Source organism: Rhinolophus hipposideros, assembly GCF_964194185.1.
Source record: "Rhinolophus hipposideros genome assembly, chromosome: 2".
Classification (NCBI taxonomy): domain Eukaryota; kingdom Metazoa; phylum Chordata; class Mammalia; order Chiroptera; family Rhinolophidae; genus Rhinolophus; species Rhinolophus hipposideros.
In genome coordinates this window covers 48,659,022-48,802,080 of record NC_138048.1, presented here as the reverse complement: position 1 = coordinate 48,802,080, position 143,059 = coordinate 48,659,022, and the positions used below count along the sequence as shown (strand labels likewise).

Here is a 143,059-nt window from a genome sequence, read left to right as displayed (position 1 = left end):
ACCAGACAAAGGTAGAGGATAGAACAGAGACTCTGGAGTCACACTGCCTGGGTTTAAAGCCTGGCTCTGTTACTTATTAGCTGTGTGACACTTGGCATTTAAACATTCTGTGCCTCAGATTCCTCAGTTTTTCTGCCTTGTCTGTACAATAGAGATGACAAGAGGCCCCATCTCACAGATTGTTATTAAGATTAAATTTAGAGTGCTTAGAATGGTGCCTATCATAGAGTAAGGCTCCGTAAGTGTTGGCAATGATGATGATGATGATGATGATGATGATGACGACGACGGTGATGACAGCCATGACAAGGAAAGAGAGAAGAGTATAATCTTCTTGAACCACATGCCTAAGAGGGGAGGAGGAGTTCCCCACAAGAGCATGTATAGTTTCCTAGGACTGCTGTCACAAAGTACCACCAACCGGGTGGCTTAGAACAGAAATTCATTGTCTCAGTTCTGGAATATAGAAGACTAAAGTCAAGATGTGGGCAGAATGTTCCTTGTGAGGGCTATGAGGCTGAATCTGTGCCAGGCCTCCCTCCTAGCTTTTGGTGACCTGATCTATTTCTTAGATAAGCTTAGACATAGACTCTTCCTGTGTCTTCACATCATCTTTCCTCTGTACGTGTCTGACCCCATATCTTGATTTCCTCTTTCTATAACGATACCAGTTGTATTGGATTAGGGCCCACCCTCACAATCTTCCCTTAACTCGATCACCTGCACAGATTCTATTTTCAAATAAGGTCCCATTATTTTGGAGGGTGGCGGCACAATTCACCCCCTATCAGAGTGGACGAGGCAGTGCTAGCCAGACCAACAGCAAATGTCTCCTCCCATTCTAATTCCCAGGACGTGGGTCAATTACTCATCCTGAGTCCTATCAATAGTGGCTGGAGGGGGCAGCGGGGTCAGGGTGTCACACTGCATAAAACAATTGCTGGAGACAGTGGGCATGTCTCAGAGAAAGAGCTGGGATGTTTGGCTCACCTGCTGGACAAACATCTGAAGCGTTGTCCATCCCAGTCTGCAGAATGCCAGTCACTCACCGGGAGGTTCCTGGAGAGGAGCCAGCAGATTTTCATACTATAGCAGGGGAGAACGTCCCCCGCGAAAGCCGGACAGCAGAGCAGGTGTCCCAGAATAGGCACTCCTGTGGAAGTGCAGACAAATAGGTACGAGAGTGTGACAGAGGACTGAAAAATTCTACAGTAGGGGGAAGAGGGGCCAGAAAGAGCCTCCCTGGAGGAGTGACAGTTGAGTTACTCCTAGAGAGAACACAGAATTTGGATGAGTAAAGAAGATGTGGGGGTGAGGGAGTAAGAAGGGGTCAGAGAATGGTGAGGAAGTCAGCTATGGTGTCGGCGCAGTCAAGTGAAGAATGAGAAGTGACAGCAAGCACTCACTGAGGGCAGACTGGGTGCCCAACGCTCTTTTCTGCCTTCCACACGCATAATCTCTGCTACCTTCACCATGGCCACGGAATATCACCATCGCTCCTGTTTTACAAATGATGTTCATTGACTTGCCCACGGTCACGGCCAGCAGATGGTAGAACCCAGGGTCATAGGCCACCTCGTCTATGAAAGATTAGATGGGAAAGCTGGTTATGCAGAGACTGTGCCGGCTTTACCCAGGAATCTGGAATTTATTCTGGAGGTAACAAGAAGCCAGTGAGAAGTCTACCCCAGGAACTTCTTGGGTCTTTATTGGAGGATGACAGCAGTGGAGGAGACTGTGGAGCAGGGAGAGATTTCAGGGGAGCCAACAAGTTCCATCTCCCACTCGATGGGGAAAGAAAAGAATTAACCGGTCATCTCCATATACGAGAGCCCCAGAAGCCCCAGGGACTGTTTGCTAGCTCATTCGTTTTAATTTAATTGTTATTGAAGCATAACCTACATACAAGAAAGTGCACAAATCCTAAGTGTGGCTTGGTAGAGTTTCCATCAGATGAACACACCTCGCAGATTAATTCTTTACATAACCCCAAATTCTCCCCTATCAAACCCACCTCTGAAACCACCACTCTAACTATCCCGTTCGTCCTTCTGTGGCAAACCTCCTACTGCTTACCAATATGGTTTAACACTTCCTCTCTTACAAACTCACTGTCTTTGTAGAGCGGTATGGGCAGTGGCAGAGCCAGCAGACTCTGGGTCCACCCATCCAGCTTGGCCTGGCGTCCCCTTACAGTCGCTGTGGCCTCAGGCAAGTTCCCCGACCTCTGTAGGACTCAGGGTCTCCATCTGTACAATGGAGACAGTCACGGTTAGCTTCTTTTTCACAAGTTTAATAATAAATTACTTATACATTAATTAATAATTTATAGACATTTGTAAGCTTGATACAATACAATAGCATATTATTATATATTTATATCCTATAATATGCAATTTATAAAGTGTATAAAATTATAAGTAAATTAGAGAAATGGAATAGACCTCGGCCATCACCGTCTTTGATGGTGCCTGCTTCATTTACTTTGGTATAGGTTTATGGAGGAGTTTTTTGCCACCAGCAGGAAGGTCTGAACAGGACACAGAGGTAAGGAAGTCCCATCTCTCCCCAAGCCCCCAAGCACTCCAGACTTAGTGAGGAGAGGTGAAGAATGTGCAGGGCGGAAGCTAGGTACACAAATGACCTTTAAAAGATTCTCTCTGCAGGTGTGGTGTTTTATGGGGCTATGATGGAGTTTGAATCTCTCTCTCTCTCTCTCTCTCTCATCTGCTGCTTGGTGATTAGTGGTTAACCCTTTGCTGCCAGAATATGATGGGTCTGGGCTGCCTGAAGTGCTACTGGAAAGCTTCATCCTGCACGCTGCATTTTCAGTTATCAATGATTGTATTTCCTTCTCTTCCTATACACATTTGCAGCTGGTTCACCCTCAGACTGCCTGTCTCCTCTGTTCAACCCACACCCTGGGAAGCAGAGGAGCCATAACAATAGAACGTTCAGGGGACTGTCCTGTTTTCCTCTTAGGCCTCATCTCTACCATTGACCTCCGGGAAGGTGAGCTACCTAGCTGTTTGCCTGCTGTGTCCTCAAGAAGCCAGGTCCTCTAGCACCCTTCCAGGGCTCCCATGTGTATGGGGTAGGGCAGGGAAAGCCATGGCAAATGGACATCAGTGTTTTCTGGAACATCAGAATGCTGCTCCTCTGGGGTTTATTTCTGAGGGATGGATTGTAAAAAGGGTGCTGGGTTCAGAGACGGGAAGTCAGACTCTTGGACTCCAGTCCACTTCGCACCGGTCCTGCAGTCCTTGCTATTTCTTTACTTCTTTGAGCTTTAGTTTCTTTGTCTACAAACCAGGAAAAATACTGACTCAACTCATCTCAAAAGAAATAATGGTAGCACTTTTAGAAACTATTCAGATGTACTATGAGGAATGTAGAAGATTATTCTTACTATTGTCTCTCTACCCTGCATCTCTGCTATTAGATAACCTTATAATATTCTTTCAAAGTAAAATTAAAAGTAATACATGCTTGAGACACACAATACAAGAGAAGGGCCTGAGGTAAACAATTCAACTTCCCTTCATTCCCCCACTCCTATGCCTCCAATCCCATCCTCCTAAGACCACCATTCCTGTTCATTCCTTATGTACCTCTTCAGACACCTTTCATGCCTGTGCAAGTGACTACGCACGCAACAGGTTCTGTTACCTTCGAATCAGAACATTCTGTATATCTCTTCTGCACCTGGCTTTTTTCACTCAGTATTTGAAGAGCTTTTCATGTTAGCACAAACTCTTCAATGGCTGCATGACACTCCACATTATGAACATATTATGAATGTCCCTCAAATTTGGATGTTTGAAGGTACCTCAGGCTGGCAGTTTGGAGACTCTACTGACACTGTGCTCGTCAGCATTTCCTCCTCACAGGAAACCTTGGGTCTTCAAAGTCAGGGTTTGTGGGAGCTGGACACAGAACGGCACATCCGGTCTCAGGATGGGAGGAGCAGCGGGAGACTTGTTGGCACCCATGGGCTGAGGGCTCCGTGGGGCACAGGAAGCGGAGAAGGAAGTTGATCTGGGAACATCACTCAGGGTCTTCACCTCTGTTGACCTCCTCAGCCTCCCCGCCTGCCTCTGGGATCCTACAGCGTAGCTGGCTGGCCCATTAGAATCACCCAGGGAACTGCTACAGTCTCAGAGCTGGATCGCATCCCAGGCCAATTAAACTAGAATCTCTGGGGACCAGCCCAGGACATCAGCAGTTTGCCAAGTATTTCAGGTGATTCTGTTGTGCAGCCACAAGAACTATAGCCCAGAATTCTGGAGATAATAATGCCTAAGAGCCTTTACGTTCTTCTTCTTCTGATGTCCACCCTCCGAGAGCATACAATCCAGAATGCATTTACCCAGCATGCATACATGGTGCATACATGAAGCAGTTCTTAATTAATTCCTTGTTAACTTCTCATTTAGTCACCTTTTGGACTCTTATACAAAACTGTTCATGTAAATTGGTAAGAAGCTTTTAGCAGGCAATCCAGCAATATGTATCAAGAGCCATAAAACTGTTCAGAATCATTGGCTTAGTTATTCCACTGTTGGAAGCTATCCTAGAGAAATTACATAAATATGGGGGGAAAGCTATATGTGTAAGATGTTCATTGCAGCATTATTTATATTAATGGAAAACTGCAGAGACCTAAATGTCCAATGATACAGGAATGCACAAGTAAACTGTGGTACATCTATTTAGTAGAAAATTAAGTAGTCATTAAAATTATGCTTATAGAGACAAAGCAATAACATGGAAAATGCTTGTGCCATAAAGCTAAAGGAAAACACAGGATACAAGATTGTGCGAATACACTAGTCACAACTGCATGCAGAGAAAACTAAATGAAACATAAAAAATTAGAAAGGAAAAGAACAATATGCCAACAGAGATTGTATTTGGATGATGGGGCTAATTTTTTCTTTTTCCTACTTCCCAGGGTTTTATGACATGATTACATTACTACTTATATGGAGTATTTCTTTTTACGTGTCTGTCTCAGACGGAGAGCACCCTATGTTAGGGACCACACACCATGCTGAGGCCACTGGACAACACTCAGCCCTTCAGGCTCCGTCCAGCACTTCATCCAGCACAAAAGGCCTGATAATAACGAATACAAAGTCAGGAGATCTGGTTTTTAGCCCCTGTTCCAATTCTACACTATGACCTCGAATAAATCATTCCTCCATTCTGAACCTCAGTTTCCTCATCTGTGAAACAAGAAACTTCCAGTTCTAAAATGTGACAGCTGTGATATTGGTGATGATGAAGATGAAACTAGTGAACCCCAAGTGCATTTAAACTCATTGAATGAGTTACTAAGAGGCAGTTAAGTATCTCCCCTAAAAAGCCCGCAGGTCGGCAGCCTCCGCTCCTTATTTCTATAATCAGAGTCACTCTCCCTCTCCCCCCACATGCAAATCCTGAAAAACATAACTGAATAAATGTAAGGCAAATCACACACCTCTGTTCAATATTTGGCCATTTCTCTCCACATCCCTCACATGCAGTCCTGATGACTTGTAAATATAAGTGCCTCTGGAATATGCAGTCGTGTGTGGAGCCAAACAGGAAACCCTGCTCCACCCCCACCGCTGACTTCTCGTCTTGATAAAGTGATTTTTCTCAACAGGCAGAGGACCAGGAGTCATAAATCAGTGACAACACAGCTCCTTGGAGTCTGCAGCCCTCAGCTCAGGACAGATGGCTTTCTTACATGATGTGGCTCTACCAGCCTGGGGCTACAGAATAACAGGGAGCAAGGTCTGGGGTTGTTATGAGCGGAATCATTCTGATGGGAAGAGAAATTGAAACCCCAGGATTTAAAGAGAGCAATAAAGGTGATGATGGGAAACGTAAGGCCCAGGGGTACACAGCTATGACTCACTCGTCTGACAGGAGGGAATAAACTGCTGGGGTGCATACATTTTCCACAGGACGAAAGTTTAACTGTTGAAGTGCCAGGACTTGACCTTTAACTCCATTAAGATGCCCTCTATCTTCCAGAGCGTGTCTACGTAGGACATAATTTAGTCTTTTTCTAATAACAAGGGAAAGGAACCAAGAATTATATCATGTATTTATAAGGGTGATTATCTGTGAAATGCCTGCCCTCCCCACGGGAATGTAATTTCCATGAGGATGGGCTCTGTATGTCCCAGCCTCTAGGACACACCTGGCACAGAGCAGGCACTTAAGACATATCTGTTAAACGACTGAGTGAGAACCCTCTGTTGGATAAGATGCTGCATTACGAAGGACTCCGTTGGTCGTTACTTTCAGAAAAGGATGCTTGCTATGCTGGGCAAACATGGAGATGTATCAGAGGGGTTTATGGGATGCGGCTGGGGCCCTGGGGGTGGGGAGACCCAGGGCAAGTTCCTTCCTCTCTTCCTTGCTGGTGTTTGGGCTCCTCCTTTTCCTTATTCTTTCTCACTGCCTACTCTCTCACTGCTCTACAGATAGGGCCCTCTTCTTATCTCCAGTTTATTTGTCCTCAGTTACAGTATGAAACTAGTCCTTCTTTCTCAGTTGTTTCAGTTCCTAAACTTCCCTGGATAGGACTCCAGTTGGCCCAGTTTGGTGGGTGTTGTGTGTCTCTGACCAATCAACTGTGGCCAAGGGACAGAGGTCATGGTACAAATAGGATGACCACCCTGGAAACCTTGAAGGTAGAGTGAGGGGGATCCCCAGATAAAGGGATATGGATCCACAGAACAATAAGCATCCTCGACATTCACATGAACCCCTTTCATTTTTAAAATAATGTTCTAAGGCAGGTGGTCCTGTTATCTGTGCTTTACAAGTGGAAAAACTAAGATTGACAAAGGATAAGGAATTTGCCCAAGGTCACACAACTAGGGCTCGGTGGGGACAGGCGGCAGGAGTGGTAGGAGATAGGTGGCCTCAAAACCTGGGGTGTCCCTCCAAGCCACGCAGTCTCTGGTCAGCTTCCCAGCCATCACTTTGCACTGCAGTAACTGTGGCAGACAGGATGGCCCACAGGGCTGAAGGATCACCGACCCCAGGGAACACTCTGCAAATTGCTGTCTTGGATAAGCCCCAAAGATAGCTTGCTTTTTGGTTACGTATTTGCTTCTCTCTCATAAAGCTAGGTGAAGGTCGTATCCTGTCTGCTCTTGGGGCCTATGTACTGAAAATTAATTAGCAAATCAAAGGTCAGAGCTACCTTCCCCTCCCAACTTCCCCCCCACCCCCCAGTGATTTCTGGGTCCTCCAGAATAGCTTTTTCAGCTTCACTGTGGCCATCCATATCTTTTAACTCTTCAGCTGCTATGGAAACTGGATCAGTTATTTCCCAATCTCTACGACCGTAAACTAGACTGGGACCCACTGTGCCTTCCCATGTAGGAGGTTTGTATTTGCATGTGAAGGAAAATTATCTTTTGCCATCATCAAGAAGTTGTACAGGAGTGTTTTGACACCAATTTATTCAAAACATCATTGATATTATCATTGTCTTCCTCATCAGGTGACACTTTTTTCCAAATATGCCACTGGTCATGATTTCCTCAAGTTCTTTTTAATGTTTGACTTCTTACAGACTCTCAGGCCCAAGCAATATGAAAGCCGTATCTTTAATATTGTCTTAAGGTTGAAGAAATCCTCTATAGTATCAACATGATAGAGCAGCTTGCTCATGACATTTGTTTTGTAATAATACTTCGTATTCAGAATGTCCCCCTGGTCCACAGGTCAGATCAGAGATGTAACATGGAGTGGGGAGGGTGACGGGGGAGGGCAGGAAGCCTGTAAAAACACTATCAGACCATAACCTCAGGGAACATTTTATAATTATCTAGTAATAGGATAGCTTTGCTTACCTAGAGAGTTCTGTGGTTCTCAAGTAATCTTTCATATAAGGTTCAAAAGGATGTTAGCACCAGCTCAGAAAAATATCGTTTTCTGAAAGCAAATGATGCCACATATTTGAAAATTCATTTCGTAAAATTATGAAAAGAGATTGCAAACTCCCCACAGGAAAAGGCTTTCAGAGAACAGAAAATAACTCAAAATCACTGAAACAACAAAGGGGTTTACCGTTAATTCACATAACAAGGAGGATAGAGGTAAGGCAGTATTAAGGTTGGTCAATTAATTGGCTTAACATTATTAAGGATCCAAATTCTGTTGATCTTTCCTTTTCGCCATCCCAAGTCCACTAGCTAGCTTTCCCATAAGCACAAGAGAGCTGCACTATCTCGGGGCATTACATCCTCACACACCACCATTCAGAGGCAGAAAAGGAGCCATCTCTTTCTTGTGCCTCTGTTTAAGGCTAAGAAATCTCTCTTGGACCTCCTGCCCAACTAATGGATACTAATATTCCACTGGACAGATTTCAGTTACAAGTCCTTTTCGAAGCCAGTCACTAGCAAAACAAATAGAATTATTTTGAATGACTAAGACTGTCTGTTGAAATGGGGCTAGGGTGACCGATCCCTGAAATACGACTGCCTGATATCTGAACAGTGCACATAACCTATTAGCAAAGAAGTAGTGGAGGAGATGGCCATTTGGCAGGGCATCAACGATGTCTGCTACAGGGCTCAACACACATTTCTTAATTTTAATCTACTTCATTCTGCTTAAACCCCAGGACATTTGATTCACCTACTGGGATAGAGATCATTAAGCCTCACATAACAACAAACAGGTTTTAGAAAAACTATAAAACTGCTCAGCAGAGACAGTAGTCAGAAAAGAGTTCCTTGAAAAAGTCACAAAATTGGTCTACAGCTTTACGACAAAGTGATTACTTTTCACTAACTTGGTATAATTTTCTAATTCTGCGTCTCATGTTGAAAGGCAGCCTTCAGAAAAGACATGACTCCATCAACCACGCTTGCTCGTTCATATCCATTTGCCATTTCAAAATTGGCACGGGGCCAGAGAGAGGATGACTATGTGATATAACAAAAATTGTATCCATATCTACCTATATGCCTGGCAATTGATTACCTATCTACCTGCCACGATTTATAACTGTCCATATTCCACGAAAGCTGAGATGTGCTCTGTGACATTTTCATTAGCTGAACTTTGTCATTCCTCTGATAGGATGACACTTGTCACATCACCAGCTCTGTCCTGGTACCGATGGTTTCCCTCCAGTTTGACACTTAGGATCGTCCCATTGTAAACAGCAGAAACTGGCAATGGCTGTTTTATGTGGAAAAGGAATTTATTTGAAGGCCATGGGAAGCCTAGAATCCAGGGAAGTTCCGGAAAGCTGCTAGAAGAACCAAACATAGTTGCTGGGATGAATTAACTCCAGCACGCCAGTCCTGCCCTCAAGGTCCCAGAGTCGAGAGAGAAAGTCCAGTTGGCTTAGCTTAGGTACACGTACTTTTCTTAGCCAGAGGGAGTGGGTGCCAGGATTAATGTGCCTACCCAAACTTCAGCCTGGTGGGTGGGAGGCAGTCATTCCCCACAGGGAAATCAGGGTGCTGCTACCAGAAGGGGCTGGATGCTTGGCAGCAAAATGCAACCAACCCTAGCAATAACTGAGCACTGCCTTAAACAACACCCAATCAGTAAACAGGACTCATAGGAAGAAATAATAAAACAACTTTGTTTCGGCTTCCCATGTCTCTCTAAACCTGCTTAGTGAAGGCAATCTACTCCCTATCCCTGAATGTAAAAACTGGACTCACTTCTAAATTTGAAAGAAACACACATCCTATGATCCATTTAAGATGCAGACACAATCTTAAATTCAGTAATAAAAGGTTAATTCTATTAGCACTTTAATCTTCATTCAAAGATAAAACTTTTCCCCTCCTTTTCCCAACTGGGATCAATTTCAGGCAAGCTGTCTGCCTTTGGCGATGAGAACGGTCAACCTAGTTTTCCTTCTTCTTACTACCTGCTGCTTCTCATCCCTCTGTGGTCACAGCAGGGGAAGAAGGAGTGGGATGGAGGAAAAGAAAATTTTTATTTAACTGGTACTGTCATACAATGGCCTTGTGCTCTCCTTAGCACAGCAAATATTTAAAGCTGGCTCTTTCTCTTCTGGGCACTTTCATGCATTTTTCTGAGACTTCCCTGCTGTGTCTCTTTCAGGGCAACTCTCTCGTCTCAGCAGCCCAAGGAACCCTGGGCAGTCCTGTTGAATCCCCCTTCACTAGGCTTATATATATAAGACCTGGTCTTATATAATAATATTATAGTAAAGTAAGACTGGGTCTTGTATTAATTTTTGCTCCAAAAGACACATTAGAGCTGATTGTCCGGCTGGGTCTTATTTTTGGGGAAACAGGGTAATAGAAATAATGAATGCAGAGCTTTTACTGCATGCTAACTCACTTAGTCCTCACAGGAATCCTATGAAGTGGGTACTATTATTATTCCCATTTGGCAGATGAGGCCCAACATGATGAATTAAGTTGCCCAAGGTCACACAGTTAGTGGGGCTGGTTCTGGAGTGCTCCTACCTGACTTTTCCACCATTTCCTGTTCTGTTCCTTCTGCCCTTCTTCCTGCCCTGTTTCTTCTCCTTCCTCTCCGTATTCCTCTTCTGGTATTCTTCATTTTCCCAGGGAGCATTTTGATCTTTCTAGCTGTTGTCAACCTATTCAGTTCAGTCCAACACACATTAAGGAACATTTAGCACATCCAAACATGGTATAAGGGGCTGACAGAAAACTACAACCTAGCGTGACCTGAAGTAGTCAGCGGATCGGGGTGGAATTATGCATTGCAACGTACAGCTCATCATGGTTTCCCAAGCATGTTCACAATTCTCCCACCTCAGGTCTTGGCCTCAGAGAGGTTACGTGACTTGTCCACAGTCACGCAACCTAGTAATGATGGAAGACAGAAGGGAATCTAACGGCTTCTGGCATACACATCAGTTCGTCTCACGTGAGCTCTTCAGACTTTTTCTACTTTTACTGCTTTCATGGCCACTCCATGTCCAGGGACTATTTGCCATTAGAATAGCTTTCATCTCCATTTGGGGGCTATTCCTGAAGCTTAAAGCTCTGGTTAATTGAGGTGTTACTATGGCAACAGGGACACTGAAACATAGACTAGCAGTACAAATTTCAAATCCACAGACTATGCTGTGCAAACATGTAACTTCATTTTCTTATAACTCAAGTTAACGTCTAACCTTGAGCCCCGTTTCTGCTTGATGCAAGAAATGCATTCCCGTCACTTTCACGTCAACTTAATAAAATTCCGTACTTCTGAACCATTTTTTTATGTAAAATTTAGTCAATTCAAGATGATTTTCCCTTTCCCCTTGGGTGTGGTATTCTGCAAATTCTCCCTGGGTAGTGTTACAGGTGGGTGGTGGTGTCTGTCTGCAGTTTCCACAGGCCTCATAGTTAGCCTTGGCTGGAGTAATGTTTAGTCCTCCTTTGAATGGAGACTGCACTGTCCTGGTGGTGGGGGTCCCTGAGTGGTGGTCACATGTCCATCAGACTTGCTGCGGAGGCGGTCCAGACCACATACTTCTGGAGCATGTCCCTCATCCTGAGACCCCTCTGAGGCTCCAGCTTGCTCTGGCGGGCTCATTTATATTCTCTCTCTCTCTCTCTCTCACTCTCCCTTTCCCCACTCATAGAAATTAGATGTTCTGGAAAATCCAGGGGGCTTCCCTTGCCTTGAGGCCAAAATGAGATGAGAAAAGGAAAAGGAGGAGAAAAAAAACACACAGTGATTAACATCTTAAATATCTTTCTGTCATATCAGTACAAATTGCCTCCTGCAGAACAGTACTATTTTTCATTTCCAAGTTAAAATCTACTACTATATCTCTTTTGTTGCCATTTAACCAGTTTTGCACTTCTTAGATTGATCAAAGAAACACCAAGTACTTCCCCCGCCCCAGGAACTCCCAGAGATGGACCTCTTTGGTTTCCATCCCAAACACACACCCTGTAACATGGTCCTCCACTGACAACCATCTCTGCCCTCCCCGGCCATTGGGCCCTGCAGCTGGGACCTGCCACTCTGTTCCTAGCCTCACTTTTCATTCTCTAAATTCTTGAATCACATAAACCCGACCCAACGTTGATATGTTTATTTTTCTTTCCCTTGTTTTCTTCACACAAGTGTTTGTGTTCTAACTTTTTTACCTGCCTTCAATTCTCTTTGGAAATAGATGAGGTCTAACGTAAGATTGTAATAAATAAAATCCTTGTAGCCCTTTTAAGGTTCAACGAGTAGAACTACCCACATTATGACAGATGTGTATGCACCATAATTTTCCTGACACCAAATTGCTTTCATTTTGAATCAATTTCTTCATGTGAAGCCTTTGATGTTTTCCCCCCTTCTGAGTCAGTGATCCTAATAGGCCAAAGAAAGAAAAGGAATTACAGTATTGAGTTATCTATGATGTCTCAGGCTCTGTGCTGAACACGTTTATCGATATCATCTCATTGCACGCACCCTAGATTTATCGGGTCCTAGCCGCGGCGGACGCCATATTCAGACAAGCCCATCTGGCAGCTGCAGGAAAGATGAGACAGATGAGGATGAAGGGACTAGTTTGAGCCTCCTGGGGAAAAAATTGTCTACGCTTGAAGAGAGAAGCCACTGGAAGAGAGACATTTGCCCACTAATTCATTCAACAAATATTTGTTGAACACCTACAATGTACCCAATATTGTGCTGGGCACTGGGGAGACCATTGTGAGAAATTCAAAGGCAATGAACCCATTTTGGAGGAGAATGAATTCTGAGTGTAACAAAGTGTATGCCATTCTGACTGTCTTGTATCCTAGACCCCAGTCCTAAGACGTGACAGTTGCACAACACAACAAACAAATACTGAAAGTTGCTTTGGTTCCTTTCTCAAGAAACAATAAAAAAGGACAGTGAGAGAAACCTTAGGCCAGTGGTTTCCGCACCCTGGGAGACCAGGCCCCCTGCGTCAACATCAAGATGCGACTCAGCGATATTGTGGGACACCAGGAGAGCACTTAAAGGGGAGTAGTAGAGCCTGGGGACATTACCCCACAACCAAAGCAAGGAGGAGGGATAATGCCAGGGAAGCTGATAGAACGGGGCCCAGAACTTGGTTGAGATCTATGGAGGGGCTTGCAAGGATTAACTGGGAAAAATTAGGGGAAAGCTACAATTCCCACAGTCCTGATGGGTGTGGAGCCTGAGAAATACAGTTCTGTGACTTCTGCCAAGTCTCTCCTTTACCCCCAGGCTGCTGTGGCCTGGGGAGGGTTATGCCATTTCACAGAGGCTCAGAAGAGCTAAGAAACTTGCTCATGGTTACTGATTTAGTAACGGTCTTTCTCCAAAGTGCTGCCCACACCTAGTCCATCATACAGTGTAGCGGCAAAGTCTCAGGATTCTCGTTTCTGCTCTGCTATTAACATGTTACAGGACATGGACAAGTGAATTTATCTCCTTGAGCTTGAGTTTTTCATCCTTGAAAGGAAGGCAATGGGCGAGAAGAACTACATCATTCTGTGATGTTTGTACAAATTGCAGTCCTTCAGCCCCAGTTCTGGGTACCCTTGGTAATCTAACCCAGTCTTTCATATACAGACAAACCCCGCCTTGCTTCCCGTCACAGCCTCTTTACTCCAGCCAAACCAGTTTTCTCACTGTCTCTGAACATAGCACGTCATATTCATTCCTGACCCTTTGCCAAATCCCTCCATGGGGACACTAAGAAAATTGGAATGCACGCCCTGGTCAGACTACAGTCTCTCCAGCCCATTGTTGGAAAGGACATGGCCACTGCTTTCCCTGATAGCGACCTTCAAGTTGGGCATATGTCAGTGCCCCTGGAGATCCATTTATATCTCTGACAGTAATTTGCCCAGACCCTTGTGACTTCATTTATATTTCCGTCATGTACTACATTGTGGAGCAATGTGTTTCCCGAATTTATTCCCCATTTCTTTTATGTGTTCTGTTTCTCACTCACTCCTCTTCCGCTCCAGCAAGTGTTTGGGTTGAATAAGTCCTCGTTCACCTTCTCCTGGTTATTGATGAGTTTACTGATTTCCACCATGGCCTTTTTCAGTCTGGAGAGTTCCCGCCTTTACGGCCTGTCTTCCTTCAGTAGCATTCAATTGTTCTATCTTTATTCTTCCTCCAGTGTCAGAATATTCCTCCAGAGGTTTAGTGACTAGAACTCACCACAGATCAACGAGGGAAGGAGGATGTGTCGTGTTTAGAGAAAAATGCCAGGGCGTGGGCTCAGTTATTTTCAGTCTCCCCCAACCCCTTGCTGATGCCTGATGTGTGTTTTCTTGGCCTTTAGAGCAAAGCAGTTCTTCGAACTCATGAACTGGAAGGGAAAATGCTTCCAAAGACATGGGCCTTTTCCTGGCTTTTGACAGAGATGTTAGTCACAAAGTTTGGATTTGTTTATTTTTAAACATATTTGCACATGCCATGTTAAATTCATCTGCCCCCTTTCTGCCAATTTATACAGAATCAGTTGATAACAAAAATAACTAACATTCATTTTAGCATAGGGTGAGCCCCAGGCACTGTGCTCAATGTGCAGTATTTTTCTTATTCCTCTCTGACACCCTCTGAGGTAGGGATTATTATTACTCAATTTTGAAGACAAGAATATTAAGAAACAGCTTGACCATCACACAGCTGGCAAGTGGCAGGGCCTAGCTCAAGCCTCGGGAGGCTGAGATTTTTCAGCCTTAATGCTCCATGCCGTTAACCCTGGCTGTAAATGAGAATCACCTGGGAACTTTGGACAAACACCAGTCCTCCAGGCTCCACCCCAGGGCAGCTAAATGAGACTCTTTGGGGGCTGGGATCCAGATAGCTGTAAAAACTCCCGCAGGCAATGCTGTTGTCCTTCCAGGACTGAGGGTCACTGCTCTGCTGCCTCCTACTGTCCAAGCGTGTCAATTTATTTCTGTTGTACCCAGAAGAACGCATTTAGTCCTCTGCAAGGAGGAGGTCTGTCACGTGACTTTCCCCTCCGGAACATTTATAAAGATGTCAGATCTGATCAGTCTTGGCATAGATTCTTTTGTGATTGTAGTGGTGATGCGGGTGGCGATGTCTACATAACATTCAGCCTGTTAACTTTTTAAAGATATTTACTTTTTAATATATAAACCGGATCGTTCTACGTATATTGTTCTTTCTCTTTTTTAATTGTGGTGAAATACATATAACATAAAGTTTACCATTTTCATGATTTTTTAAGTGTACAGGTCAGTGGCTTTGAGTACATTCACGTTGTTGTGCAACCACCACCACCATCCAGCTCCAGAACTTTTCCATCATCCCAAACTGAAACTCTAGACTTGATTAAATACTAACTCCCCACTTTCCTATCGCCCTAGTCCCTGGAAATCACCGTCTACTCTCTTTCTCGGTGTGACTATTCTAGATACCTCATATAAATGGAATTATACAATATCTAGCCTTTTGTGTCTGGTTTTATTTCACTCAGCATAATGTCTTCAAGGTTCATCCATATTAGAGCACGTGTCAGAATGTCCTTTGTTTCTAAAGCTGAATAACATTCCACTGTCTGTCTATCTCACATTTTGTTCCTCCAGGCATTGCATAGATTCTGGAGGAGGGCGTTTTAACAGTGTACCATCCAGAGACGCCAAAGTTTGCTTGTACTTTTTGTTTTCTGTGTCTAAGCCATTTGCTAATCTTGATAAAAAAGACAATATTCCCTTTATCACCCCATGGTGACTTAATCCTTGAAAAGAGACTTTCTTGGAGAACTTTGTCAGAGTTTAGAAAGTCTAAGTAGATTATAGTTGTTTCTCCCTCATATCTCTTTTTTTGCCTTCTCAAAGAACTTCACCACATGTGACTTTGCTCCCTGTGCCTGTTCACTCCCACATTTAATGTGTGGTCCGGGGAAATTCCCACCTCCTTCGAAAAGCCTTCCTGGTCACAGCTCTGTGGGCTCCCTCTCTCTTGGACTTGTCTGGTGTTTATTGCCTGGACTTGCCAATCTGGCATTTATCTGCTATTTACTTTTTGCATACATCGCATGTTCCCAATAAAATAATGGTCCCTTAAGCATTGCTCATCCTCTACCTGTGTCCTCTCTAGCCTCAATGTAGAACTGAGCAAATAACAGAGGTGGAAAATTTCTTATTTAGTTGAAATGAAGCGGCCTGCTGCCTCTCCCCGAGAATCAGTGCTTCCCAGCTAATGTCTGAGACCCGAGCTGCCTGTAGCGTCACTAGGGATATGTTAAGGGCTCGTCCCATGCCCCTCCATTTCCCAGACTTGGGGCAGAGCCAGTGCTAAGTCATACTGATAGGAGGCAAAGTTCTTTTCATCAAACCCTCCCTTACTATTCCCTTGGCTCACACACTGAACTTTTCTGGGTACCCATGTTCCTGCTCTTATTTTTTTACTCCTCTCCATCTCAGTTTCCTATCCTGTATTCCAATTCCTTAGGTTGCTACCCTATGCAGCTAAGGTGGATAATGGGTTTTCATTGTTTTTGTCATCTCTGCCCTAATCAAGGTCTCAGCAAGTTTCAGGGGCTATTGTACCAGTCTCCTAATCAGCATGCTTTCCTCAAGACCACCCACTGCCACCCATCTCACTCTGTCAGGCTTCTGCTCCAAACCGGGGCTGACTCTCCTTGCCTGCCCTGTAGAGTTAAATCCACCCCCCTTCCATGGCATTCAAGGCCTTCTCACGGTCCAGCGTCATCCCCTACTGTGTCCCTCCCGGCCTTCAATCAATAACGATGGAGCGAATGATTCCTCGCCGTGAGCTAGGGCTCTGGGTGTGTCGCAGTATAGTGGTGTGCTCAGTAGATAATTCGGAGGGAATGACTGTTTATCACCCACCCCTGCTAAGGTGCTGTTAGCGTATGGATGGTTGCCTTGCCTAGAGAAGGCATCATGCCAACCTATTGTTCCCCCACCATCAGGATTTCAGGAGCCATGGAACATCTCTTAAGGAGAGACATTTTGGTCAGGGCAAAGGAGTCTTTTTCAACCACGTTAGTGGTTTTCTACCCCAAATGAGGCAGCAGCGTCTCCTTCAGGCTCTTTCTTATCTCCCGTCCTAAGATCTGGCCCTGCTGAGCCCTCTAAGTGCCAGGCCTGGGCCCTGCTTGGTTACAACCTGAGATCCTCTTGTGTGCGTGTGTGTGGGGGGGTAGGGGGGATCCTCTTCTTAACAGGATTAAGAAGGGCTCCCTGCCTTAGGCTCCCTTGGCCAACACCCACCCTGTCCTGCTCCATCCAAGATCTTTGTGGCTTCTCCCTGGTCCTGGGAGAAAATCACAGACATAGATCTCTTGTTTTCAAATGTCTTCAAGCCTGGTGACCAGACCTTGTGTTCTCCCTTGGGTCCAAACGTACTGAGAGAGACCCCTCTCCTCTCGCCTAGACTGGAAGTGAGCATCTGACTTGGTCCTTTATCTAGCTCGTGTTCCAGGAAGGCTGGTGTCATAGCTGTACCTCTCTCTGTCCTTCCTTTTGATCTTCACACCCCTCCCATAGCTCACTTCCTCCTGACTCATCCTCAGCCCAAATCTGACAGTATTCACCAGGACAACAGGAAACAGGACAGTGGAGGCGTGCTGAGTGCCTGGGGAGAGAGATGTGATTACTCCTGGGTGTCAGTCCAAGGGCAAGCTACAAAGTCAACCTTCCTTCTCTCTCATCACGCCTCTGGGTTAGGAAACACAAAAATAGTGTGTGTGTGTATGTGTGTGTGTGTGTGTGTGTGTGTGTGTATTTGTACATTTATTGATACATGTTGCCAGAGATAACATGTGAGGGTAACTATATGAAGGCCTGGAAGGGGATTTACTTTTGTTAGGAACTGAGAAGAAAAACTAGAACTATACCACAAGAAACAAAAACGATGCCAGGATGAATGTATATATGGTGACCACTTCAGAGGTTCTTTTTCAGGACCAACTTTTCACTCTGTTGTAACTTCGAGAGCTGCTGTATGGGTCAGTAGACCCATATGTTTAACGGAGTGGAAAACAACTATGTGTTTTATTAAAACAATTTTTTACACCAGAAGCTAAACATTAATGAATGCCAACTATAATTTTATATATATAATGTGATGGTTCAGTGTGAGGTCGGAGGGATAGTGGATGGGGGAGGGGGGGTCACAGTGTGAGGGATATAAATGATGAACGTCTAAGTATTACCTTGTCTTGTACATCTGAAACTAATAAATAAATTAAAAAAAAAACAAAAAAAAACAAAAACAATTTTTAAGTGAAAGTATAGGTGTTAACAAATAATTAATTGGAGAGAACAATTTGATATAGAAAAATTTAAGTTCAATCTCAGCTCCGAAAATGACCAATTGTGTCATTGTGTCTCAGTTTCCCTATCTGTAAAATGGGGATAATAATAATAAAACACTCCTTAAATTATTATTGTGTGCTTTTTACCCAGCACCATTCTGTGGGCTGGGATTATAAAGATGAACAAAGCAGCAATGTCTCCACTTTCATGAAATGTATACATTGGTCAGGGGAGGCAGATATTAAATAACTATGTACAATGTCGGGTGATGATTGAGAGTGACTGGGGTTTGTCATTTTTAAAAGGATTGTAGTGCCTCTCAAATGAACTGATATTTGAGCAGAGACTGAAGGAAGTGAATGACCTGCGTGGACATGTGACAGAAGAGCTTTTCAGGCAGAGAGAACATCAAGTACAAAGGCCCTGAGGTGGCCTCAGGTGTTTGGGAAACAGTGGAGAGTCTGGTGATGCTGAAAAGAAGTGATAGAAGGGAGAGTGGTTACGGTGACATAGGAAAGAGCCTGATAGACTTGATGAGAATGGGGCTTTTCCTGTACTGAGCTGGAGAGCCATAGAAGGTTCTTGAGCATAGAAGGGGTAGGCTCTGACTTAGGGTGGCTTCTGTGTGGACAACAGACTGTATGTATAAAGGTGGAAGCAGGCAGAGCAGATATCTCCGTGAAAGAGGAGAATTGCAGTGCTAGTGGAGGAGCTGGTGAGAAGTAGTCAGATTCTGAAAACAATTCACAAATAGAAACAATGGTATTTACTGATGGGTTAAATGGGCAGCGTGGAATGATGTCAAGATTTGGGTCTTGAGGAATTTGAAGAATGGAGTTTTTATTGACTAGGATGGAGAAGTTGGAAGAAAAACTGGTGTGGGGAAAGAAAATCAGGAGTGAAGCGTAGGACATACTGAGTTTGAGACACCTATCCGATGTCCATGTGGAGCGGGGCCAGAAGGCAGTCAGTTCTGTGCATCTGGGTTTTAAGAGAGAGGTCAGGACGACAGAAACTGGATGTCCTCAGCGTAGCGATGACGTTTCCAGTCACAGGGGGGGTGAGCTCATGCAGAGCAGCAGTGCTGCCACCTCCATCACAGAGGTGTGAAGATCACAAGTTATTGTATGGGAAATATTTTTGTGAACTGTAAAGTGCTACACACATGGAAAGGATAAAGTGCATAAATATGGTAAAGAACATAACTTTGAAGAAGTACCTTCCGGAAGAGTTAGAGTGCTAGAATGTGTGGGCAAGGAGGACCTCAGAAACCAGTTGATCGAGCCCTCTCATTTTATCCACGAGAAACTGAGGTCAGAGAAGTAAAAGGTTTGTGCAAGGACACCCAGCTGGTGAGTGGCCAAGCTGGTCCCAGAACTGAGAAGCCCTGCCTGCTGGTGCGGTGCTCTTTCCGCCACACAGTGCACCTGCTCACATTTACTGCTTCAGCTCTCTCTGAATCTGTTAACCAGGGCCAAGCAATTCTTCCCAAACAGAAATCTAATTATATCACGTTGTGCTTTCATACATGCTATTTCCTCTGCCTGGAATACTCTGCCTCCTCCCGCTTCTCTGTCTGGTGAATGCCTGCCCTGTTTCCATTTCCAGCTAGAAGGGCTCTGTGCTGTGAAGGCTTCCTTGCCCTGCCTGGTCAAGCTGCTCATCAACCCTCCACTTCGCTGTGGTTATATCTGCCTATCCCCCTGCCTGCGAGGCTCTGGCTTCCTCCTCTTCCTAGGACCTCTCCACCTCACATAGTGAGTGGCACTTAAATGTTTGGGGAGGAAGGAAGGAAGGAAGGAAGGTCTCTTCTCTCACATCAGCTCAGGACAATGGCAAAGCTGCCGTTTAGAGACACTTCAGTTCCGCTGACCTAAGTGTGCTTTTGGTTCACAGACTGACAACGACTCCTGAGGTGGGGATTTTCTTTTTTGTTTTCTATTCCTAGGCACAAGGGGCAGGTGGTTGTGGGATCGGGAAACTCTTAGGACATTAGAAGTGATTGCTGCCTTCTTTTCAATTCTCTCTTCTATCCACATGCAGTGAATGGTGTTTGGGTGCCTTTTGCTGCAAGGCCAGGGTTGTGTTTGTGCATGGGCTATGCACAGGTGTGTACACACACACTCTTGGGAGAGGCTACCCTCTTGCTTTTCAGAAGTAGCTAGTTCTCCAGAAAATACCCTCAGGTGGGAGGCAAGAGACTTCCAGTTTTGTCACCCGGGAGATGAGAATTTGGACTTACTTCTTAATCTCTTGGCACCTTAGTTCAAGGTAAGTTTGGAATTTCTAGGTCAACAGTGAATTCTAAGAACTTCCCACCCCCTGTGTTTACTGCTCTTTAGCATGTTTGTTTTGGATAATTCTGTATTAATTACTGTATTTACATTCTGCTTAACTAACACTGTTGCAGTAGGTAGAGAATTGTTCCTAATAGAAGTAATCATTTATAGGTTATTGCAAAGATTTAAGGAAGGTGACAGGAGGTGATGATGAGTCTATCACAATGGGGTTAACGCTCCAGGTTTTGTTTCAAGTAAATGATTCAGAGATTCTAATGAAAGTGGGCTTGCCAAACTCTGGGGGTGCCTGAAGCAGGTGGTAAGCCAGGCTAGTAAAGCAAATGTCCCTCCCTGAGGTTTGGATTCTGAAGCTCTCCTGCATTGAGAGCTCTTAAGTCGTCACTATTAATCAATACAATGCTATAGGGTGCAATTAGGATTAATTAGCCCAGTATCCCAAGCAGCTCTGCTCCTCTGTCTGTGTCTCCTTGGGTGTTTCCCCTTCTTGGCTCCTGTTTCCCTTGAAAAAGAAGGGTTGCTGGCCTGTGTGCCCAGAGTGGGGTCTCCTCTCTTTTCTTCCTAGGCCAAGTCCTTCCCCTCCCCCACTTACCCCCATTCATAATGTGGAGAGGGAGAACCAAGAAGGGGCATGAAATGATGGTGGAAGGGAAGAAAGATAAAACCATCAAAACATGGTAGGGCCGGCCTGGTGGCTCAGGCGGTTGGAGCTCCGTGCTCCTAACTCGGAAGGCTGCTGGTTCGATTCCCACAGGGGCCAGTGGGCTCTCAACCACAAGGTTGCCAGTTCGATTCCTCGAGTCCGCAAGGGATGGTGGGCTCCGCCCCCTGCAACTAGCAATGGCAACTGGACCTGGAGCTGAGCTGCGCCCTCCACAACTAAGACTGAAAGAACAACAACTTGAAGCTAAAACTGCACCCTCCACAACCAAGATTGAAAGGACAACAATTTGACTTGGAAAAAAAAAGTCCTGGAAGTACTCACTGTTCCCCAATAAAGTCCTGTTCCCCTTGCCCAAGAAAATCTTTAAAAAATATATCAGAAAATATCTCAAAAAGATGAAGATTCCTTAAAAAAAAAAAACATAGTGGGAAAAGAGAGGGAGGGTGAGAGAACATGGTGAAGGATGGAGAAGATTTTCACTGCCTTTCAAGAGAGTTGTTGCTGACAGAACCACTCAGAAGGCATTTTGTCTATGCTCCCAACCAGACAAATGGGAAACTCTCCATTCCTGTTTTTGTATTAATTAAAAGGTGTCTACTCACATGTACGGCACAGATTTATATTTTTTAAAAAAATTTTTATTGGGGAATATTGGGGAACAGTGTGTTTTTCCAGGACCCATCAGCTCCAAGTCAAGTCTTTGTTTTCAATCTAGTTTCAATCTAGTTGTGGAGAGCGCAGCTCACTGGCCCATGTGGGAATCAAACTGGTGATCTTGGTGTTATGAGCACTGGGTGGGCTCTAACTGGCTGAGCCAACGGGCGGGCGCTCCCAGATTTATATTTTTGCAATGACTAAAAGTCTCCATGATTCCATAGGATGGGGGAGGGGGGAGGCAGCACTCACAGCAGAGGGAGGGTCCCAGACTGGGGATTAGGAGACTTGCCCCCACCCCAGCCTGGGACTCTGGGAGAGTTGTTTCCCCTTTCTAGATCTCATTGCTCTTGTCTGTAAAACGACAGGTCTGGACTGGATCCTCTGCATTACCTCTTCCAACTTGATTTCCACCCCTAATTAAATGGATCTGCTACCGGCTGGTATGCCCTGGTACGCACCTATTTCCTTTTGTTTTTTCTTCTTTACATCTCTTTCCTCTGGTCCAGAGTGTGTCTTACCTTTGCAAGTTCCTCTCTATTCTGCACATTATGAGTTTCAGCATTTCTGTTGCCCTAGAAACTCTTTATTTCTGAGATCGTGCAGTGTTTTCCTTTTTAGAGTATCTCATAAACTCCCTGTTTAGATGTTCTCTCTCTCTCTCTCTCTCTGTCTGTCTGTCTGTCTGTCTGTCTGTCTGTCTCTCTCTCTCTCTCTCTCTCTCTCTCTGTCTCATCATGGTCAAACTGCTTCTCACCTTGGTTCAGAGGTGTGTGTGTGTGTGTGTGTGTGTGTGTGTGTGTGTGTGTGTGTGTTGGGGGTGTTTCTCTGAGGCTGTTACTGTCTCAATTCCTCTACTTTATCTGGAATTTCCTTTACCCAGAATTTTGTTATGTAAAATGCTTCACTAATTCTTCATTTTCTGGCATACTGTAGAGAGTCTTTTCGTGTCTTCCTTCTTCCAAGCTACCTGTTTTTATTTCACAGTTCTTGTTTATCTCTTAAAATCACACCTCTTTGGGCTTTAATTTTTCAGGTCCTTTGTCTTTCTCCTTCATTCTTTCGTTTTCTTAGGTCACCTTTTTTATCTTACTACCTTTTTTTGTTCAGCAGAGGGCTCCCTTTATGTCTCTTTCTCAGCTCTGGCAGATAGGATTTGAAGCTTGCCCCCTCTCTTTCCCTCCGCTTTCTTGCCATCAGAAAGACTCAATATTAAACTAGTCAACAATGCAGGCTTGCTCGATGTGATTGTGGGAAGCTTCCCTCCTCAGCTCAGAGCAGTCACCGCCTCCCAGGCTCGCTAATCTCTTGGATGCCCCCCCCCAATGTTCCTGGTGTTATTTTACTCAAGGTAGCCCCTACTTGGTTTTCAAATCGTTCTGTAGGTTAGGCCTTACCAACCCTATTTTACAGTGGAGGAAACTGAGGCTTGGAGAAGCTCACTGAAGGTCGTGCAGCTTGTAAAGTTACCCCTAATCCGGCCGGCCGGTTCTGGCTTTCCAGTCCAGCCCAGCAGCCTCGCCCCACTCCCTTCAACTGCAGTTTATACCGTATTTCCCGTGTTTTAAGCGGTTCTTTCCTCCTTCAAATACACAGGCAGGAAGATACTCCCTAGCTAACCGGGCTGGGGAATTTGGGAACCGGGGGGCCCGGGTTGGGGTGGGGAAGGGAGACTATCTTCAGGCCCCAAAGGTTGGGTGGGTAGGGTTCGGGTAGGCTGACCCCGGGAGGCAGTCATGTTCGAGACGGGGGTTACCGAGGACCGTAAGGCAAGATGTGGCTAAGGGTAGCAAGTGCTCGGAGACCAGGGTCTCGAGCTCCACTGCCAACTGAGGAGCGGGACTTTTGTCCGTATTCCGGATGAGACACACTTGGCAGGCGAGGGCCCAGCATCCCGCCGAGCGGAAGACTTGGAGATGCAGGGCGCCCTCTGGCGCTCTTGGGGGGCTGGCGCGTGAAGCGCCGCGGCAGGTCTCCTCCGCCCGCTCCTCCTTTTCGCTCCCCCTCCCCGCCTTCTCTCCTCCGACTCCCAACTCCTCCCCCACCGCCTCTCTCTCCCTCCCTCCAGAAGCCTAGGTCTCCGCCTACCGGCTCTCACCCGCGCACCCGGCGGGGAGCTAGTTGGAGCGCGGGGACTGCTGCAAGAGCCCAGCTCCGCGGAGCCGGGCGGGTCAGCCGCGCATCCAGCGGCGGCTGGAGATACCCAAGAGTAGTGGGCGCGGACCCAGGTCGGGACTGCACCCGAGCGCCGAGCCGAGGGCCCGGGGGGGGGGGCGGCCCTGCGCGGTCGCCCCATTTCCAGACCCGCGGCCCGCCCTCCTGGTTCGCCTCCATCGCTCCTGGAGCCGGGAGCCACCGGGAACCGGGCACCTGCGCCCGCAGCCCGGAGGTGAGTCTCGGGAGCCCGGGGAGCTGCCCCTGCGCGGGCTGGGGCTGCAAGTTGCAAACTTCAGCAACTCAGTGGGGAGAGGCGTGGGAATGGAGTAGGGGCCCGGGGGGGCCGGCAAGTTGGAATTAGGTGACAGAGGCTGCGAGCGGGAGGAAAGAGGGGTCCCCGGGCTTCCGCGCCGCGCTCTGCCACCTCGGCCTGGGCGCCCTCGGCGCTCCGCTTTCCCGCCGCCCGCTCGCTCTGGGTCGGGCTGCACAGGGCCCTCGCCTGGCCGCGGTCGGCACGTCTGGGCTACCGCCGCGATGGGGACCCGGGCCCGGGCCTGGAGGAGGGGACGGTCGAATGAAAGGCTGGGAGAGAGCAGGGAGGAGGCGCTGATCCTGGCGCGGAGATGGAGGCTGAGAGAGAGCCCGCGAGGAAACCGGGTGGAGGGAGAGTGTGGGCGGCGAGGCGCGTGGGAACGCATGGCCTGCGCGCGTGTGACATCTCGCGCTCCGGGACATCCCTGCCCCGCCGCTGCCTGCGGGGCCCCTGCCGGGATGCTTCCCGGTCCCCCTCCCGCGGCAGGGCCCTGCGGACTCCAAACTCTGCCCTGCCGGGCCCCAGACGCAGCGGCCCGGGGCCGGGCGTTCCCGCCTGGGCCAGTGGCGAGGGGTGCGGCGGCGGGAACCGGGACGCGAACGGTGATTTCTTGATTTATTTTTCTCATGGCAATTTGTCTTTGTGGTTGGGGCTGCCCATTTACTTTCCGCTCACGTCGTGCTGGAGCTCCAGCTCGGAGGGAGGGAGCGGGGGCGCTCGGGCCCAGGGAGGGATGGAGGCTGGAGAGGGGATCTAGGACCCGAGCGGGGCGGGAACCCCGAGGGAAGTGGGCGCTGGACCCGCGGAGGAAGCGGGCGAGGCTGAAGCGACCCGGCGGAGCGGAGCTGCGGGCCAGCGTCAGAGGGAGGACAGAGTCGGCTCCTTAGGCTGCTGCAAACTTTAAACTACAAGGAGGAGCCACCTGAAGCGCGGTTCCTGCCTGCTCCCCATCCCCGGTGCCCAGCCCTCGGTCACTGGGCCCGCTCCGCCCCGCCCCGCCCCGCCGCAGTGAGCCCCCAGTGTGGATGCGGAGACGTAATCGCCGGACCGTGCCCCACCCTGCGATCCCCTCCAGGCTTTCCGCGGTGGGAACGACAGCGGCGGGAGCCGGGAGGGGCTGCCCACCCTCGGGACGCGCTCTTTCCTGGCCCTGCAGGAGCCAGCGCAACTGGGATTGGCGGGGCGCGGGGTGGGGGGGGGTGAAAGCTTGCCTGTATCTAGACCCCAACACAACCCTACCTTCTTTGGCCCCACCTGCCATATTTTCCCTCAGCCCTTAGAGAATCCAATCTTCTTCCACATTTCTCAGGCACCCCCCCCCCAACCCCCCACACTTGGGCCTCATTCTTCTGCTTAGGCAGAGGCGCCTCTCTTTAGGGCCCTCCATGTCCGCCTCCCAGTCCTCCCCACCCCCACTTTCCCTCATTTTTTAGGCTATTCTTTTCCACTCTTTCTCACCCCCTCCCCTCATTTCTTCTTGACATTCAGAAGTAGCCTCTCACCTTATCTGAGCCGGGATGGATGACCTTGAGGAAGGGGCAGAGGGGAACGTGAGGCTGAGAAATGGACCTCACTAGGAAAAGGGACACAGATTAATCTAGAAGCATCTTGGAAAAAACCTCCAGTACCCTGCCCCAAATCTAGATTCCCAACGGAGGAGGAAGGGGGATAAAGTATCAAAGAGAGAGAGGGAGTCACCCATAGGGCAGGAAGAACTGTTTTGGGAGACTGCACAGGAAGAAGGGCTGCTTCCGGCTGTGCCAGGCTGGGAAAGGTGTGTGTATGTGTGGGGCTGGGCAACTCCTTTCTGCAGGGCAATAGCTACCGCCACCAGTTTGGGAGGGGTGGCAGATCTTCCACCTCTGTTCTCTTTCCAGGGAGTCATGCCAGAGCCTTCCTCCTCCAGACCTGACAACAGGCGGCATTTTCATCACGTGGATGTCAAACACTTCTTACGCACCCAGTGTGTGCACCGTGCTGTGCTAGGTGCTGGTAGATACAGTGCTGAGGCCCATGCACAGAGAGGCTGCTACATTCCCCAGCTTGTGTGTGTTTGGGGAGGGAAAACATGAACAGAAAAACGCACAGGCAGTACAAGGCAGCAAGGGCTGAAGTGCCAAATGGTGACCTAGGGCTTAGGAGAAGACCCGGTGAAGAAAGCTTGATGCCTCAGGTGGGACTGAGAGCTGCGCTTGTTGACTCTGCCCCCTTCCCTACCAGCTGTCTCCATAGGGAGGGTGGGACAGAAGGGAAGGACAGTGAGGGGCTCCCTTCCCACGTCTAGAGCCAGACCAAAAAGGCAGAGAAGCCAAAAGGTTCAGCCTGGTTCTGTGGATTGCCACCTCCTAACTGGATTGGAGGAATCAGAAGCTTTTGTGTCTTGGGGTACCCTTCCTGGATTGTTCGAAAGCCCCTCTGTTAGTCACTTCTTATGGAGGTTCAAAGCTGGAAGAGGGCTTGGAGATAGTCATGTCAGGGGAGTCACAAACTCCAATGCCTACAGAGGGCAGGCAGGTAACAGTGTGCTGATTGTTAGAGTGGCTGGCCTGGGGACAAGTTGGTGTTCAAAGGCAAACTGATCAATTAAATGGTCCTGACAAAACCAACGCGTAACCCTTGAGCATTCTGAACACCTCTACCTACCAATCAAGAAATTACAATTCTAAGAAGTGAGCTCATCTCTTTGTGTGTACATTACTATCAGGTCTCCTTGGGGATTGATTGGAACATTCCACAGGCTGGTTCTATCTCTGACCTGGTGGACCCGCCATCTCGCCCTTACTCTCAGGACCCACTAGGATTCTTCTATGAGATGATGAGTTCCTTGAGGTCACCGAGCCATCTTGTCTTATAGAAATCTAGCATCTCACATCAATTGGTACAAGGTTCCAGATGCAGAGCAAGGACTGGCACTCAGGTTTCCTGCCCCTCCTCCCACCACCTCCACTCCTGGAACCCAGTGGTTATAAGCCAATTTTATTCTTTACAAAAAAAAAAAAAGAATTTATAGATGATGTAATACAGAATTGTACACCTGAAATTATGTAATTTCATTAACAATTGTCACCCCAATAAATTTAAAAAAAAGAAAAAAAAATCCAACCATGACTTTTTGCTTCCCCTAATATAGTAAAGCTTTATGCAGGGATTGGATGAGAAAAGACTAGAAGCTCATGTAGAATGTTTGAGGATCCCAAGAAATATACGGAAAGTCCTGAGCCAGTGTGGGTCTAAAAGGGAAGGGGAGCCCCCGGCAGTGGGGCAGAGGGATAGTAGACATTTATGGAGAAGCAGCCTGGCAAGGCTGATTGGTGGATGGCGTGTGTGTGCGCTTGGGAAGATGCTGTCGGGTCCAGTAATCGTCCACATGGACCTTGACATTCCTGTTCTTACTTAGTCTTGGTCGCCCTCTTATATCCCACAGGGAAAGTCAAGATAGTAACTCTGACCAATTCACTACTTCCATTGAGGACTGAGGTGATAGAATGGACACAGAAGGCCAAAGACAAGATCCTTGCTTAGAAATGCTTGTTGCCATGTCATATTGCTTTAAAAGACCCAGGGCTGAGCTCAGATGCTCCACCACCCATATCCCCAGCAGTCAGACGTTCCCCAATGGTCCTAAAGTGTTAGCTTTGTCATGGCCTGAGTACAAGGTAAAAGAGACCAGCATTGGCAGTAAACTCACATGTTCTCATCTCCTGAGCACCTACTATGTGTCAGGCACTGCGCTAAAAGCAATGGAAACAACAGCAGACAAGACGTGTCTCTGATCTCCCTGGGTGTAGGTGAATCAGCGTGACCAGGAGAACACAGTCACTAGCAGTGCCTCAACTTCTGTAATGGAATTGACTGTCTTTTTTGTTTATTTGCTTTCCTCTGTGGGTTTGTCTAGGTGACCTGACAGTTAATGTGGAGTTGCCTAAAGGACTTGGGGTCTAGGGTTTGGGGGGAGGGCTGAGAGGGCTAGTTGTTCCCCTAAGTCCAAGTCCCCTCTTCATGCATCAGATTCCTCCCTCATCAAGTGGGGTTAGACACCTGCCTGGTCTCTGTGGTGTGGACAGAGGCAAAGCCAGGCACCCGAAGATCTGGGGGTGAGAACTGCTGGGAGGGAGTGTTGCTTATTTATACTTCAGGGTCTGAACCCCCGTGGGTCCTGGAACCATCCTTTGATGACTCGTCCATTTGCCTTGATTACTAGCCTATATCTCCACCAACGGGTGGCTGTGTGTGTACTGTGTACGTGTGTGTACTGTGTACGTGTGAGTGTGTATCGCACATAGCCACATCGCGTGAATGGGCTTTCTTCACATTCAGATCTTTGTATTGAGTTTAGCCATCACTAAGTGGGTCTCAAATTTATGACAAAGCTTAACTAACTTGGTCTGTAATGTATGACAAGAGGCCAAAGCAAGCGTCTTGACTAATGGAGTTGCGCTGAATTGACTGAATGAGCCTTTCTTTTACAGTGTGTGTGGGCAACCCCGGAATTTCACTAGCATAGTGCTATACTTTTGTGAACCTCCCTCTCTCCGACTTTTGGTTTAATGACAATCTGCCTCAGCTGAGGAGATGGCTCCCTGATGGGTAAGCTGGAAAGGGATCTCTGTGTATGCCATTCTCTATCTCTGATGGAGGAATCTCCAAGACTTTCTGAAGAAATCTCCCATATAACAAACAGGATTGAATGCCAGAAAGTGGCAGGGAAAAGTTCCAGCTGGGAGCAGAGTTCCGAAAGGGAAGGGGGGGTGGGGAGGTGGTGCTGAATGTTATGTGGCTCTGCCATGTCACTTTCCCTCCCTTCTTTAGTATTTTGCTTTAGTGAGTATAAGAGATGAAAAATAAACCTTGCAGAATGCACTCTTTAATTCTGACATTAGTCAGGGGATTACCAATAAGAAATTGCTACACTTGGTAGCTTTGGAGTGGAAGGGGAAAAAGATGGTTTCCTGTCCAATTTGCTGCTGGGCGCTGGGGGAAGCTGGAGGAGGGACCCCTGGGACAGAGACTGGGTTTGGGAAAGTTTGACCTTGAGGACATTTCCCGGCAGTTGGGTTGCTCATCCTGCTCCGCTCTCTGACTTAGAACTGCAGGACAAGGGTTCCACTGGGCTTTTCCCTGAGCCAATGAAAGCTTAACCGTCAGTGCTATGTGTGCTGAGTCCTGCCATGACACTGCCTTCATTGATCTGCGTTTATTGAGGATGACTTAATCAGACATGCACCTGGAACTCATCTGAATGTGAAGTCCTGTCAGTTTTATCGGAGTATCTTTGCATTTGAACCAAGAATATCTTTGGCTGGCCTCTTCTGTGATAGGAAGAGCCGGTACTGGAGTAGGACTGGTGGCCATCTGTTCTGCCAGTCCTCTGAGGATCAAATTAGAGGAGATAGGTTTAAATTCCCCAAGGAGGAGGCTAGGTTAGAACCGAGGGAGCCTTCCCCACTGGAGCGTTTCTGCCAAATTCATACTCCCACTTAGGAAAATGCGGTGTCAGATGGACCCGAAGGCCCTTTCTGGCCCTCAAAGCCAGTGGTGGTTTTTTTTGTTTTGTTTTTTAAAGATTTGATTGGGGAAGGGGAACAGGACTCTATTGGGGAACAGTGTGTACTTCCAGGACTTTTTTTTTTTTTTTCCCAAGTCAAGTTGTTGTCCTTTCAATCCTCGTTGTGGAGGGTGCCGTTCAGCTTCAAGTTGTTGTCCTTTCAGTCTTAGTTGTGGAGGGCGCAGCTCAGCTCCAGGTCCAGTTGCCGTTTTCTAGTTGAAGGGGGCGCAGCCCACCATCCCTTGCGGGAATCAAACCGGCAACCTTGTGGTTGAGAGGACGCGCTCCAACCAACTGAGCCATCCAGGAGCTTAGCAGCAGCTCAGCTCAAGGTGCTGTGTTCAATCTTAGTTGCAGGGGAAAAAGCCCACCATCCCTTGTGGGAGTCGAGGAATTGAACTGGCAGCCTTGTGGTTGAGAGCCCACTGGCCCATGTGGGAATCGAAGAAGCAGCCTTCGGAGTTAGGAGCATGGAGCTCTAACCACCTGAGCCACCGGGCCGGCCCTCAAAGCCAGTGGATTTGAATGGAGATTTTCCAAGAGTGGCTCATTCCCTTTCTTTGTGGATTCTTTATGGGGGGTGTTTAGTCTCAGGCTAGTTTCAAGTTACCATCTAGCCCTCCTGTTGGTAACCCACCTGGTTGCCAGTCACATCATCTTCAGAGAGTGCTTTTTCCTTTTAGCCTTTACCTGAGCCAAACATCATTTGGAAGGTACATCTGCTGTATATTGCTTTATACGTGTGTGTGTGTGTAAATATACTGACATACATCCATGTAGCAACGTACATGCAATGCATTGCAAAGCTGTGTTATGCTTTGAGCATCCAGCATTTTGGATTATCTGTAGCTCTGTTCTTATGCCAGAGTTGATGTGAGGCTGCCCCTGGGGAGAAAACTTCAGGGAAATGACCAGTGGAGTAGCAATTTAGATCCATCTGTACTTGCCAACCCCACCGGTCCTCCTGAGTCAAAACTCCCTCCGTACTGCCCTGGTCATTGTCCTGAAGGCCACTCAGGAGACCCACTTTAAGAACTACAAAAGAGCTGCAGTTGGCTCTTAATTATTCAGGAATAGATGCATCGAGTGTGTAAAGCACCCAGCCCAGGCCTCTTCTTTCCCTTCTTTTGGTGCCTTGAGTAACTCTATACCTGCAGTGAAAGTCTGGGGGAGATCTTATCATTTAATACAAACTTTTGTTTCCAGGAGCATGTTCCCTCTGCTCCTCTTCCCGCCAGGCGCCTGGGGGAAACTAGGAGACCTCTGAGAGGCCTCATCTACCCAAAGCGGATTGCCTATAAGGGTGACACATGGCTCTGTTGGCCAGAGTGTGTTTCTGCCCAAAAGCAGGAGAGAAGAGGAAAATACCACTAGCTCAGGCTTCTGCAGAGTCGGTCCCTGTAGATTTCCCAAGATTCTGGTTTCCTTCCCTTCTCCTTTTTGTTGAGCCGCCTTTACTTGCAGTTTGTGGAGTCAGCAGGCCCCATCAGGAGTCTAAGTGGAGAGCCGTGTCCTTGTGGCAAAAGCTCCCAAACAGGTCAGCTCTAAAGAGCACTTCTATGAATGTCCCCAAGGCTAAGGGTCATTTTCCCGCATAGAGCAAGGGCCTTGGGGCCACTTGCGCCCATTCAGCTTTTCTCTTGCTTCCAGAGTGAGTCTCCCTTCACATGCTGGGCTTCATCTAGAGAGCAAGGTCCTCTGTATGCAGGTAACAGGAACTTGGTCCAGCTTAACACTAAGTCACTGGCTCCGATTAGAATCACTGGAAGAGCTTTGAAAAAAATAGAGATGACCAGTCCCATCCTAGACCGTAATGAAGCCAGAATCCCTGAGGGTGGACCTGGGCATTGGTATTTTTGCAGCTTCTAACATGCAGCCAGGGTGGAGAGCACTGTCCTAAATCTTTCCCGGGCTCCACCTGGCCTCACCCCAGTGGCAATGCAGTCTCTTCACAAACAGCCAGTCATTCCTGACGTTCAGATCATATCTACTGTTTGTGGTCCTGTGTTCTGCATTTAATCACTTTCTATTATAAGCGGATTATGGGAGTTCCTTTCTAGTGTCACTTTTTTGTGGTCATTTTTCTTAAAAAGCATTTATAAAAGTGCTAGGTTGGTGCAAAAGTAATTGTAGTTTAAAAGATTTAAAAAAAAAAATGACACAAACCGCAATTACTTTTGCACCAACCTAATAATACACATTCATTCAACATTTTTGCGTATTTCCTTCTAGATATGTATACGACAAAAATTGATTGTACCGTCTGTGCTCTTTTGCAACCACCCTTTTTCATTTAATAATATATTGTGATAATTTCCCAAGTCGTAAGTATTTTTCTAAAATGGGCTTTTTAATGGCTGCCTGGTATTCCATCATGTGGATGTTCTGTAATTTATTTAATGAATCCCCGGTGGGTTGGATATGTAGTTTGTGAGCCATTTTTGTACTACGATAAATAATGCTGCAGCAAACATCCTTGTATGTAAATCTTTGTGTGAGGGATGATTTTTCCCCCCCTCAACACAGGTTGCCAGAAGTGGAGTATTTATGCTTCTTTTTAACATGGACCATTTAGATAATTTTTGACGGACTTCCTATATCAATAAAAAAATTTTGTATTCAGAGCTGAAAAACAGACTGTTTTCACTGACCTCTTCTGTGGCTTCAAAGGGGCTGCTTCTCCCTCCCTGACCTGAAGGTTTGAATCTTTGACCTTGTGCCTAGGCTCCATCTTCAGGTCAGTTCCACACATCGCTGCCTTTCCCCTCAGGTGAGCTGCACTACTCTGCTGCCTCTAACCCCCAGCGTCTTAATTTCTTCTTTCACCTTCTTAGCCTTTTCCTCTTCAAGCCTCCAGCCCCGGAACGAACAGCACTCAGTGCCTTCAAGCTATTGTTCCATAATAACAGCTCTTATTTATTGAGCTGTTACTATGTACCAGACAGCCTGCCAAATTCTGTACATGCGTTATCTCTTTTGATCCTCATGTGCCTTATGTGCACGTATTATTTTTGTCTCTACTTTCCACATGAGGAAACTGAAACCTTGAGAGATAAAAACAATTTGCCCAAGGTCACAGAGCTGGTAAGTGGTAGAGCTGGGATGTAAATCCAGACTGTTTGGCTTCAGAGCCTACACATTTAACCACTACACATACCTTTCTCCGTCCTGGCCTCATGGTATTAACGAGTTGTTCACAAATACCCCGTCAGCACCCTGGGGATGTGTACTATGACTTTCTCTAGCAGAAGAAGGGCAGTTCTCACATATGAATGGCGGAAGAATGGGGATGCTGTTCATCAAGGCCCCCTTTTCCTTTTCACTTCTTTGAATTTGTCCTCACCCCTTTCTCCAAGGACCCCATACCAGAAAACATTTCTTGCCTCCTCACTGACCAGCTGCCAAGATCCCAGCAGGCCTTGCAACTGAGCAGGTCCAAGTTATGACATATCCCTATGACAGCTTCTCCACCCAGTCGGAAGAATTTGGATGCTACTTTCTCAGTCTGGATTATAAAGCTGTCAGGGAGGCATGCTATAGTAATGATGGGGGGATAGGCAGCCTGACTTCTGCTGGATGTCAAATACTGCTTAAAGTGGAGAATCGGATACATTTTTGCATTCTTGCCTCTGTAACATTTTCAGTGCCCAGAAGGTAAAGAAATAGCAACCGAATGGTCCTTGTGATTTGATTCTGACCATGACCAAAAATTAGGTGGTGATGCGACAGTGCTCAGATGAAAGCCACCGTGTCAGCCTCGTGCTAATAACAGCCAAGGAAAGAGATGCCATGCCCAGAGACCTTCCCTAGACTGTAGGGAGTCTGATTTTGGGTATTATGATCATATGATTAGGGATTCCAAGGGGGAAGATGGTTTGTGGCAGGTGAGATTCTGAAAAATGAAGTTGCACATTTTTATCCGGGACTTGGATGAAACTAGAGTAAGCGAGTTTATCCCATTTGTCGATGACAAGGCTGTGACGGGCAGCTCCTATAAAAGACAGAATATTCAAAATGATCTCAACAGACTGGAATGCTGGGTTTAAACCAACACGATGAAATTTAACAGGGGCAGATGGAAAGTTGCATTTAGATTGCAGAAATTAATTACTCAAGTTCACAAGGGGGTGGGGCCGCCTTGATTTGGCTGCAGATACTGAGTAAAAGATCTGAGGGGTTTAATTGTGTGCAGGCTTCGGAGGCTTACATGGCACCGAGAGAAGTGCAGTGTCCAGACGGGGTTCTCCCTGGTCACTATTCCTCATTTCTGGACATGGATGTTAGAGGGCCCCTGACCAACTCAGGTGTGTTCAGTGGCAGGCATCCAATGTGAGGAGGGGGTTGGAAAACCCAGGCACAAAATATCTGGTGACAGCAGACTGTTGAAGGAGGGAGAAAACCCTGGGGGAGGAGGGGTCATGAGGGCTGACTGCAGAAGCAGCAGAACTTCCTGTAGAAGAGAACACATCAGCCTGGGAGAACTAGGAGACTCCAGAGTGGAAAATCCAGGAAGCTGGATTCTTTAGAATGAGCATCTCCCCATCCAGATGGATTCTAGTGAAGTAGTACTGGCTGGCAGTCCTGCTGCCTGAGACGCTGTTGGGGCCTTCCTGCCCGGAGACAGATCATCAGCCCAGCAGCACACCTCTGCCTCTATCTGGCTCCGAGTCTGGAGGATACGGCTTCCTTTCCTGATTGCTATAGAACGGTGGTTCTCAAAGTGAGGTCCCTGACCAGCAGCAGCCGCACTGCCAGAACCTGTTAGGAATGCAACAATTCTTGGGCTGAAACCCCGACCTACTAACTCAGCAACGCTTGGGGTGGGGATGAGACAGACTTGGGTTCAAACTCAGACGGACTGGTTTTTGGTTGTGGGTTTTGTGTAAGTTCCTTTCCCTCTCTGTCTCCTTTTCGTACTGTAAAATGAGGGAGGATGAGTTTGAGGGAGGATTAAAGGAAGTAGCAGAGCTAATGTAGATGCTCACTGCTTGTGCTTCAGGCCTTCCTGGGAAGAACCGTCTTATTAGCATCGACATCGAGTTGCCTCTCCTACAGAAGCTTGTCTTCCCAAACCCCTTGGAGACAGGCCTGGCTGTAGGCTCCTTGGTATCCCTCATGGCACCCACCAGCGTGGTGCTCCCTCAAGTGAGGGATCGATTAACTCTTGGGCTGCCAGTTCCCTCCGTCCCTGGACAGTGGAGAGCCAGGGTCACTTTCCTTCCCACTCCTCATCCTCCTGGGACCCCTGTCCTTGGGAGCATGAGCAGGTTCGTCCCGCCAGTGGACTCGGCTCTTACCAAACTGAGTCTAGCCTCATTGCCCTTAGCATGCAATTTTATTTGCTAAAGCCATCAGTGAGAGGCCTTGGGGCCAAAACGTCTTGTGCTAGCCTCTAAGTTTACATGGGAAAGAAGCCTGAGTTGCTGCTGTCCAGCCAGGTGGGGAATGGGAGCGGCCCTTGCTTGGTGCTGCAAGACACTGGAATCACCCGTACAAGTCCCTACAGAGGGGTCAGCTGGTGGGGTCTTGAGTCCCTCAGAGACAGAAAGCTCATCTGCCCACAGCTGGGCCATTCGATTTTTAGTCAACAATGTCTGATAGAAAGTTCTTATATTTCCCTGAAGTCTGTGTCTCTCCCCATGGGCTTCATTTCTTCCTCCGTTTCAGGCAAACCCAGTCATGTCCAGGCCACAGCTTTTCAAACATTGGAGACCCGTTGCCTTCCACTTCTTCCTTACTTCCATTAGTCCTCCTCTGACTTCTCATCATCTCTAGGCACAGGACGCTGAACGCCGTCCCACTGGCCTGAAATTGAGGACACCAGGACAAACCCCATCCTTCAGGGGATGCCTGGCCAGCACGCCCTCACCAACACAGGTACCACCGCTGCTATTAATGCACCCTCCATTCTGCTCTGGCTCTTTTTGGCAACTACATGGCCCTGCTGACTTTTACTGATCTTACAGCCAATCCATACCCCCAGGTCTCTTTAACATGATCTGTGACTCAGCCCTATCTTCCCATTTGGACCTTGTGTTTGTACTAGTTTGCTAGGGCTGCCATAACAAAGTGCCACAAACTGCATGGCTTAAACAATAGGAATGTAGTGTCCCACTGTCCTGGAGGCTGGAAGTCTGAAATCAAGGTGGCGGCCGGGTTGGTTCCTTCCAAGGAATGTGAAGGAGAATCTGTTCCAGGCCCGTCCCCTAGTTTTTGATGGTTTACTGGCAATCTTTGGCATTCCTTGGTTTGTGGAAGCACCACCCTGATCTCTGTGTTCCTCTGTGCATGGCAATCTCCCTGTGTGCCTGTCTGTGTCCGAATTTCCCCTCTTGACAAGGAAACCTGGCATATTGGATCAGTGGCCCATCCTCCTCCAGTACGACCTCATCTTAACTAATGACAACTGCAGCAACCCTATTTCCAAGTAAGATCACATTTTGAGGTACTGGGGGTTAACACTTGAATGTATGAGTTTGGGGAACACAGTTCAACCCATAACAGTGCTGTAGCGTTTTTGTTCTTATGTTTGGGACTCTGCACTTTTCCCTAATTCATTTTATCCTGTCTAAGTTCAGTCTATCGCTCTAGCTGATTGAGATATTTTGGATGCTGTGTCTGACGTCCAGTATATCTGCGGATGCCCCCAGCGGCAAATGCTTCCCGTGTTTTGGTCTAAGTGTTTGATAAGATGTTGCATGTAGTGGGATAGGTCAGCACCTTACCACGCGCACCTGGACGTTTCCTGCCAAGGGGACTTGATCCTCTGGTAAGTACCCCCTGGGTACTGTTGTGCGACCAGCTACACGGCCCATTAATTCTACCACCTTCTAGCTTCCTTTCTCTCACGTGTATGCAACAGTTTCAGGAAGAGCTTGTCAGATGTTTTCAAGATCAGTTACTCGGGTGAACCCCATTTCCCTTGTCTGCCGGTCTGGTGACCCTGTCAACAGAGGAGATGAGCTTTGCCTGACAGGACTTTATTACTGAACACACACTGTCTGCCTGTGATCTCAGCCGCCTTTCACAAGTGCCCACCACCCTTCATTTGGAGTCTCTTAAAGAAATTTTCCTCAGGCGGCACCTCTGTGGTTTGCAAAAACCACCTCAGACCCCTTCTGGAAGGGAGGACTGTGTGGCCTGTCTGAGGCCTCCCGGCCCCTTCAGCGCTTGCCAGGATCCTGTCAGGATTCCTGCTAGTTCCCCACAGCTGTTCTCAGCCTCATTTGCATGTTCCGGGTCCCTGGGATGTGCGGCCCGGGCCAAGTGGCTTGAACTCATTCAGAGCAGCTGGAGCTTTAGCAGTCCTTTCACCAGCCTCTGGCTTGGACCTCCTCTCACTCTTTCCTTTACTGTGGAATCCCACGCCAAGCTGGAGACAGAGCCGTAGGGCCCGCCAGAGAAGTCCCCCAAATGTGTGGACACCACGTTAGTTCCCTCTCAGCATGCTTTTCCCTTCCAGCTCCTCTCTTTCCCAAACGCCTCTCATTTCTAAAGTCTCTTCTTCTCGTCTCTCTATTCTTTTTATTTTTTATTTTTTATTGGGGAAGGGAAAGAGGACTTTATTGGGGAACAGTGTGTATTTCCAGGCCTTTTTTCCAAATAAAGTTGTTGTCCTTTCAGTCCTAGTTGTGGAGGGTGCCATTCAGCTTCAAGTTGTTGTCCTTTCAGTCTTAGTTGTGGAGGGCGCAGCTCAGCTCCAAGTCCAGTTACCGTTGTTAGTTGCAGGAGGCACAGACCACCATCCCTTGCGGGAGTCGAACTGGCAACCTTGTGGTTGAGAGGACGCTCCAACCAACTGAGCCATCCGGGAGCTCAGCGGCAGCTCAGCTCAAGGTGCTGTGTTCAATCTTAGTTGCAGGGGGCGGAGCCCACCATCCCTTGCTGGATTTGAGGAGTTGAACTGGCAACCTTGTGGTTGAGAGCCCACTGGCCCATGTGGGAATCGAACCGGCAGCCTTCGTAGTTAGGAGCATGGAGCTCTAACCGCCTGAGCCACCGGGCCGGCCCCTCTCCTCTCTATTCTTGCTCTTTGACTCCACGAAGGCGATTGCATACATGAAGGAGAGGAGCATGCATCGGTCTGGACTGGCTGTGGGCGGGCACATGCATCGGGCTAGATCCAGGGCAGGGAGAGGTGCTCGGTGCTGTAGGCTTCAGATGCTTTGCTGAGGAGTCTGGTTGGAAGGCAGCCTGGAGCCACACAAACCTGCGTTTGAATTCTACCCTTTGCTCATAGGGTGACTTTGGGAAAATTATTTCTCCTGTCTGAAGCGCAGTTTCCTTATCTGTAAAGTGGCCATAGTACCTACTTCAGAGGGTGGTCGTGGGAACTGAATTAAATGAGTTCCTTTTAGTAAAGCAGGTCACCTGGAAAAGTACCTAAGGGCCTGAGGTACTTCTGTTGCCAAACAAAGCGGTCCTCTGCAGAGTGGACTGCTGAGCTGGAACATGATGTAGTGGGGGAGAGGGAGCCCCAGGGGGAGGGTGGGGAGGTGAGGTCACAAACTGGGCCCAGCATGTGGGGATGAGGGCCAGAACTGCAGTGAGGCCATTGGAATGGAGAAGAAGGAGTGCGTCTGAGAGAAACAGGGAAGGAAGCAGTCCTAGGAGTCTGAGCAATTTCCAAAAGAGGATGGAATGTTATGAAGATTTCCTAGAGTTTACTGAGAACTTATGTTGTATCAGGCCATTTAAAAAGCTGTTGTGAGCATTAGGAATAGAGACAGTGGAAATGTAATGGCTCGGTGCGATGTCAGAGGGGTAGTAGATGTGGGGAGGGGGTCCACACAGTGTGAGGGATATAAATGATAAACGTCTAAGTATTACTTTGTCTTGTGCACCTGAAACTAATAAAAAAAATAAAAATAAAAAAAAACAAATAAAAAGCTGTTGTGTGTTTTAATTCATGAAAGCCCTAAGAGTAGCTGTGACTTTTTACCCCCATTTTACAGATGGCTGACTGAGACACAGAGATATCAGGTAACTAGTAAGCTAATCTCAGGCTTCCAAGCCAGGTTGGCCAGCTGCCTCTCAGCTCTCTCCTCCATTCCCCCTTTCCCTTCATCCATCACGTTGCCTCCACCACCCCTGGCTCCATCCTGCAGGATGTTCCCACCATCGTCTCCTTATGGTTGGAGCGGGAGGGCTCAAGGCTCTGCCCTTCTCAGGGACACTTCTCAGGGCCCCTTCCTTGAAGCCCAAACTCACATTCATGTCACTTCTCCCCCCTCCCTCTGTCAACCTGTAGACAGAAGAATTTAAGTTAGACTGCAGGAAAAGCTTCCTGAGTATGAACTGCCAGGGAAATTATCACAGCTGATGACGGCAACTCTGGCGTGGCTTAGCTGGAGATGGATGGCGGGTGGAGGGGTAGAGAACACAAGGACTGCAAGGACTCAGGGGCGGTGCTGTGGCTCCTGCACCCTGGATGTCTGAGACTGACGCTCTGGATGCAGGATGAGCAGCCGTGAGGGGCTGCTCTTGGCAAGATGGCTGCCACTCCTAATGAACCCACGGCTTTAATTACACTCCACAGCCTGGTCCTGCTGGGAGAGAGGATTGCTCTGAGACTGTCACACTGGGTTAAATGTCTGAAGCAGTTTCCACTTCAGAAACTCCTCTCCTTGAGAGGGCAGGACCAGGGAAGAGGGCTCCATATCAGCTCGGGTCCTGGGTGGGATGGGGGTGGGGAGGGGCAGAAGGCACAGTTAGCCCTGAGGTGAATGAGTGCTCCTGCCCCAGGGATACATTCTGAGGGATCTGCTTTGTAGTCTCAATGACAGCTACCATGTGTGAGGACCTACTGTGCACCAGTCTCTCATTTTAGTTCTCAGGGAGGCCTATCGGGGGAGATTATCCCCCAATTGCACATTGGAAAAAGACTTCAGAGAGGTTAAGAAACTTCCGTAACATTGTACAACCACATAGAGGTAGAGGTGGAGGCAGGATTTGAACACAGGGCACAGTGAACCCAAAGCAAAGGCTCTTTCCACAGGACAGTGGGCCTCTCCCGCTAGCCAGATGCCTGCCTGCAGGCTCCTATAGGTCAGGAGTGCCAAACAAGACCAAGGAAATGCATTGGATGATGGCAAGGAGGTTGAAAACTAGGGGTTTCAAGTATTTTGGGTATGTAGTGTTTTTCTGAGGGAATGTCGCTCAGAAGTGCTGTCGTTGCCGGGAGGCCCAGAGTTCTGGGTTTCTCTGGATCATTCTGTGTCCTGAGGTGGTGGTGGGAAAGCTTTTCTGGAAAGCCATCCTACCCTTCATTGGCACAACCTTGGTCACCCCCATCCTCCTGCCCAGCCCTGTGCTGGTTCCTAGGTGGCCCCTCTTCTGTGACCTCCCTGCCTCCCTGGGGCCATAGCCTCCAGGGCCATCCTTAGCCCTCTAGGGACTGCCCCAGGCCTGCACCTCTGCCAGAAGCCTGTGTCCTGGGCACTTTCCAAGCCCCAGGACGGATGTGTTCACCGCGAGTCACAGGCTGTATGTGCCTGTGTATGTTGGGGTGGGTGGTTGTGGGAGGCTCATTTCACAGAGGCCCGAAGCAGAGTCTGCCGCCCTACGAAGGCCTCGCCTTATCCCGGTTTAAATTCAGACTCCCTGTTCTTGGGGAAAAGTCCAGACTCCACCTCCTATGTTCTTATATGCACAGGACACCTGGGAAAATCAGTGGCTGGGCTGAACCCTGGAGGTCCCACAGTCCCCTGTGTTGGGCCTGCACAACCCTGAGCGTGCTCATGTGTGACTAGGGGGCTAGATTGGGGGGCCCATGTCTTGGATGCTCAATAGGCCTGACATTCTGGTCTTTAAACACATGCTCCCTCATCCCCAGGGGACCATCCCAAGAGTTGTTCCTTCATCTTATGTATGGGGAAACTGAGGCTCTGGAAGTTAAGTAACTGGCTCCAGGTCACACTATCTCACTGGCTCTCTCCGTTCCCTTGCAGCCTTGACAGGTGAGGGCTTGCAGTGGACAGGGCCAGGCAGTTCCAGGAGAGGGGCTTACTAACCACCCACGCCCTTCTGTGCATTCAACACTGACCTCTGGGCTTGCCCACTTGAGGACAGGCTCCCAGGACAGGTTGTCCATGTGACTGGTGTCCCTACTCCCATCTTCAAGGGAATAACCTGGCCTCAGTGGCAGAGCTCCGTGGCTGCACAGCCCAGATGTACAGCCTGAATCCTACACTATATTTGTGTCAGAGATGTGGGGTGATGAGGCTGGTGAAAGGAGTTGCAGAAGCTCACGTCTCAAAAGCACACATAGAAAGCTAATGCTACTCATTGCAGGTCTCCGATTATTTTACCTGTGGTAAGGAGTCCCATTTCATGGGTCTGATACAACCTGGTGCCTTGTATGAGGGTGTGGAGGTCAGTGGTGGGAGGCTGGGCTTCGAGCTGCTGGGTGGCCTGTGTGCAAGGCTGATCCATCCTTCAAGGCACCAAACAAACCAGTGTTTCTCCTGTTTGGGCTTGCTCTGCGGGGGTTGTGCCAAAATTCTGCCTGGTTCTTAGTTAAAACCTTGCGAAATGTTTACGCTGTGGGTGAAAATCTTTGCAGTGAAGTGGAGAATCGTGGCAGCATCTCTGTGACAGGATTCCTGCAGCCACATGCGGGCCCACGTTCATCAGGGAAGAACCGGGGTGGGAAAGAGAAAGTGGAGGCTGGCGTTGGTGCCCAGGATCAGGCCGCTGGTGGTGGTACCTGCTCAGTCCTCGGGCTCTAACAGTTCTCACCGCACTGTAACAGATGGAACCTTCTTCGAGTTCACAGACTCAATTCCTTGACCTGCTTGTCCACCTCTCCAGTTCTACCTCGGACTGACTGGAGGACCAATAATCACAACTGTAGACTTGAGCCTTCACCATGGGCCAGGATTGTGCTGGCTGCTCGAGAGATGGGGGTGAATAATGCGTAGCTCTTGCCTTCCAAGAGCTAACGGTTCCTGGGAGGGGCAGGACGCCAGTTAGGCCCAGTGCAGTCCGCTGAGCCTTGCCCACACCTCTGCCTGCCGTGTCTACAGGAACAGGCTCGGCTGCTTGCCCACACTTTATAGTCCCAGGTAATGCACCTTCACTTGCTCTGGGCTAAATGATGATGATCATGATGATGATGATATTGATACAACCCGTTTGTAATGGCGTGCTTTACTGTTGTAGAAGAGTATTCACATTTTTATTTTCTTCTCCCAGAGGCTGCAACTTCCGTTTACTGAATCCTTGCCAGACACCATTCTAATTGCTTTCTTGTACATGATCTCATTGAATTCTGACACCAGTAACAAGCAATTCTGAGTCTGGCACTGTTATACCCATTTTGGAGATGAAGGAATTCTCTGGAAAGAATGTGCCCAAGGCCGCACATCTACTAAGAGGCAATTTCAAACCCTGGTTTCCAACTGCGGACTCTATGCTCTATCCCCTCCGTGCACGGCCTCTGCTGTCAGTGTGAGGAGCCTGGGACTCTTGGATGCCCTGGCCCTGAGTCCTGGGGTTCCGGGCTTGCCCAGGGCTCCCTGCCCCACACCCAGCAGAGCTAGCCGCCTTGTGTTCTTCTCCATTCCTCCAGGGTATGCCCTGCCTCTCTTCTCAGACCTGGGTAGTGGGTCTTGAAGCGCCCCAGCTAGAGGGCCCACCATTAGCAGCAGCAGCCTTTCCCGGAAGGGAAAGGGTACCGATGGCACTCTGGGGGTGCGTCCCTTCTCGTCCCTCTGGCACACTGGGGTGTTTTTAAAAAAGGCAAGAATAGAACTCAGAAGAAATGTCAGGAAGAGAGGGACAGGGTGTTTCTGGGCTCCCGGACAGCACAACCTCTTGGTCCTCTGCTGTCTAGAGGTCTAGGTTGTGGGGAAAGGAGCCCAAGTGACTCCTTCTAATTCTGGGTTGCGTTGGCATTGGCTGGAGGAGGGATGTCACTGCCCCACATATGTGCTGTGCCATGCTTTGGTGGGGAGGCACAAATTCAAGCTGTAGCGCTTCCCTTGGGCCATCTCCCGTTTTCCTTTGTTGTGCCCGTTTTGGAAGAGGACATATAATGTAACAGTTCTCCTCCCTGGCAGCACATTAGAATCACCTGGGTGTGTATGGGGTGAGTGGTGGGGGGGGTTGGAAGTGGCTTTTAAAACTACTGAAGCCCAGGTCTCACCATCAAAGAGGGATTCCATCTGTCCAGGTGGGGCTTGGGCATTGGTATTTATTTTAGGGCTCCCCAGGTGAATCTTACGGATATCCAGGGAGAGAACCCCTGGCACCTCTCTCTGCTTTGCCCTCAGTACCTGGTGCCACCTGTATAGCTGCAGTGATGCGATGGTCTCCCTGCTTGGACTCCATCTCCCAGGGTACAGAGCTGCATGTATCTTTGTGTCCCTTTGACCAGCCCAATGCCTGGCATTAAGACCTTAGCAAATGCGTGTGGAGTTTTTAATGAGACAGCTAATGTGGGAAGACATGCTGGTTCCCCCACCCTTGTCTCTCAAAGCATAGTTGGGGCATATTCTCATAAAAAGGGTCCTGATTTTATATCTCCTGTGTGGCGTGAGGAGTAGGGTCCTGAATCGCTGCAGGATTTCAAGGTCACTCAGTGTCAGAAGTCTCAGTGGCTAGAAATAGAGCAGGGGACGTGTGCAGGGTCCTTTGTGGGGCAGCCATGGAACTGCATTCTCTTACTTGTCTCTCAGTCTCTGTCTGTCTCTCACACACAGGAATATACATGTGAATGGAGGCAGGAAATCTCTAAATACAGGGGTGGGGTTGGGCAGGGCATGATATGCCAGGGGTGAGGGAACACATTTTGTGCTCTCTGTTTATACATGGTGTGTTCACAGGTCCTTCTCTCATCCGGTTGCAAAGGGGAAGTTTGGATAATTGAAACCTGCAGAGATAACACAGACCCTTCTCTGAGCCCACAGTCCATCTCCTTACACGTATCCCCACTGTGTATTCTTCCCCTGGAGGAGGTGAGGAACTGGGGAAAAAAATAGAAGTCTCTAAGCCTGTATTTGTCACACTGAGAACACCTCCCGGGGAGTGGAGATGGAGTGTGGGTGCATTGAGAGGAGTCAGGGTAAAAACTCCCTTTCATCTCTGGATGAAATGCTGTGCCTTGATTTCCTGCCAGCTACTCTGTCTGCAGAGCAATTGCGCCTTCATGGGCCCCCAGGCCCACATCTTCTACGGCCTCATTGAAAACTGGGTGGCATTGATGCAGCGCGCAGCCCTGGGAAGCTTGGGTTTCCTCTGCCCAGCAGCCTGAGCCACATCAAAGTGCACCTGCAGCGGGGCAGAGTGCTGCCCCACAGGCCATCCAGTGACACCCAGCCCTGGGCAGCGGCAGGACCCCCACTCCAGCTAGAGGCTTAGCCCCTACTCTGGCTCCTGAACCCGGGGCCCACGGAGACCCCTGCCCTGTTGGTCTGTATCCTATCTGCCTCTTGGATGGCCATGGCTCTCTCCTCCTGGCTTCAAACAGGCCCAATGTGGCCCTTCTCCAAAAACCCGCACCCAGCTTGGCTGCTTCCTGGGTTGTCTCTGCCTTTTCTCTCCACTGCCAGGTTTTCAAATGTGTGGCCTCTACCTGCAGCATCTAACTTCCTTCCCCAGTTCCCACCTTGGTGGAGTCGCTTCAAATAATTCTTTAACAAATACCCATCCTGTGCCTCTCGGTGCTGGGTGATCTTCTAGTGCTTGGCAGGGGAAGAAATGACAAGGAGCCCCGCCCCCTGGGAGTGTATGTTCTCAGCCGGGGTCAGAGAAAAAGCAGTGAACACAGTCAATCATATAGCATATGAGAAGATGATACACATGTGACAGGATGTTGTCTTGCTTTAACTATTAGCATGAAAACAATTTGCATATACCCGAAAGTAGAGAACCATGTATGAATTCCCATGTACTCCTCATTGGGCTTCAACAGTCATATTTTGCCCTTCTTGTTTCATGTATTCTCCCCCCAGTTTTTATATATCCTGGGATATTTGTAAACACATCCCAGACTTCATCACATTTTATCTATGGATACTTCAGTGTGCATCTCGACTGTTAGGGATTTATTTACATTGTACCTAAACCAGTGTGCCATTGTCATGCCTAACAGAATGAACAATAATTCTTCTGGGATGGTTTAACCATACTGTGTGTGACAGTCTTGGCTCACAATGTGTTGGAAAGCCCCTTGAAGGGCAAGGACTGTGGTGTCAAGAAAAGGCACCGAAAGCTTGGAAACCTGGCAGAAGGATGACTGCATGTCCTGGCAACCTCACACTCTCACCTATCAGGTTCAACCAAAGACTATTTCATTCTCTCTGGGAATGGACTTTTGCTTGACTTTCAATTTGCTATTGATTAGAGGCTGGACTTTATGAAATTAGATGTATATATAACCCTTGTTCTTCAAATTCTCTTTTGAGCTAGCTTTACCATCCTTCACTAATGAGTGAAATAATTATATGAGAGCATTTTGAAAATTACACTTTGACAGTGGCCTATGCATTTTCTGTACCTTTCCCTTAGTTCATTCCACTGCCTGGCACTGATTAGATGTTTGTGGACTTGGATTCGTACTAGCCTTGATATCTACAAGGGGAAGAATCAAGGTTTCAAGTTGAGGAGTGCTTAGCAGATGTCATAAGCTCTGGAGTGAGGGTGGAGATGGCCAAAGCAGGTCCCCCTGGCTCTGGCCTACCTGTGCTCTAGCTGGAGAGTGAGGGTGGGGCAGAGTCTGTGGATTTGGGGCTATTTAGAGAGCCCATGACCACCCTCTGCTCCTGGGAGCAAGGCCCTACCCAGCTCTAATATTGAGTGAGAAGGAAGGAAGTGGAGGGCAAGAGCAAGTGTGTGTGCATGTGTGTGTGTGTGTGTGTGTGTGTGTGTGTGTGGTGGGGATGTGCCCAAGAGTGTATGCTGGCTTGCCATTTTGCTCCCATGCTCAGAGTGCAGGGGTAACATTGAAGGAGAGCTCTTTTATATCTAAAAATTATCACCCTCTTATTCTGCATGCTTTTCTGGGTGGGGAGTTCTCCTTTATATCTTATCCCAGTTATCCCATTACAGTTTAGGTCTGGGGATGCAAAGGGGTGGGGGTGGGAATATCTGAAAATGCAGCTCAGACTCTTATGTGGTGAAAAGCAGCTACCCTTTCATCTCTAAGAGGCTGTTTCTGTTCTGAGAATGGGAGTGATGGTGGTAGAGTATTTCGTGTTGCAGAGCTCATGAAGAGGGGTCAGGATTGTCCTGTGGGTTCTCAGGACTGGGGTGGCTCAGCATATCCTCCCTTCAAATACCCAATTGCCATCCTGGTTCTCTCAGTGTCCTGAGTGCCTGTTCCTCCAGGAAACCAAAGCAGTGAGGAGTTAGGGGAAGGCTTTGCCCTACAAGGTCCTACCTCAAGCTTCCAAACCCCCAAGTTCCCCATCTCCGTGTTCAGTGCAGCATCAGCTGGGTCAGGCAAGCACCTTAGAGGGCTACGAACCATGGCAGCACTCAGCAGCCCACGGCAGCTCACCCAACTTCCAGCTGCTCGGTGGCAGCCCAGCTCCAGGTAGAGCTGTTGTTCACAATCTTAGCTGTAGAGGGCACAACTCACTGGCCCATGTGGGAATCAAATCGGCGAGCTCCGCATTACGTGCATGGTGCTCCAACCACCTCAGCCACAGGGCCGGCCTGGGAAAGCTTTAATAACATCCTTTTCTATTTGCAGTTAGAGTAACTTTTAAAAGTTACCTGTCTAGAAGATTGTGGAGTAGATAAACACTTCCTGTGTCCTTCTCTGAGCACATTAAAATTACAACTAAATTATAGAACAATCAACCTGGAGAACCATCTGAAGTCTAGCCGAATAGAAGTCCTAAAACTAAAAATATAAAGAAGCCACTACGAGACAGGTAAGAGGGGCAGAGAGGCAGAACAGGCCCCAAATCTCCGAATGGTGGTTGAGAATCAGGAGGGATATTTAGACTGTGGAGAGTTCCCCTCAGAGAAGCAAGGGACCCCAGCCCCTCACAACAGCTTCCCCAGAGTACTGATATTGGGAAGAGGAGCCCCCACAACATCTGTGAAAAACAGTGGGAATTCCGACCGTTCAGGTGGAACGGAAGGATGCGGGAAACCCAGACATCCTCTTAAATGGCCCGCGCACAGACGCACTCACTCGCAGGCACTCACCTTAGGTTCCAGTGGAGGGACAGTGACTTGGAGGGCCTTGGAGACATTTGGAGGGGGACACTGAGGTGTGTGGCTTGGAGGGAGGACCGGAGGACAGTCAGCATTTTCCCAGTAAAGGGTGCTCCGTCCCTGCAGCCAGCAAGCGGACGCCATCTTGCTTGTGTTTAGCCCGCCCCCCACAGGCCAAATCTGAATCTTATTGGCCTGGTGAGCTCCACTGCTCCAATCTCCACCAAACCAGTATTACAAGAAATGTTAGAGGGACTCCTTTCAGATGGGAAAAAAAGATCAAAATTATGAATAACGAAATGGCAATAGTTACATATCTATAAACAATTACTTTCATGTAAATGGATTAAATGCTCCACTCAGAAGACAGGAGGGCTGAATGGATAAAAAAACAAAGCTCTTACATATGCTGCCTACAAGAGAATCACTTCAGATTAAAAAACACACACAGATGGAAAGTAAAGGGATGGAAAAAGATACTTCATGAGAATGCAAACAAAAAAATCTAGGGTTACAATACTTATATCAGACAAAATAAACTTTAAAACAAAGGCTATAACAACAGACAAACAAGGACCCAGTAATTCCACTTCAGGGTATTTATTTGAAGAACCCAAAACACTACTTCAGGGGGACATGTCCATCCATGTGTTCATGGCCATGTGTTCATACAATGGCCAATATGTAGGGGCAGCCTGGGTATCCATCGATGGAAGAATGGATAAAAATGGGGTGGTACATATATGCAGTGGAATATTCCTCGGCCATGGATAGGAATGGGTTCTTGCCATCTGTGGAGGCATGGATGGCTCTTTAGGGTATTGTGTTGAGTGGAGTACGTCAGACAGAGAAAGACACATGCAATGTGATTTGCTTATATGTGGAATCTAAGAATAAAATTAACAAACAAAACAAACAAACTTGCAGAAAACATTTTAATGGTTGCCAGATGGGAGGAGGGTTAGGGGGTGTGGGTGAAAAAAGGGGAAGGGATTCAGAAGTACAAATTGGTTGTTAAAAAGTAGTTATAGGGATGGAGGGTATAGCATAAGGAATATAGTCAATAATATAGTAATAACCATGTATGGTGTCAGATGGGTACTAGATTTATTGGGGTGATAGATGAGAGGGGGTCGAGGGCAGGATGAAAACGCTGAAAGGATTAAAAAGTACAAATTGGTAGTTACAAAATAGTCATGGGGATGCAAAGTAAGGCATAGGGAATATAGTCAATAATATGGTAATAACTATGTATAGTGCCTGGTCGTTACAAAACTAGTCAGGGGGCTCACTTCTTAAATTATATAAATGTCTAACCACTATGCTGTACACCTGAAATTAATATAAAATAATACTGAATGTCAACTGTAATTGATAAATTTAAAAAGAGAGGGGAAAGAGGAAGGGGAATAAGAGGTCCAAATTTCCAGGTATAAAACAAATAAGTCTTGGGGATGTAATGTACAGTGTGGGGAATATAGTCAATAATATTGTGATAGTGTCGTACGGTGTCAGATGGTTGCTGGACTTATCATGGTGATCACTTCTTTAGTTATAAATGTTGGATAACTATGGTGTACCCCTGAAATTAATATAATATTGTATGTTAGCTATATTTTTAATAAAAATCTTTATAAAAAATAAGGAGAGCTCTAGAGGTTCGAGGGCCAATCATGAAGCCCTATCAGTAAAACATACACACACACACATTTGTATATATATAATTTATGAAGGAAAGACAGGATAAATATTTAAATCTTTTCTTTTGTCAATTTTCTCTTTAAGAGGTTGATACCCTAGTTGCTTCCAATTGTGTTCTTGTGGATTTGTTTTCTATTTTGTCTTCCCTGCCACCTTAAGTAACATTATGAACACAGGAATTTTTGTATATCAATCTGTTAAAATCAATTGCATTCATTATTCTTTTTCATGTGCAAATTGTCTCAAATTTGGCCAAGAGATTCCCTCTGTGTTCCCTCCTGTGTCCCTTTAACAGAATCCCTTTATCTTTAGTAGTTTTCTTGCTTTCTATTACAACTAAATATTTCAAGGTCATCTTGTATATTCTCCACCCTAGATATGGAATCATTCATTACTCCAAGGAAGGTGTTTAAAGACCACGCAATCTGGATACTAGATGTGCTTATTGCTATCGAGCCTTCTTTAAGGAATTACTAAGAAATACATATTGCCGAGGGAAAAAAGAGTTAGCTGTCTAATCAGGTAGGGGGGATTGTTAGTGCCTGGAGACTGGAGGTGGTAGAAAAGGGGGCATTTCTTCTGACTCTTCATTTTCATTGTCCTGACACGTCAGGCACTCCCATTCTCCTCCGATGCCCTCTCCTCATTCCGTTCATGTACCACCCCGCAGCCATTCCTCAGGAGACATTTGCCAACACCATCACTGGAGACACAAGATGAATGAAACACTTTTCCTGGCTGGAGATGCTGTGAGCCTGGTGGACAGTGATCCTTCATGAGTGAACAGTGCCGTCTGGTTGATGGAGCATGCTCACGTTTGCTGTGTGTTTTAAGTCTCATGAGAATTGGGCACATGAGCCAAGACAATCCTTATCCATCCCAGAAGAGGAGGCTCGGCTCAGAGAGGTTGCAGGGCATCTTCAAGGTCAGACGGGTGGTGCTCAGTGGAACCAGGACTGGAAGAGCCTTTCGGTAATGGTCAAGCAGTAATCTCTGGTCACACAGAGGCTGGTAACGAAAGGTCACAGGAGTTGGGAAGGTGGAGTGTCCAAGAGGCTGAGGGCTGACTTGTAGGATGTGGTGCAGGGCAGGCTCCTGGGACCTGGTCTCACCGGCTGGAATGTTTCAGCGGTTGGGACATTGCTCTCTCTGTTGCCTGGAAAAAGGTGAAGAGTATATATCACCCCCTCAGGCCAACCAACTACTGGTCCCTGAGAGTCACATTCCAGTGACCAAGGAGTCCTGAGTCCCTATTCTACTTCCTTTCCCCCAGGCCTCAGCCAGTTGCAGAAGAGGGACTAAACCTAACATGAAGAATGTCTTTGAAAAATGAGACAGGATGGGGTGGCGAGTCAATTACAAAGGCATATGAAGTAGAAACTGGCAGTGGTATCATTTAACAGGTGACCAAGAATGTCTCTCCTTGCTGGGGAGGGACCATGTTGTCAGGATGATATTGCCCCCCTCCTGGACCCTGATGCTGTTGGGGTGCAGTCTGGAGTTGGGGGAAGGCTCTGGGCAGGAACAGGTTGAGGAGGGGGAGCAGTTGGATCTGAGAGGCAGATTGGCTGTGGTTCTTGAGCAAGAGAATTACTTGCTGGGTGGTGTATGTCAGGAACTGCTGGGACCTGTTGCTGGAGAAGTGGAATTATGCTTATCCCCAGAAGGGGTGAGTGCTCATAGCTTCCTGTTTCTGATGTTTCATGCTGGTCTTCCAGGAGGCAAGAAGGAGTACAAAAGAGATGACCTTGTAAAGCTGCATGAGGCCCTGCTCTCTTATTCAGAGGGCTTTTCCTACAGAGCACTCTGGATTCTTAAACAGGTATTATGACATTTGGTCTGCCTCATCATCAGATTTACTAGGGGAACTTGAAGGAAAGACAGAGTATGGTCCACACCTGTGAGATTCTGATTTGATAGATCTGATTTGATAGATGGGGCTGGGAGTCTGATTATTTGTTTTAGAAGAGCAACATCACAATGCAAATACCTACTATTTGTTTGGCATTGGTAATCAGCCACCCAGTTGGGAAATGAGGGACAATCAATTTTCATCAGTGAAGGAGCCTGGGGGAAGGCCTGCCATGACATCTTACTGCACGTGGTGTGACATATTTGCAGTCTGCACATTAAATCCCAGCTCTCCAGAGAAGGTGGGGCGGGGAGGGAGGGGTCATTCCAAATTTCAAAGTTTTTAAACTTGCGTTAAGATTTGTCCCTTTAAGCAACAACACTTAAAAATTGTGTTTGTGATTTTCTATAAAATGTATTACATGCATCCCTGCCTTTTTAAATAGAGTCATGCAAGCATAAATGTAACCTTTTCTTGATGTCCCAAGGGTATGTTAGGAACTTTAATTAATGGACTGGGCTATAATTCAGTGGGGTTTATTTGCTGTTGTGAGGGAGACGCTGCTTGCTGCGTTTGTCATGCGGGGCGGCATGAGGGGCCTCAGCTCCTGCTCCCCACATAAGAACGCAGGACATGGTGAGGCCAAACAGGAACACCGACGGAGCCATAGATACGGGAGTTATACCACTATATTCTCGCTGGCAGCTGGGTTGGAGACACAGGAAGCAGGAGCCACACTGTCCGCAACCCGACATCCTAACTACAATCCGCATTTGCCAGCCACCATCTTCTTGCTAGCCCCCATTTTCTGCTAGCATAGCCACAGCAGTTATATTAGTGGCCAATGGCTCACTGATTACAGCCTACGGCCAACTAGCCACAGCTGATGGCCATCCCATCACAGTTGATGGCGATTTACTACCTGAGTCAGCACCTTTCTATGTGAGGCCAAGAGCCTGGAAACTGTTCTCTGGGGCTCTGTCCCCACATTTGCTTATACCAAATGGCCCCCTGAGGTTTCAAGTTGTTGGGACTGCGTTTTAGTTTTTCCAGTGGTGCTTGCTGACTGATGTCCCTTTCTTGCTACACACAATATACCTGCCTAAAGCAAATGTCTCTTTACTTTTAATTTGCATTTATTATATGGGCTTGGCAAATGGACAACCTAAGTCCTTGTTACTGAGTAGGACATCTCAGGTTAATTTCCCCTCATCCATCAGGGGGTGGAATCACCCCCTCCCTGAGTAGCAGCAATGAAATTTGGGATTGACCTCAGCCTAAGTACTCCTGATTAGGATAAGGGGACACTCTTTTCCTTTGTCTGTGTTTGGGTCATAGATGGACATGTGACACAATTTTGACTAATGGGATTTGAAGAGAGGTTCTCAGCTGATTTCTGGGAAAGCTCTTCCTCATTAGCAGTAGAGACCCACAGGAAATCATTCTCCCAGTAAATGTACATGAGGAGACACACAGCCCTGATTGCTCTTAGCTGCCAAATTATAACTTCCAGAACTTTCTTTGGGCAAAAGCCTTCTAGGGATGGCAGAGTGGGATATGGAATCACAGAGGCTGGCAGAGTGGAGAGGTGGAAGGAACTGTGAACTGGATGTTTTTTGTGTGTTTTTTTTTCCCTTTTTGAACCTCTAAATCTTCTCTCGTGTGAGTGATTAGATTTTCTTTGGTTTAGCCCCTTTGAACTGAGTTGGGTTCTGATTACTTTTATCTAAAAGGATACCAGTAGATACATATGAAATACATGAAATAATAGTGAGTGGGTTCTGGCTGAAGCCTGAAGGTTTTAGCACGTGTGTTTTGTTACACTGGTATGGTTTCCCAGAAGTTTGCTTTTCATTTTGATATGGGTGGGGGCTTATTTCTTCCTGAGATTTTTCCAGGTGGGTAGTGACTGCTTCTCATTCGCCTTTGTACCCCCTGTACTTTTCAGAGTACCTTATACTTCCTGGACATTCAAAAAATTCTTAACCTGACATAAACTCAGCAGTCTGCCTGGATCGGCAGGGTGCTTTCTCCTTCCTGTTGGCAATTATACGTACTTGTTGCTCTTTACCTATCAGGTTTATTAGGATGTTAAAAGCATGCCACAAACTCTCGACTTTAGTCATTTTCTTTTGCAGTGATTTCCAGCTTAAAGCTACCTTATCCTTATCTCAGAAATAGGTAGCGCTGGGGTCATCATCATTTTACAGGTAAGAAAACCAAAGGTCAGTGGATTTACATGAAGCTTAATGTCATAATTATTTCTTAACAAACTTAATTTTGAAATGGCATCCAAAGCACTTTCTTTTTTTATCTTTTTTGTTTTTTTTTAACATTTTTTATTGGTTCCAGGTGCACAAAACAATGTAATAGTTAGACATTTATCACTTATATCCCTCACATAGTGACAACCCCCTTCCCCCCATCTACTAACCCTCTGACATCACACACAGCCATTACATTTCCACTGTCTCTATTCCGAATGCTGTACTCCGCAAAGCACTTTCTTTTGCAATAAATAACCCTGTGCTCAAAAAGAAGTCTTATAAGACTTCTCCGAAGCAGGTGCTCCGATGGTCGCCAGGAGACATACATAAAAGGATCAGGCTGGGGTTGCCCCTGCCTCCCACTGCCGAAGAAGAATTGCAATTTGCCATTAGGTTAAAGCTCTTCAGGATTCACAGCTTGAGCTCTGCATGTAGCTAGTTGGTGCTTATTCTCCAAATTGGGTTGCTCTCTCCAATGGAAGAGAAGCAGGAGTTTGCTTCTGTTCGTCTGCTCTTGCAAGTTTTGCAGCTAAAAATGAACTGTGAAACTTGGATGTTTCTTGCTTCAGACATGTCTCACAATGGTTATCCACACAAAGGCGTGTTTGGGAGGACTGAAGCAGGTCTGCTTCTGAGGGAATGCCTTCCCCTGTATGTATCAAAACTGTGAAGGGCTCCTTCAGTATACCACACACTTGATTTACTGAATAGTTTAAAAGGTAGCTCTCCCGCGTTCCCCATCCATGATGCCTGTCTGCCTGGACCCAGCACAGAGCCCCAAGAATGATGCTCTCAAGTCACCCCTCTCCTTCTCCCTCCCCATTGCCCCGTGGACCTAACCCATTTTTGTTTTCCTGAACTTAGATTTCTCCCACCAGGACCTCTCTAATGAGGCTTGAAAAGCTGGGATGCCCAGCCCGTTGAGCTGATCTCTTTACTTCCAAACATCAATAGAAATTGTGTAAAACACTTATTCTGACATTGTTTAGAAAATGACATAGTGTTTATATCTTGTTTCCTGGAGGGCAAGGATTATGTTTTGCATTGCTCTTGCATGATGTACAACATCTAGCATTTACCTTTTAGCGTAGAATTTCGGAGTTTTCAAGGACAGTTACCCAATAAATACCCAAAGAATGTCATCGCGTCCTAGTGATCTGCTTTGTGGATTATCTGTGCTCACTCCTTCTGCCTCTAATGAACGGGAAGTCTTCATGCCTGGACTTTTAAAGGAACGAGTGGGTGGAACTTAGCTTATATTGTCTAAATGTATTCTTCAGCACATTGCAAATACATTCTGGGTTTTGGGTCCCTGGAAATTTTAAAGGGGAGAGAGGTGGGAAAAGAAGAGTTGGATGCAGTTGGACAAGAGGAAAGTTTGAAGGTTCCCCACCCTGCCCTGAGGCCACATCTGATGAGGCGATGCAGGGGGTTCCCTACAAAAAGGCACAGAGTGCTCTCCCAGCCCGTTGAGGACTGCAGCAGCTCTTTATGAATTTTATGCCGCCACCCACCAAGGTTAAAAAAAAATGGCGGGGTGGAGGAGATAAGATTCTTGTCTAAAGTCTATGGCTTGGGTTCTCAACTTGTTCCCTTTATTGTCCATGAGACTCCTACTGCTACCCAGGCCTCTGTAGAAAAATGTCTCAGCCTCTGAGATGCTGAGAGCTGTGGCCAGTCTTTGCCACCATGTGAGAGAAAATGGAGATGCTGAAGTCAACTGAAGGCAGTGGAGGTGAATCCACACTCAGACTCACCTGAGGTTTCCGTTTCAAGCCTCGGCTGTCTGAGTTTATGGGTTCTCACGCCTTTGCTTTTTGCTCCAGCATTAACCTTCCTCACTCTTCCTGCAGCAGCACAGCAGCACCCCCTGAGCTTTGAGGGGTTGTTGGATACAAAATCTACCGTGCTCCTCCTAAATCTACCGTGCTCCTCCTCCGAGGGACCCCTCCTGCGGTTCGGCTGGCTCCCTCTCCAGTGCAGTCCCTTGCAGAGCAAGGCCAAGCCCCTGGGGTTCAGTGCATCTTCCCACTCCATTCTTCTTTTTTTTTTTTTTAACTTTTATTTATTTTAAGTGTGTTTTTCCAGGACCCATCAGCTCCAAGTCACGTAATTGTTTCAATCTAATTGTGGAGGGTGCAGCTCACAGTGGCCCATGTGGGGATCCAACCGGCAACCTTGTTGTTAAGAGCACCGTGCTCTGACCAACTGAGCTAACTGGCCGCCCCCTTCCCACTCCATTCTTGCTTTTCACCTCCAGTGCTGCTCCTGGGTTGGACCCACCATCACACTCACAGGTGTGTGGGGGGCTGTTTTTGGTTGTTAGGGAGACTTGGGAACCTCATTATCATTTGGTGGCAGAGGCCAGGGACACGCACCCCTGCAGAGCACAAGGAAGGTGCAACCCTCAACACAGGCCATAGGCTCCCCCTTCTAGAAATACTGTGCACCCCAGGCCAGATGACCAGCTTCTGATCTCCGGAGGCAGGAGGAGTGGAGCAGTCAGACAAGGTCTAAGTCCCTGCTCTGCCACTTACTGACCCTGTGGCTAGTTTCCTAGCCTGTGTCCTCCTCAAAGTGTGGGATGATAAGACTGCCCCCACTTCACAGAGTTTAAATAGGATTTGATTTATTCATATACAGAGATTTGGGACAGTACCTGTTGCACACTGAGTGCCGTAGAGGCTTTCGTGATTCTGACCTGGGCCTCCAGGGCCACCCCCTTGGCCACGTGTTGAAAGTGTTGTCCTGGCAGACACTTGCCTCATAAACAGCTGGGCCCATGGCCACCACGACTGAGAATCTTGGCGCCATGTTTGGGCACTTGCCCAGGGTCCTGGACCTGAGCCCCCCTCAGTACCTGTGCTGCCTGGACCCTGCTTTCGGGCCAACTGCTCCCTCCTGCCTTCATTCCATTAGAGCATTCTGGAGGGCTGCTCCTCTGTTCCTTTTATTAGGTGTCCACCTCCACGGCACATTCTCTTTTCCTCTCTGCCTCTGTAGTTGTATATGTTTGCTGTTGTTTCTTATTTTGTTTAGAAACTCTTAGCCTATGCTACTCTGAAATGCAGATTCTTGGGTTCCACTGAATCAGGATGTCCAGGCAGAGGCTAAGAATCCGCATTTAATCTGTTATGGGTGATCTCCACAGAGCCAGCGTCTGGCTCCTTAGGTCCCGTCTGTATGTCTGCTCTTCCCCCAGGAAGGGGAGGGTTGTTGCTGCCCACACCCCCCAGGAGGCACAAGGCCCATTTGCATGTCACAGCTGATCAGCATCTGGCTCAGGTGCATATATCATCATTCTTAGTGTTTTGTTTGTTTTTTAATCTATTTGAAACTCCACATTTATATTTTCTTAGCTAGGATCATATCCTTTGGGAAAAGGATGGATGATAGAAAATGAGGGGCGACATTGCTTTTCTTTAGGAAGGAGGGTCTCTGAGCTGGAACTCAACGGCTTGGGTTTCTAGCCCTGACTTCGATTACTAGCCTGCTGTGTGACCTTGATTGAGTCACTTAACCTCTCTGGGCCTCACCTAATTTCTAACATGAGGAGGTTGAACAGGTTAAACTTGCTGAAGTTCTCTTCCAACTCTAAAAGGCTGTAAGTCTATGAATCTATTTAAATGTGCTGACAGCTTTAGAATGGCTAATTAATGAATTTTTAGTGAGAACACAATTAGGTGATAATGAAGGCCTCAGAAGTAAATCTCTTCACTTGTAATGACTTAAGCAGATGCGATTTGGACTGTGTCTTCACCAAATGGAACCCGTGGGATGAGGCAGCATAGAGTCACAGGCTCCTACCTGGGGCCTCAAGGAGGCCGGGAGTTAGGAACAAAGCCACACAGAGGGGAAGCTAGGCACTGACCTAAAACAAAACGAGTCGCCTTGCAGGGTAGTCTTGGAGCCATGCAGATGGAGTTGAATATTGACAGCTCTGCAGACCTGGGGAATAGCATTCCTCCTACCTTACATCCATTTCCAGAACATGGTCACCTGCATTGTCCTTGTAATTCTTTTACACCTGGTGAAATAGATAAGCTTGGAACTTTTATTCCACTCATTGAACGGATGAGAAGTGGAGGCTTAGGAGTGACTCTCTGAAGGTCAAGGAGCTCATAAGTGCTAGATCAGAATCCAGCCCAAGCTTCTTGATTCCAAAGCCCATGTCGTTTCTGCTCTAGCCAGCCAGCTCCTCTCACCTGCTGGCCACATATGCTGGCTGCCTTGAGCAGCTGACCCCAACTAGGCTGAAGCAGGCCTCCCTACTTATGCAGAGCACTCCAAGAGGGTTTGCAAAACCACCCTGGGACATGGCTGTGAAGGACCAGCCCTGGGAATGGGAAAGTCAGGCTGGTGTAGGGTGTGGGGGTGTCCAATCTATCGTCAGTGGGCCCCCACGCAGGCTCCTGCAAGGAGCCTTCTTGAAAACCATGGCCAGCATGGTATGGTTAGATAGTGTATGCTCCCGCATCTAAGAGGGGAATGTCCTAATGTGAGGTGTGAGGACGAGAGTGACCCATAGAGGCAGTGGGAATCTGTCTGAGGAAGAGCCAATAAGGACAGCAACACTTAGCAAGGAGGCAGGGAGCTGATAAACTTCTCAAAGACTCCCCCTGCTGGTGACTTTGCCTGCAGCAACACGACCTTGACCTTTCCCTTCCTAGGGAAACAGGGCAGAGAGGAAGGATCTCTGCAACAGAAGGAGGGAGGGAACACGCCAGTGAGCATTTGTCTTGAGTCCGGTCCTAGAAATACTTCAAGTAATAAAATCAGGATGACTTAAGAAATCCATTACCCCTCCTGGCCCCCCATAGCCACCAGCGTGCCCTGGGGGACACAGGGGAAGGGCCTGGGGACCCAGCCAACTAAGGTGGCTTCAGTCTCCTCACCTGCAAACCAGGGAATAGGATGAGTTGGTCCTGAGGTTCCCACCTGCTCTGATCTCAGATCTGGAGATCTTTTGGGGAAGCAGGGGAAGGATTGCGAAGAGGTACCTGAAAGAAAGGGGAAGAGAGAGGAGGAGAGAGATAGAGGAGAGGAGGGGAAAGTGAGGGAAGCTGAAGAGAGGTGAGGAGAAGAAAGCCACGATAAAGTGAGAAACACCCTGCCACCAATAAGCCGGACCCTCTGAGCTTGGCTCCCACACCTAAAACATGGAGCTGGGGATCTCCATCCTACTGTCGTGAAGGGTAAACAAGCAGGTTACAAACCATAAAGTGCCACATGAAGTAATGTGCTGGATTCACAGAAAAGCACCGAGAAGAGAGGCTGAGAAAGCTGGGGGTGGGGAACCAGGGGAGACCTTCTTCTGAACTTTTCCTTTCTTGGGGAAGTGGCTAGAGGAGACAGGGTGGGAGTGGGAAAGAAATAACCAAAGATGGACCAAAGAAGAAATAAAATCCTCCCTGGGAGACAGAGAATCTGGAGGTGGGGGCGCTGGTGGCCTGCTGTGTCTGCATGTCCAGCTGAGGAGCCTTTGCCTGGATGAGTGAGAACAGTGGAGAAGGGCTGCAGCAGGCAGAAAGCTGCTCCTTTCCAGAGGCCTGGGGCAGGGAGAAGGCAGTCTTGGGCTTCGAGGTGTCCTGGAGCTTGCCAGCTTCTGTCAGACTAATACCTCTGGTGTGATGGGGACACGGCAAAGGCCTGTGGTAGAATCCTGGACAGGAGGAGGGAAGGATTCAAAAGGCAAAAAGAGGACAATCTAGATGAAGAACATCCTGAAAAGCCAAACCAAGACAGGACCCGGAGTCCACGAGGGCCCAGCTCCACACATAGCCTTCCTGCTGCTCGGGCCTGACCCCCGTCTTGGCATGAGGCGAGGCCGATGGGGAAGGGGGGTGTGGGTGGGGGGTAAGCACAGGGCTGGGGTCAGGGCAGCCAGCTCCCCTGGCAGGCGAGATTTATCCTTTGGCTGGGCTGGGGAGAGAGGGAGCCTGCAACGATCCAGGGCATGAAAAGCAGCCCAGTGTTTCCTTGAGAAACCTCGATGCCAAAGGCAGGGCCGTCCATCTGGCCTCTCTGTGTAGTACATTTGTCACCGTGGAGCCTGGGACCTGGCTGGTCTCCCTTCTGCCATCTGTAGCCACAGCTCCCACCTTCAGCAGCCGCTGCTGCAGGGCCTGCAGTTTCGACAGGTGCTGTGTCTGGGGGTGGGGTGGGGGGAGTCTCTTCCCTCCCTTGGGACTCTCTCATGCTGGGCCCTCCAGCTGGTGCCCATCCAAGCTGGTGTATACTTAGCTTTCCCTGGGGACAAAAAGCCATGGCATCAGAGATGTGAACAGCCCTCAGCGACAGCTAGCATTGTAGTTTCACGTTGTGTTCTGGGGCGCTCTGGGGTTCCTCTGAGCTACCATCAGAACTGCCGAGAGAGGCTGAGCGTCCAGGGTGCAGCCCCCGACCCACCAGTGTACCTCTGCTTCCATCTGATCTAGATATAGATGTTCTAGATAAGATTTCGTTTGAAGAATGGGTTCCGCTTCTGAAATAAAAATTTGAAGACCACAAATCTAGTGTCATTTCAAGGAGGAAGGTACAAAGGGCCAGAGAAGGCCAGTACCCCAGCCCTTGTTGGCAGAATGAAGATTAGAACCCAAACCTCCTGGCTCCCCCTTCTCTCCATGAGAGTGGGCTCCCTCTTCTGAGGTGCTAGCATAGGCATTCATGGCCCACACCTCTGCCCTCCCCCAGCAGGGCTACCTTCGCCCTCCCCCTCACTACCCAAAAGAGCAAGGCCTATCTCACAAGCTTGGGTGCCATGTGTTTTTAACTATCCTCTGCCAGAGGGAGCTTTAGGATGTAAAGCACGTGTGGCCCAGGCAAGGCTGTTTTAGGTATGAAATGAGAGACCTCCATAGTCAACTCATGATTGCAGCCTCCTCTGCCCAGGGGCTGGCTCCCATTCCAGAGCCTTGAGTCCTGGTCTACCCATCCTCCCTATGGGCATTGGTGGTTACTAAGGGTTTTCTGGTGGAACATGGGCCATTTGCTTTACGTCCTTCTTGCTTTATGGAGAAACTTGGCTCTCTTCTATTTAGGCCTCAGGTTGTCCCTTTTGGCTTTTGATTGTAGGTACTGATCCAGCCACTGTCTGCCATGGTCCCTGAATACTGTTCCAGAAAACCCCAGACGGACATTTCTCCAGGGGGAGGGGCTTTCTCCACCCCCAACACGCTGCCCTGTTCTGTCCAATGATTCCTCCAGCCCTTGCAGGAGTCCTGTTCTCCAGCGTGGCTTGCCCTGTTTTATGTCCTGCCTCCTCCGCTCAACTCCCTTTTCCAACACGTCCCCCTCAGCCGATCCTCTCTGGACTTACACCCTGGTTGTGCTCTTTCTCAGCGCTTCTCTTAGTTTCTCAGAGCGGGGCTCTTCTCCTTCTCCACCCATGGCTGCTTCCCCATTGCAGGAGCAATCACATCTATCTCTGGATTCCGTCAAAGAAAACAGCCAGGACCCAGCGTTCCCTGAGGGCCTGATAGGAGCCAGGCATGTGGGGAACACCTTACATATTTTATCTCATTTCATCCTCACAACAATCCTAGGATGTAGATATTAACTTTACCAATTTGTATAGAGGGACACTGAACCTCAGCGATTTAGCAATTTGCTCAAGATCACACAGCTACTAAGTTTTAAAAGTCCTGGTTCTGCCTAACCCTTGAGCCGAGGCAGTGACCCACAGTACCCGCCGCTGAGGTGGTCACCTTGCGTGGTCAAGCTAATGGGGTTCCTCAGAGGCCTGGGGGGGCACGGCCTGGTGGTGACGTCAAAGCCACAGAGGGAGTCCTGCTCTGTGGTAGCCAGGACATGAAAGAGAGAGATGTTCAGACCTATTGGTGGTTCGGCTTATAGAAGAGGGGGGACAAGAGGCCATGGAATATCCTGAACCCCTCGCTGCCACCCTCTCCAGTCCTGTTTTCTGTCAGGACCAAATGTGCCGACAACCTGTGGTGACCGCCCACCCTTGGGACTGTGACACATCCTGGTGGGAGGCTGCGGTGCAGGACAGTGAGGGACGTCTGGCTCACTGGAGCCCCGCTGATGGCAAGCCCCTTGGTGGCCGGCTCCTCCTCCCCTCAGCGCAGGACCCCAGGAGCGGAGTGAAGACGGATGTGGCTCTGAGATGGGAGCTGGTGGGGGTCTGTCTTCCGGAGAGTGGGCATTGGGACAGGAGGGCAGGGAGGGCAGTGACCGAAATGGGGACAGGAAAGGACCCAGGCTGGAAAAAGGAGGAACTGTGCCTCAGGCGCTTTTGGGAAACGCTGCTTCTTCCGAAGTTGTTACCAGAGCGTGTTCAGCAGAGGAAGTCGACGGCTGACAGCAGCAGCTGTGGAGGTGGCAGGAGCTAGAGGGGTGGCATTATCACCCTCCAGGCATAAGGGATGGTGTCTCCTGCCTGCTCTGGAATCTGTGAATCTCTCACCATCCATTCCCCCACCCTCTCAAAATCCAGAAGAGAGCGATTGGATGGAGATCAGAGAAGGACAGACACCCCAGGGAGATACACACAGCCTGCCTCGCCTGCTCCTCTCCTGCTCTCACACACACACTCTCTGGCAGATCTCTCCCCCTCTCCCTAAGCCAGGGCATTATGCCACTGCTCTCTGGTCCAGCCAAAGTTGGAGTTATTTCTGGGATGAGCAAGCCACTCCATGAGCATATATCATCCTCAACTACCCTCAGGCGCCTTTGAGGAAACTCAGGAGAAGAAGCCAGCCTTGGTGGGGTGGCTGGGGCTCGGCGGCCGAACAGTCTGATTGGTGTGTCACTGGGGCTGTGAGCTGTTTCCAGCGCTTCTGTCTGGTGCTGGGAGCAGGTTCCACAATGTGAGGGACAATTGGAGCCATTCCGGGCGGGCTACTGCGTGTATCCTGCTTTCTTTGCAGTCAGACTCAGTCACCTGGAGCCACCAGACAGGATGGAGATGTTTTCTTGCTAACCTTAGCGCAGCCGCCTGGGTTGATCGTACAGGGAAGTGTTTTCTCTCTGAAAGCAGTAGCAGCAGTCCTGGTTCCCTGGACTGAAAAACACGATCAGAGACTCGAGCCCTCATCAGCCCGAGGAAGCGCCCTGCCCCTTGCAGAGACCTGGGTGCTTGCAGCCCTGGGTCTGCTCCCAGGCGGGGGCTGAGGTTCTGAGCGCTGGTGTGGGAGTGGTGGGGTGGTGGTGAGGAGTGGGAGAGCCCTGCTGCTTCCCTGGCTCTGATGGCTGTGACAGACTGTTGGAAGGCTGGGCCGAAGGCGCCCGCCTCCCCGGGATTGCTTCTCTTGCCTGCCGCTGTCTGATTATCCCACCCCGCGGCTGAGCTGCTAGTGGTGAGTACTGGACAGACACCCCTTTCCATGTTTGCTGGTTGTGCCCATGTGAGTCACAGCGGATTAGCTCTGCAGCTTTATTTTCAGAGACTAGGCATTAGTTTGCCTCCCCTCCTGCTGGGTGGGTGGGGTGGAAGGTATAGGGAGTAGAGCCAACTTGGGGTGAATAAGTGGGGTTTCAGGGAACTGGTGCTGCAGGTGTTTTTCTCAGGAGCAAGGGGAACGTGGAAGGAGAAGCTTCTCTCACGCTTCCCTCCCCTGGTTGAGTACAGGTGTGCCTGAGCGTGTGTGGAGGGAGGCAGCCCCGAAATGCCCACCACTTACAGGTGTTTCAGCATTTGGGGCTAAGTTACATCCTTGCTGCCAAACCCCTGTTGGTTGAAGGGCTGAAGACACAGTGAGTTGCCCTGTTCTTTTCCTCCCACCCTGACATCATCCTGAGGCCACTAAGGGCCCTCCAGTACTTCTATTTGCTTCCTCAGACCTTAGGCTGCTGGGCCCCTGAGGGCCAGGTTGCTGCCAGCACTACCAGGAAAGGACATTGGAGCAGCGGCACGCCCCCACCTGCAGTGTGCAAAATGAGACACCATGAGGCTGGGGGAGACACAACCTTTGGGACTCAGGGACCCTGCTTACCCATCTAAACTGTCATCCTTGTGGTTCTGGTTATGTTTTTAGCCTGGACAGCCTCTGGGAGTAAGGAAGTTGGGGAGGTCCTACCTGCTGAATGAAGTCATGCTTCTTATGGGGGCTCTCAACTGTCTCATGTCGCTCCACGGGATGCCCACTGTCTTGCATTGCAAACATGTCTGTGAAGGTGTTTTCTGCTCCCTTGTGATTGTAGTCTTTGCTTCTGTCTCTACCGTGTTTCCCTGAAAATAAGACCTCGCTGGACAGTCGGCTCTAATGCGTCTTTTGGAGCAAAAATTAATATAAGACCGGGTATTATATTATATTACATTATATTATATTGTATTATATTATATTAAAGACCCGGTCTTATAGTAAAATAAGACCGGGTCTTATATTAATTTTGGCTCCAAAAGATGCATTAGAGCCGATGGTCCGGCTAGGTGTTATTTTCGGGGAAATATGGTATACGTTTCATACAATAAGGATGTTTGGATGTGATGACTTCTGACCACCTTTTGGGGAGTATCTCCAACTTTCCAGGGGTTTGTGTGGGGGCCAGCTCTGCCTCCCACTCCCTCAGTGTATCCTGATCCTTTGCGGCCTGTCTGACATCCAAGGCAGAGATGGAGGACAGTGATTTAGACTCACTGGAGAATTCTGAGCTGTGATTCTGAAATCATGTCACGATGCAGGGTGGGGAACAGCGGTGTTTAGGTCAGGGCTTTTGAACAGCAGCGCCACTGACGTTTGGGGCTGCGTAGCTCCTGGTAGTGGAGGACTTTCCTGTGCCTTTTGGGATGTTTAGCAACATCCCTGGCCTCCACCCATTAGTAGCACCCTCATTTGTGACAATCAAAAATGTCTCCAGACGTTACCAAATGTCCCCCCGAGGGCAACATTACTCAGGTTGAGAACCTGGTTCCTGTTAACACTGCTGCTGCTACTCTTTCTTTTGGATCTCAGGTGACCTTTGGCCTCATGGGACTGGGTCTCCACGTAGCCAATAAAGAATAGCCATTTCTGGCCTAGGAGTGCAGACACCTGGGCTCTGGGTTCCTGTGATTTTGCTCACGTTCCCATCCAATGTAGGCAGAGAATCACTTCTAGTCCTCCCCAGCCTACATCAACGTCCAGGTCTTCCTGGTGGAAATGTGGTGGTGAGGCTCAGGGAGCCCGGGTAAGGCCCCCATCTGTAGGGGATGAGGTCTGGGAAGGAAAATCCACTGCAGGTACCACCATTCCCTCCTGACATTTGCTTGAAAGCCAAAAGTGGCATGGAAGCCCGGGTGGGTTCAGCACTCAGGGCATATGCGAGCGTGCACACATGTGCATATATGCACAAGCATTTGCTTATAGCTTTCTGGGTCCTGTGCTGAATGAATGGAGGCAAGCCCTGCCTTGGGGAGCTCGCAGAGTGAGACAGACATTCTATTATGCACCAATAAAGAAAGAAACCAACCGACTGAGAGGATTCTGTGCCTTGCTTGGGTTACGTCTCATCCTCATAGGCAAAAGACTTCTGAGGGAGAACAAATGGGGAGAAGGAGCCTCTTGAGTCTCTTGTTTAGCAGAATCTCTGTGGGGCCATGGTGGTCTTATTCTTCATCAATCCAAGAGGGCTTCATGAAGGAGATGTTTTACAATCTATAATATGTGGGAGGCAGCACTGTGCGTGCGTGTGAATGCATGCCTGCATGTGTGCATGTGTGCATGTGTGCGTGTGTGCGTGTGCGTGAAGCCCTCAGACATCTTTTCCTGACAGTTTGGGGGGGCAGGTAGAGAAGTTGGCTAAGAAGTGCCCTTCCTTCCTCCTTGAGTAGGCAGGTGCCAGCCCGTTCTTTCCTGCCTCCCATCTACTCTAACTGAAATTTGTCTTCAGACTAGTATGCAGGTTCTCCCATCCCCCAGCACAGAAGAGGGACTTACAGGAAGCCTCGTGTTACAGAGAAATTATTGCCAAATACTGATTTGTGGAATAGTGCAGAGAGGTGCTTCAGGTGGCACAAACCAGCAAATCATCTCTTAATCTGCCTGCTGGGCTTTGCAATGCCTTGTGTGATCCATTTGCAGCAGATTTTTATCTCCTAATAATGCTTGATTCTGGTGGCTAAGTTTACAATCCCCAAGCAAACAGCATCTCAAGAGCAGGGATGGGAGGAGTGGCTGCACAGCACTGCCTGGGATCTAGAGTCACCCCAGATAAGCCACAGCATATTGCCTGTAGGCCCTGAGTCTCCTGGTCTCTGCCTAACTACACAGAATCTGTTTTCCACAGCAACTATTTGGGAGCCTTTGACCTTCCCCTCTTTTCCTGGCCCAATCTCCTTCAGTGGGCCAGTTTTGTCTGAAAAGCTGGATGGGCATTGGAAAAGCGGAGAATGTTTTCATTATATGGCCAGCTTTGGGGCAATAAACATTTCTGTGATTTGCAGGTTTTTTTCCCATAGCGTGGGAATGCTCTGAGGTCTGCGGTTTCGTGGTCCCAGGATGGAGCTGGGTGCCCACCTACCATGTGTCTATTCTGTTCTGGGCTTGCTGGTCATATAGCAGCAGAGGGCCAGGCCTGGGTGCACGTAACTTCCAAGACTGACATGAGACTCACCCAGTATGTAACAGGGACAGAGAGGTCACTTACAGGGCCAGAGACTTTCATGTTCTCCCACAGCCGGCACAAGCATGTGTATATGAGACCAGGCACAGACCAGGAAACCATCCAGGGCCTTGGTGGGCCAGTTCAAGGTCAGATTACAGGGAGAAGCCCTGGTACAGCTTTGCAGGAGGGCCCTTTCTCCCACCACCTGAGCCTGAGCAAATCAGACAGCAACCCAAACTCAGCCCACTCTTGCCCACCAGCGGCGTGTGTGTAACTGCTGGGAAACGGGGCTGTGAGCCTGGGATCTGGATGGGTGGGCATGAAAAGCTTCTAACAGATTCAGGGGTTCCCAGCCCAGACCCTACATAGGGGAGTTGTCTCAGTTAGAATGTGTGCTGGTCAGAAAGGATTTTTTTTCCCCCTAGTGGAGCAAGAAGAGAGCTGTGGAGAGGGCATTTTGGAGAAGGGGACTTCTGCCTGTGCACGTTCCATGCCAATTAGTAACTGGAGCCCCGCTTGTCACTGCAGCCTGGGAGCTTTACACTGAAAACTTAAGCAGATGTGATCCCGCTTGAGGAATTATACTGAAGGCAGAGCAGGAGGGCTGCATTCATTCCTTTATCCGTTCTCTTCTTGATTGCATACCTGCCCTGTGCGAGATGACGCCAGCTCTGGCTTCGGGAAGCTCACAGTCTAGGGGAAGATCAAGGCTGACTGAGATGTGGTGGCCCTCGCACAGCTGTGGGAGCCCAGTGGAGGTCCAGACTAATTGGTTTTCTGGCTATTCTTCCAGCAGAGCTTTCCAGGCCCCATCTTAAGGCTTTCTGCAGATAACTGAGCTGTGGAGGTCGAGTCACAGCTGGAAGTAGTGGGGCTGCTCCCAAAGTGCCAAGTCCTAGAGGAGCTTGTTAAACTCTGCCCCCCAGGGCTGGCAGGAGGCTCTCCAGTGCCCCTCGAGTCAACATCTCTGGGTTAATTGCTTTCCACAATCTGTTCGCTCCCTCGCTCCCTCTCCTCCCCCTGCTGTCTGCCTTTCTGACTTTGGGATGAATCACTTACTCCCCAGTTGTCCATTCGGACCCTCCAGTGGGACCCAGGTGACTGGTGTTTCTCTAGACCCTACCTGGACACATAGGGAAGAGAGAGGGAGTGTGTTTGATTTTAATTGTGGTGTTTTCCCTCTCTGTTTGGGCTCATCTCCACATTCTCCTGTACCAGTGGGGCAGGGAAAGGGGCTTAGTACCTGACTCCATTATGAAAGCCCCAGTGCCTGTTCCTCATATATAACATGAAGGGGTGTCCTAGAACTGGGGTCCTCACAGCGGGGCCCTGGGACCAGCAACATCACCTGAGAACTTGTGTGAAATGCAGATGCTCAGGGCTCCCTCCAGACCACAGAATCCGATACTCTGGGGTGGAGGCCCAGCGACCTGTGTTTAGCATGATGCTGAGGACCATGGCCCTAGAAAACTTTGGGGGGGCGGGGGTGAGGGGTCCTTCCAACTGCAGCCCTCATCAATTCCCACCTTGCAGTCACTAGTGACTTGCAAAAATCCAGTAGCCACATTCTGGAGCATGGTCAGTTATCTCGAGGTCGTCATTAAATTCTCAAAATTCCAAACAAAGCTCCTTCCTTATACCCTGGCTTTTTCCCAGAAAGGACTTCAGGTGGTTTCCATCCTAGACCCTTGAGGGAGGAGCCTACAGAGACTGGCCTGCCATCTAGGGAACACAGGGCATCTTGCTGCACAGCATGGACCTGAGAACCCGCCTTTCCTCACAGGATGCCCCGCTCTGATCCTCTGCTCTGATCCTGCCCACACACTCCCCATAGCAGCAGCGGCAGTGTAAACAGACCTGCTCTTTCAGAGCCTCTGGGCAGAGCATTGCCTCTCCCCAGAGGAGCAGAATGCCCTAACATCTCTCTCCTGCTGCTGGCATTTAGCCCATCCCTGAGCTAATTCAAGCAATACTAATAACCAGTTTGCTGGTGTGAAGACCTCTTGCAGACCCCTAAATTCTACTTGCTGGGGTGCTGATAACTGGCTAAGAATCCCGTCTGGCCACCTGCAGTCATTCACAAAACAGAATATAAAAGGCCTGGCCCTGGACTGGATTCCGTGATGACACCAAAAGAAATAGAACCTTTGTCCCTGCCCTCTAGTGTGAACCGGCCCTTTAGAAGGGGACAGTGTAAGGGTCCTCAGTGTTTAATATGGGCTTCCTCCCTTCTGCCTTTGCTCCCCTCGCAGAAACCCCCCTCTCTTTCCTTGGTGCACACTGCTGGCATAGGTTTCCTATAGGTCCTCAAACTCCTGTTGGGTCAGGCTCAGCATCCCACTTTCCACTGGTTCAGTGAGCGGCCGGGCCCCAGCTGAGACCTTTCCCTTCCTTTCTCTGGTCTCCGGTCTCCAAGGAGCTTGCAAGAATTGCAGCCTGAGAAAACAGCCTCCCTCCCCTCCCCCCATCGCTCTGTTCTCCTTGCCCACTCCCCCAATTCCCCAAGGCTCCCCCAAGCCTGCAGGCCCTCCATCCCTGTCCTGCTTGCCCCCTGCCCTCCCAAACTCATGTTTTATGCAGGAACGTCCCCATTCTCATGGAAAGTGCAGCAAAGTTTGGGAAAGAATTTCAAATCGCTTTTGAAGAGGGGTGGAGTGAATGTAGGGTTATGGGGTTAACCTCAGCTGCTGCAGGGAGGAGGGGCAGGGCCAACACACACAGACACACAAAGGGACCCACACATGCACACATGTGTCTGGAGCCTGCCTCTCCTCCCAGCGCCCCATCCTGCCTCTCCTGCATTTTGGGGAGCATCAGGAGTGTCTTATCTTGAATGTAAACATTCTCAGAAATTGGGGAAGCACAGGAAAAAGAGACTGTTTTTGTAAGTATTAGAAAGAAAATGGACATATGTATAAAACTTTTTTTGTGTGTGATTTGCTCTAAAAATGGGGTGAAAGGGACAAGATCTGGTGTGGTTGTATATAATTGATTTTTTAAAAATAAAATGAGCTCGTTGTATGTATCAAATTGTGTGTTGAGCTTGTTTCGCTCATAATTCCACGTCACGTTTCCCGTAATAGAAGCTCCTGACCTTTCAGAAGTCTCGCATCCCTTCTCTTCTGACAGTTTTTAAGAAGTAGGCAAAACCTTGAATGGAAGAATCCATCTACAATATACTTAGAGTAAGACAAGAGACAGTATTATGTTTTCTGGACTTGGTGTTGGCGAGAAACAAAAAAGCACTTATTTTCAGAAAAGGAGTCGTGGAAAGAAAGGAGGAAACTTTAAAGCTCATCGAACACAATTTGCCCTACAGAACTTTGTCTAATCAGCCTCATTCTCTGAGCCATCACCTGAGTCATTTTTGATTCTTCTAACACTTCGTTTTTATCATTTTCCCAGAGTCCCGAAAACTGAAGATTTGCCTAGATTGGGAGGAGCTTCCCTCCTTTTTCATATGTTAATTTATCTCTTGATTACACCATGTTTTTCTAAGTATGGCTCCATGTCTTTCACATGCAGAAGACTTGGGGCAGATTGGAGCCAGACAATAGTGTGGCCACCATGTTGGACGGGGATTTGCTTGGGTGACTCCCCCTTCCCCCCCAGCTTTCTCTAGACCCAAACTCCAAAGATGTCCACTGCCTGCAGCATGGAGCAGCTGGCGTATGTTTTGTGTTTGTTTTAGTAGATTAAATGCTGTGGCCAGTCTCCTCTCACCTCTCCGCGGATCTGCCTCTGAATCCTAGATCCAGTACTTGCACAACTTAAGTTGCTCAGGTCAAAATTTTCCCGTACTTGACATCAAAGTAATTTATTTTACTTCCCTCTGTACTTATAAGAGGAAATGTACTTGGATTCCCAGGAACAATTGATTTTTCTGTAGGTCATTTAGAAAGGAATGTCAAACAAGGTGCATCATTATATGCAGACAAAAAGATTGATGCAGCTTGTTTAACATAAAATCTTATTGCATAATTTTTAGAAACGGTTTGGGAATGTGAAAACACCCCATTCTAAACACTTTATTCGTTCTAAAACATTTCAGAATACAGAAGTGTATTTGAAATAATTTATTTCAAGGAAGTCCTTGGGACCAAGCAGAGGGAGAAATTATTTTTTTCCCTAATGTATTTTTTTCTTGGGCCTTCACATTTTCAGTCTTGTCCCTGGGGGATCTCCTGTGTTGAACACATTTAGAATTAAAATCTTCCTCTGTAGCTTCCTTTGCCATTATTCTTAAAGAAAAACATTTATGACGTGCCCAGAATTCCACCATGGCTTTTGGTTGGAGCAGGAAGCCCAAGAGTATCAGAGAGGGGAAAAGCAAAAAGATAAAAGACGTGGGCCCAAATCAAAGACCACAGGTGGACACAGAAACTTGGACAGATTGACAGCCCCCAACTGACAAGGGACAAAGAAAGAAGACTTTAGTGTCAAACCCAGACACCCTCCTGACAATGAGTCCATCCCTGTGGCCATCACGGGAGTTGTTAGGGCGTCTTCATTAGCTGTGAGGGTGGGAGGCTGAGTAGGCAGAGCTGAAGGGAGGCCCCCTCTGGGCCTTTAGACCAACGCCTGCAGTTTCCAATACCTGGGGGATGGCCCTTTGTGAATGAGTCTATGGCGGTGTAAAGGGTTCCCAGACATAATTCCAGTGTGTGTGGAGGCTCCTCGACACCAGCAAGGAATTCTAAGATACCAGCAGAGGGTCAAAGTATTCAGCTCAATTCTGACACTATCTACATAGAGATAGAATCAGATTCCCCAAGTTAAGTCCTCAGTTTTACAAGTCTCCGCTCCCACCCTCCACTTCAGATGTCAGTCACAAGCCCAGGTTGTTACCTGTGCTTTTGACCAACTGGCTACAGGTTCCAATGACCTCCTCCAATACAGAATGCCAATCTCAAGTCCAGGCTTTTCCATGTATTTCTGACCGACTGGCTATAAATCAGAGGTACCCATGACCCTCTCCTTGGGTTCCATTAACTTGCTAGAGCAGCTCACAGAACTTGGAGAAACATGTTACTTACTAGATAACCACTTTACTATAAAAGAATATAACTCAGGAACAGCCCAATGGAAGAGATACATAGGATAAGGTGTGGGGGAAAGGGCACAGCTTCCATGGCCCCTCCAGATATGCCACTTTCCTCAAACCTTCATGTGTTCCTACTGAAGGCCAAACCCTGAGGGGGACCTTCCCTTGCTTCTCTCTCCTTCCTCTCTCCTCTCCTTCTGGAAGCTCTCGGAACGCTATCCTCTTGGCTTTTTATGGAGGCTTTGTTACCGAGTCACGACTGATTAAATCATTGGCAGTTGGTGATTGATTCACCTACAGGTGGTGAGGTTGGGGGTGGGGGTGGACTGAAAGTTCCAACCCTCTAATCACAAGGTTGGCTCCCCTGGCAGCCAGCTCCCATGTTTAGGTGCTTTTCAAAAGTCACCTCATTAAATAACCAAGGACACCGTTATGCTCTCATCACTTAGAAAATTCCAAAGGTTTGGGGAGCTGTGAGCCAGAAACTGTAGACAAAAACAAATATATCTACGAGAAACATATATTTCAGTCTTTCAGATGACCATATATATATATATATATATATATATATATATATATATATATATATATATATATATATATATATATATCTATCTCTTATAAATCAAAATATTTAAGGAGGCTGCTTGGGGGAGGCAGCCAGTGAGAAGAGAAGGGGGAAGGTTAGCTAGAGAATTACAGGCAAACCCTCTGCAGCGAATCACTGTAGGATGGTGAAGGTGGCCTCAAGCAGGCTTGCTAGCTGTTTATTTATTTACCCCTCTTCACAGCAGAACCAATTATGAGGCTGATGAATTAGTGTCTTACTGAAGGCCAAACCCTGAGGGGGACCTTCCCTTGCTTCTCTCTCCTTCCTCTTTTCCCTTCACTTACCTGTTCCCTGCCAACCCTCTTCCTCCCCTTCACAGCAATGGTAATGGGAGAATCACAAAGCTAACATTTATTGAGCAGTTACTAGGTGCCAGGCTAAGATGAACTGACATTGGCCACCACGGTCCTGCCTGATTCTTAGGTTCTTAGGTTCAGTACCCTCCGACCTTTAGGAGGAGGTGAGGGCTATGAGCCTCCCCCACCCCACTCACTTCCAGGTTACCATGAAAGGCAGGCTCAGGCCAAGTTCTCTCATATATAGATATTTATTAGTAAGTATAACTGTTATTACAACAGTTATACAACCTGTTCTGGAAGCTCAAGGAGGTCCCAGCTCTCTGTCTTGTTAAGTGATTCAGCAGCACCTGGCTTGAAAGTTTCCCTTGAGACACTTGTCACAGGATTCGCCTGACCATGTGGTGCAGGGGTGCTGAACCTTGGAGGAGATGCTAAAGGAGTTGGGGTCGTTCATCCCAAAGCAAAGCTCATAGCAAAGGGGAACTGAGTGAGGATACACTGACTGGCACTGACAGAATCACTGTTGTTGTTGTTTTCCCCCCGCTTAAGTCTTTCCTTCTCGTTTTAAATTGTGATATTATAAAACAAATATCGAAAACTACAAAATAGATGTTTTAATAACAGGTTTCTATTAAGGTTAGCGCCTTACACCACAATTGCGGTGGAGACAGACAACTTGGGCAGTCACTCGTTCTAGAACCTTCTCTTCATTCTAATCTCAATTTCCCTTCAAAGGTAGCTTGCCTTCCTTATGTGTCATTAGTTTGTTTTTGTTTTTTATTTTGATGGTTTGTTATACAAAGGAAGTGGGCTTCAACTTCCTGAACGCAGAACAACCTACAATGCATCAAACCTGCAGCAGGAAAGATTTCAGTTAGACTGTACAAATAATATTTTGATTTTAGAATACTAGAAATCAGTGACATGGAGACAGAAAGGAAAAAATATCCTTGTGGTGACTTATATATGGCTCTGGTTGGGGGCAGGGAAATAAAGGCCACCACCCCAGTCCTGGGGCTGCCCTCAAAGATTTAGACTAGAAGCCCCTCGTTTTTTTTCTGATCAGCAAGAGACTGAGGAGCCTCTTTGGGTGGGGGTGGAGGGATGGGGACAGGTGGCAGCTCATCCCACAGGGCCCTGGCTGGCAGCCTTGGAGGTCTGCCCAGTCGGCAACCCCTGCTTTTATGATCTGAGGCAAGTCCTTCCTCCTGAAGCCTCTAATCCTGCCTTAGCTCCTCAGAGAGAGTGACTCTTGAAAGAAAGAATGACCAGCTGGGGGACAGGCCTGGGATCCAAGCCCAGCCCATTCCAGGGTGACCAGGGCAGCCGAACAAACACACCCTGGCCCTGGGCCTAAGGGACACCAGGCAAGGAAGTGGGGCAGTGGAATAAGAGGAAAGTGAATGGTCTCCTGCTTTCCTCCCATTCAGTGTGTGGTTTCCATGGGGCCCCAAGTATGTTTATAGGCAGCTGACCTGGATGGTGGTGGTGGGGGGGACACTGGGGGACCTGGGCTGCAAGGCTACAAGGACAAGAAAAGGAAAACTGGGGAGTGGGGGCAGGCAGGGAGGACTGGAACACTTGAAACACCAAATACAAAGTTGGCTGTCCAATGCTTTTTGCCAACCATAGTCAATTCTTAATTATCCCTGTAATGGGAGAGAGCAGTGACAGGAATGATTCAAAGCAGCAAATAATCCCAAACCGTTTAAGCTACATGGTTTTTAAAAGCGAGCAAAGGAGATTTCCCTTCCTAATGATGTCTGGCTCAGGCTGATGTTAAATGAGGAAAGTATTAACAGCGAGCTCCCCAGGGATCAAGGCTAGACCCAGTCTTATTTAACATGTTTCTAAATTATTTAGAGTTCACATTTCTTCGTTTTGTGAGTGGTGCAGGGAAGGGCTATAAGTCCTCCCAGGAGCCAAAGAAAACCCTCCTCCAGGAAGTATGCACTCACAGGAGGGAATCCCCGAAGTGGGACACCAAGAAGAGATTGGAGGGGTCAGGCTAACCCATCCAACCTCATGGGATGGGAACAGGTGAAAAGCTCCTCCTCCGCCTCCCCACCCCCGTTTAAGTCTGCAGCTAAAAGAATATGAGTCTGCTCTAAAACACTGAGTGGCTTTCAGCTTCTCGCTGAATTAAGTGCGTTCAAGACCCTGCATAGCACGCTCCCAGCCTTCTCTCCCATCGCTCCAGCCATGCTTCTGACATGAGGAACAACGGCCTACATGGCCTGGTGATGGCCACAGTCACACGGCTAAATGAAAGCACTTGGAATTGTACCCAGAATTCTGACTCAAGAGTCTCCCCATCCATGTCACATTGGGTCCTGGCTGACTCCCAAAGCCACACCTCACTTTCCTGCCCCTTCTGTATCTACTCTCAGGATTCTGTCAATATCAAGTGCCAGCTACTCTGAGGAGTCATCCCTGCTCCAAAAGTACTCTCTCTCTCTCCTCAGAAAACCAGTAGCTGATGTACTTCTCTCATGGCTCATGTCAAGCTCCGCCTGTGTGACAGCCTTGATGTTCTTGTCTCATTCTACCCAGACACCTGGGAACATCTTGCTTTGACCTTGACCTTGACCTTTGACAACGCCTTGACCTTGCCGTGCACAGTCCAGGGGTAGGTTGAATAGACAAAAATGGGACCCTGCCCTGGAAAGGGTATAGGAAGTAGAGCTGACTGTCATAGGCCAGGCGTGCCGTGAGGGATGTGATGACTCGATTTCCTGACAGATTCCTCACCTGTTAGTTTTTCCAGAGAAGCCTTCCAGTGCAGACTGGCTGCACATGAGCCCAGGCTGGGGTCAAGCCCTCCCCTTGTTTCACATGGAGCAGCCCCTGTGACTGCATGTCTCCCAAAGTGTGGCTCCCAGTCCTCTGCTTCACCATCACCCACTGCACCCTGCCCAAAAGGAATCTCCTTGGAGCCTGGGGTCTGCAGGACCAGCTCTTCAGGCATTTCTAATACGCAGGGAGGTCTGGGAACTGCTCCTCCAGGGTGTGAGGGCTGCCCTCTGGGATGCATGGAGACTGCGTGCAGGGGAGTGTGCAAGCACATGAGCTTATAAACTCCTGGACCAAGTGTGTGCACACGTCCACATTGATGTGTGCTACTCCAGTAACTGCATCCATTCCTCTTTCAAAGTGCCAGCTGATGACGTGCCTTAAAGATAATTTGGTGACACATGCTACAGCATGGATGAACTTTTAGGACATTATATTGAGTGAAATAAGCCAGTCACAAAAGGACAAATACTGTATGATTCCACGTATATGAGGAATCTAGAACAGTCACAGTCATAGAGACAAAAAGTAGAACGGTGGTTACCATGGGCTGCGGGGAAAGAGGAAGGAGAAGTTAGTGTTTAACGGAGATGGAGGTTCAGTTGGGGAAGGTGAAAAAGTTCTGGAGATGGATGGTGGTGATGGTAGCACTGTGAATGTATTTAATGCCACTGTATATTTAAAAAATAGTTAAAATGGTAACTTTTATGTTACATATGTTTTGCCACAATAAAAAATTATAATAATTTAGTCCATTGTCTGTCTCAGGAAGAGCTCTGCTAACCAGAATGACCGGCCTTGCCTTGAAGCTTTCCAGGGAAGGGGGGATTGCATTTACCCCCGCCCTGCCCAGCATGCCACACCCCCGAAGACAGGGAGACTTGGGTCCCTTAGGTCCACACCACAATTAGCTACCTTGGGACATGAAGGGTTTTGTGTCATGAGTCAGAGATCGGCTTAGGAATGAAACAGAAGGGAAGTGATACTTCTTTTGCATGAGGAAAGCCAGAAGCAGAGTCCAAAAGAAAATGTGATGCCATCAAAAGCTTCCAAGTGATGGACTATCAGGTCAGCTGGTGTGTATGGCCCCAAACAGTGTCAGCTTCACTTTACCCCAGATATGTAAGCCCACACATGTAGGGAAAAATAAGTAAAATCATGTCCACAAGTTGGGAGTTACCAGTGGTCTGACACAGCCTAGCAAATCTAAGTTGCTGTTGGAAATGTCCCCCTAAAGGTTTCGGCCCGGTGTGCTAGTTTGGCCACAAAGACCAGGCATGATAGTGAGGGAGTTGGAAACAACATGGCATTTGGTTCTGACCTAGACAAAACCAGACACATCTGGCCTGTTTCCATTCTTGGACTGTCTGAGGTGAGACTAAAAATCTACCAGGACTCCAGTGCAGGGAGGAAACAGTGAGGCGGGGCCATCCTAGTTATGAATCCCCTCTCCCTATTAAGGCTGTGGCTGAAGTGACATATGGACTTGATCTTCAAGTTCCTGAAATCGGAACGAGGGGGAGGGCAGCTCTTGAAGCTGGTAAAGGCAGCGTTAGCACAAAGGAAAGTAAGTGTTATTTACACAGCAGGTAGTAAACTTATATGGAACTTGTAACCCCCAGAGGTGGCTTAAGCTAAATATAGGAATAAACTGAAGGAGAGTGTGGAAATGTTCATGATGACAGCCATGATTGGGTGGTCGGGGGAGGCCGGGCTGCTGGCCGGCTGGTGATCCACATCATCAGGTGGTGTTGCTTTTCCTCCTGGGACGCCAGAGGGCCAGCTCTGCCTCTGGGATTCAGGTCTGATTTCCCCATGCTCTGTCTGCCTTGCTTTGTCATTGGAGCAATGGGCATCTCTGGTCATCCCCTCTAGGTGGTACATTCAGAGACCGGAGGATTTTGATTTCCTCCTCACCTCCCATCCACTGATATTTGTGTCCCTTGCCCAGGTTGGGGCATCCCAGTCTTTCATCCATTCAAGGTGTTCTTTGCGCCTCCCATCTCCCTCTCTGAACCCCTTTCCCAGCCGCCGCACAATCACAGGGCTGGCTGAAGAAGGTCACCAGGACCTGGGCAGGATGACTGTGGGTGAAGCAAACATGGCGGCTTTGAGGTCACACCAAAGGGGTGGGAACAGAACAGCCCAGCCCTGCAGGACCCATCACAGGTACCCAAAGGGCCTGGAAGAAGGAATAGCAATCTGCGTCCTCTCCTGCCCTGGGCTTTATCACCCTCCGCTCAGTTGATCTGAACGTGCATTTATGGAGCACCTCTGTCCTCACCAGGCAGGGCAGCGTGCTGAGGAGGAGGGAGGCTTCCAACACAAAGCGCGTCCTTCCTGTCTAGGCCCCCTGGGCCCAGGCCAACGTCCCCTTAATGCGGTGTTACACTGCAAGGCCGGTGCTGGGAGACAGGCCTAACCTACCACCCCCAGGCTGTTACCTATTTAGCTGTTAGGTTTTCAGGGACGTAACTTTGATCCATGGTCTATGGGAGTCCATTAAACAACAAGCTGTGTCATAATGGGCTTCTGCTGTCCCCGATCGATTTTTCTCCTTTCTGCAGGAAAGGAAGAAAGCCGACTGGCTGGTGACTGGGATGCTGTAGGGCCCCGCAGCCCCTCACCCCCCTGCCGCCCCTGTCACCATTCAGCTGCTCTGCTCGCTTCCCCAGCTGAGTGAGTGGTTCTTTTCAGGGGCAACCGACTGCACACAGATTCCTAAGCCATGATCTCATCCGCCTCTCATGAGCTCAAGCACGTCCACCAACTTCCACGGAAGATCTAGGGGCACACTAGGGTCCGAGTGGGGTCAGGGCTTTGTCCTTCAGGTTAATGCCAGGGTTAGTGTAGGTGCAGGTCCTGCCCTCTGTTTCCTGTGTCTGTCTGCACACAGTGCTGTGGATTCCCGCCTGGGGTGGGACTCACTGGCAGGCTCCCCTCCCCATCTGCCATGGCTGCACCCGCACCGAGCCTCAGACTCAGTCTTGCAGGGGTGGCCTGGCCCTGGCTTGGGCACCTTCTTGCCCACACTGTTGCTTTTAGCATTCCTTTTGTCGGCAAATATTTACTGAGCTCCAACTGCCGTGCTTCCCAAAGTGGGCCCATGGAGCTTTTGGATTGGAACCATCTGGAATGATGGTTAAAATGCTGGCTCCTGGGCACTATGCCAGACTTAATGTGTCAGAATCTGGGTGGAGCCTAGGGATATGCATTTTAATTGGTTCCCCCAAGTGATACTTTTGTGCCCTCATGTTTGAGACTTGCTGGCTGTGATGGTTAATTTTGTGTCAACTTGGTTGGGCTTTGGTGCCCAGATATTCGGCCAAACGTTATTCCGGAGGTTACTGTGTGGATATTTTTGGATGAGATTATCATTTAAATTGCTGGACTGTGACTAAAGGAGATAGCTTTCTATAATGTGGGTGGGCCTCATTCAATCTGTTGAAGGTCTGAATAGAAAAAGACTGACCTCCCGCCAAACAAAAGGGACTTCTGCCAGCAGATAGCCTTTTAGACTGGAACTGCAAGATCTGCTGTTCCCTCCCAACCCACCTGACAGATTTTGGACTTGCCAGCCTCTATAAATATCTATCTATCCATTTATCTATACCCCACCCCCCCCGCCATGTTATGGGTTTCGTTTGTCCACAGAACCCTGACTAACACACTGGCTTGCTAAGAGCTCACGGTACTTCTTATGTGCAAGGCTCTGGCCATCATAGCCACATCTGGGCAGATGTCAGCTTAGAGCAGACCCATGGCTCTGCCCACCAGCCCTGGCCCTGCAGGCACATGCTCCTCAATACCAAAGGAACTGGGGGCTGGCTGCGCAGAGCAGTAGTTGCCGCTGCCCAGCCCTGATTCTTCTCTAGGGGGCGGGTCCTGAGCCTGCTGTCCTCCGCAAGACAGGGTTTCGCTCTTGCGGCCGAACTTAGCAAATAAAAATACAGGATACCTAGTGAAATGTGAAATTTGAATTTCAGATAAGCAATGAAATATGTTTTAGTATAAGTATGCCTCATGCAATACTTCGGACGTACTTGTACTAAAAAATTATTGGTTGTTTATCTGCAAATCAAATTTCACGAGGCATTCTGTGTTTTATCTGGCAGCCCTGTGACAGCTCTGGACACTTTTCTTTCCAGCCTGGAGTAAGCGATTGTTTCCTATTAATTGCAAAGCCCTTTGCCAAAGGCTCTCTCAGGTGTGATTTCATTCCATCCTCCCGACTGTGGGAAGGCAGAGCAGGCTTCCTCATCCTCATCCTCATTGCACAGTGGGAACTGAGCTAGGAGTCTGTCAGGAGACCCCAACTGAGATCAGAGCAGCCCTGGCTGCACGGTGGAACTACCTGGAGGGTTTTTAAATCACTGACATGTATTTGGGTGATGTGTATGATGTCTGCAGCTTTGAAATGCGTCAAAAAATAAAATAAATGAATGCATGGGTAGAGGGATGATGGACAGATATGTGTTAAAGCAAACAGCGAAGTGTGGATGGTAGTAGCTAGGTGGTGGGTACACAGGTGTTCACCATATAATCTTTTAACAGCTCCGTATGGTTGAAAATACTCATAAAAGGTTGGGAGGAAAAACACGTAGATGTATAGGTCCTACCCCAGACAATTAAATCAGAATCTCTGCAGGTGAGGCCCGGGCAGCAGTATCGTTTCAGCATCTTTTTAGGGTACAGGTCCCCTACATCCGTGGTTTCCCAGCTGAGAGTGCATCAGAGTCTAGAGGGCTGGTTCAAACAGATTACTGGGCCTCATGCCCAGACTTTCTCATCTAGGAGGTTTGAGGGAAGGCCTGAGAATTCGCCTGTCTGACAATTTCCAGGGCACGCAGATGCTGCTGGTCCAGGGACCACACTTTGAGAAGTACTGCCCTCACAGACACGGCCAAACGCGGGGTGGACTGAGGCTCAGAGTACTATAAGCCATATGATGCCTCTGTCAGCAGAGGAAGCCAGGAGCTGTGCAAGGGCCAGAAGAGGCTCTGCGTAAGAGCAGGCGTTTCTGGGAGCCTTGAAGGACGGGGAGGTTTCCTTGGAGGAGAGAGCATTCTGCCGGGAGGGAATAGTAGCAACAAAAGCTCAGAGGTGGGCAAGTGCCTGATTTGGGAGGAGCTGAGGAGGTGGGGATGGAGATGGAATGTCAGAGAGGAGGCAGGAAGGGTGGTTTTTGCCAGACGGAAAGAGTGTTTGGATTTGATCATGTCCTCGTCGGCAGTGGGGAGCTGGTGGAGGTTTATTAGCAGCAGAATCATGTGACCAAATCATCACCATTGCTGTAGACTGTTGTTCTGGCAGCTCAGAGAGAATGGAGTGAGCGTCTGGAGTGAGTGATGTGGACGGTTCACACAATCACAACACTAATAAGGATGATCAAATAATGGCTGACATTTATCCAATGCTTTCTAGGTGCCAGCCAGTGCTCTTGCAGACATTATCTTTTTTAATCATCACCACTGCCTTGCGTGGTCTTACAGATAAGGAAACTGACTCAGCGAGGTTAAGGGACGCCAAGTCTGAGATTTGAACCCAGGGCCACGCATTTGGTGAGTGCTGGGGGGTGGGGGCGGGGAGGAAGCGTGCAGGTCTCTGCCTCGGTCTTCTCCTCGGCAGGCAGTCGTCAGCGTTCCCTGGCCCCGGCCTCTCCTTCCCTGCCAAGTCTCAGGCCTGAGCCCAGAGAGGCGCAGCTGGACAGCGGAGCATCCACCACTTTCCTTCCCCACCAGTGGGCAGCGGCTGCTTTCCTGGCAGGCGGGGGCTCTGCCCACCCTAACGCCGGGCCCAGCACTCCCCGCAGCTGCCTGCAGAACACACCTGCAGGCACTTGACTAAAGCTTCTAGGAGAAAAATAACATTGCTTCCCGACATTGCCTATGTCGCTGCTGTCCTTGGGCCTGAGCAGAGGACCCTTCCAGGCACTTCCCCAGAATTCTTGCACTTCGGACGTTCCTCCATCAGGCCCTACCATGGCCACGCTATACTCAAGCAGTTCCATTATGGAAAAGGAGATGGAAGGTCGGGTAGGACCTGCAGGGAAAGGAACAGAGAAAGTCCCTATAGAAAAATGCCTGCAAATAGAAAGCCTATTAGCTATTATTTCTACTATAACTGGGCTCCATGAATGCAGAGCTGAAGGGGCTTTGGCACCAATGACCAGGTTTAAAGAGAGACATTCATTAAGCACTGGAAGGGCTTTGTCAGATCTTGACCATCTTTCTGTCTCTAAGAAGGGCTGCATTTATACCGAGTCAGAAAGAGTTCACTGTACTTCTTTTAAAGATTCCCTCTCTCCTCCCATCTCCTGGCCCAGGGTTGAAACTCTGTTCTGCCCCCCCACCAGGTCCCAAGGCCTGCTCACCAACTAGACACTGTCCTTTGAGAGGTCCTTCAGCACATGCCCCGCTCTGCCTCCCACCCCCCAAACTAAAAGGACCAGTCACCTGCCTTGTAGGTGCCAACGGCTAGGGTAGCATTGAGGCTACATTATTGCACCTGCAGGAGACTTGTAAGAATGAGTTTGGATCTCAGGCACCAGAGCACGTGAGCGTGAGCACAGATGAGTATGTACCCATGTGCACATTTGCGTGTTGCGGGGGTGTGTTTGGAGCAGTGGTGATGGGGTGGTCTCAGGCCTGACCTTCATTCAAACCCATCTTTCACCTGTCTGTGCAGGAGAGATGGGGCTTATCTGGAAGGGAAGGGGCTGGGAGCAGATTCCGGGGAAGTCTTCTTGCTGGAGCTGGACAGTGGGGCTTCTGTGCCCTGTTCTCTGTCCCAGCCTTCCCTCCCCATCAGACAACCACCTGTGAACCTTCTCCCTCCCAGACCACAGCGTGTGGCATGTGTGGGGAGCAGATGGGGGAATGGTGTGCCTGGCTCTTTCTCCTGGCTTCCCTCAGCCAACCATTTGCTGCCAGATGGGTCTGAGTGCTGACGCGGCATGCTTGGGGAATGGCAGCCAATCCCACCTGGCCCATGGCCTTGCCCCATGAGTTGGGACACAATTATGTCGTGGATGTTCTACAATCTGTGCTGGCAGGACCCAGATCAGCAGGAACTGAGCCTAGTGCAGAAAACTCTAAGCCTCCAGGTGGAAACCCTGAAAGATTTGAGGAATCTGGAAATATGCCCCCCCTCCTCCCCACACACTGTGCCTTCCCTGGAAATCTGTAGCCCACACTGTGCAGCACCACACCACTCCAGCAGACTCCAGCTCTCATCCATTCCCTGTTTTATTTATTACATGAACACCATCAGAACAGCAGTAACATAAACCAAAAGTAAAAAAAAAACGCCCTATTTCACACCCTTAACAGATGAACTGTTTTGTCTTTGTTTCCTGGGTCCTTGTCCATATTAAACCCCTCCCTCCTTTCTCCTCTGCCCCTCCCCACCCCTGTTTTGTTTTCCTCTCTATGGGACAAAAGGAGCAGGCTCCAGCACCTTCCACAACCTGCCAGGCTCTGCCTCACTCACCTGGAGGGGGGAAAGGAGACTCACCTGCAGCACAAGGGGTGCTGGCCTCTGCTGGCTGCCTCTCAGAAGCTGAGCTGAACCAGATTATGTATCCTGGGCTTGGGAGCTCATCAGCTGGCTCCCCTCAGGGGTCTGGGGACACAGGCCCACGTGGCACCCCTGACTGGGAAGCTGGGGGTGCGAAGAGAGAAGGACAGAAATGTAACCTCAATATAGGCGGGTCCTCCCAGTCAGGGGGACCAGGGACCCAGACTGGGAGGAGTAGCCGTCATTTCTCTTTCGTCCAGACTCAATAGTGCTCACTCCCCAGGAGGGTATTAAGAATGATTTTTCTGGGGACTTTGGGATTTAGTAATTTCTAGCTCCCAGATTTTTGAAACAAGGTATATAGGCACTTTGAATGACCTGTCATCCATCAGTAGGGCTTTCTCGGTTTCAGGCTCCCAGCCCCAAGTTTTTGGGGAACCATATTCAGTGTGAACCATCGAGACTTGACTTGTGGAGACAGGGAATGTGCAAGAGCCGCAGCCGGGAAGGGCAGGTTGGGTTAACGTCCCACCCTGAGTGCTTGACCTGTGGCGGCTCTCAGGGCCTCTGACTTCTCCCCTGTGAAATGAAATGCAGACCTCATATGGGATCTGACTGGGTCCTTTTTGTGGAGAGCAGCAGAGCCCATGAAAGGGAAGGGGGGATATGCGTGATCCCTGACACTAACCTTTCTGCTGAATGAGTTCATCAGCACCCAGCCCAACATCCTCACCGCTCTCACCAACTCATGGGGGCCTCTCTCCCCAGCGCTGGCCTGTTTGCCTAAGACCATCAGTATGTAATCCAAGGAAGGCTATTATTTGACTCAAGTTCTGGGGATGACTGGTCCAGGCTGAGTTTTGCGTGCGCACACACAGCTGGATGAAAGGAGAGCCAGAGTGTGCTGGATGGCGGGGAAAAGGGCCGGCATCTTTCTTCCGGGGCAGCAGAACCCTGCGTGTCACCATGTGGTTTGGATTTGCATTGATGGGGTCTATCATACATCAAGTCAAGGCATGCTCTCCACATTAGTGCGTGCCTTCAGAGCCTGTTACCACTGGTTTCCTGCAAATACTGGAGAACCAGTATCATAGAAAGGTCCCACCAATGGCCATCCTACTGTGTCACTATGGACAGGGGAGCAATGGTTGAGTTGCCTTAGGAGGAAGGCAAGTTAGACAATTGGAGACTTTTCTGCCTGGAGAGGTAAGAAAGCCTTTTCAAACCTATCGAGGTTGGAGAAGTGACCCAGCCACAGTGAGTCTCAGTGAATTCATTCGGTCAACAGGCGTTCGTTGAGTGCTTATTCTACTCACGGTATCACCACTTTCACAAGCATTTCATCTTCACAACGAATCTGTGAAGTCATTGTTGTTGCTATTGTTGTTGTATTTCCCTCTTTTAAGGAGAAGGGAAGCGGCGGGCCCAATGATTAAGAGCACCAGTGCCTGGTACTGCTCCCACTGGGATGGTATCTATTGACTAGTTCAGGGAGAGAGCCAGGGCTTTCCACTCAAAGCCCACATTCTCTTCAGCAGGCCCCACCTCCCTTCCTTGGCTTTCTCTGCAGGCACGCCACCACCCTCACAGCAGTTGGACATTCAGGATGGGAGACTCATTCATTCATTCAACAGACATATGACTGGGGATCCATAGGTGAATAAGTTTTTGTCAGCTCTCAGGAGACCTGTTAATTCCTTTGCTTCTCAGCCCACACTGGATCTGGAAAACATTTCCGATCAATTACCTTGAGCAGAATTATCACCTGCCCACAACTTTCTTCTCAAGGCTGGCTGCTTTATGAGGGTCTAAACTTTCAACCATGCGTGGGCACATTATCCAAAGTCCCCTTGGCTAAGAGCAAAGATCCCCTATCCTTTCTTTGTTTCACCATTCAGTCATTCTCTCATTCAACACATAATTCAGTGTCTACTAATCAGGTGTTGTATTAGCAGCTAGGGACACAGCCTGAGCAAAACAGACACAGTTCCTGCCCTTAGGAGTTTACAAACATTAACCAGACCATGCCCCATGCTGCTCTGATGTACCCAAAGGCCTAAGGTGCTTTGTTCAGGAGTAGCTTCCTCTGGCATGGCCTTTCTAGGGCCCTGTGCTGCCCCAGACTTGGCCCATCCTGTCTTCTGGGAAATATAGACCACTGAGCAGTTCCCAAGGACCAGGTCTTCGTTGACTCTTCCCTTTGGAAGGAGGCAAAGGCTACCTATAACTCTCCATGTCTCCTGGCTCTTGATCCAGCCCTTCCTGTGAGCGTTGCCTTGATGGACAGACTGAAAGGGCCCCTAAAGAGAAGGCCACTCTGCTTAACCCCAGAAAGGGGGCATATTTTGAAGAGGACGCTGTAGAGTGTGATGGCTTGGGAAAAGGGGCACTGGAGTTAGACTGATGTGCAGTCCAGTCCCAGAACCGGCACTTAACTAGCTGTGTGACTTAAACCAAGTGAGGAATATCTCTGTGCCTTAGATCCCCAGCAGTAAAGTGGGGACAGCAATACCCGCCCTTGCAGGAATACTGCAATGATTAAATGCGATATTGTTCATGAAAGCTTCTTACGCATAGTTGACATGTAATAAAGGAGTGCCCACCATTTGTTCAGTGTCCATCTTACTTTCTGCTTTTTAAGGACATGGTTGCCTCTTGCATTGACACTTACTGGAAAAAGACTAGCAAATATTAAAATGTAAGGAAGTATCAGGTTCCCCAATTGTAGAGCCCCTGGGCTAGAGCAGCGTTCCCCGGAAGTGTGGTCCTGGACTAGCATCACCTGGGAACTTGTTAGAAACGCAAATTCTTGGTCTCTACCTGGGAGCAAATGAATCAGAAACTCAAGGGATAGGTCCCAGCCATCTATTTTAACAAGCCCTCCAGGAGATTCTGATGCATGCCAGTGGGCTAGAGATTGCAAACTGGTTGTCAGTGGGCCAAATCCTTTCACAGATGTGTTTTATTTGGCTTCTGTCATCAGCTGGAGCTGAGTAGCAGCTGCCTGCCCCTGAGGAGTGGCTATGCCACCTGAAGGAGTGACAGTCTTCACTTTGCCATTCCCTCAGCCTAACACCAGCTGGCCTCACTTGGCTGCCCAGCCCCTGTCAGCCTCTGTGTTTGCAGCCAGGGCTGTAGGTCAGAGTCTGATTTCTAGAGAGGGAGCAGCTCAGCCAGTGTGAGACACTGAGCTGCCCCACCCAGCAGGAAAGAGGAACAGGGCAGATGGTTTTCTAATTCCTAAAACCAGCAGTCGGGCCCTGCTGGTTTCTCTTCAGGATTTGGTTTGAAGTGTTGTGAATCCCCAGCACATCACACACACCCACATTCAACTCTAGGTCCAAAAATACCTTCCACAGCCACATAGAGATGATTTTTACATTCCCAGTACCTTGGATTATCTGCCTCGCTGCTCTCTGCCACCCCCACCATTAGCCCAGCTGAGGAGCAGTGACTGGAAAGAGATGGCTAATGTGGAGCTGCAGGAGCCAGTGGCTTCAGCTTCTGCAGCAGGGAGCACAGCGGGGAGCAGCCCAGTGGGGCACAGTGGACTGACTGTCTTACCCTAGAGACCATTACAGGTGGGCACCAGGAAGGCCAGGAGGACCCAGGGGCTGGGATGGCTTGAGGGTGGAACAGGCTGGGAGTGGAGCTGGGAGCTCTCATTGCAGAGGCTGGAACAGATCATATGGTCGAAGGCTCTGAGAACAGCAGCATTCCCGGCCAGGAAAGATGAAGAAAAGGGATTTAGAACCTGCCATGCAATGCGTTGTAGGGAGGGAGCTCTGGACGGTGGGAGAGGAACTGAGCTGAACTCAGCCTCGGGTACAGGGGTGAGGAGGAGACCTGGGAAGCTTCCTGCTCTGCACCCCCACAGATGGAAAGAGCACCCAGCCCCCACCCCCTTTCTTCTTGAGGGAACCCGTCTCTACAGCAGCACTGTATGGAGGTGGGAAGCAGGCTGGCTAAGAGCCTGCGCTTTGGCACCGAATGGACCTGAGGTCGGATCCTGGCGTGGCCACTCCTATGTGACTCTGGGCAAGTGACCCACCTCTCAGTTTTCTCACCTGTCAAAAAGCAATAAAGCCCATTTTATAGGCATAGGGTAAAGATAAAAATGAGACATTTGTAAAACGATGAACACACTGTCTGTCATCCAGTGAAGAACACAATAAAGCTTAGATATAATTATTAGAAAGCAGAAAGACCATGTATTTTCATTGGTATCTGGGATTTTGCAAGTTGGGGTCAGAGGTGAGCATTTATGTATGAGCAGAAGACCATGGAATTCTCAAAAGAGAGGCTCCCCAAAGAGGGAGACAGTGTCCTCCCCAGTGCTTGAGGCCCATGGCATTTATCAGGGGCCTTGCTAAATGTTGGTTCATAGAGCAGAAAAGAAGCAAGAATATCCTGACAGTGATGATGTCACTAAGAACTGTGGTTGACATGAAGTGACCCCTCCCTGACCCAAATTCAGCTGCCCTGGGGTGGGGAGGAGCCAGCTTGCCTGGAGCCTGGGTGAATGGATAAGATGATGTCTAACCTCAGGGAAGATCCAAATGAACCTGTTTCCCCATTTCTTCTTATAAAGAAATATTTCCAATTGTGTTGGTTTGGAGGGATGGGGTACACAGTAGTGCAAACTGTTGCCTTCCCTTTCCAATCTAAGAGGCATAGTACCTGGGGGTTAGCCCCCTCAGGCCCTTTTCAATCACCACCGCACCCCATTGCTCCATCACCCCCAGGACCACCACCCTTCTGACTCAGGTTCGTTGCTTCTGGGGAGACCAGTCCTGAAAATAGGGCCTGGGCTGGGGGGTTAGCATCCTGGCATTTCCGACTCTGTCCAGCTGTGTAAACAGTTTAGAGGAGCATAAAGCGGACCATAATTATCACAATTGTAATGAGAGGGAAGAGCATGGATGCAGAAGTATAACCCAAATTAAACTGTAAAGAAGGAGTTACACTATCTCCCAAGGCCCTTTCTCACTAATACTGATCCAAAATGTTCCTGGGGGCCCATGTTGATAATCTTGTGACATGGAGACCAATTGATTTTTGGATTTACAGCTTTCCAGGAAAATGTGGGGGCTTGGAGAGGATTCACACATTTCCAAGCAGAGGAAAGAGAGTGTTGAGGAGATCAGGAGAGGATGGAGGTGCAGACACCAGCTCTGGTCAAGGCGCCAGCCCTGGAGGAGATGAGGGCTGGCCCCGCCCCACGCTTGGTCTTGCATCCAGAGGGAGGGGGCAGCCGGGAGCTGTGCAGTGTGGTCCTGACACCAGCTCCGTGTCAGCCTTCCTCTGCAAAGACCTCTAAGGGCTTGTCTTAGCAGCAGAGCCTGGGCGGGGATTCTTCTGCAAGTGGTTGACTGGGAGTGCCACACAAATCCCCTGGCAGGGCGCGAGGGAAGCAGGACAAAGGACAGAGCAGGTTGAAGATGTGCTGTCTGGGGAAGTCTGCCTGATCCAGCGGGAATCTCTGGAGCAGGAATTGCATTGCAGAAGTTGTTACACAGCGACCGGGGCTTTCGACTCGTACTCCTGCATCTGTCAGTGATTGCCCGTGGCGCTGGAGTGGGGGTGAGGGTTGTAGTCTCCCAGGCATATCGGTGAGGAGACTGCCATAGGCTAAGGGCGGCCTGTTGAGCAGGTTGCTGGGGATGGGAGAGGGCTCTGGGCAGGTCGCCAACAGTCCCTGCCACAGAGCTGTTCCTCAGCCACATCATCTCCCCTCTTTCTCTCCCATGAATCGCCACATTAACTAAACTCAAGAGGTTCCTCACATACTTCTGAAGACAGTAGAGAGGTCATTTGTGAGGTGGTGGGCAGGGGGAGGCCTGAGGCTCTTCTCCATCCGAAGAACTGCAAGATTACATTCAAAAGTGAATAATTGCTGGGATAATGCTTCCAAGACTAATCACATTTAAAGGCTGATTTCAACAAACATCTTTACAACGTACTTTCATACTGATTTGATTCTCACAGTGGCACTATGGCACAGGCTTTCTTATCCCCATTATATAAATTGTGCTCAGAGTGATTGTTTTACTTAAGATGACCTAGCTAATCAAAGTAGCCCATGTCTAATAAAGTAAAATTTCAGGTCGTACTACAGATATCTGGGGACTATTCTCTTCAGGGGATTTCTTTCCTGAGCAACTCTTTATATCAGAAACCTCAGCATCCCTCCGAAACACCGACGGCAAATGAAAGCATTTATCAACTATCTTCAGCGTTCAAGACACTGGCGGGTCCTGGGGGCTTAAAAAGGATTGTGGCGTCTACCTAAGGGGTTTTCAGTCTAAACAGGAAGCCAGGTGCACAGCGAACAGGGAAGTTTGACCAAATTCCAGATAAGAGGGTAGGGGGGGCATCATAGGAACTGGGGTGGGGGACTTCTGAAGGGAAGAAGTATTCCAGGCTGGCCTTCGCAGAAGAGTGGGTCTTGAATCAGCTCGATTCCAGCTAGCTACTAGGGAGTCCCTTCCTGCCAGCTGGTTGTCACTAGGACACCTGTGCCAAGCAGTGGCACATTCATCCACTCATGTATTCATTCACACAATATGTGTCAGATGAGCTGCCACTGCATGCATGACAGGCTCTGTGCTTGGGGCAGTGACGAGAGGACACCCCTCGGAGCACACTGTTGAATGCGGCAGGGCCCACACCGCTGTTCACTTCCCAGTCCCTCGTCCCAGGTCCTGGGCTTTCCAGGCTGGGAGACGCTCTGAGCAGCAGGGTCTGCCTTTGACGTCACTCAAATCTAATTAAACAAGTGGTCGGTGTGTTATCTCCCCGGAGAGTAGAGGGTTGAGAGGAGAGAGTGTATCACTAAGGAATTCTTCTGGCTGCAAGGAACAGAAAACACCACCTACGATAACTTGAAACCCAGGGATTTATTTAATCACTGACAAGGGGTTTAGAGGTGGCAGCAGCTGCTGGTCTTTGCACACTGGTTCAACACCATCAGGATACTCTGTAACCCTCTTGGCTCATAGTTTCAAAATGACTATTATAGTTCAAGACATCGCATTCCTCTGCAAGGCAGGAAGGTGACAGGAGGAAAGGGGCTGGTGCCATATGAGTCTGTTCTCGTATAAGGAAAGCAGCCCTTTCCCAGAGTCTGTAGCTGACTTCTGCTTATTTCTTATTGGCCAGAACTATGCACACGACCAGCCCTCACTGTGTGACCCGTTGGGAAGGCATGTCACCTGGGGCTAGGAACACTGCCACTCTGTGCAACGCGGTGTTGTTATCGAGGACGACTTCGGAAGAATGAATATCAAGGAGGCAACCAGGAGTGTTGCCACAGGAGAACTGTGGACTTCCTTGTTCAATCCTAGGCACTGAGCTTCTGCCCCCAGCTCCTCCCCAAGAAACTTCTGGACCAGTCTGAGTCTCTCTGGCTGAAACATAAACCTGCTTCTTCCTAACCTGTCCTCTTCTCTTCACACATGGGCACCTCACTGCCCCTCTGCTCCCCTGCCCTCCAGCCAGAAGATCCATCCCATGGCCCATGTCTGCCCTCCAGGATTCTGCTCCTCTTTCACCCACCACAGAGTCCCTCTGGGAAAGGGAAAATAGGAGGGAGGATGAAAGAGGAGAGAGGGTGTTAATTAAACACTAGATGTTTAACTCTGTTAATTAATGGCTCTGTCAACCTGAGTGGCATTGGCCTTCTCAGTCTCCTTCACCCTCACTGTTCTCTCCCTGTCGGGAGCACCCGAATCTAAAGCTGAACAGTCCAACGTTAGTTCAGTGGGGCCTGAGACCAGCAGAGGGAAGATAGAGAAGGTGGCTCTGAGAAAGTGGTTTATCGTCCAGGAGGGATCATGGATATATTGACAGATTGGCATTGGGAACAGAGAGAAGGAATAGTGGGAGAGAGGCTGAAGCCCTGAGGTCTCAAACAGACATGTTTTGTTTGGTGCAAATAGGGATTTCAAAAAATGCAAGTAATTGCCAGTATTTAAAAATAAGAGAATATCATATGAATTAGACTATTGACTTTCTTTTTAAATGGACAGATCTGGGCCTGCGTCCTGAGAAGGAAACAGTCAGCTGGAAAAGAGGAGAGCTGAGTCACAGCTGTCGTGTCCAAATGGGGTACATGCCCTCCTATCTTCTCCTGGCCCTCCCTGTTCACGTAGCTCACATGTCACCTGCCAGCCCCGAGGACATCTGGGTGGGGTTCCACGGTAGAGGTACAAGCGCCAGGACTCAACAGTGCGTTGGATGTGAGAGATGAAGGAGAAGGGAGTCTGGGAATGCTGAGATATGAGTCAGAACTCCCGGGGGATTATAGTCCCATTGACCGAAGTGGGGGATGCGAGAGGGACAAGTTAAGGGAGAAAGATGCCCCATGTACGTGGGGCAGCCTGCAGTAGAGATCTGGGTGACAGTGAGCTGGAGATGGCTCTGTGGTCTGGAGTCCAGAACAGAGGGCTGGAGACCTGGGGAGCCGAGGGAGCCAGGGTGGAAGTAGAAGCCCTGCAGAAGAGGGAGTGGGCGGAAGCTGAGGCCGCCCTGGGAGCAGTCAGAGTGAGAGAAGAGACGGCTGGGAATAGAACTGTGGAGAACCACATATTTGGAGAAAGAACCAAAAATGAAGGTGAGGGTCAACTGAGAAGTTGGAAGGAACCTGGACAGTGGAATGGCAGAGAAACAGGTGTGGTGCCCAAGATTTTTATGGCATCTTGCTCTATGTTTTCTGCTTTGAAGCTCAAGGAGTATTTCCAGCAGGCTCTGTGGCCAAGAGAGGGAGGGAAATGGGGCTGAAGCCCAGGTTCCTTTTGGCCCCCTGTGTTTGGCTCCCCAAAGAGACATGAAATCAACCATTTATTTACATCATGGCAATTTTACGTGTTTCAGGCCATCGGGATTCTTTAATAACTTTACAATGATCGCCTTTGCCCCTAATTGAAAATTTCAGTATCATTCCAGACATGAACACTGGAGGGGTACAGCCTCCGTTACTGACACAGACACACAACTCCGTGCCACCCTCTCTAAGGAAAGCAGAAGGAACAGAGCCTTGGGGCCAGAGATCCCTGGGGCTAATTCCTGACCTGTTGTTCTCCTTTCCCTCACCTCTCTACGCTTGGTTTGTGCCTGTGGGAGATGAGAAAAGGTCACTGGGAGGATTAACTGGATGGCTTTCACGGGGCCCAGGCTTGAGTCTGAACCTGTCACCCCCACCAGTGCTTCCTTCCCACTCCCTCTGACACCCCCAGCACAGAAGGTGGCAGATGTTACTGGTCTCACTTCATTTCAATAGATTTACAAGCATCCTTTATGTGTTGCTGAAAAATTGGGTGTAAATCCTATTTTAAGAACACAGTAGAACTCCTTACTTAAAGAATGTTTAGGAAAATGCTTTTGGAAAGTGAATAACAATCCCCGTTTGGTACAACTTTGGTGCCGGTGTTCCTGAATTTCTTTGTTTGGCGTGCGGTTCACCTGTAAGGTCTTTCCCACGAGCTCCCCTTTGCATGTTGTGAGCGTCTCTTTTCCCGTGGGACATGCTGTCCCCTTCCCTGTGCTCGTCATCTTCCCATCTGGGGTCCTCTCTCCCCACCTCCTCGGGCACACACATCATGCTCCCTGACTGTCCCCTCAGCAGTGGCCTCTTTTTCTTCCCTGAGACTGTGTGGCTGTGACCTGCCAGCACCTGCTCTTCCTTCTTCAGAAATTCAGGTGTGGATGAGTCTCGATGCCAGAAATATTTGCCACGTGTATCTGACTGGGTGGGAGTGGGTGTTATGCGTGTGGTAGGCAGAATAATGGCCCACCAAAGACGTCCATGTCCTTATCCCTGGAACCATGACTATGTTACCTCATGTAGCAAAAGGGACTTTGCAGATGTGATTCAGTTAAGGACCTTGACATGGGGAGATCGTCCGGGATTATCTGGGTGGGTCCAATGTACTTACATGGGTTCTTGAAATAGAGAACCTTTCCCAGTTGCGATAGAGGAGGGTGTAACTATGGAAGAATGGTTAGAGTGAAGCGGTGTTGCTGGCCCGGAAGCTGGAATGTGAGCAGCCTCTGGAAGCTGGAAAAGGCGAGGAAATGGATTCTCCCCTAGAGTTTCCAGAAAGGAGTGCAGTCCTGTCTACACCTTGATTTTAGCCCATTGAGGTCCGTGTTGGATTGCTAACCTACAGAACTGTAAGGGAATGAATGTGTTGTTTGAAGCCACTAGGTCTATGGAAGTTGGTTACAGCAGCAACAGGAAACGAATACAGGGCTGGGCTCACTTCACTCACCGCTCAGGGGGTAAGCATGCCCTGGAGGAGGGTGCTGGCTGGCAGTGGGCCCCACTCTGCAGGAAACGTGGGAGAAGACCCCATCTTCTGCGGTGTGAGCGGCACACCTTCTGGTCCTCCTCAGGCCAGTGGATTTTAGGGGCTCTTTTTCTTTAATTGTAGCAACATTCACATAACACAACATGTATGATCTTCACCATTTTTAAATGTATAGCTCAGTATATTCACATTGTTGTACGATCTTCATCACCACCCACCTCCTGAACTCTTTCCCGTTTAGACACTGAACCTCTGTACCCATTAAATAACAACTCTCCATTCTCCCCTTCACCAGCCCCCCAACAACCACTATTCTACTTCCTCTCTCTATGCTTTGACTATTTTTGGTACCTCATATAAGTGGAATTATACAATACTTGTCCTTTCGTGTCTGGCTTTATTTACTCAGCATACTGTCTTTAAGGTTCATTCATGTTGTAGCATGCGTCAGACTTTCATTCCTGTTTAAGGCTGAATAATATTCCATCGTGTGTCTAGCCCACACTATGTTTATCCATTCATCCGTGGATGGATACTCGGGTGGCTTCCTCTTTTTGGCTATCGTGAATAACGCTGCTGTGAACAGGGTGTACAAATATCTGTTTGAGTCCCTGCTTGACATACTGTATACCCAGAAGTGAAATCGCTGGATCATTTGGTAATTCTGTTTTTAATGTTTTCAGGAACCACCATACTTTTTTTCATAGCGGCTGCACTATTTCACATTCCCACCAACCCATTTTAACCATTTTTAAACGGACAGGTCAGTGGCATTAAGGACATTCCCACTGTGGTGCAGCCATGAACACCGCCCATCTCTTTAGCGGCTCTTTGAATCACAGAACCAGCTTTCCTGGTGTTGAGGAACCATCCTCAGGAGAGTGCAGGGGAAAGGGAGCTCCCACAAAGGTTGATGTTGAGCAAGTGAGTCTGGTACTGAAACCCCAAGAAAGCCCGGCCTTTCGCTGGATTTGCCGCCTGTTTTTGAGCGGTAGGCATGTTTTCAAACGCAGTTTTCATTTCACACAGCAACTGCATATCTGATAGCAAAATGTTTCCACAGAGAGCTCACATAGAAGGAGAAAAAGGAGGTTGCTCTAATAATGCCTCGATAAGCTTGATTTGTGTTTGGCAACATCCTTAGCCTTTAATTCCAGCAATTAAAGTCGGCGAGTCTCCTTTGTGTTCTTTTTCATTGCAAAAACAATCAAATATTGCAGAATGTTTGGAAAACAGAAAAAAAATCTTTACTCATTGTCAAACCACCTTCGTGCAACCCGCACTATTCATAATACTTATCTGTGCCAGGCATGAACCAGACGTGCTATTTACCTTATTTCATCACAGCTGCATTACAGCTATGAGGCAGCGTGCTGGTTCCAACCCATGGCTTCTCCCTCTGACGTTCTCTCCTCATCTGTTTGGTCATCTTACTCCACATGCGTGTTATCTCCTACAAAGTTTCTCTCACAAGGTTCACGCTTGCTCATTTTCCCGAGTGATAGAAACATTCTCTTTCTATTCTTGTTTTCAGTTCTGACCTTGTATTGACACACTCTGTTCAGAGGAGCAAGTCCAGAGTCCACAATTAGAAGTATAGAATGGTTGTGGACTGTGCTTTAGAGGTTTCACCATCTGCAAATGCTTGCCGGAGCAGCCTGCTAGCCCTGGCCAGGAGCCCGTCGGGCCAGGGCTCCCGCTCACAGATCCATGTCAAATGATGCCATTTTCCTGTGTGGTGCACTGAAATGGTGCTGCAGGGGCAGGTTCTGGAGCCCCACTGCCTGGGTTTGGATCTGGCTTCTACCTGTTTGACATCATGCAAGTTACTTAACGGGTCTGTACCTCAGTTTCCCTGTCTATGAAATGGGGAATCGGATAGTACCTGCCTCACAAGGTTATCGTGAAGATTAAGTGGCATAATATAAAGAGCATAGAACACTGCTTGATCCATAATAACATGATCTTTGTTGTTGTTAGTTTGGTCTTGATTCTCCCACCAGCGCCCTGCCCAATCTTGAACCAGACACTCTCACTCTCCCCCAGCCCTCAGTTTCCTCATCTGTAAAACACAGTGTTGAACCTAATGGTCTTTGAGAGCTTGTCTTGTTAAACTTTCTGTGATCACATGTTTCCTTTTAATTGCAGTTGGGGGATGGGGGTGGGACTGCAGGAAGGACTGCAGAACACTGATGGGACAAATGCACGCGACTTGGAGTCTGCTAGGAATAGACAGAGGAGAGGAGAACCCAACCTGGCCCGGCCGGCCCAGCCGGTGAACAGAGTGCAAAGGCAGGGAGTGAACTTACCCCTGGGAAAGGGGGTGGGGATAGGGGGGCATCCACATCTTCACCCCCAGGTTCCAGTGCTGAAAAGCGCTGGGTAGTGTTTCTGAGCCTCTGTCCCTTCCCCCACCTGGTCCCAACCTTCCCTCAGGCCCCAGTCGCCCAGATGGTCTAAATGGGAAGAAAAGAGGAAAATCCGTATCCAATCTGCTCTATTCAGAGCAATGGGAAGGAATCTGCATCTCAATTTTATCTTTGTGCTGAGCTTGGCTAAGCTTTGCCCCCCAAGTAGTGAGTGATGGGTGGGTGGGAAGATGGCATTCGTGGCTCTGAGTGGGGGTGGGGGAGTGAGGGGCACCCCTCACGCCTTCCCCTCCCCACCAAACCTCGGATAGAATACATTCTTTCCTGCTCTTAGTTTCCCTCCTATTTCCTCTTCTTTTCTTTTCCTTCTCTTTTTCTCCCCCTTTCCCAGGCAGGCAGCCAAGTGGAGACTTTGAATGGAGTCAAGGAAGGAGGGGGCCCGGGAAGGAGGACGGCTGAGCCCCCTTCCCCAAGGTCCTCAAGGGCTCAAGGGCCAAGCTTGAGGTAGGGACAAAAGGAAGCGGCTGGTTCTCTCCACCCAGCCTGGCCCCTGGTTGTCAGGCCTGGGCTGCGGGAGGCTCACAGGCGGCTGTCTGTGTGCTGGCTCCAGGCCTCTGGACTCTTCCCTGTCCATCAGCAGTCACTGGAATTTCTTTATTCAGAGCCGCTCAGGTCCTGGAAAAATTGGCTCCCACAGCTCAAACTCATAGGAGACTGATTTGCAGCAGGAAGTCAGTTTAATAATTTATAGCCATAAAGCGCTCTCCCTGGTCAGAAAGCCAACTCAGAAAACCAAATTAAGCTTCTAAGGCTGCTTGGAGCGTGCACAGAGCTGGGGCTGTAGAAGGTGCCAGGAGGGCTGGGGTCTGTTTCCTCTGGGAAGGAAGATGTATGGGCTTCTGCAGCAGACAGTCTCAGATTCAAATCTCAACCCTGGTATCAAGGGGCACTGGGATCTTGGGCATGTTCCTTCCCCGCTAACCTCATTTCTTCCTATCAACTGAGAATGGCGATCACGAAGGCATTTCTTCGCTTTCTTGCCAAATCGCCATGAGGTCTTGCAGAGAAAGCTTAACACGGCCTGGCACATTTTTAATACACAGCAGCTGTGTTTATTCAAGCCCTCATCTTTTAGGGTCCTAGGTGGTCTTTTCCTTTCCGATTACACCCTTTTTATCAATCATAAAAAAAGAGGTCCCCAGTTGTTTTGGAAGGGACCCCTGGCAGCAGTAATTTGAGGGGTCTCTACTACTGCCTTGGTTCAGCTCTCCTACCTGGCCCTCCATTCTCTCCCTGCTTCTAGCCACGGCCACCTCCTGCAGCTGAGCTGCTCTGTTCTCCGGGAGCTGCAATTGAGGGCTGAAATTCAGCCTTGTTCCGGTTGTGGGGCGGGGTTCTTTTGGAGGAAGGGACACCCAATTCCAAGTCTTAGAGTTGCCCCGCAGATGGATGGCCCGCTCTAACCTATCCCTCCCACTGCCTGCTGCCACCTACCTTCCCTCGGCACATATCCCATCACATGCTTCCACTGCTCCAAACCATTGAACGGGCCTCCTTTTCTGAAGAAGAAAACCTGCTGATGCTTTAGGTTTGCACTAAAGTCTCTCATGATTTGACCTCAGTCGTCCTTTCCAGACTCATCTCTCTCTCCATCTCCCTCTGCCCAGTTCTCCAATCTCACTGGATTATGTGAGGATGGTCCAGGGCCAAGGGTTTGCCTGCCCTTGCCCTCAGTCTGCAGTGTTTTAGCCCCAGTGGCTGGGGAAGTTCCTTTCTTCTTTCCTTCAGGCCCTATTTGAGCCCTGTCTTCTAGGTGAGGCGCCTTAGGCCTCCCTCCCACAGGCATTCCTGTCACTTCCCTTTCCCAGGGCATCTTGCACCTCTCTTCAGAACCCCTCCCAATCTGCTTCCTGCTCATCTACCCATGCTTCCATCTCCTTTGTAGGACTGGAACTGGCAGGAGGGCTGGGACCCCCATATTCATCCTCATACTGAAGGGAGTGATAAAGGATTTTGATGGTCCTCAGTGTGGCAATTCAGCTTCTCCCCACTGTAGGAAGGTCTGGGCCATCGGCTCTCTGGCAAGCAGGGAAGAGCATGGTTGTGCAGGGGAGAGTCTGTTAGGAAGCCAGTTTGGGCTTTGTGGGTGATTCAGCTCTCTCTCTCTCTCTCTCTCTCTCTCTCTCTCTCTCTCCCCCCCCCCCATCCTTTGCCCCAGAGAGAAGAGCAAAAGTCCCTCTATAACTGTGGGCCTTCCAACAGCTCTGGCCTGGCCCTCTGCCCTTCTCTCTCGCTCGGCAATTTTATCCCCTCCCACAGTTTCAGCTAATCCTTCTCCACTATCTGTGCTGGGAAAGTGAGCCCTGGAGAAGTCCCATAGAAGGCGAGGCATCCCCGAGGGGGTGCCTGCGTGGGTGTGCATTCTCTTGCATACACACGCACATGCATTCACACGCCTCCAGGCACCATTAGAGTGACCCCATATCGAGGACTGTGGGGAATTGGGGCAGCAGCGGGAGAGAAGGCAACAGAAGCTCTGGCCGATGATTTGGGAAAATGCTTTCCTTATCACTGGGGGTTTCCCAAAATAGCAGGAGTCCCCTGGTGCTGTGCCTCCCTTCCCCCCACTCCTGGAACAAGTACCCTACCACAGTGCCCATGACAAGCAGTCCTGAGACAGGGCAAAGCACAGGCTCTCTGTGCCCCTTACCCATCCAGACCCCAGGTCCCAGTGGGTCACTCTCTCTGCCTTGTGATATATTGTTCCTTGGGGAAATGGCTCTTATCCTCTACTAACTGTAAAGTCCTGGAAGGCAGGGACCATGCTTTTGTCATGCGGGCATCTCAGTTCCCCTATGTATGGGGTCCAGCACACAGCAGATATTCAGTAAACGCTCAGTGAAGTTTTGTATAAGTGAGTGAATGGTGAACCTGGGACAGACACTTAGGTAACTAGTTGAATGTTCTATGTATATGAATACATTTATACACATGGATTTCATAAGGGCCTACTCTGTGCCAGACTTAGTTCTGGCGGCATTACAAGTATTCTCCCTAGGGCAAGGGACTATTAGCCTCATTTTATAGGTGATGAAACTAATATTTGCACCCAGGTCTGGCAGCCTCCCAAGCTCAGGACTTTCTGTGGTACTCTACAACACGGGAAGATCTCACGGCCTCTTCTACCCACTGGAGAAATTCTGGGAGTATTTTATCATCAGATCAGATAACCATATTAGAAATTCCGGTTTGTCTTAGGTGTATTGGTGATAAGTATATGAAACCAAACTCTATGGGACAGGAATAGTGCTTGGGATAACTGAGAGCTGAAAACAAGATCTTAAACAAATTCGCAGTGAATTATTCAACAACAACAATAATAATAACCCACCCTTATACGATGCCTTACTTTGTGGCAGGTGCTAAGCCTGTCTGACAAAAATATCTCCTCTAACCTTTGCCACAAGTCTTTGAAGTAGGGGTTATTATTCTCCCCATTTCATAGACAGGGAAACAGGCATAGAAGTGTGATGGTCAAACATGGGAAAGCAGCCTGGAAATAGGCAGACCGGAGCTGTTCTATCCTCAGCATGCCAGGTTCCATTTATCGTTCTGCACCACAATCCTTATCACTTCGCTAAAGGTCCCTTAAAGCAGCAGAGACTAATGTAGCACCACCTGTCCCGTCTGAAGGCCAGGAGGGAAGAAGGAAAGCCCTCTTAGAGCACGTCCCCACAAGCCCCGCCGACGACTTCCTCACGCCTTTCCCTGGCAACCCCTGTACAGAAGACCAGGAATGCTTTGAGCAGGGCACACTGTTCACACCGATGCAGAGGCTCCTTTAGGAAGGAGGAATGGACATGAGGAGGCAATACTTCATAGGCAACTCCTGGCCTGACACAACTCTGACTGGTTTAAGCAACAACAGGGGACATTTTATTACAAGGACCCAGGAGGCGGTGGCTCGTGGAAGTAGAATGTAGTCAGACCTTGGGAAAGGGCTGGAGCTGTGAGCACCCCAGAGAGTTTCTGCTGTGTGTCTCCTGTCACTGGTCTCTGTCTTCAGATTATCTCTGCTGCTCTCCTCAGCCCATGACAGGTGGGAGATGGCCATCCCACAGGTTCCACATTACATGTTCCAGGTCCGTGTACAAAGACTAACGTGGCCCTGGGAGTGAGAGGAGATGTTATTAACCCAAATTGCCATGAGAGATCATTTGATTGGTCTGTTTTGACCACATGACTATCCTTGGTACAAGCAGCGACATATGATGGAGTGGGGATAAGGTGTGTATATCTGATTGGTCTGTTTTGACCACATGACTGTCCTTGGTACAAGCAGCGACATATGATGGAGTGGGGATAAGGTGTGTATATAAGGCTGCTAGGAGCCTACCCCTTTGACCGTGGGTGAAAGGGAGATAATTTCCAAAGATGAGAAATTCTTGGGAGTTTGGGAAGTCACTCCCCCACCCCCTGCCAAGTATCTAGAAATCTGCTGAAAAAGTTAGACCCTGTCACCCCCTTGGTGTTGTAGGAATTGACTGCTTATTTTTCAGTGTGGCATGTCTTGTTTTGCTGGCGTTTGCAGAGCTGTAAGCCCTGGCTCATTGAGCCCTGCCCTGACCATCAACACCCCACACTTCAACCTCATTTTCCTCGCTGCCCTGCTCCTTCTGTCCCTCCGTTGCTCCCCTCTTAGGGTCTACTGGCTTCCTTGCGAAGGACAGAGGAGGTCCTTAAAGATGATGGCAAAACAGGCCTGTGTGTGAGACCTGGTGGGATTCCGAAGTCAGCCCCTCGACCCACCCTTGCACTCCTAAGGATTGGATGCTCATCTGAAAAAAGGCTTCTCTTTTCTCCTCCCTGAGTAGCGTCCCTGTCTGGGGGCTCTCTGGTTGGTGTGGCTGGTGTGTGGTACGCCATTCACCCATCTGCTGCTCTGGCTCTCGTCTTCTTTTTCTCCTCCCTCAGCTGAATAGAGGAGAACTGGAATGCAGGTCCTGCCCTCAGTCATTTCCGGCTCCCATTCATGCTCTGTGTTACCTTCCTTTCTCCTCAACCGGCAGACACGCTGTGTTGGAGCTAGGTGGAGGGAGTGATATTAATCTAGCAATTACTGATTCAGAAGGGACTTGGAAGACATATTTATATAAAAACCATAATTGAGTGGAACTTCCTTGGTAATTCTGGGCTTTAAGGCCTGAGGTCTGCGGGAGGGGAGCAGGCCTAGGATCTGCTCCTCGTTCAGGTCCCAGAGTTCAGGCTCTGGCCACAAAGGGGTCAGGCTGAGGGGCTGTGGGGGTGGGGAGGCAGGCAAACTGGGAAGGGAGTGGGGGGAGGGCAGAACTGGGAATAATGAGGGGAGGGCAGTTTCCTACAACTTAGATGTCCTGAGTTGGTAGAGGAAAAGCCCAGCTAAGGTCTAAAAAGATATTTGCATATGTGTTGAATACCACCAAGTAGGTGTTATATCAGCCAGGGTCCCCCCAGGAAACATATGGCACACTCAAATTGGGAAATGGGAGGGCAGTTTTAATAAAGAAACTACTTACAAAACGGTGGGGAGGGATTTGGGAACCATATGGGACTGCTCACAGTGGGTACCCCTGGGCTGGTAAGGAGGCGGCGGTACCCTTAGGCCTGAAGGTGGGGTGGGAGGAAGTAGTGATTGCTGGGACCTGGAGGCAGAGAAGCCTGTAGGACAGAAGCTCCCAGGGCTGCCTCGTCCTCTTCTCCCTCCTCCCTCTTCTGCCAGCGCTTCCCACCCTCCACTGGCCAGAGGGAATGAATCCCTGGATGCAGCGTAGGTACATAGCAGGGAGGAGGAGACAAAGACTGGAGAGACAAATAGAAGACATCCAGCACAGGTGTCAAAGAACAGTAGGAACCCCCCTGCCCCCCTCGTGTCCCCCACTGCCTCCAGGGCACCAGAATACCTCTCACTTACGGATGCTCACTGTCTGCCAGGCCCTGTTTCAGGCCTTTTCAAGATAGGAACTCCTTTAATACTTACATCTGCTAAGGGAGCTGATCTTACTATTTTCACTCCCAATTTGGGGAAACTAAGGCAGGGAGAAGTTAAGCATTTTTCCCAGAGTGGCACAGCTGGTAAAGAGGGGAGCGGGGATTTGAACCCAGGTTGACTGGCTCTGGAGGGTTGGTCCTGACCTTTGATTCCTCAGTCCCCCGAGTCCAGGGCTGAGTGTCCGGGAAAGGACATATGAGCACTGGGACGCTGGGACGGGACAGCCGTTCCAAGCCCCAGGCAGCTGAGCACTAAGGACTAAGGCCATGTGAACAGCAGTGTGACAAATCACTCCAGAGAGTAAGCTTGGGCCAAATCTTCCTCAAAGAATGTCTCTGCTCAGAGGGCTGGCCAGGCTCTCCTGTGAGAGGAGCAAAGAGGTGCTTTGCCTTGCAGCAATGGTAATGGATAGGTATTGTCCCATTTCACACACGTAAGTGGGAACTTAGGCAGGAAGAAAAGCATCCTACTGCAATTTTCCAGACCTGAGGTAAGGCAGTGCAGTCGGAAGGGAAGACAGGAGGGTTTGGGAGCCAAGGGTTTTAGAGGGGGATGAAACCCCAGGGGCCTCTAGCCCTCTGGGAGTTTGGCAGAATCCACTTGGGGATGACTCGCCTGCTGGCCCCAGGCCTGCACCCCCAGTAGAAGTGACGCTGATTCATCCCCTCCCCCAGCCTGGAATCCCTGAGCTAGTTCCTTTCACTTCACAGATGAGGAAAGTGACAATGAGGAGGTCATTCAGTGGGTTAGGGACCTGTGAGGGAAGTGGGGTCAACAGGGCTTGGTGACACAGTGGATGGGCCTTGGAAGGAGAGAGGCGGGAGCTGATTCCGAAGCTGTGCGTCAGGCCTCCAGGGGACCTTCTGGGCTGTTCCATATGAGAAGTTTTAGAGAACCAAAACGAGTTTTCAAAAAGGTTTAAACATTTTTTATGGACTAGGTCATATGAAACACATTTAATATTCAAAAACAATAATAATATAAAAATGTGTACATTGAAAAGCTTGAATAAACCATTTTGCTACTTACAGGTAAACTTTTCTTTTTTTATTAGTTTGGTTTATTTTTCCAGTGTATGTTAATGCTAAGATGAGCAAATACAAATGTACTTATTTTCACTCTCTTTTTTTCACAGAAGGTAGCATGCTCTTACTCTGTTTCGTGCCTTGCTTTTTTTTTAACTTAATATCCCTGGAGAGTTCTCCACATCAAAACCTCGAGAAAACCCTCATTCTCTTCTAGAGCGCCATAGTATCTCTCCCATTCCAAATATATGCTATAGCTTATTTAAGCAGTCTCTGGATGCTGGATATTTGGTTGTTTCCTGTTTTCTGTTATTTCAAAGGATGCCACGGGGATAATCTTGTGCATAAATCCCTTTGTACATGTGCAGGTGCCTCTCTCTATTTTTGTTTCTCAATTATCCTTGGTGAAGGAGCAGGTTTTACTTTTCAATTTATAGTCTGTCGCAGGTGGGTGCTTATGTAAAATTTAATAAAAGTGATTCACGAGAGAAGTGAATTGAAAAAAAAAACACTATGCAAAATACAAACCGGCATATTTTGTTATTAGATCCAACAGACATAAAAATTACTCTGTCAAATGACTATAATTTGTTTTGAAACACTCACTCTCGAGTTTCGGCATGCATCTCGCCCCAAAGTCATCAGTTTGTGGATCAACAGTAGTCCATGGACCATACGTTGAATAGCACTGGTACACTCCCAGAAATTAGGTCACGGGGTAAATGCCTCTGTCGTTTTGCCAGATATTATCAGATTCCTCTCCAGGGGTTGTATCATTTTCGCATACCCATTAGCAGTATATGAGCGTGCCCCCAGGTCTCACGGTCTCACCAAGAGTATGTTGTCTAACGTGGATTTTTGCTAAACTGATAGGTGATCGGCGGTATCTCAATCTGAGTTTTAATTTGCATTGCTCTTATGAGTTAGAATAAGTGTCATTCATATTTTTAAGCCTGTTTGCATTTATATTCCTTGCCCATTTTTCTACTGGATAGTTGATCTTTTTCTTCTTGATTCCCAGGAGTTCCTTACATATGAGGAATATTAGCCCTTTGTTTGTGATATGAATTGAAAATGTTTCTTTTTGTTCCCCCCCCCCCCCCAGGTTTGTCATTTGCTTTTTAGTTTTGCTTGATGTTTGATTTCGGTGGGGGGGGGGGATAGGAGGAAAAGGAGGCATGCAGAAGTTTGTGATTTTTATGTAGTTAAATTTGTCAATCTTTGCTTTAATTGCTTCTGGATTTTGAGTCATGGTTCTCACCCCTAGGTTATGAAGAATTCTGCCCACATTTTCTTCTAGTATTTTGATGGTTTTATTCTTAGCATTTAATTTTTATCCACTTGGAATTTTCCCTAGTATAAGGTGTGAGTTATGGATCCAAATTTATCTTTTTATAAATGGCTATGTACTTGTCCTAGCTCCGTTTATTAAAATCCGTAAGATATGACCTTTATCATTAAAACTAATTTTAAGTCATTTGGGGTCATAATAGAAAAAGCTGTATAATTTGTCAGTTTTGTGTAGAAAGCCATTTCAAGGGATATTAGCTTTCAAGATATGATCTATAACTTCGCATTACTAGAGAATAATAAACTCTAAGTAACATAAATAAAATATAAGTTTATTTAAACAAACAAACAAACCAATCCGTGGGGCTGCTGACCACCAAGAAGAACTTGGGAGAAGTGGGCGTTGCCAAGGGAGCAGTACTGAGACTGAGTGCTTTCATTGCAGGTTGTCTCGCAGCCCGCCGCCAGTAGCTACGACTGAAGAGCAGCTCACCATGGTGATCCTGGGGACCTTGGCTGTCACCCTCCTGCCGCCCAGCCTCACGCTGCTGCTGTTCCACTTCTCTAGCTCCCAGGATGTCTCCCGTGAACCCAGCGGTGAGCAGCAGCTGTGTGCCCTGAGGGAACACCCCACCGTGGCCTTTGCAGGTGAGAGCCATCTCCCACTCAGCCCTTTGTGCAATGACGGTGTCCTGAAGGGCTTAGGTCTGACCTCAGCAGGGTCGCTCTGGCCGTTGGAAGTCCTGGGATGGTCATTTCCTGTACGGTCTGGAGACTCTTCCTCTGGGATAGATGTAAGGACAGCAGCCATGGGCTGGAGGGGTCTGATTTTAGTTTCCAGACAATGTATTCAGGCCCTCCCTCTATTTTTACCTGGGGAGGAGAGTCTTTCTCTGGGATTCCTTTGCTAGAGACCGAGGTGTGGATGCCCTGGGCGGGCTGGCCAAGGGTTGGTTGGTCGTCTCAGCTCTAGCTCTTCTGGAAGCATGAGCTCTATTTGTTGGCTTCCCTTGGGGGCAGAATGGAGAGGACTACCTAGAATGAAAAGATCACTAGACTGCCTGGTGATCTCTGGAAAGCTTCCTTCTGCTCTAAGTTGCTGCAGGCCTGCCTATCTTTGGGGTCCTAGGAATCCCTAAGGAAAGGGGCCCTGAGGACTAATGTCTCCTTCTCTGTCAAGGGAGGGCATGAGAGTGTCCTATGAAAGTGTTTTCCAATCTGGGATTTGTGAATCGCTGGACATATCCTGAGGGGTTTATAAGTTATCAATAAGAGTTTCTAAAAGTAGTATATGCATTGGATGACAATCTACAAACAAAACACAAATACTGGAGCTTCCGGGGTGCTCCCATGACCTGTTAGCCAGTGTGGGGGTCGCTGGTGGCTTTATGATCACACTGACACGTCAGGGTCCATTGCCTCTGTGGCAGCTCCCACTGGGATCTGCAGATGTAGTCTCAGGGTCCCCAGGCTCTTACGTCTGATAAACACCTTCCCTGTTTCCCCTTCACAATAACTCTGGCAGGGAGGCAGGACGAGGCCATCACGTCCTTTTACAAATGAGAGCGGGGCTGAGGTGTAGAGGGTTGGAGAGGCTTGCCAGAGCCTTCTGACCCACTCAGCATGGCAGAGTGATGAGGGGCTCCATCCTCAGGTGTCCCGGGCAGGAGGACGTACAACCTTTCATCTGGGATTCTACACAGCTAGTCAAGACGGGCAGGATAGAAACCAGAGTGGAAAAATAAACCCATGAGTCTGAGGCGAGCGTGGGATTTGGGAGGTGTGGCGTGGGGGCATGGGGTGAACTGGAGCTGGGGGCTGTGAGGTGGGAGACGTGGGGCTTTTAGAAGTGTGGGATCCCCAGCTGCGGGCTGGCTCCTGTCTCCCGTCTCGGGGAGGAGGGTTTCCAGCTATTTTCTCCATGCTGCCTCGTTTGAGCAGGGATCCAGGCTTTGAAGGCTTAAGTGGATTAAAGTAAATTAGCAATATCTTTAAGCGTACAAAACATGTACACACTCTCAGACTTCTGACGGCTCCTGAAGCTCTGAGGGGAGCTGTCACTGAAGGGAAAGACCACGTGGAGGACAGAGGGAGCTGGATTCTGAGGGCTGAGAGCTGTCTTCCTCAGATTGAGGGCCACTCTGGCAGCTCCTAATGAAACACGTCCTCTCAGAGACTTCACAGTGGGTGCTATTGGCCTGGCTGCTTCTGGGGACAGGGACAACGGAAGCAGAGCAGGAGTATCCCCTGCCAGGCTGGTCTGTACTGGAGCAAACTGGGGAAGGATGGAGAGGTGGGAGATGTGCTGTTTGGGTGCGCGGTTTCCTGGACATAATTTTTTATCTTCCTGTGTAAATTACTTAAATGAAACTGACTTGCCACCCCACCCTCTTTCAGAATGAAGGAAGGAGACTCCGGGTGACATAGGTGATTGTTACAGAGTCACTAAGAAATCCCTGTAGACCTGACCAAGTGGAGGAGGTCTGTCATCCTAGACTGACAGCCCTGGAGAGTGGCGTCACCTCTGCTTTTCCTCCCCCACCCTCCTGGCCTCCACCAACTTACCTACTTCCCCATTCTGACAGCTTTGGATTTCCCTGTTTATTCATTACATTTTTATTGGGCCCTACTTCACACCAGGCTCCACACTGTGGGGCCTCAGAGTGAGCAAGAGTTTCTTCTGAGTATCAGGCATCTTGTGTTGTATCTTAACAGTCACCCTCTTTGGCCCCCCAGCACAGCTGGTCCTGGACCAGGCTAGCCTTCTCCCCACATTCTTTAGCACCACTGAGCACACACGAAGGACTCGATTCATGTTGAATGACTATGTTCTGTGTTCTAGCCCAGCACCAACCCCCACCTTCCAGGATCCCCTCATATGTTACACCTTATTTCTGACCGATCTGTAAGTTTCCAACCCTGTAACTATGAATTTCCCTCTCCCCCGACATCTGACTCATCTGTGGATAACCTCTAAATACCCCCGAGGAGCAGCCAGTGGCAGAATCTGACAGATATTTTCCTGTTTTGTAAGGTTAGATTTTTCGCTATGGGTTTCTTTTAAGGGAGAGCCTCCTGTGTTACTCTTTGGCCTGCATGTTATTCTTTCTGCCACAGCATGGCCTTTCTAGGCAGCAGGGAAAAGCCAATATGGAGTTAACACTGGCAGTGGTTAATCCACAAAGTGGTAATTGAATTGACTATACATAATTAAAATCACAGGCGCGTCATGGAGAATGTCATTTTTCTCTTAAAGACACTGTCCAAAGCCTTCGCTGCACATGGAGCTCAGAACGTGCTTGGTGTTTTAAAGAACAGCCTCCTCTATGGTCCTCTTTGCCTGTGTAATCAGAGGAAGCTGGCTCCCTTCCCAAGACAGTTCCCCCAGGACCGCTGGGCTACACATCTCTTCCTTCTTTCCCTTTCCGCCTTGCCCATGTTGGTCCCTTCCGTGTGAAGGGAGAGAGACAGAAGCTAAAAGGGGCCTCCACCCTTCACTTCCCCATCCCCTACCTCCCTACTGTCATCTCTGCTCCTGCCAGTTTCCTCTCTCTCTCCTCTTCTCCCCAAGGAAGAGCCAGAGCGAAGACGGAGCTGAGAAGTTCCCAGATTGAGTTTCTCCTGGCTTGCTGCTGACCAGTCATGCCTCCTTTCCCCCTGTTCAACTGCCCACATCTGGAATACCTCTGTCAGAAGGGAAGAAGGGAATTAAAGTGTGACCCTATTGCTACTGTTGGGGAGCACCCGGTCTGATGGGGACAGGCAAGCCTCTCACACCCCCCTCTCTTCACCCTCACAGAAAATATACTTGAGCACATTGAGAGTGACAATAACATACAATGTGAATGGAACAGAAAGGGCAGAGAGGATGTGGAACAAAATAAGATCGTTTGGAGAGGTGATAATCCAGGAAGGCTTCTTGGAGGACGTGGACCCTTGGCTTAGTCACTAAGGTATTAGAATATCCTACCAGGATTTCAAAGAGTGGCCTTGAGTTCAGCTAAAAACCTAGCCTATCCAACTCCAGATCTATTCCTTATATCGCTATTACCCAAATGTTATTGCAACTATGTGACAATTATTGCCAACCCATAGACACCTGCTGGGGACAGAGGCAGACCCGGGGGTTTGCTCCATTTTGCTGCAGAAGTTTAAATTGTGCATATCACAGTTTTCTGAAAAATATCCAACTCGCAAAACCTCCAGTTCTCCAGTGAGCGATTAAGTGTTTGCCTGTCGTGCAGATATGAAGGGCTGCTCTTACTCTGTAGTCAAGGGATAATGAGCAATGATTTATTTCTTTTGGATTACACACACACACACACACACACACACACACACACACTCTTCTAGGCCTTCTATGAGGCAGTCGCTAATGCACGGTGGGGAGAAAGCACAGAGCCTCACATTCCACCCTCATTTTTATCCCTCTTGGCACAAATGTTCCTCTATCTGAGGCTCTCTCATTACTAGTCAGTTCCCTCCTATCCATGAATGACGGACGGGGGGGTTGGGGGTGGGTGGGGGGGAAGCTATTAAGGGGCTATGCACCAAGATGGGAGAAGTGGTCTCCAGCAGGAAGGAAAGCCAGTTGGGTACTTTTCCCTAGATGTACCCTCCGCAAACCACTGCCCATCCCTCCAGAGGGCTGCAAGGTCTCCTCTCTGCCCACCCAACGCCCATGAAAGGCTTTGGCCTTGGCTGGGAAGCTCCTTCCTGGGAAACAAGGATGGATACTGATCACTCACCCTCCATGGAGCCTTGTCTGATAATTTGATTCTTTTTGTACAGAAGGGAGTTGAGGGTTTACTCATACATTCATTCAAACACTGCCAGGTGCTAGGTGGGGCCTGGAGATCCAAGAAGCGAGATCTTCCCTGTCCCCTAGGACAACCTACTGGGATAGACACCCAGCGTGATGGGGGCTTTTATGGCAGTAAAGTAGAGGTCTATGGGAGCCCCTCACCCTGGCTTGTGGGAGTCAGGGAAGGTTTCTTGGAGGAGGCAGTGTGGGGATGAGGGTGAATAGGAACTGTTCTTTTGAAGAGATCAGAAGTGTGAAAATTTAGTGTAGAATAGATCTGGAAAAGTGCAGTGTTCTAGTTTCTTTCCATGGATCACTAAATAATTAACATGCCAGGCATCTGACTTGGGGACACAGTGGGGCCAGAGCCCAAAAGTCGTCAGGAATTAGGACTTTTTCTTGGGGTAACTGGGAGCTTTTAAAGGGCTCTAAGCTAGAGAGTGACACCACCAGATTTGCATTTTAGAAAGATCACTCTGGTTGCCTTGTGGGAAATGGACTGGATGGCCAGGAAATGGAAGTCAGGCCAGTTAGAAGGCTGTTGGCACCAGTCCAGGTAAGAGATGCTGGTGGCTTGGATGGGGGTGGAGTGCAGAGGGCAAGATGGATGGATTTTAGAGACAGTTGGAGATAGAACAGTCAGGATTTGCCAGTGTGTTTCATGTAGCTGGTGAGGGTCTGAGGGAGTCATGGGTGATTACAGCTTTTCCGTTAGGCAACTGAGAGACAGGTAGAGCCCTTCTCTGAGCTCGGGAACATAGTAGGAACAGTGATAACCCCAGCAATCACACAAGCTGCCAGCTGGTTGCTCACAGGTCTCCTGGCACCCCTTGCCTGAAATTCTCTGGCCCCGTGCTGGTACAGCTGGGAGCCCCTGGTCCAGTAGTAACCTAATGTTTGCCTCTCCCTCCCCCAGACCTGAAGCCCTGGGTCTCTAACTTCACCTATCCTGGAGCCCAAGATTTCTCCCAGCTCGCTCTGGATCCCTCTAGGAACCAGCTCATCGTGGGAGCCAGGTAATGAGGTGCAGGAGGGTTGGGGCCAGGAGTGCACGTGCTTAGAATTGGGAAGAGGGAATATTATTTGGGATGAGCCTACTATGGGCATTCCCGTGTCCTGGACCCCTGTTGCTTTCTGCCAGGCCTTCTCTGTGTCTATATGTCCTCCACAGAAGGAAACATTTGGGGTTGGGAGTGGACCAATGACCTTTAGACTTCCAAATCTCAGCAAGCCACATACCTCAGTCGCTGGCAGTTACTGAAAGCAGGAACACCTGCTGGCCACCGCCTACCCCCATCCCTGCCATACTGCCTGAACCAGTCTTCCCTGGCGCGTCCCTGGGAGCTGCATGCAGAGAAGGTACCCAGGAGCCCCCTGCTGGCCAGCTGGCCACCTGCAGCTGGGATGCCGGACTCAGGCCTCGTGCAGGACCTCACTTTCCTGTTGCCTGACGTCCTTTAGCCCCACTGCCCAGGTCCAGTATCCAAAGGATAACATGCTCTAGTGAGGACTTCTGGGGACTTTATTGGGGTGAAGTAGGAGGAGATGATTCTTACAAAATCATAGACCGTCAACTCTGGTAAGGAAGAGAGCTTAGAGATGGCTGATTCCAGTGTGTCTCAAAGAGTGGTCCCTGGGCCAGCAGCAGCAGCAGCAGCAGCACCTGGGAGCTTGTTAGACATGCAAGTCCCTGGGCTCTGCCCCAGACCTGCTGAATCCGAAACTCTGGGGGTGGGTCCAGCAACTTGCGTTTCAGCAGCCCCTCCGGGCAAGTCTGATGCACACTCAGGTTTGAGAATCGCAGTTCTAATCTACCTGCCATTGATTTAAACATGAAGAGGCAGACGCTTGAAGAGGCGAAGGTGACCTTCCTAAGGTCACATAGCCAAGTGACAACAGACATGAGGACCAGAACCCAGGTCTCCTAAGCCCAGGGCTAGAGTGTGTTCCGCCTGTCCGTGTTAGCACGTCCCACTGCAGTGCTGTTTTTCAGACTCTCTCTAACCCAGACCTTATGATTTGCTGGTCTGGGGTTGGGCACCTCCAAGCTACATGAGGTAGCTGACCATCCTCGACCTCGGGGCTCTCCTGAGTGTCTGCATCCCCTTATGTGGGGTGTGAAAAGGAAGCAAGCCAAGGACAGAGCCATTGACTGGGACCAGAGGAGCTACGTGCTTGTCCTGGGTGATCGTCACCTTTGAGCCTCAGTTTCCTCATCTGTAGAGTCTGGGTTTCAGTCTCTGTGCTGCCAACATCACAGGGCTGTGGTGACACTGGGCTGAAAGCATTTTATGTTTATTTTTAAATTAACTAATTATACTGCATCAGTGATACAGGTTCTGGTATAACATTCAGAAGGTACGAAAGAGTAGACAGCGAAAAGCAGGGCCACCCCTCCATATTCCAAGCCGGACCTCTTCTTGGAGGCTCGGCCTGTGGTGAGTTTGTGTGTCCTGCCAGAGGTCATCTGTACATATGGAAGTCTGTAAGAGTGTGGACTTAATTTTTCCCAGCTCTTTAAAAGAATAATTGTTTTACTTTTTATTTTGAGGTAATCATAGATGTACACACAGCTGTAAGAAATAACTCAGAGAGATCCAATCCATATACCCTCCATCCAGTTTCCCCTCCTATGGTAACATCTTGCATAACAATAGTACGACACTACAATCAGGAAGCTGACTGATAAGGTCCTTCTACCTTGTTCAGATTCCACCCTTTTTGCCTAAGTACTTTAAAAACTCCTGATGCCTCCCTCTGAACCTGTGGAAGCATCTTGAAAGCTGCCATTCATTCTGTAGCTGCCATGCGCCAGGCACCATTTTATAATATGTACCGTATATGCAGTAAAGCATCTAAAACATGTAGTCAATCAAGCATGTAATAAATCATCTAATATTCACAATAACCCCAGGGACATGGGTTCTCCAAGTCCACTGTATGGACCAGAAAACATGCCCAGAGGGGTATGTCACGTGCCTGTGGTCACACTGCTCTTCCTGACCCAGTCGGGGGGCTTCCCCCCATAGGTGGAGACACACCTCTTCCTGGGTCCTTGAACCTAGCTACACCCTCAGGGAACAGGGGGGAAAGTCAGTCCTGGACTTGCCCCTTTACACCCCTTGGAGCAAATGAAGTGAGTCCTCAGCTTTCTTCTCCCTCTTTTTCTAGGTCACTTTCCTTCCTCCTTTTCTTCTACCAGTCAGATTTACCCCTTCTCTCTGCCCCCCCCCCCAGCCTCTAAAATTCAGGCCAGGGGACAATTTTTACTCATTCACACCCTGCCTTGTTCCATAAGAAATTTAGAGCGAGTCAGGCTACAGAGATTCCTCTCTGTTCTCATCTCCCAGAAGAGCAGACTATGATGTCGTGATGAATGACTTTTGATGGGATGAAAATGAATAAAGTGATGCAGTGTTTCCCCTAATTTCTTAAAGCTATGAGCAGATGCCTGTGTTACCTGAGCAGACAGCTGGGGCAGAGCCATAAGCGGAGCCCATCTGTCCCTGGGCCAGGAGGGTGAGGGTGGGGAAAGTCAGCAGAGGCTTGGAGCCAAGGTCATCCAGTGAGGCCAGGCCCGCCAGGAGAGCAAGGAAGCTGAGTGTGGCCTGGGCCTGGAGCCAGAGCTGGAGGTGTCTCTCCACCTCTCCAGCCTGAGGTGTCTCCTTCAAGTTCTAGATTCATGCAGCAGGGCCCCTTCTCTTTCTGACCTACTCCACCACAACCTTTCCCCTCATTTCTCTTAGCACAGCTAAGGTAGGCCAGAACTTTCTAAAGCAATTATTCCTAAAACCTTCAGGAACGTAAAGAGGAATGACCAAAGGAAATATAATAAGGCCAGAACACTCTTAGGGAAAACCAAAATTTTACATCTGCTTTGACGTGGATAAAGCATTTTAACCTGCATCACACCATTCCCCTGTTTCCACGCGCCTGGGAAAGAAGGAAGACAGGCATTAGAAAGACAGGCACATCCATTGTACAGATGCAGACACTGAGCGGCTCTGAAGGCCCCTACCTTCAAATGGCTGAGCTGGAATTCTCCCTTCTCTGCCACAGAGTCCACTCTGTGGACCTGCAGTCACTTTCATGTGGCCCCCTGACCAGTGGTTCTGCCACCCTCGAGTTCTTACGTAGTGGTCTTGTGGTTCCAGAGTCCAGGCAAAGCAATTTCAGCAGTACCTGACACTGTGAGTGCTCAGTAGGTGGCCGGTGGTGGTGGTGGTGGTGGTGGTGGTAGAAATAGTAGTAATAGTAGTAATAGTAGTAGTAGTAGTAGTAATAGTAGTAGTAATAGTAGCAGTGGTAGGAGTATCGGCATCATTATTATTTAAGGTTTTTTTTAAAAATTGAGACTTCATTTATTTTTATTTTTTTTAGAGCAGTTTTAGGTTCACAGCAAAATTGATGGGGAGGTACAAAGAATTCCCATATATCCCTGCCCCACACGTGCAATCTACCCTGCCATTAACATCTCCCACCAGAGGGGTACACTTGTTACAATTGGACAAGTATGTGGACACATTATCACCCAAAGTCCGCAGTTTATGTTATGGTTCACGCTTGGTGGTGTACATTCTTTGGCTTTTGACAAATTTATAATGACATGCATCCATTATGATGGTTTCATACAGAGTGTTTTTACTGCCCTAAAAATCCTCTGTGCTCTACCTCCTCACCCATTCCCTCCTACCACCAACCCCTGGCCACCACTGATCCTTTAACTGTCTCCCTAGTTTTGCCTTTTCCAGAATGTCATATAATTGGCATCATACAGTATGTAGCCTTTGCAGATTGGCTTCTTTCACTTAGTAATATGCATTTAAGATCCATCTATGTCTCTTCATGGCTTGATGGCTCATTTCTTTGTAGCACTTAATAATATTCCATTATCTGTATGTCGCAGTTTATCTATTCACCCACTGAAGGACATTTGGTACTGCCACGTTTTGGCAATTATGCATAAGGCTGTTATAGACGTCCATGTGCAGGTTTTTGAGTGGACATAAGTTTCCTTATTTAAGGTTTCTGAGCAGCAGGCTGATGTGATGAAAATGGTGTTTGAAGCATTTGAGTCTGACAGCCCTGTGCCAGCTAGACTGTGGGGAAGAAGAATCATGAGGTGGCAGAGGGGACAATTTGGGCAAGAGCGACAAGAGGAGGTCCAAGGAGGTGGACAGGTGTTCCAGAGTCACTGATGACAGGAAGGGCTGCAGGACACGAAGAAGCAGACAGGAGTCCTGGGGCCCGTGGTGAGGAGCCAGGAGACACGGCTGGCCTGTTTGAGGAGGCGAGTGGTTCAGGGAGGTACGTGAGGGAAGGAGCAAGATGGCCTGTCTGGGTCTGCAAGAGCTCCAGGAGGCTTTAAGTTGAACAGAAACCGGTTCCACTCTTGGGAAAGATGGTGGGAGTTCCTTCCCGGGCCTGCCAGGATGGCCGGGAAGCAGAGACAGTGTGGGCTTCTGAGGTAGACAAGTCTGGGTTTTAATCCCGCCACTTACTATCCCTGTGACTTGTGCCATTGACCCAACCTGTTTCCCCATCTGCAGTGGAGTTTTCTCTCTCTAATGGGGTTGCTGTGAAGATTAAATGAGCCAACAGAGGTAAAGCTCTCCCCGGGAGTCAGCCCACCGTAGGGACTCTGCCATCGGCGCCCAGTCCTGGTACCCCGTGAGGCAGGAGCCAGGAAACTGCTTCCTGGGGACCTGACTGCAGAACCAATTTGACTTGTGATTTTCGTTTCTGTTTTTGCAGGAACTACCTCTTCCGACTCAGCCTTGCCAATGTCTCCCTCCTTCAGGTACATTTCCCTTCCTTTCCCTTCCCTGTAATTTCCCTGGTAGCGCAACCATGGTAGCACAAGGAGCAAGATTCAGAATTCAGCCCCTAGGGTCGAAAACAGGAGCCCTAGGCTCTTTTCACTGACCGTGGACTCTTACTGGCTATCAAGGTTACTGGTGGGAAGATATTTGGAAGTGGTCTGTGGCCACGTAAACATTGAGGCCCATACAGGGCTCCTGCATTGTGCAAAGGAGCTGCTGAGGCGGGGAGGAGAGGAGCGCCAGAGTCAGGGGGACCAACTGTCCCTGTTTGCCTGGGTCTCAGGATGCAGAAGTCTCAGTGCTAAACCCGGGACAGTACTGAGCAAAGTGGAATGGCTGGTCATTCTAAGTCCAGCACCTACATCCACAGGAGGGTCTCTGAGGTTGGGCCTCAAAGGACAGGGTGTCCCGGATTTTTTTCTTAACCTGGCCTGAGTGATCCCCTTCTAACCTAGCATTTTCATTGAGCTGTGATTGATTTATTATCTGCTGCCAAGAAGGACTCCCCAAGCGTGATTCCCTAAGAGCTCTGAGAGGCATTTTAATGGGATCCTTGATCCAGAACATTTACCCCAGATTGAGAAACAGATGCCAAATCATCTCTGCAGAAGCTGAACATTCTAGAGAAAGGAAGGCCATCTTTTTTTCTTCAGTGGGCGAAGACCCTCGGTCCATGTGTCTAGGAGGCTTGCTGGACTCCCTGTGATCAAGCATTCACTGAGCACTTATTGTATATCTGAACTGAGCTGGGGGTGGAGGCGCTGTGAGACAGCAGAGTGTCCATCCTGCAGGGCTCTCAGTATAACCAGGAAAAGCTGATTAGTGGTACATGTAACTAACTAGTGAGTGGTACAAGGAGCTGGTCAGGTGCTGGGCTATTTGGTATAGGGTTTCACTGTAAAGAGCCATTGGGGAAGCTGGTGTGACATTCTGGTCTGGTTTCTTCTAGCCTCACCTGGGTCTACACCCCAGGGGCCTGGTTTCCAGAGGGGAGGTTCAAGGAAGCAGAAAAGGTGTGTGCCCGGTAGCAGGAACGAGAACAAACTGAAAGGAAATGCCACCCATCCATTTATTAATCTGTCTATCCTTCTGTCCATCGCCTTACCAGCCAACCCATCCATCCATCGATACATCCATCCATCCATCCAACCACCCCCTAATAAGCATTTACTGAGTACTTAAAGCCCAGAACATCCTAGGCACGGTACCAGGCATTTGAGATCCAAAGGGGAATCAGGCTCTGTCCCTTGCTTCAAGGAGCAACCATATAAGAGATCACAACTGATTCCCTTTCCTGAATGGGACCCATATGGGAGGTTCCTAGGGCCTGGACTAAAGCAAAGCAGAGCAAGTCCCCAGAGGAAACATCCCATGGTTTGCCAGCTCAGTTACAAGCAGCCCGTCCAGAGTTTTCTATTGGCATCTGCAGAAAATGAAGCCAAGATGCCAAACCCAGCAGGTCAGGGTCGGGGAGAAGCCGGTCCGGAGGCAATTCAAAGTGGGTGGGAGGAAGTACATCCAGGGCTCCTGCCCTGAGCTCAGGCAATTGGCTTTTTATCAGGTTCCCATGATCTGCAAATGAAGGTCTTCTGGGATCAACACAGTGTCCAAAGGAGAAAAAGAGAGACAGATGCACAGAAATAATGGCAGTGCTCGGGGCCGGCCCAGTGGCTCAGGCGGTTGTAGCTCCGTGCTCCTAACTCCGAAGGCTGCCGGTTCCATTCCCACATGGGCCAGTGGGCTCTCAACCACAAGGTTGCTGGTTCAACAACTCGAGTCCCGCAAGGGATGGTGGGCAGCGCCCCCTGCACCTAAGATTGAACACGGCACCTTGAGCTGAGCTGCCGCTGAGCTGCCGCTGAGCTGCCGCTGAGCTCCTGGATGGCTCAGTTGGCTGGAGCGTGGGCTCTCAGCCACAAGATTGCCAGTTCTATTCCTCGAGTCCCCCAAGGGATGGTGGGCTGTGCCCCCTGCAACTAGCAATGGCAACTGGACCTGGAGCTGAGCTGCGCCCTCCACAGCTAAGACTGAAAGGACAACAACTTGACTTGGAAAAACAAAAATCATGGAAGTACACACTGTTCCCCAATAAAGTCCTGTTCCCCTTCCCCAATAAAAATCTTAAAAAAACAAAATGAAACAAACAAACAAACAAAATAATGGCAGTGCCATGGGAAGCACACACGGAGGGGTGCATATTCGACCCAGAAGCACGAGGAGCCCATTGGACTCAGCGGGGTCTACAAAGGCTTCCCAGAGAGCTGCCCTTGGGCTGGAGCTTAAAGGATGGGGGTTGGCTAGGCAGCTAAGGTGGCAACACAGGTGTTTAAAATAGCACGGAGCATCAAGGGGCCCAGCGTGGAGGGAACACAGGGTCTGAGTAAGATGAAGGTGAGAGATGAAGCTGAGGAGAGAGAGACCACATCGCAGAGGGTCTTCATTGCTGATCGGAGAGGTCCATACTTTATTTTGAAGGCAGTAGGAGCTCCTTTAAGTGTTTTAAGCAGAGAAGTGGCACGAACAAATTTGATGTATAGATCACCTGGCCCAGCACAGAGAATGGATTAGTGGAGGAGCCAGTTAGGAGACAACTGCAATAGTTTGGGCTAGTGATGGGGAGAGTTGAACTAAGGCAACAGAGTGGGGATGGAGAGAAAAGAGAGGAAGAGATCTTAGGATGCAGAATCGCATGGGTCTCCAGCACCACACAGCTCCAGGGAGCACTAGGCACACTGTTTTCTGCATGAAGGTGACCCCGGGTGTTGGGGAAGTGGGCAGCCCTGGAGGGGTTAGGAAGGCTTGGATTACAGTGGTGCTACGCAGGTTTCTGGCTTGCACAGCTGGGTAGCATAGATCAGGATGGAAATGGAGCTAATCTGACTCTAGGAGTGCTTCTCCCTTGGCTGCCTGCTAGAATTATCAGGGGAACTTAAAAAAAACCACACTGATGCCTGGGTCCCATCCTCAGAGATTCTGACTTAATTGGTCTGGGGCCCAGCAGGGCACTGGGGTTTTTCAAAGCTCCCTGGTGATTCCAAAGTGCAACCAAATTTAGGAACCGCTGCTGTAGGATATCAAGAAAGCCTTTTTTTTATAGATGCTGCACGACTGGTTTGGCTTCCCCAAGTGTCTTTGACAGTGGGCCCCCATGTCCATGCCTTTTCAGATGTTAGTTCATCAGCTTGGCGTTTGGTTCATCCAGCCCCAGGATGACCTCGGCTCAGCCGTGGGAGCACGTCTTATGCAAGCCCCAGAACTCACGCTGGCATCAGGAGCTCAGTGTCAGGCAGTTCTCCAAGGGGTCCTACAAACCAGCCACAAGTGCACAAGAAATTAACTTTCCCATTTTCCCAGTGTGTCTCTTTGGGGCCTGACCTCTGCATCTCAGACAGAATTGTTTGTGACAGAATTAAGGAGAGAAAGAAATACATTTCATGGGGTCATGGATCCCCCCTGCCCCCCCCCCCCCGCCCCGTAGGGAGTACCATCTGGCTAGAAAGGGAGAGAATGAGAGAGAAGATGGAGTAGGCCATCCAGTGTTCCCTCAATGAGGCTGGCAGCAGACCTCAGCCTTTGGTCGCCTGGTCTGTCATCAGGCCTGGTGAGAAAGTCCTGACTTTTTACCGTAAAAGCCCGACTTCAGCCAGCACCCCTCTATCACCTTATCTGGGGCTTCGGGTCCTTTCAGTCCTCAACATCTGCTGTCACAAGTGGCTCACTACAAACAAATGCTGAAACTGAGCTGCTCCACTTCGCATCAGGAGGAGGCAGAGCCAGCCTCCCCCCCCCCCCCCCAGCTCAGCCTGCCTTACTCTCCCTACTGCCTGGGGACACACAAGGTTGTAACTCTCAGTGACAGACCCTGATCCTCCCACGTGGCCCCAGGGTACAATTTAACCAAACTTAAAACTCAGTGCTTTACTGATAGTTTAAATAATTAACATCCCTTCAAGAAAAATCTAAAAGCAAGTAGTTATGAAAAGCAGTGTCCATTAAAAGGATTTCTAAGTACCTAACCCTCATTAAACAATTTATTTAGACTACGGACTGTTTCTTAAGGAAAATAGAAATATCCAGCCTCCTCAATTCTCCAAGCACTGAAGGGAGGGGAGATGCAGGTGGCAGCACAGGGAGGGTGTGTGTGTGTGGGGGGAGGGGGTGTACACAGAAGGGAAGGGGAGGGAGAACGGGAAATCCAATCAGCTCACCTGTGATGGTTATCAGCGTAACTTAATAAACTGGTTTTGGGAAAGAAAAGGTGGCAAGTGGTCGACAGTGTCAGGGGACTGCTATATAATGAGCCAACTTGGATTTGGCAATTAGGAGCTGATGAGCAACCAGGGGATGGCTTGATTAGAGGCCTAATTGCCGTGTATTTATGATCTTGGGCTATCAGATGTCGTGCAGTACAGAAATGAGGACTCTTGTGCACATATGCTTCAGAACACATATGGGGCTTTGTCTGGGCCTGGGCAGACGGTGAGGATGATTCTCAGCTCTCTTTTAGTTATCTCCACATTCTCTAAGCTAGTCCGGCAGCTGTGGAGTTGTCTGAAATGGAAACTCTGCTGAGTGGTGGACTGAATGCTCAGAAGACGTTTTAATGTTCAGCCATTCATTGTCTTTGGTGTCCAGCGTTGTTGATGAGTCTACAAGGAGATTATCAAGTTCTTGGCTGTCTCACCTGCTTTCTTCCACAGTAAAACACCATGCAATTACTCTGTCACTACAGATTGCCATCCTGGAATTTCTGGCACAGTCCCGGTGTAAAGCATTATGCATGGCAGATTGATCATACATGTCTATCTCTACTCCTTCACAAAACCCCACTGAAAGGACAGTGAAAAATTTTAAAAGGTACAACTGCATATGACAAAGAGATGTCAGTGGAGGAGAGATTAAATGCATTCTGGGGAGATGAGTGTGCCTGGAGCCATCGTAACGGTCTAGCAGAGGGGGATATGACAGAGAAACAAGCGGACCCGCAGGCAGGTTGCTCAGAAATTGGTGTGTCGGGTATTGTAGAATGCAGGATGAGGTGCAAGACTAAAGGGGGACAATGGTTATAGTTCTTTAAATTGACAGTTTAATTTAAACTCTCAGTGGTCTCCTGTTCCGTCCCAAATAGCAAGCCCTTCCTCCATTTTACCCCCTCTCTCAACAAAGGAAGACTAAGACTCTTCCTCTACAGACCCAAATGGTGAGTCTCCAAATTTGGAGACTACAGGAAAGGTGAGGGCACTGATGGGGTATGGCACTAGAGAAATGTTTTTCCTTTTTTTTCTTTGTACAATTTATTTATTGAAGAAATCTGGTTGTTTGTCTTATAGTTTCCCACGGTCTGGCTTTTGCTGATTGCAATCCAAGTTGTGTAACTTAACATGTTCTTCTATTCCCTGTATCATCTGTCAATTAGATCTAAAGACTTCATTCAATTTAGATTCCAGCAAGATTACTTTATAGGTGTTATTGTGTACTTTTTATGGAGGTACATAGTATCTGATTTTCTCTGTGTGTTTTTTTTTTTTAATGTTAGCAGCCATTGATGATTGTTTCCCAGATCCATTAATTCTTTAGGTGTTATAATGTATTAGCTAGACTACTTTTGCAAAGAGAAACTTCTCCTCATCCACTATTTGGTTACCCAATGATACCGTCATATAGGAAAGGCAAGATAAATGTTTGATACTCTGTCTTTATTTACCAGTTTTCAAACAATGAGCTGGTTTGTTAGTATCTGTCAATGGTGATCAATTAATTTTATTCTATTATTATTACTATTATTATTATTACCACCGTGTTACCCCAAAAATAAGACCTACCTGGACAATCAGCTTTAATGCGTCTTTTGGAGCAAAAATTAATATAAGACCGGTCTTATTTTACTATAATATAAGACCGAGTCTTTATAATATAACATAACATAACATAATATAACATAATATAATGTAATATAATACCAGGTCTTATATTAATTTTTGCTCCAAAAGATGCATTAGAGCTGATTGTCCGGCTAGGTCTTATTTTTGGGGAAACGTGGTACTACTACTACAGACTTCTAGCTTTAAATATTGTTGTTATCTATCCATTGCAGTTATCTTTCATGACTGTCTCATCTTTTGCAAGTAGGGGCCTCTTCAAGTTGGCTCCTTTGACATAATGATTTCAGTCATTTTTTATTGCATCCTTGCTATTTGATGTAAAGAAATATTTCAGGCTCACTGTACATTTCCTAACCCCAGACCTGGAATCAGCCATTTCTCTGAGAAGTCTTGGTCCATTTCAGTGGGAAATGGTTAGTGATTTGTTTTCAAATATAAATAACCACAAATCACCAGACATTTGAGGAAACCTCTATAGTGGAAGATAAAGATCAAAACAAAAAGAATAAAGGAAGCTGTAAGAAACAGGGACAGTGGAAGAAATGAAAACAGTTAAAAAGTTAATTAGAAAACAATAGACTCTTCTGAGATATAAAAATATATTTTGTTTATAAAACAATAAATTGAAAATATGGAAATTAAAAATGTTTTGGGGGAAATAAATTTTGAATTTAGAAGATAAAGTTGAAGAAAATCTCCCCAAAATTAGAACAACAAAAAACAAGAAATGAAAACCAGGAGAGAAATAACAGAAAACTAGAGGATCAATGTACAAGGGCCAAGAGTGGACTGGATTAATAAGAGTTACAAAAGAGAGAGAGAGAGAGAGAGAGAACGGAGGAAAAGGTGAGGAAGAAATTAAGGACAAAATAACATAAGAGAATTTGCCAGAAAAGAGGATGAGTCTTCACACTGAAAGAGCTGACTGAGTTTCCAAAAGAGACCTGCACTAAGGCACATCAGTGTGAATTCAGAATACTGTTACTAAAGAGAAGATCCTAAAAGCTTCTAGAGCCTAAAGAAAAGAAAGAAAATGGTCACTACCAAAGATGGGGAAAAGAATTACATCAGACTTCTGAATAGCAACACTGGAATCTAGAAGACAATGGAGTTGAATAAAGGCCTTTAAAATTCTGAATGAAAATTATTTTCAGCCTAGAATTCTATATCAAAACTGTCAATCAAGTATGAAGATAGAATGAATCAGACATGCAAGAATTAAAAAAAAAAATTGATCTACCGTGTTCCTTTTCTTAGGAAGATACTGGAGATGTGTTCCACCAAAATAAGCAAGTAGATCAAGAAAGAGGGAATCATGGGATTCAGCGAACAGGAGAGAAGAGAAGGTAAGTCCCAGGTTAACTGCCAACCAGAATGCTTCAAGGGCAACCAGTCCATACTGGGGAAGAAAGAAGAGGATGGGAACTCAGATTATCTGAACCATCTGTGTGTACAGTTAGCAAATGATATCGAGAGGGATTTGTAACACCTTTTGGGCATTTGGGAAAAATTAGTAATTTGAATTGCAAAATAAACAAATGAAGAAAATCAAGACACTTATTAGTTCGGGAAAAACAAAAAGTTGGTCAAGAAAGGAAACATCCTCAGAATAGGCATATTTCCTTGATTCTCAGATGCACGTGTTTTCATATTTTTAATAAGTCTGAAGTCAGGCACGTCTTTCTGTTGAAGGCATCATGCATTCTTTGTCTGCCAGACTGAAGGCCTGATGGAGTTCTCAGTGCCTTTGCTTGAACTTGGTCATTTGTCCTGGTGTTCTGATTCTATAACAACCAATGAACATGTCAGTCCACAAACAATTTAAGGATCCTATGAAGAGGGAATAAGAGTACTGGTTTTTCAGAAAACCTTCTGTGGATACCTTCTGGTTAGATCAACAAAGTGCCAGCATCCAAACTTGCAAAAGAAAATTCTGGAGACCAGAGTGGAATACTCTTTAAGAATTGCTGTACCACTGATACCTGGGTGGTTAAAAAAATGACACTAAAATAAGCAAACAAACAACAACAATAACAAAAAAATGTGCACCGAAAACTGAATAGAAAAGGGATTCAGAAGAGATGAACTATGAATTCAAAGAAGGTTTAAGGATACTTAATTTTGCTTACATTTTCCTTTTTTGTATGCACAAGGTTGATATATGACAAAAAATATGTCTAAATAACACTTTCAATAAGTTTACATTAAAAATGTAAGTAATAAAAAATTCACAGCATATATATGTATGTATATATTTTTAGTGGTTCATATTACAACTGATGGTGTCTTACATTCAGTGAAATTTTGGATACTGCTTGGTAGTAGTGAACAATTTTTACATAGTGATAATGTAAATAACAATATTGATTTTACTTTAAAATATTACTTTAAACTAAGCTAATTTAAAACTTTATTTTTAATTATAATTTAACTATAAGTTTAATTATATCAAAAGATTAAATAATTAATATTACATAATTATAATGGGAAGCTGGGGAGAAGGGGAATGTATGTGTGTTTTAATGTAGAGGAGAATGGAGGTGGGTACGTGGCAAAAATTTTCACCTCCATAACCGGAAATTAGAAGATGAAGTCTGAGAGTGATACATAATTCTGAGAAATTCGATAAAAAAGCACAGACACAGAGAAATAGCTAAAAGTGTTGCAAGTAGTTGTCCTTAGAAAAGGGGGATAGAGGGTGGGAGGAGTATGTTGCTGGGGTTTTATTTAAAATAAGTTTTTCATACTATTTAACTTTTTCAACTCTGTGCATCACTTTGATAAAAATAATTTTTTAAGTAAAATGACTCAAGCCCGTTCTGTGCTGTTATCATTATACATGTTCTTTTCAGGCCATATGTTCTAGCCTTTGGTTTGAGAACTCTATTGGCTGTGAGAGGCTGCAGGATATGGCGGGGAGAGCTGAGCTCTGCTGTAGGCGGTCTGGGTTTGCGTCTTGGGTTTGTGTCTTGGGTTTGTTGCTTACTAGCTTTGTGGCTTTGGGCATATTGCTCAACTTCTTCGAACTTCATTTTCCTCACCTGTAAAATGAGCAAAAGGCTACGTGTTTCACTGGCTGTGGTGAGGATCAAAGAGAGGTGTGACGAGTCCATGCATAGTGCTTGTCCCGGGGCTCAGCTCAGCATAACTGTATCTAACGCCTTTGGCCCCACACCCCTCGGCTGCAGCAAGGCCCTTTGCCCACACAACACCGCCCAGCCACCCACTGTCCGGAGCTTTAGGCCTGGACATCTGCAGCGTTTGTGGGCATTGCTCTTTTCTGCCCCCAAAGGCCCTGAGATTTCTTGTGTATGTCCCTTTTTTCCTCTCACATCAGGCTCAGCTTGGGAGCTGAGGGGCTCCATTGTTTCTATCCAAATGAACCCCACAGCAATGGGGCTAGATGTCAGAGGTCATTTGCCCTTCTCCAAGGTCTGGGAGCAGAGGCCTGAGCCCCAGGCCTGGCATGGCAGGATGAGCCCAGCCTACTCATAGGTGTGACAGAGACATGACCAAATTTGTCACCCAGCTCCTGAATACAGAGTCTGCAGAAGTCAGTTCCCCCTCTGCCCCACAAAGCAACCATCTTGGGTCTATAGATGGACTGAGTCTGGAAAGCAGGCAGCAGCCCTGCCCTCCCTCCCTGGCACCCTTCTTGCCCTCCCACACCTGGAGCTCTGCAGACAATGACTTCACAGCTAGAAGGAGCTTTATTAGAAATTATAAGCAGGTGAGGTTTTTTCTTTTCCCCATTCAGATGGAAGAGTTGCTTGCTCAGGGATCCCTCTCCCAGGACAGGTAGACAGTTCATATTTATACATGTGACCTAGAAATATCTAATGAGCCACACATCAGGTCTATTGACATTGCCTGGACCTGAAGGGTATCACATCTTCCTCCAGCTGCTCTTTCAAAGGCTGGGAGGGACCGTCAGAAAGTGGAGACAGAATAGATAAAGGAGAAGGGAGGATCCTGGGTGGGGAACAGCCCTCTCCTGGTGCCATGGGCACTTGGGAACATGATAATATCCCCCGGGTCCCTGAGTGTAAGCTGTGTCCCTAAACATATTACCCCATGACAGAACATGAGTGATGCTGTAAGGGAAATAAGAAGGTAAGCAGACAGCACAGAACTGGGGGGCCCTCCCCCCGCCCCCAGCAATTAGGAAAGTGGAAGTCCTGGGTCCTTGACATGGTTGGATAGAGAAAGAAAACCACACAGAGCCCTTGAATCAGGAATGTGGGTTCCAATCCCTGCTCGACCATGTACCTGCGGCAAGTAACACAGAACCGGAGTTTATCTAAGAAAACAAAACACACGAAAAACCACGTTTGCAGGGTTATAGTGAGAAAATCAACTAGCTCTCCTATCCCTAAGGTTTGCGAAATCTAGCATTTCTTATCTCCCCAACTTCCACTCATTTGAGGGATATCCAGTGCATACTGGAGGCACATTTCCTGTCCCCGCTCAGGCCTGGGGTGGTCCTGAAGGTTCTGCTTGGCCTCTTCTAGCTCCCTGGCTGACCCAGGGAAGGAAGGGTTGGGGAGGGCCTAGGACAGAGCTGCGTGGGAATGAAGCATGAGGAAGCTCTTACCAGCCTCTCCTGACCCAAGCCGGTGGGGAGGGTGTTGGGTGAGGGGATATCCACTCCTTAAGGGTCTCTGGGTAAGGAGATCTGGCGGTCTTCTGGGTCCATGTGGATGTAGTGAGAGGAACCCTCACCCTGCAAGTTGTCCCTGACCCTTTCCCAGCTTCCTGTCCACTCCAGACCCCAGCAGCTGCCTGCCCTGGCGGTGAGTGGCACAGCCGTGTGATGTCTGTGTGCTCATCCCACAGGCCACAGAGTGGGCCTCCAACGAGGATACACGCCGCTCCTGCCAAAGCAAAGGAAAGACTGAGGTATGTGGCCTTGGTGGTCTGGGCACCTGGCCTGGAGCGGGAAGGGGATGGAAGGGCTGGGTGTGGGCATGAGGCTGCCTGCACGGAGGACTGGCCTGGATGAGCCAGGGGCTCCTGTGCAGGTGAAGGTCAGCCCTGAGCATGTGAGTGGCCACCGTGAGACCTCCTGGATGGGAGGTGCGGGGGCAGGGAGTGTGCAGGGAGTGTCCACAGAGGCAACCTGAACTTGGGAGCAGGCTGGGACACGGGAGTGCTTTCAAATACCTGTGGTACAGTGCTGTGAGGGAAAGACACCCAGCACGGCCGCGAGAGCCTGTTCCGCTATTACTTCCCCTTCTCGCTTCAGGAGGAGTGTCAGAACTATGTGCGGGTCCTGATTGTCGCTGGCCGGAAAGTGTTCATGTGTGGGACCAACGCCTTTGCCCCAGTGTGTTCCAGCAGACAGGTGGGGGAACGCTTGGGGTGGGGCGGCCCGAGGGGACAGACACCAAGAGGTTCTCTCACTCAGGCACAGTCTTGGAGTGGCGTTGCCACATGTCACAAACCACAAAACCCCCCAAACAAGAAAGGATGCCCAGTTAGATTTAATTTCAGATAAATAACAAATGATATTTTAACATAAGCATGTCCCATGCCAAGTTTGGGAGGGACATACTTAGGCTGAAAAAATTATCCATTGTTCATCGAAATTCAGACTTAACTAGGCCTCCTGTATTTTATTGATCAGCCTTACTCTGGAGGGTCCTGACTAGGGGGCAGGGGCTAAAGGCAGATGGAACTCCCGGCACAACCTTTCCCTCCATGATGGCTGCTCTCTCAGAGGGACTGGGCGGGGTGGGCAGTGAGAAGGAGGCTGGAGAGAGGGAGAGGCTGACAGAGACCAGGGGCCCAGGAGGAAACAAACTCTGGGAGGGGGTTGCGAACAGGCAGCCCCTGGGTCTCAGGGAAAAGCGCCCCTGTCTCCCCGTCATCCCCAGGTGGGGAACCTCAGCCGGACTATGGATAAGATCAATGGCGTGGCCCGCTGCCCCTACGATCCTCGCCACAACTCCACAGCCGTCATCTCCTCCCAGGGGGAGCTCTATGCAGCCACTGTCATCGACTTCTCAGGTCGGGACCCTGCCATCTACCGAAGTCTAGGCAGCGGGCCACCCCTTCGCACTGCCCAGTACAACTCCAAGTGGCTCAATGGTAGGAGGCGCAGCCCCAAGGGCGGCATTCCCCTGGTTCTGACCCACTGGCACACCCAGACTCCCTCCTTCCTGCCCAACCTCAGAAAGGGCTCATGCTTCATCAAGAGGCCCAGAATGAGGCATGTGTTTGCCCAAGGACATAGCAAGGTCGGAGATGGACTCTGGATGAAGTCATGGATATCCTGAGTACCCAGAACAGATGGAGAGCAGGCTATGAGGAGAGAGAAAGAGTTAGGAATGGATTTGGATGAAGGGCTATAGGAAAGAAAAGATTGGGGCAGGGTGCTATGAGTTTCCTGCCCCTTGGAGTTGAATCCCTGCTTCTCCACTGAATCCCTGTGTGGCCTTGGGCAACTATTGACCTTTCTGTGCCATGATGTTGTCATCTGTAATATGGGTCTAATCATAGTGCTTACCTCATAGGTTAACAGGATCCAATGGGGCTGATCCATCTAAAGTACTCATAATAGTGTCTGGTACACAGCGAGTGCTCAGTAATGCACGTTAACTGTTATTATACCTGCACTTTGCATTGGAGGTGGGAACACGGTTAGTTAGAGTCCCCAGGTCACCACGCTGGCGGACAGGTGTCAGGATGCCCATGTGGAAAAACGGAAGTAGTAGAGTACCCCTATGCCTGACCCCTTCCTTCCTGCTGGCCTGACCAACCCCTTGTTCCTTTTCTGCCCCCCTCCCGCCCCACCCGCTGCTCAGAGCCCAACTTTGTGGCAGCCTACGACATTGGGCTGTTTGCATACTTCTTCCTGCGGGAGAATGCAGTGGAGCATGACTGCGGGCGCACGGTGTACTCTCGCGTGGCCCGCGTGTGCAAGAACGACGTGGGAGGCCGCTTTCTGCTGGAGGACACGTGGACCACATTCATGAAAGCCCGGCTGAACTGCTCCCGCCCCGGCGAGGTCCCCTTCTACTACAACGAGCTGCAGAGTGCCTTCCACCTGCCTGAGCAGGACCTCATCTACGGGGTCTTCACCACCAACGTGTGAGTCCCTGCCCTCCGCCGCCCCTTCCCTGTGATACCAAGGACGCGCTCTGATCTGGCCTTGCAGCCTGGTGGGCTCAGGCAAGCCCCTCTCTGAGCCCTTGTTTCTCTTTCTGTTCAATGGGTCTTGTCGTGTCTTCTGCACCGGGTCGTCTGAGGATTTTGTGACTTGCTGTCTCCGCAGTGATCAGCATTTATTCTGGGTTTCTGGAAGGGCAGGCCTAGGCCAGATAGGAAGAAATAAAAGGCACTGGATTGCAGCTCCACGAGGAAGAACTGGTGATGAAAGTGAAATAGCCTGCCTGGGATGAGGGGGTGGCAGCCCTGGGAGGGTCTGGCAGCAGCCTGTTGGGAAGGTTCTGAGGGGGTTCCTTAAGGTCCCTTCCAACCTCAGGACCCCACTATCCTGGTAAACCTCACCAGCAGTCTTCTGGCAATCCTGCGTGTAGTGGGAAACACGGACTGGGAATTAGAGCCCTTTTATTTCCTAGGTGTAAGGAAGGGTAGCCCTCACAGAGACCATGAGTCCTCCTCCCGCTTCCTCCTTCTGTATTAAGGCTGATCCAATCAAGTGATTTTCACATGGAGAATGCTGAATGGGCGGCAGAGACCAAGGAAAGCATTTGTTGTACAGGAAGCTATGCAGGGTTCTTTGTAAGAACATCAGAAACACATGAGTCATAGAGATTGCTTAGCTTGGGCCCCTGGTAGCAGGCATTGGAGGGCCAGGCTAGCTATAGGGAGGATAGTCTGAGGGTCTGGACAGGGGTAAGAGTAAATCTAGGAAGCAGCAGCATCGAAGAGGCCATCGAAGCCAGGGAGACAGACATCAACACAGCCCACACAGGCCAGGAGCTGACAGCCAGGACTTAGTGACCAGCCTGGCAGTCAGCACCAGAAGGTCAGCAAAGAACAGGAGCCACTGGAGAGGCATTAAGGGGAAATGATGACATTAGTGTAGATTTTAAATAGTTTATGCATTGTGTGCCTTCTCCATGGCAGATGCTTGGTGGGTGGGTTGTGGGGGATGGGTACCAGAGAGCAAGAACAGACCTGCCTCTGCCGTGGAGCTTACATTTTAGAGAGGGTGGTTATTACGCACCCAATTTTCATTGTGATTAATGCTATAAAGGGAAAAGGAAGTGTGCAGGGAAACCTCTAACAGTATGGAAGGGAGGTGATCAGGGAAGGCTTCCTGTAGGAAGTGACACCCCTACAGGATGAATAGGAATTAACTAGGGGAAAGGACTGGTCCAGCCTTAAGGGAGCTTGCAAAACTTTTGGGTCAGAAGAAATGTTTGAGGCACTGAACCAGACCAGTGTGGCAGGAGCCTGGAGGAGCCTGGAGTGAGGAGGAGAAAGACAGGAAGGAGAGGAGGCTGAAGAGGGAGGATTATATCCCGAAAGCCTTGCTTTACGTGTTTTGGTCTTTATCCTAAGAGCAAGAAGTTATTGAAGGGCTTGAAGCACGCCAGAAACTAGCTCAGATGTGCATTTTGAAACGCTTGCTCTGGCTGCTGTGTGGAGAATAGATTAGAGGAGACTAGGCAGGCTGTGGGGACACCAGCCAGTAGGACAGTGCAGCATCCAGGGAAGACGATGGGGGCTGAGATCAGGCAGAGGGGGAGAGAAATGGACACGTTTGGGAGAGGGACTAAATGCAGAGAACAGAACCGGAAACATTTGGTGTAGTGGTACTGTGTCTGAACTGTTCACATCAGACTCATAGAAATGTCAGACTCTGTGACCGAAAGGGGTCTCAGAGGTCATCTGGCTCAGGGTGTCGTGGGTTGTGGCATATATCAGTGGTTTGGCACCTGGCTCTTTTAAAAATAAGTAAAAGAGAATAGACTGGAATAAAAATATCAGAGTATAATGTATTTAGTAAAAGTAAGTATTGTTTCATGAAAATTCATTGCAGATGTGTGTGTATGCACATAGGTGTTAATCTGAGTTGTAATATTACATATATTTCTTACAGTGGCCACGGATAAAACATTTGAAAATAATGACCTTATTTGACCCTCCCATGGGAGAAGGGAAGGGAATGCGGAAGTAGTACAGAGGAACCCACCAGTGCTTCTTATCAGTGGGTCTTTCTTTCCCAGAGGGTTTCCAGAGCATCTTCTCCTTCTGTGACCCCCCCTATCACCAGGCACCAGACTCATCAAAGGTGCTTAATCAGCCTTGGAGCTGTGCCAGGCTGTGCCTTGACAGCTGGCTGTGGGGTTTAAGGAGGGTGCTGAGGCCTGTGGGGGAGGGTGCAGCATCTGTCATCTCTTGCCTTTCAGAAACAGCATTGCCGCTTCTGCTGTCTGCGCCTTCAACCTCAGTGCCATCTCCCAGGCTTTCAATGGCCCGTTTCGCTACCAGGAGAACCCCAGGGCTGCCTGGCTCCCCATCGCCAATCCCATCCCCAATTTCCAGGTATAGCTTCTCCTCCCTTTCCCTCTCCACACACACTGCCTTCCTCCAGACGATCAGCCACAAGCTGATTCCCGACTGCTTCGTGCAAACACCAAACTTGTCTCTGCTGGTCTATGCCCATCTGAGGGGTCTGCAATTGTCCCCTACGAGTGTAGTAATGTCTAAGACTGTGGAACAAGAAGGGGAGAGTAGGTGGGACGCAGAGCAAGGGAGTATGCTCTGAGCCATCTCTAAATGTGACCCCACCTCCAGGGGGGGAGGTCGGATCTCAGCTCTATTCAGTGGAGGGGACCAGGGCAGCACGCACGAGCTGCCTGGCCAGAATGTGGGGATTTTAGCTGGAGTTTGCTTGCAGCCTACCCAGCATGGGTACTAAAGCCTGGAAGGTGTCTGAGCATCAGGAGGGGTAAGGGCACTGGGTGCCCTGGGTGGTGTGAGCACCCCCAGTGCTGTGATGGAGAAGGGGAAAGAGAGATGGGGCAAAGAAAGCTGCTGATGTTAGACTTTCATATCTATCTGACTTTCGGCCCAGGGCCAGTTTGGAGCAGGGTAGGACCTCAGGATTTGCGGTCCAACAATCCTGACCCTGCTCTAGCCCTCCCTCTGTGTGATCTTGGGCAAGTCACCCAACCTTCTCGAATCTCTTTTTCTTTATCTGGCATGTGGGAATAATTCCATTGACCTCTAGATGTGTGTGAGGGTTGATACCACTTGATATGGATCTGGGAATATAGTAGGTACTTCATGAATGGTAGTTGCTTTCCAGTTTGGGTTTGGAAGGCATCAGAACTTGAGCTGGGAGGGACACAGGAGAGGGAAAGCAGGGCTTGGCCTAACAGGAGGGAGAGGGCACTCATAGCTACAGCATTACATCACAGGACACTTGTTAGCCACACTCAAACAGTCCGTGTTTAGATAATCCAGTCCCCTTTGCAGCTCCCCCTCCTCTTCCCCAGCCCTGGCTGGACCCTCCTCCCCCATCTTCCCAGCCTCAGTTTCCTTAGTTCCCAAAGAAAAGGCATTTCTTCCTGGAAGATGGTGCAGGGGACCCAGCCAATCTTGGGGGTAGGCGGATTGGAGAGTCAGGGTAACAGGGAGGAAGGTGGGGGACAGGGCATCACGGCAGCTTGGGTGGCTGGGCACGTGTGACCCGTCTTCCCGCGCAGTGTGGCACCCTGTCCGAGATGGGCCCCAATGAGAACCTGACCGAGCGCAGCCTGCAGGACGCACAGCGCCTGTTCCTGATGAGTGAGGCCGTGCAGCCGGTGACACCCGAGCCCTGTGTCACTCAGGACAGCGTGCGCTTCTCACATCTCGTCGTGGACCTTGTGCAGGCCAAAGACACGCTCTATCACGTGCTCTACATTGGCACAGGTGAGGCCCCCCCCCACCTCATCCGGGCTCGGAGTGGGAGGAAGTGGAGGGGCGGGGGACGGGGCGTGAGGTTCCAGGGCTTTCAAGACTCCCCCCACCTGGTCCCTCCAGAGTCTGGGACCATCCTGAAGGCACTATCCACAGCGAGCCGCAGCCTCCGCGGCTGCTACCTGGAGGAGCTGCACGTGCTGCCCCCCGGGCGCCGCGAGCCCCTGCGCAGCCTGCGGATTCTGCACAGCGCCCGCGCACTCTTCGTGGGGCTGAGCGACAGCGTGCTGCGCGTCCCGCTGGAGAGGTGCGCCGCCTACCGCAGCCAGGGGTAAGTGGTGTCAAGGGCGGGTCCCCCAGGCTTCTCCCCACCCATCGCACTCGGGAGGTGGAGCTTAAGAGGGGGCACTTTGGAGTCAGGTAGATCTGGGGTGACATCCTGGTCCAGTCTCCAGCTGTGCGCCTTTGGCCAAGTCATTTAACCTCTCTGAACCATGGTTTCCTCCTCAGAAAATCTCTGCAAAGTTTTTGTGAAGGTTAATTGGGATAATCTCCATAGACCACTTATCACTGCCTGGGGGAAGTATCCGTTTAGCAAATGATGGTGGCTGTTATCCCTGTTGTCAGCCCCACAGTTAGGGCCTGCTGGTCCTTCTAGCCCACTTAATTTCTTCTGTCCCTTCTGTTCAGAGCGTGGTCTTTTCTTTGAAACCACAGCACTTGTGACTCCAGCCGTGGGTGCGGAAGGGAAACAGTGCTTCGAGTCAGCCACCCACCTTGGCTTCTCTTCCTTAGAAGAGACAGAGAGGCCTGGCTTGGGTGGGGTGAAGGGGAGGAACCATGTAGGGACATGCATTCCTTTCCCAGCTGCTTCCAAGATCAGCTCTCCATACCTTAGCTTCAAGTGGATTCACAACATTTAAGGGTGAAGCGAAAGCTTATTCCAAAGCCAAATGGAAACGGAGCTCAGACTCTGACCACGTGAGCCTCCTCTGAGCTACACCTCCTTATTTTTGAGCTAAAGCTGCCTTTAGCTGGCATAGCAACAGCCACATGGGCTCCTAGGGCCTTTGCAACACAGAGACCTCCTGGCTGTGCCCATCTGTCCTCTAGATTTGGGAAACAAGTCATGCCCCTGCTGCCAAGGGTTGTTCTCCAGCCCCAGTAAGGTGTACTGGGACCTGGGCAGAGGCCTAGAGGGCAGGGAAAGAGGGGGGCCGGTCCTGATGTGGCAGCTGGGGAGAGAGGGGAGGACGGTGGGCAGACACTCAAGCTCCCCTCAGCCCCAACACATGGCTCCATCAATGAAATACGAAATATGTACTCAGCTCTACCATGCTCAGAGCGTTTTGCAGGGTTGTCGGTGTGAGAGGAGGGAGGTGACATGAAATAGCCTAAAACACTCTCATTTCCCTCAGAGGTCTGGATATGTGGTCAGGGAGAGAAACCTTGGCCTATATCTGATGTGTGGGGAGAGACGGGGCGGGAAGGGGTAGTGGGAGAGGCTCACATGCTAGAACTAGACACACCTGGCGTTTCATCTCAGCTCCATCATCTACTAGTTATATGATCTTGAGCAAGTTACTTAACCTTTTGAGCTTCAGCTTTCTCATTGGGAAAATAGGAGGAAATTGTGAGGGAGCAAATGATACTTAATTTTGGCTGAGTTGTAAAAATTGGGAATAATATTCATTAAGTCCCTAGTCCAGTGAGTCATAAGTGGCAGCTAGTTCTCATTCCCTTTTTATCTGCACAAATGCATGTGGGGGCCCTTCAGCCTCCGGGCTCTCTGGAGCCTAGCCTCTGCATCCTCGAATACAGACAGCACTGCTTGGCAATGAATCACAGGTTACCTGCTGGCGGCGTTTCCCCCATATCTTGTATTCTTTAACTCTTGTATTATTAACCTTTTCACATGTGCCTTGTGAAATCCTTGAAGGGATTTACAACCCAGTGTCCCAGTATTTGTTATATTCCATCAGGGGGCCACACGAAGCCCTAGGCACAAAGTGGCTTTCCACACATGATTGATCCTTCTTCAGTTAATTGATGATTTGGCCTGAGAGGAGGTTGGTTTAGGAGAGGAGTGAGGAATGGGACTGGAAAGTGGATTGAGGCCCGTTAAGAAGGCCAAGGGATGATTTTTATTTGAATCCTGGGCTGTGGGCACTGAAGTGGTCTTTGAGCAGGGAGGGGAATGGAGTGACAGGCAGCATGAATAGGTGTTTTAGGAAGATCAAGCAGAGAGTGGCGGGCAGCTGGTCGACCAGCATGAGCTAGTGTGGCTCTCGCCAGGTATGAAGTGTGGGGTCTGCAGTGGTAGGAGGGGAAGCAAGACGCCAGGACATGTCCCCACTCACATGGTGCCACAGAGAGAGGGCAGCATGCATAGCATGGCGAGGTGGAACAGTACGGTAGAAAGAGGTCAGTTGGCGTCTGAAATTTTCATGCCATTTGGCATCCTGAGTTTGGGATAAGAGCCCTTGATGTGTACAATGAAAACCCCCTGCTCTCCAGGACTCTGCCATAAAGCAATAGGTGGATGTAAAAATGTAAAATATGAGGTCTCATTACTGCAAAGTTAACAAAATTACCAGAGTATATCCGTGCAGCCACCAAGCCATGTACTCCAGAGCGTTGGAGCCAACTTGCCTAGCATACTATATCAGAATTTGTGCTATTGTGTGTGGGGATGGTTGTCACAGAGTTTTATTGTGTCCTAGGAGAGGCATTTCATGCTTTGTTCCTCATTCCTTCCAAAGCTGGCAGGAGGATGAGGGTGGGTAAGCAGAGCCCCTTTGGGTCCCCTCCTCTGCTCAAAACCCAGGGGCTCATCTCCAGCCCTCTCCTTTCACTCAGGCAAGTCTCAGCCCTATGGGGCACAACCAGGACCCTGGCCTGGCCAGAGAGACCAGGGCTCACAGACAGGAGGCGGAACAGAGGAAATGAATGCTCACTGGCTCTGCAAAGCTGGTGTTTTATGCATGAATGGCCCCTTCTTCCTTCCAGCATGCCTTTCAGGCTGCATTGCAGTGGGGTGCCCTCTACGCCAGCTCACTCAGGAGGAAGGCTCAAGCATATCTGCTCTCAACCTCCCTCCCTGCCAGGGGGCCTTAGCCCTCTTTGCTGTCATTGTACTTAATGACCATTTTCTCCCAAGCTCCTGGGACACCATTTCTACCCTGGACAGCTCCCATTTAGAGATTTGCTACATGGTGCTGGAAACTGCTTGCTTGTAACTTCCACCATCCATCTCTGTCCTCCTCTGAGCCCACAGAATGAACCTGTTCCCTTCTATAATAGCTGCTCAAGACATTGCAGTAAAAAAGACTTGGTGATATAGGATTGGTCCGATGGCTGCTTTTATGAAAGAAACTAAACTGCCACCCAATTCTACAGTCAGAGACACACTTTAACTCTTCCTTGCTTGGCACTTTAATTTTCTTAACAATGTTCTCTGCTCTGTAACCTTTGGGGTGACCTTTGGTAAAAGCAGCAAATGTGGACGAGAGCTCAGGCATTGGCCCCAGGGAAGTATAGAAGGCCCCTTCAGGTGGCCAGGGCCAGGCCAGGGCAGGCATGTCCTTGAAATAGGAGAGGCTGGGAGAGTGAGGGAGGCTGACTGAGGGTGGGGGCCTGGAGTCCGCATGTACTCTGCAGTTTTTCTTCCCTCTTTTCTTACTCTGTCATGGGTTGGAGAGGCAAGGCACTTCATTTCTTTCCCTGGGAACCCTGACAAAAGTGGCCCTGAAACAGCAGTTCTCAAACACGCGATTCATTAGAATCACCTGGGGAGTGCTTAAAAGATTCCAGTGTCTGGGCCTACTCCAGTCCAAAGGCCCAGATAAAGACAGTTTTTTTTTTTGTTTTGTTGGCTTAAGCTTTTTAAAAGATTCTCAGGAGATTCTAATTTGCAGTCAAGACTGGGAACAATAGTTCTAGAACTGGCTAGGCCCTGGATGAAAGAAGTAGCATGAGGCAAATTTCATTCCTTCAAAATCGTCTGCTTTTATCTTGTGTAAGCTGATTCAAATTTTCTGCTCATATGCATTTTCTATGCTGACAGACATTTGTTTTTGATAGATAGGATCTTATTATTATTATTAATCACTAGTCGTGGCTAGTTCTTTTTAAATTTATGTTGCTTATAAAGGACAATATCAGTGGCTTCTAGAGGTTAGCACTTCTTTCTGAGAGCTGAGGGAAATACACTCAGGAGTGGCCTTTACTGCGTTCTGATTGGTTGAATTTGCTAGCAGCCAGTTTGTTCCAAATGTCAACCGGTGAGCAGAATCTCAAAACCACATGTTGCTTGGACTATGTTTGCACATGTATTGTATTCAGTCCTATGATGTCTAGTGTGATGATTTCTGCTGGTGAAACATCCCCAAATCAAACCACTGATCCCAGAAGAAAATATGAGAATACTTATGCTGTACGATTTACACAAATTGTCCTTGAGTTAATAAAGTAGAAACAGATTCTTGAGCAACAGATGAATGTTCTGGATTCCCAGGTAGGCTTACTGGGGCCCAGCGAGGCCTTCACCCACTGAAGCCCCAAGCATTGGCCCCCTTATACAAGGTCATGGGTTGCCCGAACAAGGGACAGAATTGTCTTCTTTGACTTCCGTTGGTGAGAAGAGGAAGCCCCACCCACTTCTCCATAAGGTCTCTCATAAAACCCCTTTTCTCTCTGGAGGCTGGTCGGGAGACATGGTCTATTGAACTCACTGACCATAAAGAATTCACCTGACAGGTGACTCTACCTAAAGCTTCTAGAGAAAAGAAAGATTCTATCCTGGAGATACCAAAAGGGGCAACCCTTTGGTTCTTTTGTGGATCCCTTCAGCCCTCAGCATCCTTGGCCCCTTTGGCCAGTGGGAAGTCCCTCTGCAGGGTCATGGCATGGCATGTAGCCCCCACCACCTTTCCAGTCCAGCACCGCCTTTATCCAAAGCCTCTTCTGCTTTCTAACCTCCAGTGTGTGCCCTGGTTGTCAATGCTCTCTAGACCCTCTCCAGCAGGCCCACTGCTGTGGAGCAGCCAGCCTACACAGGGGAGGGAAGTGGGAAAAGGAGGCAGAAGGGACCCAGGGTTTATATCCCCTGAGGTTGTCTGAGCTCTCTGGCTGTTGGAGGCAACTTCCTTCAGCCTTCGGCATCTTATGTTCTGTTTACTTAGCGATGGACAGCCAATCCTAATTCCATAATTCCCATACTCTTTTTCTCCTCCTTGAAGTCTTACTAGTAGAGATTCAGTTTGTTGTTGTTACAAACTGTAAAGGATCCAATGAATGAGTCAGAGGAGGAAGGGAAGAGAGCAGCCCTAGAATCCAAGAAGGGGCAGCGTCTGGGGCGTGCTTCAGTGTGGAAGCATTACCTTTCCTAGGTCATAGCAGGTAGAGCAGCCCTGAGGGCCAGGGAAGGGGAACCTGGGATGTGGCCCCTCTCCTGGCAGCCTGAGCTCATTATCCTGATGCTAACGCTCTGGACTCTGGTTCCTGCCACCAGCACGAGCACATGGATACCCCAGGTGACCCAGGACGATGTTTGGGTGTCCCCTGAGCCTGCGCCTGTGTGTTGAGGTCTAGGCCCATGTTTCCTTGGTGTGTGAAGGCAGACACATCCTCTTGCAGGAGGCAGGAGTGTGAGGGGTAAAGGGTGGTTAGGAAGTCTGGGTTCTAGTGCCAGCACTACCATGTACAGTTTGTGGGATTTGGGGAAACTCCTCTTCCCTTTTCTGCGGTCCTACTGTGAATCCCAGTGATACTCAACCTGGCTCCCATTAGAACCACCCAGGAGCTTTGAAAACCTCACCAGCCCCAGAGATTCTTGTCTGAGGTGGGCCTGGTTATCCGTATTTTTCAAAAGCTCCTCAAAGATTCTGATATGCAGCTTGGTTGAGAACTGCTGGGCCAGATCATCTCCAAGATCCTTTCCATCGTAATGTTTTCTGACTGTCATCACAGTGATTTCTGTTTGCCACTTCTCCTGCAGCCCCAGATGACGAGTGTGGGGTACCCAGTCTGGGGGAGGCAAGGTTCTGTGTGTGGGCTCTGGAGAACAAGGGTTTGAGTTCTTGGTCAGTGAGCTGGGTCTCCTCCATATCTCGTGGAGACAATAACAGTGCCTTCCTCATTGGGTTGTATTCAATTCATTCATGCTTCTGAAGCACTTAAAATGATGCCGGGCACGCAGTAAGTATGCAATGAACTTTTTATTGTGGAGGGCAATTGGATGGACAAGGGTGCCCAGAGGGGAGTAGTCAGGTATGTTCTTGGGATGCCAGTGTGGCCAGGAAGCCAGTGGGCTTGAATCTCAGGACCTCTGTCTGGCAGGGCATGCCTGGGTGCGCGGGACCCGTACTGCGGCTGGGACGGGAAGCAACAACGCTGCAGCACACTCGAGGACAGCTCCAACATGAGCCTCTGGACCCAGAACATCACAGCATGTCCTGTGAGACCCCTTTGTACCCCCAAGTCTCCGGCCAATTCAGGCGGTGACTCCCCACACTACCCCTACATCCCCCGGGGCCTCATGCCTTCCCTATCCCTGCCTTGTATGACTGGGCCCTGTGTCCGATGTGTGTCTGCAGGTGCGGAATATGACTAGGGATGGAGGCTTTGGACCGTGGTCACCATGGCAACCATGTGAGCACTTAGATGGGGACAACTCAGGCTCTTGCTTGTGTCGGGCCCGAGCCTGCAACTCCCCCCAACCCCGCTGTGGGGGCCGTGACTGCCTGGGGCCAGCCATCCACATCGCCAACTGCTCCAGGTGTGTGAGGACATAGGGCCTACACAGCCGCTGCCTGGGACTGGAGTGGGGTATCCCCAGCCAGCTTTGCACTACGGGCTAGAAACTACTTCAGGGCTGTGCAGGGGACTGGGTAGGTAGCTAAGGTCCCAGGGAGAAAACATGAGCCCTGGGGGAGTTTCTACTTTAGTGTGAGAGAAGTTCTGTCTTGTGGGGGCTCTTGATATGAAGATGAAGGATGGACAAGCACAGGAGTCACCTCTCGACAGACTTTAGCCTCAATAAACTTGCTGTCCCAAACATGTGGGGCGACATGGGATGGCGGTAAGGCCAATCCTGGATTGGTACCAATCCTGGATGCCTACCATCTGGAGGTATGGCCTTGGCTAAGCCACCTAAGCACTCTGAGTTTCTCTAAGTGAAACTCTGAGTTTTTCTGACTGTTGAGAGGATTACATGAGCTAATTTATATATAAAGTGTGTGCACACTGCCCAGTACCTAGGGACTCCATAAAGTGGTCATAACAACTAACCCACAACTCAAGACACTCTTACAATAACTTAATTCTCTATACATTTATTCATTTAACTGTCAGACAGCCTCGTGGAGGTAGGAATACAATCATTATCCTTACTTTAAAGATAATAGTAGGATGGGGCACAGAAGATTTCACTAACTTGCCTGGGCTTATACAGCCAGTCAGTGATAGAGCCAGAATTTGAAAATTGGAGTCAAAGTAGACAAGAGTGAGTAGTGTCTAAGGTTGGAGCAAAGCATGTGCAGTGGTAGAACAGGGGAGGATCTCAGTGCAAGATTCCGCCAACCAAGAAGGTTAAAAGGAAGGTTGCAGATTGGAAAGGTATCTGGGGCTTTCTCTAGAGAATGTGTCCTTTGGACCCTGTGAGTAGAGGCCATGCCCCATGTCTGTACTTTTAGCCCCGGGCACAGCCTGATAGATGCAAGAAGGCTCTCAGTATATGTTTGAGAAATGAATGAAGGAATGAATGAATGGGATGTCTGCCTGAGATGGCCTGGTTAGGAGCTGCGATTTTCTGTGTCCCTGGCACTTCCTGACAACAACACACTCCATCTGCCCAGATGTAGATTAGATCTGAGAAGCTAGGGCTCAGAGGTCATCTGTCTGTCCCTCCGACCCCGCCAGGAATGGGGCGTGGACTGCGTGGTCCTCGTGGGCTCTGTGCAGCACCACCTGTGGGATCGGATTCCAGGTCCGCCAGCGAAGTTGCAGCAACCCCGCTCCCCGCCATGGGGGCCGCGTCTGCGTGGGCAAGAGTCGGGAGGAGCGGTGAGCTAGGCTGCGATTGGGGGCTTCTGAGACGGAGAAGCTAGCCCTGAGGCCCCAGACTGTCTGGGGCCCCTAAAAAGTGACCGGGATTTTCTGGGTGGCCTAGTGGACTTCCCCGTTTGCAGCCCCAGTGACCTCTTGTGAAGGAAGGGGGGTAGCTTCTCCCTAGAGTGATGGCCCCCTCCCTTCATACCCCTCAGGTTCTGTAATGAAAACAAGCCCTGCCCAGTGCCCATTTTCTGGGCATCTTGGGGCTCCTGGAATAAGTGCAGCAGCAACTGTGGGGGCGGCGTGCAATCGCGGCATCGGACCTGCGAGAACGGCAACTCCTGCCCGGGCTGCAGCGTGGTGAGGGCGAGGGCCGGCCTGGCCCGCGGGATGGGGACACGCGTCCTGGGACCTGGGGCCCAGGGGCGGGGAGGCGGAGGCGGGAGCGCAGAGCCAGCCTGGAGGCCGCGAGGCTATGAAACGGCCCGGCTCCCATCCCGAAGGAGTTCAAGACGTGCAACCCCGAGGGCTGCCCCGAAGTGCGGCGCAACACTCCGTGGACGCCGTGGCTGCCGGTGAACGTGACTCAGGGAGGGGCGCGACAGGAGCAGCGGTTCCGTTTCACTTGCCGTGCGCCCCTGCCAGACCCCCACGGCCTGCAGTTTGGCCGGAGGAGGACTGAGACCCGAACCTGCCCCGCGGATGGCTCGGGAACCTGCGACACGGACGGTACAGCCCCGCGCCCTCCCCACACCCCCTCCCCTCGCCTCACCCGCCACCGTCCCTCCCGGGGTCAGAGCGATGGAGCAGGGGCGGGAGCGGCTGCGAGCGGGAGCTCGGGTTTGGAAGAAGCCCTTGTCGCTGAGGCCCGTGTCCCCACACCAGCCCTGGTGGAGGACCTCCTGCGCAGCGGGGGCAGCGCCCCACACACGGTGAGCGGGGGCTGGGCCCCCTGGGGCCCATGGTCGTCCTGCTCTCGGGACTGTGAGCTGGGCTTCCGAGTCCGCAAGAGGACATGCACGAACCCGGAGCCCCGCGACGGGGGCCTACCCTGCGTGGGCAACGCCGCTGAGTACCAGGACTGCAACCCCCAGGCGTGTCCAGGTAACCCTGGCCAAGGAATCTGGGCCCCGGGAACCCCGCCTAGGGAAACCTCCATCTAAGGGACTCCCAGGCCTCACCGGCTACCTCTCAGGCTCAGGTGACCTCTTCTCCCTGCCAACTCTGTACAGGGGGCCCCAGAGCAATGTCTTACCCCAAACATGCACACAGCAGCTGCGCCCACAGAGCAGAACCTTTCCTCAACCTCCCTGTTTTCTCTCCTCTAGTGGTTAGTCAGCTCAGGAGCTTGTTTTGAGCTGGTTTTTGATGACTCGTCTGTAGCCTGCATTGCCACTGTCACCCCGAGTGGGGAGGGCCACTCCCCAACAGTGGGCTGTGGGGTGGGAGGGGTTGAGGTCAGTGTGGCCCAGGACAGAGGCCTTGCCTGGGACGTAATAGAAGACTATAGGGTCCTGCCTGCCCCTGCGCCCCCTCACTCACTCCATCCCTTTGCAGTACGGGGTGCCTGGTCCTGCTGGACCTCCTGGTCCCCATGCTCAGCCTCCTGCGGTGGTGGCCATTATCAACGCACTCGGTCCTGCACCAGCCCCGCGCCCTCCCCAGGCGAGGACATCTGTCTGGGGCTGCACACGGAGGAGGCACTGTGTGCCACGCAGGCCTGCCCAGGTACTAAGTACCTCTGGCTGGGGCTGGGAGCACCATGGAGCCCTCCCAGCTCCACCAGAGGATCCCAGGCCCGTTAACCTTGTCCCAACCCACAACCCACAGAAGGCTGGTCACCGTGGTCTGAGTGGAGTACATGCACCGAAGATGGAGTCCAAACCCGCAGCCGGCACTGTGAGGAGCTGGCCCCAGGGCCCAGCACCTGTGCTGGAAACAGCAGCCAGAGCCGCCCCTGCCCCTACAGTGAGATTCCGGGTAGGTCCTCAAGCCAGCACCTTCAACCAGCCCTTCCCACTGACCCCCCAGTTCCTTGCCTTTCTGAAGCATGCATCTGTGGGACGCAGGATGAAACACCAGGGTGGGGGGGCACACACACTTTGGGCCTCTGCCAGGCTTCATCTAAGAAGTGGGCCAACCCTCCTTAGAGGTGGAGTCTGGGTGGAGACAGAGGGGAGTGACAGCCCCCAGGCCCATCTCATAGTTCAGTCCTGACCCAGGGGTCCTCTCAGAGACATACCTAGCCGGAGAGGGACCCATCTCCTCTCTTCCCTGCGCCAACACCATCTCTGCTTGTCTCCCTGCAGTGATCCTGCCTGCCTCCAGTGTGGAGGAGGCCACCAGCTGTGGAGGTAAAAGGAACCTGCCCTCCCTTCATGACACTGTCCTTCTACCCCTCCTCCTCAAGGAGGAGACCCTGCTCCAAAATCGGGAGTCTGTCCACCTCCTGCTCCAGACAGACAAACCTTGTCAACGTCCTCCACTGCTTCAGACCATGTGGAGGGGTGTCTAGGCAGTTCCCTCTACACCCTCCAACTAGGAGGCCGTCATGAAATCTGTATTCAAGAAGAGCCACTCAACTCCATATCATCTGATCCAAGCCACAGTTGGTCCTGTGAGAAAGGCCCCTGGTGACAGGCTGCCCAGCCTCCCTGCTTCCATTGTCTGTGGTCTCAAAGCACCTTGGGAGGCAGTTGGGTGGCTGTCCTCTGCCCAGTGACCCTTTCCTTACCACCGGTCTCTCCCTCCCCCAGGGTTCAATCTCATCCACCTAGTAGCCACGGGCATCTCCTGCTTCCTGGGCTCGGGGCTGCTGACCTTGGCAGTGTACCTGTCCTGTCAGCACTGCCAGCGCCAGTCCCAGGAGTCCACACTCGTTCATCCTGCCACCCCCAACCACCTGCAGTACAAGGGTGGAGGCACCCCCAAGAATGAGAAGTACACACCCATGGAGTTCAAGGTGGGAGTATGATGGGTGCACGGGGCACAGTGATGGGGGCAGTGGTTCTGCCCTGAGCCGATTATATTGGGCTGGGCACTCGGGAGGGAGCAGTGGGGTCGTGAACAGAACACTGTGTCAGCAGTTAGAATGTTCTGTCATTGACTGGCTCCTGATCTTGCCCTGGTCTGTCCCCTCTCCCCATCTCTCCCTTCCCCACTTCTTCTATGGTTCTTTCCTTTTCCCACAGACTCTGAACAAGAATAACCTGATCCCGGATGACAAAGCCAGTTTCTACCCATTGCAGCAGACCAATGTGTACACAACCACCTACTACCCCAGCCCACTGAACAAACACAGTTTCAGGCCCGAGGCCTCACCTGGACAACGGTGCTTCCCCAACAGCTGATACCACTGTCCTGGGGACTTGGGCTCCTTGCCTTCCTAAGGCACAGAGCAGGTGGAGATGGGACCATGGAGCCAGTTGGCTTTCTCCTTCTGTACTAGGCCCAGAACTTGCTGCCTCGCCTTGTGGGGTCCCATCTGGCTTCCAAGAGCTCTGGCTGGAGGTGTCCATGCGGGAGAGGGCTGGCTTCAGGCTGGCACGTGGCTGCAGCTCCAGTTCAGCCCAGGTCTCTCATGGCCTCCTTTTGACTCAGCATCATGCAAGCCTCTCCTGCCATGTCTGGGCTTTGGACCTACTGGGCCTGGGAGGAATTGGAGAGTGGAGAGGGCGGGAGGGCAGGCTCGTAGGTTTGGTTTGGAAATGACAGCTGTGTGGCGGTCATGGGCCAAGACTGCCCCTCTCTGGCTGGCCCCAGGCAGGGTCTGGGCTACATCCTGATTAGCTGTGAAAGGAACTAATCAAATGGCCCCAGAAGCTCTGGATTCTCTGCCCAGGGCTGGGCCATTGCGGTGCTGTCCCCGTGTGACAGAGGGACTGAGGCTGGCCCAGGTTGTCCACCTGTGCCTAGCAGTGTGTACCTTGCCCAGGGGCATCCCTCTAGTCAGAGACAGTGAGGGCTGGGGGCCTGAACTCTTATCTTTGCTGAGAAGCCCTTTAATCTGAGTGGGCACAGGCCTGAGCCTTGCCCTCAGAATGCACGAAAGGTGGCCCAGGAGAAAGGGAGGCAGGAGCCCAGCATCCGTGCCACTCTGGACACTGTCTTCCAGTTGCTACTCAAAAGAGCTGTTGGCTGACACCTGCCTGGGAGCCTGTGCTGGCGCCTCATCTGTTCAGGAACACACACCCAAACACCCCCACACACAGACACACACACACAGAATCACAACCTACTATAGCAACAAAAAGGATGTTGGGCTGTGGCATTATTAATTAAAGATGATATCCAGTCTCCGAATGTAACTTTGTCTTTGTGCAGATGCGCGTGGGCTCATCTCGGCATTAGAGCAATGCACTGGGGTGACAGATGGTCTTCTCGGGGTGGAGGAAGCGACCCGAGTAGAGTCTGACTTAAATAGAGGATATCTTTCCATTTGTGATTCTATGTTCATACACACACATTGCCCTAAATCCACCACCCCCCCCTTTTTTTGGGAAAAGAGATTAGAGACAAGCAAATCCACAAGTAGAAACACAAGATACACTAAAGGCAACATGACAGGAGAGATTTTTGCCCGTTCCCTCAGCTACAGCTCCGGAGTGGACATATGTGAGTCCAGCGGGAGAGTATTGATAAGGGTTGTTTTATGAGGTGCTTTTACAATGCTGAGTTAATGACACCAAAATTGACTGAGAAATGAGTTAAACCTGTAAGGTGGGGGAAGTCCAATGCAGTTGTTGGATTCAATAAAAATTACCTCAAAACCTCAACCCACTAATGAATGCTACTATTTTGGATGAGAATGGCGGACCTGTTAAATTTAGAGAGCAATCTCCTGACTTAATTGGCTGGGTCAATTCCCATAAGATTCCCAGCAAAATCCACTTGTAGGTCAGGCTTTTATAGGC

At 49.2% G+C, this 143,059-nt stretch overlaps 1 protein-coding gene across 2 annotated transcripts; it reads left to right on the top strand.

Annotated features, from left to right (window-relative positions):
* The first annotated feature begins 23,984 nt into the window (after positions 1 to 23,984).
* Positions 23,985 to 142,446, top strand: SEMA5B (semaphorin 5B). 2 transcript variants are annotated; one of them, XM_081077272.1, is made up of 22 exons: positions 23,985 to 24,261; positions 103,151 to 103,353; positions 108,426 to 108,525; positions 113,264 to 113,309; positions 124,050 to 124,112; positions 124,459 to 124,557; positions 125,090 to 125,303; positions 126,020 to 126,305; positions 128,597 to 128,732; positions 129,899 to 130,106; positions 130,218 to 130,425; positions 136,434 to 136,551; positions 136,691 to 136,872; positions 138,015 to 138,158; positions 138,359 to 138,506; positions 138,650 to 138,875; positions 139,032 to 139,250; positions 139,704 to 139,874; positions 139,977 to 140,126; positions 140,456 to 140,500; positions 140,903 to 141,108; positions 141,338 to 142,446. In XM_081077272.1, the coding sequence occupies exons 2-22, from the start codon at positions 103,200 to 103,202 to the stop codon at positions 141,494 to 141,496; spliced, it is 3,282 nt and encodes a 1,093-aa protein (XP_080933398.1). In that variant the 5' UTR covers positions 23,985 to 24,261; positions 103,151 to 103,199; the 3' UTR covers positions 141,497 to 142,446. The 2 variants fall into 2 exon arrangements, with proteins under 2 accessions (XP_080933398.1, XP_080933397.1); XM_081077271.1 differs by having other exon boundaries at positions 138,650 to 139,250; positions 141,338 to 142,445.
* The last annotated feature ends 613 nt before the right edge of the window (positions 142,447 to 143,059 follow it).

Excerpts from the sequence above, each read along its gene's own strand:
- SEMA5B (XM_081077271.1), top strand. The coding sequence starts at position 103,200 with ATGGTGATCCTGGGGACCTTGGCTGTCACCCTCCTGCCGCCCAGCCTC. Across the intron at positions 139,875-139,976 it reads TGCCACGCAGGCCTGCCCAG|AAGGCTGGTCACCGTGGTCT; the intron begins GTACTAAGTACC and ends CACAACCCACAG. Across the intron at positions 140,127-140,455 it reads CCCCTACAGTGAGATTCCGG|TGATCCTGCCTGCCTCCAGT; the intron begins GTAGGTCCTCAA and ends GTCTCCCTGCAG.